Source organism: Chanodichthys erythropterus, chromosome 13 (genome assembly GCF_024489055.1).
Source record: "Chanodichthys erythropterus isolate Z2021 chromosome 13, ASM2448905v1, whole genome shotgun sequence".
NCBI lineage: Eukaryota > Metazoa > Chordata > Actinopteri > Cypriniformes > Xenocyprididae > Chanodichthys > Chanodichthys erythropterus.
In genome coordinates, this window is record NC_090233.1 from 47,307,851 (window position 1) to 47,441,682 (window position 133,832).

Below are 133,832 nucleotides of genomic sequence, written 5' to 3' on the forward strand. Positions count from 1 at the left end.
ACTATCGAGAACTCATAGCTGTTAACTCGTATGGATGACACTAAAAAGCTGCTTGTATATACTTATAACTGAAACATTAACAAATATATCACGTATTTGAAAAGAACGTAACTTTTATTATTAAACTTCTTCTAAACCATGTGTGTACATCAACATCAAATGCTACAGAAAATAATTTTAAATAGGAGAAACCGAGTGCTCCGCGCAGTTCACGACGGTGACGTTTATACAGTCAATGCATCACTCACCTGAGATACACAACACGTGGTACACATGCTGACAACGAGGAAAATCCTCCTTTAGACACACTAATCCAGTTCAAATGTTGTTGTTCGTGAGATACTAAATAACGCGACCGTGGTTAGTGTCTTCTGTGGTCTCGCGCACCCGCGATCTGTGCGAGCGCGCCGCTGCTCACAAAAGACTGTGACGTGTATGTGTGTGTGTGTGTGTGTGTGTGTAAACGAGGCAGCGAGCAGCAGAAAAAGAGCTGGACTGCGTGGGGAAGTCTGCGAGATGATGGCCTAGATAAAACCGAAGTCAAAGCCGTGTTGGGTTACATTGGTGCTTTGTTGTTTAATCTCGTTTAGTATTGATCTCGCATCCAAATCAAATAAAACCCTCACCGTATATCACTTCCGCTATCGTCATAGGTTTCGAATTTCCCTTGACCACAATGACAATGAAAAGCAGTTATTTAAATTCCTATTGTTGCCCGACCAGGCCAAGTCTTAACAGGGAACAGGAACAAGCTTAAACTATGTATGTGTTATTCTTATTTATATATTGTTGTTATATATTATGCCAAAAAATGTGGTTTTACTTGTTTTGTTTGCATGTTGTTTAGCGGTTGATGGGTGGGAGTTTTGTTTGGATTTGCTCATACAGTCGTTCTCCAGTTGGCTGGCAGTGACAGCAAAAGAATGACGCTCCTTCACTGTGTTTTTGTTAAGTATGCAAATATGCAACATCTGTTTTCAACAGTGTATTTGTTCTACCTGTATTTATGAAAAGTATTTATGTAATACTAATGGGTTTTAAATGGTTGTTGGTTAAATGCTGTCTGTACTTTTTAAACTTACAACATATCAAAACAAAGTGTTGATGAAGTGTAGCCAGTTCACTGAGAAACTGATCATCAGTCAGAGATGAGTTACAGACAGGGCTGACAAAACAGCACCTCCTTCAGGACTAATGCTGCAGTTTCAAAACAAATCAAACTGCCTCAAAAAAAAAAAAAAAAAAAAAAGGACAGACCAAGCGGTTAACTATTAAAGGGTTAGTTCACCCAAAAATGAAAATTCTGTCATTAATGACTCGTTCCATCATGTCGTTTCACACCCGTAAGACCTTCGTTCATCTTTGGAACACAAATTAAGATATTTTTGATGAAATGCGAGAGGTATATGACTTAACTGATTTAACTGACACTTTCAAGGTCCAGAAAGGTACTAAAGACATAGTCCATGTGACTGCAGTGGTTCAACCTTAATTTTATGAAGCGACAAGAATACTTTTTGTGTGCAAACCTCTCGGTTTTCATCAAAAACATCTTAATTTGTGTTCTGAAGATGAACAAAGATCTTACAGGTGTAGAATGACATGAGGGTGAGTATTAATAAATGACAATTTTCATTGTCACTGAAACTCTCAAGATCCAGAAAGGTACTGAAGACATATTTAAAACAGTTTATGTGAGTTCAGTTGTTCAATCTTAATATTATAACGCGATAAGAATAAATTTTGTGTGCCAAAAACCCCCCCAAATAACGACTTTTCAACAATATCTAGTGATGGGCGATTTCAAAACACTGCTTCATGAAGCTTCGAAGCTTTACGAATCTTTTGTTTCGAATCAGTGGTTTGGAGCACCAGTCACGTGATTTCAGTAAACGAGGCTTCATTAATGCGATCCGAACCACTGATTCGAGAAAAAAAAAGATTCGTAAAGCTTCAAAGCTTCATGATGCAGTGTTTTGAAATCGTCCATCACTAGATATTGTTGAATACAGTCATTATTTTGTTTTTTTGGCGCACAAAAAGTATTCTTGTCGCTTCATAATATTAAGGTTGAACCGCTGTAGTCACATGAACTGTTTTAAATACGTCTTTAGTAGCTTTCTGGATCTTGAGAGGTTCAGTGACATTGCTGGCAATGGAAACTTCACTGAGCCATCAGATTTCATCAAAAATATCTTAATTTGTGTTCTGAAGATGAACGAAGGTCTTATGGGTGTGGAACGACATGAGGGTGAGTAATTAATGACATTATTTTCATTTTTGGGTGAACTAACCCTTTAACAAGGACTTGAGAAAATTAACTTGAAATTAAATCCTTACAAGCATAACTTAATAAATTTTTTTATTATTTTAAATTATTACTTAAAATTATATATGCTTTTCTTATAAATGCTAAAAATCTTGGATGATTACTAAATATAATAGTGGCATAAGTGGGGGTGATGTGCATAACTAATTAAAACAGACCAGAGGCAAAACTACATTTTTCTATAATTTAATATTTATAGTACATAAAAAAAATAATTGAAAAACTGATTGACACATAAATACGATCATTCCGCAACTGTTTCCATTCATGCAGGACCACAGCAGCACCAGTGGAAGAAAACAGCATCCAAATCACTCAGAACACCAGTTTCTTTTTAAGGGTACCTAAGAAATAGAATAGGAATAAATTTGACTTTCGATTACAAACTTCATTACCATGCGTGACACCATTTTAATTAGACATTATCGTTATTCGTTATACATCGGTGTCATCTAAACAGAGCAACATTAATCTGGAAAATGTTAACATTACATCCAATAAATCATTGAAGAATGCAGTTTAGCAGCACTGGAATTGATTATTCTGAACAATTAGGCATTTCCCTTGGAACACTGTGTAATATAAACCACACTGATAGTTCCATTAAAGAAACAAACATGGTATCAGATTGATCAAGTGTTTGTGCATGTTTTTTCACCCTGTTCAATACTGTCACGTTTTCTCTTGATTCCAATCAACAGGTTTTCTTTCTCTTTCAGGGCTTCTGTTGAGGAGTTTGGTCTGGGAAGCTGAGGTCCTGGGGTTGGTCCTGGTCTATTACTGAAATACCTCATCTTCAAAGCCTGAAACAAGAGCATCCATTCATGCACTCTTTCTAATGTAGATTAGCTTTAAGCATTAAGATTCAGTTGATTAGCACCTGTGAAGCTGTAGTGCGTGTGCAGGGGTTAAAGGTGAATAACCCCTTCAGGAGCTCCAGAAGGTCATCACCAGCTGCGCTGAAGATGTGCTCCAGTGGCGTGCCAGGAAATAGTTTAAATGACACGTAGTCTGGGAGACTGGACATCCCCTAAAACAACAACCAGCACAAATTTCTGATTCCACCTCATAGACACAGATTTCTAAAAGCCTCAAGATTGGACATATGCAACACTATTGATGTGTCCTTTTAGAGTATATCATGTAAAGGCCCAGTCACACCAAGAACGATAATGATATATTTTAAACGACTTGTTCTAAATTTAAAATAACAGAAAAGTCCAAACCACAACTTTTCACCTGATTAATGAATTATAATAAATTTTGCTTTAAAGAGCTCAAGCATTTAAAGCAGCTGACAAAATAACTACAGAGTCAGACTTGTCACCCAAAGGTTGCAGGTTTCAGTCTCAGTACTGGCAGGAAATGTAGGTGGGGGAGTGAATGAACAGCGCTCTCTTCCACTCTCATTACCCACAACTGAGTTGCCCTTGAGCAAGCCACCTAATCACTCCTCGGGTGCCGCAGCAAAACTGGCTGCCCACTGCTCCGGATGTGTGTTCACGGTGTGTGTGTGTGTGTGTGTGTTCAATACTCACTGCTGTGTGTGCGCACTTGGATGGGTGAAATGCAGAACACAAATTCTGAGTATGGGACACTATACTTAGCCGCACGTCATGTCACTTTTTCACTTTATTTGTTATCGTTCTTTGTGTGAATGGGCTTTAATGCTGGTTTGCTTTATTGAAATAAAGCTGAAGTAAAAAAAACTTACTTGTAATTGAGAGGTTAATAGATAACTACAACTCACAGGCCATGTGTCCTCTGTTGGTGTTCCCAAAGCTTCAAATATCTTTGTCAGCTGGTCCAAGTCTGAATCTCCAGCTAAAAATGGCAGCTAAAAAACAAGAACAAAACATTCTTAAAGTCACCATGAAATCAAAATGGACAATTCTTGTTTTTATAAGGAATATTGTAGTATTATGAATTATTTATCCATGCACATCATTTATTTATTTTTTTCTTATGCCCCTGTAATGTCTTATCAAAATACTTCCACTTCCTCTTGCAGTAACATCTCTTCTCTGATGACGTGTTTACTGGTGCGAGGGTGGGACAATCTGTCACTCACATGAGATTACAGCAATAGCAAACCACGACAACCCAATTAATTCCCGTTTAAAATACGTTAAAGGGATAGTTCACCCAAAAATGAAAATTTGATGTTCATCTGCTTACCCCCAGTGCATCCAAGATGTAGGTGACTTTTTTTCTTCAGTCGAATGCAAATTATGATTTTTAACTCCAACCGCTGCCGTCTGTCAGTCAAATAATAGCAGTGATTGGGAACAACTATAACAGTAAATAAAACTTGCTTAGACAAATCAAAATTAAAACCTGCGGCTCGTGACGACACATTAATGTCCTAAGACACGAAACGATCGGTTTGTGCGAGAAACCGAAACATTATTTATATAATTTTTACCTCTAATACCCCACTATGTCCAACTTCGTTCAGCTTCCTGTTAGTGAGGTCAAAAAACGCGTTCTGAAGACGGAAGTGATGTCTCGCCCATATACTTCAATGAGCGCGAGACATCACTTCCGTTGTCAGAGCGCGATCAGACCTCACTAGCCGGAAGCTGAACGGAGTTGGACATAGTGGTGTATTAGAGGTAAAAAATTATATAAATACTGTTCGGTTTCTCGCACAAACCGATCGTTTCGTGTCTTAGGACATCAATGTGCCGTCACGAGCCGCAGGGTTTAATTTGGATTTGTCTATGCAAGTTTTCTCAACTCTTATTGTTCAAGTTCCCAATCACTGCTATTATTTGACTGACAGACGGCAGCGGTTGCAGTTAAAAATCATAATTTGCGTTCGACTGAAGAAAAATAGTCATCTACATCTTGGATGCCCTGGGGCTAAGCAGATAAACATCAAATTTTCATTTTTGGGTGAACTATCCCTTTAATGGTCTATGATTTCAAAAGGGCCAAATGGCTTTAGAAACACTGGGCAAAGACACTCACCCTGAGTAAAAGCTCAGCAAGAATGCAGCCAACTGCCCACATGTCCACACCCACGCCGTACATCCTGGCACCAAAGAGAAGCTCTGGGGCACGATACCATCTGAGAAATACCACACAACATGAAAAATCAAACAATAGCATAAAAAAGAAGATGCAAGTAATATGGTTAACATTAACACATCAGAATTAGCAGAGACTTCTATACACCTTGTAACAACTTGATGTGTATACACTCTGTTTGGGCTTCCAAATGCTTTGGCTAAGCCAAAATCAGCAAGCTTCAAGACTCCATTCTCATCCAGTAGCAAATTATTGGGTTTCAAATCCTAAAAAAAAGGAAAAAAATAATGATGATGATGATGACTGGTTTTATTCAGGAGGAATGCTCACCAAAGTATGGAAGCTTGTTTTCGCCACTGATTAAAAAGTAAAAAAGTAATTGCGACTTTTTATCTTACAATTCTGACTTTTTCTTCAGAATTGTGCGATATAAACCCACATCTGCAAGATTTAGTCTGTGTTGTGAAATATGAACTTGCAATTCTGAGAAAAAAAAAAATCAAAATTGCTAGTAATACACTCGCAACTGCTAGAAAATGTCAGAATTGTGAGCTGAATTTTTTCTCAGAACTGGACCTGCAATTGCGAGTTTATGAGAAAAATCAGAATTGCAAGATATAAATTCGCAATTGCGAGTTTAAAAAGAGAAAAAAAATTAAAAAGTCAGAATTGTAAGATGTAAACTTGCAACTGTGAGGAAAAAAAAAAGGCAGAACTGAAATAAAAAGTTGCAATAATTTATTTTATTTTATTTTATTCCATGGCAGAAACAAGTTTCCTTACCATTTATTGGTTCAAAAACAGTAATTTTGTGGATTATTAGAAATTTTCTTGCAATTTAGAATAACTGTTCTTATTATGTCTATTTTAAAATTTCTATTTTAAATGTAATTTATTCCTGTGATGTTAAAGCTGAATTTTCAGCATCATTACTCCAGTCTTCAATGTCACGTGATCCTTCAGAAATCATTCAAATATGCTGATTTGCTGCTCAAGAAACATGTATTATCATTATCAATGATATAAACAGTTGTGCTGCTTAATTTTGTGATGCTTTTTTTTTTCTTTCAGGATTATTTGATGAGTAAAATATTCAAAGTACAGCATTTATTTGAACATTTGCAACATTGTAAATGTTTACACTGTCACTTTTGATAAATTTATTACATCTTTGAAAATCTACACCTGGAAAAGTATTCATTTCTTTTTAAAATAAATCTTACTGACCCCAAACTTTTGAACTGAAGTGTACATAACTAAAAACACAAAGCGCCTCACCCTGTGCAGGATCCAATGATTGTGCATGTATTCCAGACCTTGTAATGTCATTAGAATGTATGCCTTTATATTGGCTGGCGTCAACACGAGACTGGTGTCCTTTATGATCACCTGAAACAGACCATAATACAGCAATGTACTTATATTTTTCATTGTAAGTGCACTGACCAAACAAATGATAGGGCTGATAAACATCATGCTTTTGTGACATTGACGTTTATTCTTAATGGTTTTGCTCTGTGATAGGTTTGTTGTTGAAGTTACTGAAATGAACAATAAATGTAGAAGTGCATTACTCTGCCGTCACCTCGAGATCTGTCTCCATGAAGTCAAAGACGAGACTGATATTGGATTTGTGTCCAAAAGCATCCAGGAGCTGAAAGCAAAAAGCATGTCAGTATTATATCATAAACAACAGCAGCACATCTCAAAGGTTTATATGCATATAGACATGACTTACACCAATAATGTTGGGATGACTGAGCTCTTGCAACAACTTAATCTCTCGAAGAGCTGTTCTGTTGATGCCTAGTTAACAGAGGAAAATATGTAAGACAAATTAAACCGGTGTAAAATATATATATATACATATATAATTAAAGATTAAGATCGAACTAAAGCGCACCATCTTTGGCCTCGGTTCTGTGTCCCACTTTTATCTGCAAACAAGAAAATCACCTTTTGACATGATGGTACTGAAGACTGATACAAACAAAATGATAACCCTTTATCTCATTTGTTAACATTAGTTAATAGCTATCATTATCCAACAATGAGCAGTATTTTATTAAAGCATCTTTGCTAGTCTTAGTAAAAATATAATTGTTCATTGTGTTCATGTTAGTTCACAGCACACTGACAAATGTTAAAAAATACCACTTCTGATTGTATTAATGTATTAGTAGATGTTACAAATAACTAATAAATGCTGTAGAAGAATTCTTTATTGTTAGTTCATGTTAACTAACGTGTAGTTAACGAATATTAACTCATGAAACCTTACTGTAAAGTGTTACCAACAAAATCTATAGCAAAATATTGGGTAGTTGAAGATGATGAAAAGTGATGGTTTTGCCGCAATAATGGGATTCATTATTGTGTTAACTCAAGTGTCTTACCTTTTTAATAGCAACAATTGTGTTTGTGGTTTTGTCTCTTGCCTTGTACACAGTTGCAAACTGCAAAATAATGGTACAACATTATCTATGGCCAGTACTACGCACTGAACAAAACTGAAGATTATGCACCTGCAAGAGCAGCTCAGAAATATCAAAGTTATGTCGTTTACCTGTCCTTCACCCAGAAAGTCAAGCTTTTCATAGCGCTTCGCTCTAGACTTTACATCTAACGCCATGCTATCAACTGTATAACTGTTCTTTGTAAAAGCACACTTCCTTCTGTATTAAAGAGCACTTTATACTTCCGGGTCAAATAAAAGTCCCACAAGTGGAAACGGAAACCTCAAATGTTGTCAAACAGCTTGGAGATGTATTAGCCATTGACATTATAATAAACATGTCTATGGTATTAGCCTATATTAAATTGCATGGAAATTTATGCTGCATTTTTTTATAAAACATTTGATAATTTACTTTTTTGAAACAACAAATAAATACTTTTTATATTGTGCACATTTTGTGAGTAATATTACAAAATATATCATAAACGGACAATGATTTAAAGTAGCTTTTTTAATTTAATTTATATACAGAAGTCTATTTTAAATAAAATAAGACAGGCAGTTTGCAGATTACTGAGGACCCCATCCCTCACTGATATAAAGAAAATAAATATAATAATAATAAATAATATCTATCTTTCTATATATTTAGGATCTATTTACATGACGAATTTTTCATAAGCAAATCCTTAATCATAAATTCATTTTTTTTTTTTTTTTTTTTTTTTTGCTTGACTTAATGAGTCATTTCATTTCAAATGGTTGCTTTCATCATTTAATCACAAATCGATGTTGCGTATAAAGGCATAGAAAATATATTCCTGCAGAGGGCGCTGTTGTCAATGCAAAAACACGATCACGCATCTCTTTTCCTTTATGCCTATTTACTAAAAACTAAATATTAACAGATTAATAGGCTATACAATTTAAAACATAATCTGACCTAAAACATGTCCCGTTATGTAAACTAAGGACATGTTCTTCCATTTTCGTAGATTTATTTAAGTGGTCTCTCTTCAGTAGTCTTTCAGTCCTTCTATCCAGTATTCTGTTTGTAATCTATTTTATTCAGATACAAACACAAAATCAACAGTCAGCAATAGGCACAACACATTTCGATTATAAATCACAGTGTGTTCAACCAGCAGTGACAGCATTATTATTCTTTTATTGACACAATCATTATGAATCTTCACACAAGAATTTTGATATATTGATCATGCTAGTGTGTTTGGGAAGAGAAGTTTAACACTGTCTGTAAAGTGTAATTATTACACAATTGTTCTTCTAAAAACATATTTCCCCCCTTAGATACCTTTTTGTTTGACTTGTTTACTGTACGCCTTCTATCTCCATCAGAAGTTTCCCATCTCAACAGGAAGTGGTTAGCACAAGCTCTGTTCTTATGAAGACGCCCACTTCCTTTGACTTTGATAAACACATTTGTGGTTTTGTGCACTAACCCCATCAGATAAATTTTCTTAACTGCTGCTAAACCCAATGTCCTCAAATTACAGAATGATTTCTGACTGGTTTATAATGAAATTATACCATCCAGTATAGTGAGGAAGCGAGTTTTCTGATTGGTGAGAATAAAATCGTAGTTAAATGATGTTGAACTAGTCATTAATTTGCTTGAGAGACATCAGAGACTTCTTTTGTATCAGCTGCATCAGACTGGCCTCATTTGAAATGAGTGATGCAGCACATTTGTTTTCTTTATGTGCTTTGAATTTAAAGCGCAATATCTGTAACAAAACAAAAAGGCACTGAAATCAAATGCATTTTTGCACACATTTATTTAAATGCACACACATTTATTGAAGGCAGCAATGAACAATCCAGATACTCAGAGGGTATATTGTCAACACAAGTTTCAGTCATCGTCTCCTCTGTGAAGCGTATGATTGCTCATTGCAAAACTTCTAGATTTAATGGTAAGAAACTACTATGATTTTGAGTAAGTGAGAGTCTGGAGAGCGAATCATCCTCAGTCTGAACAGTCATTCTGAAGAACAGGTGAGCAAGTTTAGATAATTGTGAAACCATTAAAAAGGATTTTAAAACATTTTGCCATGGGCTGATATTGACATCTGTAGTTATTTTTGCAGTCCAAATCTAGTTTGTGAAACCTTAAACCATACTTAACAAGTCTCTTCTGAAAATTAAATTATGTAAAAACAATAGCGCAACACTGTAAAAAAAAGATTTGTTGGTTTAACTTAAAAAAAGGTAAGTTGCCTTCAAATTTTGAGTGCATTGAAATGAAAAACATTGAGTTATTACAACGAAGGTGATTGGTTTAATCAACAGAAACTCAATATATTATGTTATCTGAACCACATTAATTATTTAAGTCAATTTGACAAAAGAAAAAATGTTGTGATAACAAATCATGAAAGTAATTTTTTAAAGTAAAGCTGTCCAAAACATGCTGAGAATGTCAAAACACATCTTAAAAAGGTTTAAAAATATACAATTCTCAAAAGCCAAAAATAAACTGGTAACTTGTTCACTGTCTTATAGAGTTTCAATCTTCAAAATATCTATTTATAATACAACACTTCAGCAGCAAAGCCACAATCCTGGACATGTTCTGCAACCAACAGCTGTTGCTTCTTGAGACACTATGCATGTAACACGTCTGCTCAAGTGCTGCGGAAGAACTTACAATAAAACCACATATTAGTGTGAGAAACAAACTGCATATGAAAGCCTCTCACCTACTGCTCTCTTCACAGATCTGAGGACTAACTTATCATACTTACAACATTTAGTGTAGACTGCTTACAGGCTGTGTATATTTATTAAAGGTGCCCTAGAATTGAAAATTGAATTTACCTCGGCATAGTTAAATAATTAGAGTTCAGTACATGGAAATTACATACAGTGAGTCTCAAACACCATTGTTTCCTTCTTCGTGTGTAAATTTGATTACCTCTGAAGAACAGGCAAATCTCAACATAACACCAACTGTTATTAATATGATCATTTATATGTACGCCCCCAACTTTTGCATATGCCAGCCCATGTTCAAGGCATTAGACAAGCCAGTATTAACGTCCTAATGTACTGTTAAATGTGGTTAAAGTCTTACTGTTTTCACGGAGATCAGAGCCATGTCATTAATTTCATTATTAAACTCTTGCAGTCTGTATAATTCATAAACACAACTTCATTCTTTATAAATCTCTCCAACAGTGTGTAATGTTAGCTTAGCACTATCAAACTCATTCAGAATCAAATGTAAACATCCAAATAAATACTATAGTCACATGATCTGATATGCTGCTTGACGAACACTTTGTAAAGATCCATTTTGAGGGTTATATTAGCTGTGTGAACTTTGTTTATGCAGTGTATTATAGAGTCGTGAGCTCGGGGGCGGGGAGTGCGGGCATTTAAAGGGGACAATTTTTCAATAAAAAATTGAATAATAAAAAATCTATGAGCTGAAACTTCACAGACACATTTTGAGCTCAAACTTCACAGACACGTTCAGGGGACACCTTAGACTTATATTACATCTTGTGAAAAAGGGTTCTAGGGCACCTTTAAATGATCCAGGCCTGAGACCAGCATATGGGTCACAATATAATTTCCATTATTCGTTGGGGGTTATGCACAATAAACTTCGGTCTCACTTTATGTTTAGTGGCCTTAACTATGTACTTACATTTAAATTAATAATTTGATACAATGCACTTGTTATGTACATACGTTTTACGTTATTTTAAAAACGCCTGCATGTAATTACATCTTTAATTAATTTCTGAAATTACATTTATTATTACACTGTTGACCCATCACTTACACCTTACCCCTACCCTTAAACCTGCCCATACCACCAAACCTGTCCCTAACCTTACCCATATCCCACCTCAAAAGCAGCAAAAGTGTTTTGCAATTCAATATGAACACAATAAGTACATTGTACTTATTTTTTGATGTAATTAGTTAAGGCCACTTAATATAAAGTGGGACCCAAACTTCTGTATTCTGTGTAGATATTAAAGGGCCAGTGTGTAGTATTTAGAAGAATCTATTGACAGAAATGCAATATAATATACATGTTTTCAGTGGTCTATAAAGACCTTACGTAATGAACCATTATGTTTTTATTACCTTAGAATGAGCCATTTCTATCTACACTGCGGGTTGCCTTACATAGAAGTTGCCATTATGTGGCGGCATGTTTCTACAGTAGCCCTAAATGGACAAACTGCTCTACAGAGTGCATGTTGTTACTGTTGTTATTCTTCTTCGTTGGTGTTTTTAGTGGCAGATTGCATTGTTACTTCGTTGAATACGCAAGAAGACCCATTAAAATTGAATAAAACATGAACAATAAAAATAACTTGAAATTACCTCAAAAAAGTCCATAGGTGGCGCCATCACTCCGTACTGCTGTTAAAGGGTTAGTCTAGTTCACCCAAACATGAATTACTTATGAATCCATTACTCACCCTGATGTCATTCCAAACCTGTGAGACTTTGGAACACAAATGAAGATCTTTTTGATGAAATGAAATGAAACATGCGAGCATCACAACGCATTCATGTTGTGTTGACACAAGAGCGGACGTTGCTACATTAATAGATTAATAGATAGATTAATATTTTGTAAATAAAGTGGTAAATTATGTTACAAAGCACCCGAGTCGCTTCATAAAATTGAGGTAAAAACCACTTTTTTAACCACTACTTTAATTATGTCTTTATACCTTTCCGGTGCTTGAAAGTGGTAGTTGCGTAGGCTGTCAATGGAAGGACAGAAAGTGCTCCGATTTCATCAAAATTATCTTAATTTGTGCTCAGAAGATAAACGAAAGTCTTACAGGTTTGGAATGACATGAAGGTGAGTAATTAATTAATGAAATAATTTTTTTTTGGGTAGACTAACCCTTTAACATTTTCTCCGACAAGCGGATGCAATGAGACCTGTTTTATTGTTTGTTCATGTGATGTTCGCCATAAAGCCTATTAAACAGAGTAGTCCATACACATCACACAAACCTCTAAACTCTTTACATGTGGTATCCATGGCAACTTTTACAAGGAAAATCATTGAACCGCTTTGAATAATCGGTGGTGTCATTGATTTTCAAGGTTGACCAATGAGAACTATTTACTAACACAGTCGAGACATTGATTGGCCGTCAAGGGAGCAGATGCTGACCTCTATATTGAAGAGGTCTCAGAGTGTCATTACATTCTCTCTCAATCAATACACAGCTCAGATATAAACACCCATCCTGTCTAAAGGCCAAAAGAGGTGAATAATGTGGGGGATGAGTGATGGCAGTTCACTACAAAATATGGTATTCTTCAAATCAAATATAGCCTTAGTATTTGCTACTGTTTACTTGAATATGTGAGTTGGCAAGCTGTGCTAATTGAAAGAATATTTCAGTCTGAGGGAGAAGAAATAAAATAAAAAGGTTGTATGTGAGCTGCTTAACCTAACAATTTGGATTGCATGATATATAATGAATTTGCTCATTGATTATATAGATGAACAATAGAATATATAGAATAACAGATTTAAAAGATGGATATTGAAAATCACTAAGCATTTGCTTAAATATAAAGAAAACAACAATGAAAATGTCAAGGACAAAAAAATGGGGGTTTATATAATAGTAGGTAAAGATATGAAATACTGCCTTAACAGTAAAATGTACTTAAGGCTTACTACCTTTATATAAATAAATAAAATATTTGACGGTACAAGCAAACAGATAAAATAGTTAATTCATTAATTAATAAACATTCTACACTACAAATAATAAATAGCTAAATAAATAAATACAAATAAATACTTTCCGTTACAGGCGAACAGATAAATAAAATAAATTAATAAATAAATATACATATTTTGAGCTACAAACAAACAGAAAAATTATCAATAATACATTTTAAAAAATTAATCATTAATTCATAAACGTTTTGCGCTACAAATAAAAACAAATAAATATTGTGTTACAGGCAAACAAACAAACAAACAAATAAATGTTTTATGGTACAAGCAAACAGATAAAAATATTCATTCAAACTGCAAAAAATAATTAATTAATAAACATTTTACAAATAATAAATAGCTAAATAAATAAATAAATAAATAAATAAATAGAATCAATATTTTGCGCTACAAGCAAACAGATAACTAAAATAAATGAGTAAATAAATATAAGTATTTTGCGCTCAAGCAAACAGAAAAATAAAATAAATGAGTAAATAAATATAAGTATTTTGCGCTCAAGCAAACAGAAAAATAAAATAAATGAGTAAATAAATATAAGTATTTTGCGCTCAAGCAAACAGAAAAATAAAATAAATGAGTAAATAAATATAAGTATTTTGCGCTCAAGCAAACAGAAAAATAAAATAAATGAGTAAATAAATATAAGTATTTTGCGCTCAAGCAAACAGAAAAATAAAATAAATGAGTAAATAAATATAAGTATTTTGCGCTCAAGCAAACAGAAAAATAAAATAAATGAGTAAATAAATATAAGTATTTTGCGCTACAAGCAAACAGATACATAAAATAAATGAGTAAATAAATATAAGTATTTTGCGCCACAAGCAAACAGATAAATAAAATAAATGAGTAAATAAATATAAGTATTTTGCGCTACAAGCAAACAGATAACTAAAATAAATGAGTAAATAAATATAAGTATTTTGCGCTACAAGCAAACAGAAAAAATAAAATAAACGAGTAAATAAATATAAGTATTTTGCGCTACAAGAAAACAGAAAAATAAAATAAATGAGTAAATAAATATAAACATTTTGAGCTACAAGCAAAGAGAAAAATAATCAAATCAATAAAAAAATAATTCGTAAACGTTTTGTGCTACAAATAAACAAATAATTAAAAACAAACACAAATATTGTGCAACAGACAAACAAACAAACATACTAAATAAATAAATAAACAAACGCTATGCGCTACAAGTAGAGGGCGCTGGAGAGCAATCAGCAGGGCAAGTCAGAGCATTTGCAGAGAGCAGAGCAGAGCAGAGCACACCGATCATTATCAAAAACTACTGCGGGAGTCTAACAAGAGTCACATCACACTCGCTGAACTCCGATCAAACACGTCCAGAAACAGGAACGCCAGAGTCTGCATATTCTTGGATATTTACCCTGCACGACCGCTCCGGTCCGGTGTGTCATCTAAAGCAGGACTTTGGATATTATTAAGGATCGTAAGAGCAGATTTGTTTTCTCCGCAGTGGGAAGGCTCGATCCACCCCTGAGTCTGATGATTTGAGAGGGAAGCAATGCAGCGCTGTGACTGTACACCACCATATTCCCGCTTCAATCCACATTTCATCTGAATCTGCAGACGCACTCCACTGATCGATCGCGCTCTTCATGTATGTTTTTCTTTTTTAAAAAAGAAATCTCACCCGAGATTGTGACTGACGCCATTTTAAAGCGATAAAAAGCCGTTTGCTTGAGTTTGAGGGATTGTAAAGTGCTTGTCATAATCTAGTGTATGGATTTACTCTTGTAGACTTCAGCAGCAGCAGCAGCAGCTTCAGAAATGGGTGAGTTTACCTCTTCGCTCCTTTAACCACATTTCATTTCAATTTTTAATTATAATGCCATTTATTTATGCTGCTGAGGAATTACAGCTGTAATTGAACTGAAATGAGTAAAACAAATGGGTTGTTTTGGATTAGCTGAAGCACTTAAAAACTGCAGAGCTCCATTTTAACCAGAAGGAAAAAAAGTGGACTATCGCCTGTCTGACTTTACATCATGACATAGCCTACTGTAGTATATTGGTTTAATTTGACCTCAGTAAGCAACATATCCATCAGTACTTATGGAAATCATTGATGAGTAACAGTTAGGCTACAGAAGGTGAATGTTTATTTAACTCACCATGAAGGACAGCAGCTTTTGCGACAGTCAGTGGGAGAATACCCTCTGCTGTATGATCTGATCTTTTATATATATATATATATATATATAGTGGTATATTTAAACGAAGACACATTATTCAGCGTAATTTACTGTAATTGTGGCCATGCATCAGTTTCCCGCTGCTAGAGAGTAGGCGTGTGTTTGCACTGTCAAGCGCATATAGTAATTTCCACTATAAGCCACAGTGTAGGCTTGCTTTCCATGTCACTTGTGTTCTTACTCATTGAAGACCGCATGTGTCACAAAACCTAGCGAGCTGCCTACCTAGGCAGCGTTTGTGGGCATTTGAACGTCCCGTGCTGCCCAAAAATGCTGTCAAGTAGGAGTCTCACTAGGTTTTGAGACACATCAGCGTTTTGTGTGTAAAGGGTAGCAATGATGAAACTGTTGACCTGAAGTGTTTGGTTTCCTATCTGATCTGACATGAGGTTGCGTTGTCAAATTAACCTTTGCTGACATTTACCAAGATCAGATATTATTCAGAACCAGAATTTAAAAGGGATTGCTGTACATATTAATGTTCTTCATACTTATCTGATCTTTGATTAGTATCATTGCCCTCATTTGAATGGCTGAAATCCTTGCCTAATTGCAGAAATGGGAGGAGCTATGACAAGGCCATGGTGTGGTTTTTCTCAGCATCTTTAACTTGAAACAGATTGTAGGGGAACTTAAAGTCACCATGAAATCGAAATGGACAATGGTGCTGCGCGATTTATCGCACGATACGAAAAATAACATTGGACTTAAACGCAATTAACGCTTAAACGCGATTCTTAAGGCTGATTTATACTTCCGCATAGTAGTGTTGTCAAAATTACCGACTTCGGTACCTATCGGTACTGAAATTTTAAAAACGTGACGCTTTGAGCGCTGTTGAGCGGATTCATAAGCATCTCTGATTGGCCATTGTGTTGACGCGCTCATCGGACATGCCTGTGATTGGCTACAATGATCAACGCGTGGGAGCATTTGAAAGCACACGGAAGTGTTTGAATTTGAAAGCGTTTTGAAAATGGGAGCGCGAGCGATTGAAAGCAGGCGTCTAACAGTGGACCGATCCGCGATAGACGCCTGCTTTCAAACGCTCCCGTGTGTATCTGTGTAAGCGCTTAGTGAAGAGATTAATTGATGACTTTTTACAGCGTTGATCATTGAAGCCTATCACAGACATACACGATGAGCCGTGAAAACAACGGCCAATCAGAGATGTTTACGAATCCAACAACAGCGCTCAAAGCGTCACGTTTTTAAAATTAGGTACCGAAGTCTGTACTTTTGACAACACTACCGCGTAGAGTGTACGCCGTAGCTACGGCGTAGGCTGTTTGTACCACGCATAGCTACGCCGTAGCCTGACGTGCACCTCTTCAAAAATGTTACAACGCGTCAGTTCTACGTGGACCACAAGCGCTGTGATTGGTCTGCTAAAACCCCTTCCACTGGTCAAAAAACTGGCGCGGAGCAATAAGAGAAAAGCGAGCGTTTTCAACTTCCATAGGAATGAAAAACGCTCTGTTTCAGGGGACACATGCAGTCAAACTGCAACGAAAGCCGTTACCTATTTGCCGCTTCTCTGCTGTTTCTATTTGTAAGCTTCTCTGACAACGTACATGATAGGGCTGGGCGATATATTGAATGCTTTTGTCACGCGCATTTCGTCAGTAAAGCCGGTTCCCTGATTACCGCTAAATCGCCATGACCTGCTTTCAAATGGAGCGGCATTTAATAGACAGAACCACATTGACAAGCCACGCAATATCACGTTCAATATCGATATGAATCGCCGTCGATATGAACGCGATATTGCGTGGCTTGTCAGTGAACTACGGCTCTGTCTATTAAATGCCGCTCCATTTGAAAGCAGGTGATGGCGATTTAGCGGTAATCAGGGAACCGGCTTTACTGACGAAATGCGCGTGACAAAAGCATTCGATATATTGCCCAGCCCTAGTACATGACAAGCTGCTTCTTCGGCTTTTGCCTTGATACTCAACATTACCGCAGACACTGCCTACTAGTGGTCTGCATGCACGCCGACACGGACAACGACACAGAGGTATAAATGAAAACGGACGCGGCGCAGAGGCTCCGGATTAGGTCCGATGCAGAAGTATAAATCAGCATTTAGTACGATTATGAAATTGCAAAGGCTGCGACTTTGTTTTTGTTTTGTTTTTTAATTTATGCGCAGCTTGTCAATGAAGTATGGCTCCAAATGCTAATCCATCTGAAAGCACTGCGAGTTTGAGTCACTTATAATGCACAAGCAACACGTGTCAAACGTCTTTCCAGACATGAGAAGCATTTATCAACATCTTGTCCAACAAAATGACAGTTGAGCATCCTTCTGTGAGATGATGTTACTTCTTGCACAGAATAAGGCATTTGCATGTTTATTAGTCATGTTTAATCAGTCAAAGCGTTTCAGTCTTCTGTTTATTCAGCAACAGCGATGTGATGCGTGTTATCTTCTTCTGCGACAAGGCATATTTGGAGTTTCTGTGCAAGAGCGCCCTCTGGCTTTCAGATGGAGAAGCATTTACTATTGATCACAGAGCCGTACAGCTCTGATAAGCTGCGCATAAAATAATCGCAGCCTTTGCCAAACCGCATGCGGTTTAATTGCGATAAATCATGCAGCCCAAATTGTTATTTTTATGGAATATTGCATTGTTTGTTATAAAGGATTTATCTGTGCACATCATTATAATTTTTTAAAATTCAAGTGCTCTTGTAATCTTTAATCAAAATAATTTCATCTTCTGTCAAAGTGACATTCTTTCTCTGACGACATGTGCACCGGCGTGTGAGCGGGACAATAATCAGTCACCTCCATAAACCTGTCACTCACATGAGATTGCAACAATTAGCATAAGACGAAGATCAAATCAATTCCCTCGTAATGGACAAATTCAAAACCCGGCACTATGTTTTATATTATTCGAACAGGGATTTCACTCTGATATATTTCACAATAAGGAAGAAAAGACAATTACATCTTCCATTTCATGTTGACTTCTAGGAGACCGATACCATTAGAGGATGCAAGGCAAATGATATGTTTTGAATATCACACCTTAAAGGAATAGTTCACCCTAAAATTAACATTGTCATTATTTACAAAAGAAGATATCTCAATGTTTTTTTTGTCAATACAATGAAAATCATTGATAAACTGCTTGCATTCTTAAAGGATTAGTTCACTTTAACATGAAAATTACCACAAGATTTTCTCACCCTCAAGCCATTCTAGGTGTACATGATTTTCTTTTTTTCACAATTGGAGTTATATAATAGATATTCTGACACATCTAAGCTTTATAATGGCAATGAACGGGACAGACGAGTATGAAACTGAAGAAAGTGCATCCATCCAAAGCAAAACGCACTCCACACTGCTCCGGGAGGGTAATAAAGTCCTTCTGAAGCGAACGGATGCATTTGTTTAAGAGACATATCCATATTTAACAAGTTATAAAGTAAAATATCTAGCTTCTGCCATGTAGCGTAAGCGTTTTGAACTGCGAGAGGCATTACACTTTCTTTGTTAGTTGAAGCTAGTTATTATACTCAATAACTTGTTAAATATGGAAAGTCTTCTTACACAAACGCAACGCTTTGCTTCAGAAAGACTTTATTAACCCCCCCCAAAGCTGTGTGGAATATGTTTGGCTTTGGATGGATGCACTTTCTTGAGCTTCAAACTTGTTGGTCCTGTTCACTGCCATTATAAAGCTTAGATGCGTCAAGATATTTATTAAAATAACTCTGATTGTGTTCATCTGAAGGAAGAAATTCATATAGACCTAGGTTGGCTTGAGGGTGAGTAAAGCTTGGGGGTAATTTTCATTTTAAAGTGAACTAATTCTTTAAAGATTTTCATTTTTTTTTCCACAGCAGAAAGTCAAACAGGTTTAGAAAAAGTGACAGAATTTTCATTTAATTTTTAATTGCATTCAGTATTTATGCTTGAATGGACAATTCCTTCTGAAGAGGAATATGAATGTAAGTCTGGCATTTAGCCTAATTCAAGGGCAATCGATGTTTTAGTTGCATTAGAGTTTGGTCAGAAGCACTGGTTAAACCTTTATCCTTGCTGAGGCCTTATGAAATGGTTGAATTGAGCTGAAGGTTTGTGGTCAGAAATAGAGGTTGTATAGAGTTGTGGACTTTTGGGACAATAAAAAAATCTTGATTTTAGTGGAGTAGCTCTGGCTATGAGTATATCACTGTATAGTTGTTTCAGAATGGAACAGAAACTGTTCCAAGACTTCATCGTTTCATAGAAAGCCAATGGAAAAACCCAGGTCAAATGAGGAGACAGATCACATTTATCAAAACACAAACACATCTACTTATGGAGCGCTTGCCTACAAAAAGATTCCAGAAAACCTATTGTATCCGTATACAGAGTATACGATTACACAAAAGAACCACAGTATTTGAGCAAAGGATAAATCCAAAGTGATGTTTATGTGTGTGAATGGAGCTCCCTCTGTTCCTGGCTATGGCTAGTTGCATTGGAGGACAGCCAAGTCCTGACAGGAGACAAAGGAAAGAGGGAGATATCCAAGGACATATCTCATTTTTGGCAGTCGTTCCAAACCAAATATCAGAACAAGAACACCTTTTGGCAGCGAGCTACAGGGGGAGGAGGGCCGTTTCATTTTTTATTTTTTTTACTACAGCCACTTTGTTTTCAGTGCGGTCGAAATTCCGATCTCTCCTCAGTTTAAAATTGACATTTTGGCAGAAATCCATTTGCTTTTGTCATCGTAGAAAACAAGACCAGGGCGGCTGGTTTTCTGCGAATTCAAGTGGGATTGGCCGCACATTTGGAAACTCTGCTGGAGAAGGTCTTTCAGTTACTTGGGATGGCCAGCACCAGGGATTGTGATGACAGAGAATTTGCCAGTATTATCAGCAGTTTAATTCAGAGTGCTAATCTGTCTGTTTTGATCTGTTGTAAATCCTTAAATTTGAAACAAACCTTATCTTTTACCTATGCATTGATGCCAGTTGTGATTTGAGCCACACTGAGGTAAACCCTCAATCTGCTGCTGCTAAAGGCTGGCCCACACTAAAAGATTTTTAAAATCTTATCAGATTTTCAAAATGTGAGAGAGACCACAAGCATGACAATAAAAAAAAATCATAGATTTTGTTCCTATAGTGTGTGGAGTGCCACGATGTGACCAATACAGCCCACCACACACTAACAGATTCCATTCACAAACAACCAGAGTCACACCTGTGAACACAGGAAATCTTGCAAAATACATTGTAGAAGACTGACAGGGAAGAGAAGAAATTGTTGAAGAAAGTTATTTTTGTTTTATTTTTGCGCACAAAAAATATAAAATGAAAATTATGTCATTAATGACTCACCCTCATGTCGTTCCACACCCATAAGACCTCCTTTCATCTTCGGAACACAGTTTAAGATATTTTAGATTTAGTTCGAGAGCTTTCTGTCCCTCCATTGAAAATGTATGTACGGTATACTGTCCAGAAAGGTAATAAAAACATCATCAAAGTAGTCCATGTGACATCAGTGGGTTAGTTTTTGAATCATCTAAAATAAATTTTGGTCCAAAAATAACAAAAATTACGACTTTATTCAGCATTGTATTCTCTTCCGGGTCTGTTGTATATCCGCTTTCACTCCACAGTGTCTTCTTCTTCTTCTTCTTCTTCTTTCCTGTTTTACGGCGGTTGGCATCCAGCTTATTGGTGCATTACCGCCCCCTTCTGCTCCGGATGAACAAAGGTGTGAGTAATTAATGACAGAAATTTCATTTTTGGTAATAGTGTTTAGACTGCTTTTCACAGAAAATTCACACACACAAAAAAAGGTTTGGATGAAGTTGTGTTATGTTTTCGTCTTCCGTCAGCTCCCTTTTGGATTGGGTATCTTTTCGTTCCAAGTGACCGTCTATAAAGTGTGTGTGCGCATTTGTCCTCGGGTTTCTCCCCACACAACAGGATTTCAAATCGTAAATATTCAGCATGGTGGATATTTATGATTTGAGATTGGTTCAGCCCCGACGTTCACCTGAGCAGATTTAGTCACTCTTGACTCTCATCACACCACAGGAAAATCTGATAAGATAATCTGTAGAACCATCAAGATAATTAGGACTTTACCTAGGATTGTTGGAAGGGGAGAATTGGGCCACAACAAGGCATAAAATCTGAATTTAACAGCAGCTCTCATCTGTTGAAAACACTGCAAACTAGCAGCAACCAATAGATGTAATTTTGTAAGCCAAAACCCAGAAATGAGTTAGCATTTTAGCACTTAGGTTCTATCGTCCTGAAGTCAATGGGTGTTTTGAATGTTTGTTTTTTTTTTGGGTTAAATGTCTGAAATAAGGTCTGTATTTAACACAAGATCAATATATTTTCACATTTAATACCCCCTTATAATTTTTTGAAAAAGGCAACTAGTGGCTAAATAAATGGGACAACAAAGGTTGTCAGGGACATTAAACACCATCACACTGAATAGGTCAACTCATCTACTCACTTAATCTGCTTTTACAGCCTGTATAATCACGCTCTTGCAAACTCTTATAACTCAAACTTTCAGGGGAAATATTTTAAAATCACACCAAAAGAGTTGTCGGAAACTTAATGGGGGTGATGTTGATGCTAATTTCTGGGTTAGAATATAAAGAACGCATCAGTGCAGCACTCTATAACGAATACCTCCAAATTGACCCTTTGCTAAGCCCCGCCCACCTTCATTACTGTTGACACTCAGGCAAGCCTCACACATTCCATAGGAATAAACAGGAGATTTCTTTGAACACAACAGTGTGATTTTCAGTAAAATATGCTCATGAAGTAATTGGATGTTATTCTTATGAGGGCTGGAATGAAGTGTGACATTGCTCAGGATTTTTATCTGCCATATGATATTCCACATGAATCAAGTGGTTTAATTTAAGTCTTCTGAATTGCTTTATATAAAGAACTTTTAATCAAGGTTTTTCTTTTTCAGTTCACATATAACCATTGTTAATGAACAGAAACGTATAAGATTTGATGCGCTCTATTTATGTGCGTTGATCAGTGTTTACATATAAATAAAAGCCTAAATGAAATCTGTTCATCAAATAAAGAGATTGTGTCTCTTCAAAATACATGGATTTAACTGCTTGGTTCATATGATATCGTGTTTCTTTTATGTCGTCTTTTATAAACGTTTTAATGTGTGGATCTTTTAGTTGTGTGGACTTTCAATGGAGGGATTGAAAGGATGAGAGGATATGACTTCATTTGTGTTTCAAAGATGAATGAAAGTCATTCAGATTTGGAACAACATGAGGGTGAATAAATTATGACAGAATTTTCAGTTTTGGGTGGAATTTAACTTTAAAACAAGTCTTGAGACATGTTGTGCTTCCTTGTTCTATAAATTGTTAAATTACTCAGTAAAAACCACACTGCAAATCAGAATTCAGGCAGACACTTCTCACAGTCACAATACACTGTATGACTGTGGGCTGCACGATATATTGTTTTAGAATCAATATCTCGATATGCGCAACTGTTTTCTGTGCGCACGCACAGAGCAGCACAGACAGCACACGCTAAATTGTGATCAAACTTTCCAGTGTTATGGACATTGCCATTTTTGATAATGACGCAGAATGCAGTTGTGACTTCCGCTGTTCGTTCATGCACAATTGCATTCAAGCAGGCACTTTAAACTGCTGAATGAATGAACAAAACATTTCAAAACTTAATCCTTGCTGTCAATCGCAAACAGTGAGACAGCAATGATCATGGACATTTGTAGGCATGTTATTTTTTTAATGCTCTAGTTATGAGTGAAAGAACTTTTGGACAAGGGTGTCAAACTCTGTTAGGGCTGCTGTCCTGCAAAGTTCAGCTCCAACCCTAATTAAACACACTTGAACTAATCAAGGTCTTCAGGATTCCTAAACGTTCAGGCAGGTGTTCAAGAAAGCAGCTGGTGGTCAGTCCAAAGCATGTGTCAAACTCCTCTCCTGGAGGACCACTGTCTTGCAGAGTGTAGCTCCAACCAGCTCCATAGGTGTTCTATGCTACTTTCAATCCATGGTGTTTATCTTTAAAAGGCATCTTTTGAATGAAAAAACAAGCAACTTAAGTAATGAAACAGACTCTACTGTATATCATGTTTATATACTAGCAATAAAAGTAACAGAATAGTGGGAATTTGCACAGAGCATGTTTGTGGTGAGAGTTTTTGCAATAGAGATGGTGTGACATTTGAAATCACACCTTCTTCTTTTTCTTTTTGGCCTTCCTTCCACACTGAGATTTTTCTCTGAGAAAATGTAGCTCTTTGATGATGCTCTCCTGAGTGAATAAATTTAAAAATGCATTTGCACCTTGTAGTGTGGACTGTGAAAATGGAGGGATTTTGAGAACGATGACATGTTAAGTCATGTGATGCATATTGTACCGATATATATATATCTGTTTATACTGGTATACTTGTACAATATTCATATTACATTCCTGCAAAGATGACAGAAAATGTACTCACAATTGGTGTCCTGGAGCAAAATACGAGGTCAATTGTGTTTTAGACCATACAATAAATAGCGATTTGAGTTTCACCTGAACCCATCAGTAAGTAGTGAGATATGTTGGTAATAAAATGATTGTGCAAGAAGAATAATGCAACAGATTGATTATGTCTGGTTTCTCGGTATCATTTCTGTGAGCTTTTAATACATTTTATGCTTGCACAGTGCATCTTCTGACATTTCAGTGTGGATGAGAAACTTTTAGAAAACATTTGATAACACTAGTGTGGACCGAGAGCATTTTTTAAATGAAAACTGCTTTTTCAAATGTGTAGATTAGTGTAGACGTAGCCAGAGAGAGTGGTTCATAACTGATTTGATGTATGAAATTGATTACTGCTTTTTTACCTCTGCAAGAACTCCATCGTTGCTCATTGGCTTGCTGGGTACGAGATGTTCAGAAAGTTGTAGGAGGAAAACATCAACCCAAAAGCATCACTAAGGATGGTGATGTGGCTATTAACCCTCTGGAGTCTGAGGCTGATTTGGGGCCTGGAGAACTTTTGACATGCCCTGACATTTGTGCTTTTTTCAGTTGTTCATAAACATATTAATGGAAAAAGTGTCATTACACTGTATTCAGCACAAACTAGGCTACAATAATATGTGAGGAACATGTATGTACATGTTTGTGTTTTTGAAGGAATAACATTTATGCGTGGTTGTTGAAAAAACAAAAAACTTAAGTCACTGAAATAAGGCCAAAAAAAGTATAATAAATCTGTGTTCATAAGACTTTAGGGTATTGGAGGTTGTAGACTAGAGTTTTTGCTTCAAAATTATGTAAAAATTATGCTGCCTACTCCTTCATATTTAACAATATATTGATTTAGTTTTTGTAAGACACTTTTTGCCAAGAAACACAGTATGCAAGGAGGCGTGAATCACCACTGAAAATGGGCCATTCTCACCTGAGAAGACAAAAGAATTGGATAGTAATGAGCTGAAATGACTTGCATATTAATGAGGCATTTCAGTCAGGTAGGCTGTGAAAAAAAACCTTCTGTGATGTCTCAAGCTCATTATGATATATGAAACATACAGAAAAATATTATTACAATATAAAGTAATGGTTTTATATTATACTTTAAAATATAATGTATTTCTGTGATGCAAAGAGTCTGAATATAGGCTTTTAGTTTAAAAGCATGCACATTTGGAGAAATATTGGATTCTCATATGCTTATGTCAATTTTCTATACAGAGGAGTTATTTTTATTTAATATTCACTGTCATTACTATGAGCGCTGGTGTTTTCAATTCATCCTTGAAGTCGGAGGGCGCTCTGTGCATTTTAGTCCACAAATTCATCTAAAAGAAGAAGAGGCTATTCCATGAATGGAGTTTCCAATACATACAGCAGCAGGAGGGCGCTAAAGAAACAAAAACTCATCTAAACTTCATCTGTAGAAGACAAGTAAACAGGAAGTAACTGCATGTCTTCTAGAGATCGCTAACCATGACTTTTACATCCAGATAAACACTTTTCAAGACAATAAATACACGATTGAGATAATAAATGCATGTATTGACTGAATTAGCGTCTGAAAAGCGCTGGCTCCGTGGGCGTGGCCGCATTAGCAGATAATGAGCTGAATCACGGACTTCTGACATGGCTCTCTTTTCAGACAGATTACATAAACAAAGAAGGTTTGTTTTCGATTTGACTTACATGATTTAAAACCTGACATCTTAACGTTTTTTTAGACATAAGTGTAATTTTTTTGTCATTAGTATTCACTAAGTTACAGTTCATTTTCTGAGAACTATCAGATTGGAGTTCGTTCAGAGGGAGAGGAGAAATCACGCATCATGTTAGTTTTCTTTATTTTACAAAAAGCACAAAATTCTGTTTTTACTCTGAGTGTACACAAATGAAAGAAGATATTCCACAGATTAAAATGGTGTATAACTCTTTATTGTATGTGCAACATTGACGGAGTATTTTGAGTCTCTTTCACACTGATAAGAAAAAAACCACGGTGGTATCGCCGGCGATACCGTCAGACCTCAGAGTGTTAACAATGATTTGGTCCACAGATAACAAAGTACTCTTGCTGCCAAAGAAGAACTTCCTGTTAAACATATACACAAGAGATGGGATCTGTAACTTTTTGTGGCTAACTGAACCCAAAGAACATCAATTCCAGCAAATATTAAATATTATATTATCTTTAAATAGTGCAACTGTCACCTCACCTCGCCCTTGATATCAGCAACTTATATACATACATACACACACACACATATACATACACAGAGAGAGTGACAGAGAAACATGTGAGTGCATGGGACATGTTAATTCATAAGTCTGCAAAAATCCAAAGAAAAATGTATTTAATGTAAAGAAAAACTGTTTGAACCACACCTTCCCACCAAGACAGAACATGATATAAGCTAAAATGTAAAACATGAATTATATTTGAACATAAGGATACATAAAAATAGTGAATGACAAACATCGACACTGCATGAATTCAAAATTCCAGCATGTATCATCAATGTGTCTATATCAGAAAGCTAAGCTGACCTTGCAGTCCATTTAGTTAATGACTCAACTGAATTTTAGTACATAAGACATCCTAATGAACCTGGTCTCAGAAATGTTTAAAATTTTAATCCAACCAGCATTTTTGAGCTATTAGAGTCGAATGCCTTACAAATTCATATATTATATTCATGTCATGTATATACCAATGGTTAGTTATTCTAAATCCACACTACTTTTCCCTCAGGTGGAAAAATGGAAGTTATTCAGTAACCAAATGCAAGGAAACAACAACTAGGGAGTAGGACTTGGCTAATCAAAATATCAAAAAACAAAACTACAACTTACCGTCAACTAATACCTTAATTTTAAACATCATAATTTTTAAATTATTAACTGTCTGCACCCAAAATGTAAAAAAAAAAAACACACACACAGTCAACATTAGTTTAATGACAGATTTTTGCTCCACATCCATGAAAGACTGCAATGTTGACGATTGAATGATTCCTGTCGCACAACTGCTCCACTGTGTGCTAAGAAGAGACTATCCTTGCGCTGTTCGATTATTTAGAATCTTCATAGTTGTCATTTAAATGTCCACGTATTTCAACATTGAAAGCAGCAGAACTACTTTGAAAAGCGGAGCAAGGTGTGGTGTGTAGTGATGGGAAATCTGATTATTTCCACAAATTGGTTCTTTCGGATAGCTTGCATTTCGCCCCTCATTCACGTCAACTGCCCGTTTCACGCAGACTAACCGAAGCGCTGCTTAGAATGAGTTGGCAAAAAACGGCTTCATAGAATAATATACTCCGAATTGTTGCCAACAGTATTTTTATGTGATAAAACAAAAATTTTCTTTAAAAAAAGTGAATGTTATGTTTATTCAGTTACACATAGGCGTAATTTGCGGGTGGGATGGGTGGGACATGTCCCTATCACTTTTTGAAAGGGTCGATATTGTCCCTACCACTTTTTGAAACATCTCGCGGCACGGATATCTAATACAAAAGAAACACCTTTAGTTGATTATCAATTTGTGTTAATAGTAGGCGATCTTGCGCTGGGATGTGTTGTTTTTGAAATCATGTTGAGTGCTCGTTGTCGCTGTTATCAGAGGCGCAACATTGTTCTCTTGGCTCTCGTGCACACTGCGGATTCACACGGACGAGCGCTTCAGTCTATCGCTGTTGCAGAGACTCTCTATTCGTTATGTTGAAATCACAAAACAAAATACACATAAATGTGTCCCTGCTCTTGATATTGAATCACTGATGAACATCTTTGGTTACAATAAGAAAAAAAAAATCATACATTGTTGGATTAGAACCCAGAACCTCTTGCACGCTAAATGAAAATACTGCCACTAGTCCATCAGGACAATCTATTGTTAAAAGCGGATCCACATATTAACTAATGTACATACTAACGACTAATGACATAATGTATTATAGCAGATGTAAGGAAGAAACTATCATATTAATTTTAATATCTTATTATTATTATTGAAATAATACAATACACCCCCCCCCCCCCCACACACACACACATACACATTCCTGTCCCACCCACTTTTTAAAAAAAAGTTATGCAACTGAAGTTACATGATTTTCATATTATTTTAGCATTGGGCAAGTGGGCATGCGTATTTACAGAATATTTCTCTAATGTTACAGAATGTTATGTAATGTAACTTAAAAAATGCAGGAAAAATCTGTACAATTAAATTTTGTTTTAAATTACAGATTTTTATTTTTATTTTATTTTTTACAGTGTTCTATGACCTCAGTAAATATGTAAAATGACAATAAGTTCTTTAAATTAAATTCACATTGTATATATTTTTTGGATAATTTCCATAAAATTTAATCTACAACTAAAATTCACAGATCCTCATAGACCTGGATTAGACAAGTGCAAACTGGTGGGAACGGTGAATAGCAGCAGTTGCTGATGTTGGATTGTTTAGTAGTGTGTTTAAGGCGGCGGCCAGTTGAGTCGTGGTTTGTCCACAGTCTGCTGCCAATAAAAACTGTGCTCTATGTACTTGCAACAAAGAGTGCAAGTAAACTGTATATTTTTAAGTACATTTATTAACAGCTTTTTGATTATACAAGGCAATTGTGATTTTATTTTGCAGGCCTACTTGTATTGGTTGTGTTGTCTTTTTGAAGTTATTGGATTGTAAAATCATTTAAGTCATGCTCCTCATGTCACTTTAGCACCTTGTCCCATTAGTGTTGTCTGTTGTGTCAGCTCAGCCATTCAAGAAACTAGATTTCCTTGAAATTAACATCATGGTCAGCCTCTCCTTTCACTGTGTGACTGTGTCTGGTCAAGGCGTTTGAAAAGAAAGCATGATTTTTAGACAGCAGACACATTTGGTTTAATTTTGTTTCAATCCTGGCAACCTCATGCTACCAGTGATTGTTTATTTGCGTCCCACCATTGATGTAGAATATACTTTGTGTAGCCGCCTGAAGCTACGGCACATGGAGTGTGTAATTCAGCCGTGTCATGACAGTTGATGTCTCCCTTGAACAAATATGGCCGGGATTGTGAAGTTTCCCTTCGTTTGTAGAACTGTGCCACTTCTGAGGGGTCTATTGATGTTAGCCAGAGAAGACGCCTTATTTGATTTAACACAAACGAAGATCAGCCTGTGAGGGAGAAGTACAGTCCGTTCAATATGGTGTGCTGCTGTGTGCATGGGTGTTCGCTCGTTCAAGCTGACAAAACACTAAAAATATGTCTTTTCAAAAAGAAAATTCCAGTTGATAGAAACTCCATTGAATAGACTGTACTTCTGTTCCTCACTGTGTTTCTTGGCAATAACAGTAAGGCTGGGATTGTATTATATCCAGTATTTACTAGGAGTCTAATGGTACACAAACATGATGGTTTGGTACGTACCTCTGTACACCAAGGGGGTGAAAACTAAAGATACATTTTTTTTTTATGAAACTCTGGTTTTATGAACAAATGTTTGAATATTATGCTGCGTTCACACTGAACGCGAATTGCACGTTAAATTCGCGTCAGACGCGTCTAGTTGGACGCTTGAACATTTTGGAGTCAGACACTCAGACGCGTGTCAGATTTGCTCTATTTGCGCCTCTAAACAAAGTGTGTTCAGATGCGAATTCGCGTCATGGGAGGGGCGTCTGCATGGCGGCCGGCTTTTGCTAGCTAGCAGGCGGGCTAGTATCAACGGCTAAAATCATGTAAAGCATTTTACAACTTACCAGATTGTCCGATTATCCTCTTCCAGGAAAGGTCCTTTTTATTCCTGTCTCGATAAAAATATGATGACGCATCATAGAGCTAAGGGTGGCCACACACGGCGACTATTAATTTGTCCTCCATCTTTGTTCTGGTCTCCACCGCTGATCAGCCATTTCTCGCGCTGTTCTTCACCTCTGCTGTTCAGCATTGCATTCGTCACATGCCGTGAGTGTATGTTTCCTCAACACAATAGCACAAAAGTGTTGTTTAATTTTCTCCACGATGCTGTCAGAGCTGGATTTTGACGAAGAACACATAGAAAATATGACTGTGACAATATTTAGTATGTAAGTAACAACATGCGCAGCACGCATGAGAGCGGTTTCTGCGCGGAATGCAGCAATGAGATTAACAATGTTCGCAATGCGGATCATAGATCATATACGGACTCGAGTAAGCGTTTTTCAAGTTTTGATCGACATATTGCAAATTGCGTTGTCTCAGTCTCCATCTAGTTTTGTGAAATTTAACCACACTTCAGAACGTTTAGCCATTGCCCTGCGTGTTGTTTAAACAAGTTGCAGGGGTGATGTCGCATGGTCTCTCATCTCTCTTTCTTTAACGTACCTCTCATACCCAGATGCGTTCTCAGGTACCGAAGTTTTGATTTATTTAATGGGAATCAGTACTCGGTAGTGCCAATGTAATTTGGTCGGTGCCCTTAAAAGTACAGAGTTCGGAAACCAACCCTATTAAATATACAAAATGTTCCTCTCTAGTAGGCATGTGACGGTATCAAATTTTCATGTTGCGATTAATTGATGAAGCTTTTATCACGGTATACGGTATTATCACGATATTAAAATAAGTTGCAAAACCATTTTTGTCATAGTTTAACAGGTTTAAGAACTCTTTTTGTAATAAAACAAAAACAACTCTTTTCAAACAGATTAAAATGCAAAAGAATTAGGCTATAAAGAACAACAGATAACACTTTACTCTATTTAATGCATTAACTAAGATTGAGCAATAGCTACATTTGTTACAGAAAGTGTTATTTTTTGTCAACGTTAGTTTAGAAATACAACTGATCATTGTTAGTTTTATCTCAGGTCCATTAAATAAGTTATTTTGATTTTAATAATGGTATTAAACAGTAACTAAGAAATTAACATTAATTAATAATAATTAATACTTTATAAGTATTTTTATTGTCAGTTTAGTGATAATGAATTAACATGTTAACTAATGAAGCTGTAAGTTTTCAAAGTTTTACTGAACAATAACAAATAATCAGAACATTTCTAATCATTAGGGCATGTTGTAGTCCAGATTAAAATATAAAAATGTTTAGGTTTGAAAATAAATATCCTTTTAAGTCTTTTTTAAGTATTCAGTATTTGTTGCTGTGATGAACAACACTGAGATTACAAAAAAATGAATGGCTGTTTGAAGCATTTTAAAAACTTCACTAGCGCAGTTACTTTGTTTGCACGGTTTCCGTGGTAACTGCTGCACATTGCTGTTCCATCAGCGCCCTCTGCTGTCAGAGAGTGAACGCGCACTTTCATTCAGCTCGTCTCCTTCACTGGTTCCGCCATGTGCCACATGCATGTTGGGATTGTTTAAATCTGAGCACGTGTCCTTTTGACGCAGAATATAGCGGTGTTGTGCATTTTATACGATTGATGGGTAAAGTATTCTTAATTGCCTTATAAAAAAATTAATAATTGGTAATAAATTATTATTTACGGTATTCTGAAGTGCCGACGATCGTGAATATTCATTATCGCGATTTATCGCATTACAGAATATCGGCACAAGTCTACTCTCTAGGGTTCGTTTCTGTAGTAAACTAACATGCTGTCAACACTAAATGCCTGAGGTAAATATAATGCTACGTGAGATATTCTCAAGCTGTTTTATTGATATCTTTCTGCAGTTGAAACATTGGTTGAGAGATTACATGATTGAGCATCTGTGTTTTTTCCTGTTGTGCGGTTAGCAAACAGAGTTGCATTACCATGCGCCCCCTTCTGGATTGGTGTGTAGATCGCCTGTGACTGACCGCCATATGACTGCACGCACCGAACCGTGACCTCTGTACCGTGATGGTTCGGGACGAATACATGTATTTACACCCCTAGTATTTACCATGTTTATTTTCAATCATTTTGCTTTGCATATAAAACTAAGCAACATTGTAAATAGTAATTCTCAAATATGAGATTATTCGACATTTTATTTTGACTTTTTTTCTCGACATTTAACTTGACATCAAGTTTTTTCTGAAAACACAATGACTTCATTCACTCATAATGAGTTTATTATGAACATTGTGTTATATTTCGAGTTTATCAAAAAACTGAGTTTAATCTTGCTTTATAATGACTTTAATCTCAAGATGGTTTTATTTTTTTATTATTGCTTGGCTCGAATCCTCTTCCATAGTCATTTTCTCCACAAGATCCAGTTATTATGACAATTTGATTAAAAATTACGATGTCAAAAAAGAAAAGACAGATATGTATGAAAGAATTGTTCATTATTCATCAGTATCTGTTCTTGCCTTGATTAGTAACCAAAACACAGTCCGTTTGAATCAGTGCCTTTGCAAACTGTTTATTTCAGTAAATAGATTCAAAACTCTGACAAATAATTTGGGTCATCACCCGGAAATGTTGTCAGAAGTCTCTACATGGCATGTTTTATATATTGAAATGTTTAAACGAAAAATATAGTTGATTATTTATTATAATCACACAGCCCAAATACTGACACCCCAATGAATAGAGTATAATAAGACACAAACTGAAGACCTCTTTAATGGTCACAAATGCTCCTTAGATATAACATAAGAATAAAGACGAAATGTCTGCAGAAAAAAGGGAATCGTAGAGAACAATTATTGTAAACAATTGAGAATCAAAGTATGTTTATTATTTCAAAGGAGTTTTAATTGTAACTGGATCCCTTTGGTATCTTATCAAAAAGATGATAATAAAGCTACTTAGAGTTTCCTCTGTGTTTGCCACCAGACCTCAACAAAGTGTGAGCACATGGTTGTTTGGCAAGGCTATTTGTGAGTCTACCTCAAGCCTGCTCTCTGTTCATGACCTTAAAAGGGACGGGGACAGAGAGGATTCCTCTCACCACAGCACACAGTCCTGACTCCAGACTACAGATTGTGTCAGTTCAAAAAGGTCTTTCGAGCACAGGCTTTAAAAGAAACCCAGAACATACTGTACATCTCACTTGTAAACAGTATAGTGTCATATTAAAATCAGGCATCAATAGTAAGGTCTTTTAGGAGTTCAGATTTTGCTTGCACTGTCAGCATCTTCACTGGCACATTTTTATTTTAAAACGTATGTTAAATAAAATGTATATTCAAAATAAAACTGGGCTAGTACATTTTATATATTTTATATGTATATTTTTATGTATTTTCTCATAATAATAATAATAATAATAATAATAATAATAAAAGTAATATAGGCCTATATAAATTATATATACAACTCCATCCTTGAAGGCTAGTTTAAATTGTTAAATTTGCAACAGAAATGTTCAATGCATCACACAAAACCAGTTTTTAAGTTATAAAAATGTATATAAGAATTAGTGACACCAGTGCACTGGCCTGACAGGGCAAGTGGCAGTTCTTTTTAACCACCCCTAGGTCAGCTGATCATCCTTTTTGTTAAGCCCTTATTACAGTTTATTTCTGTACTTTTCAGCCACTATTGAAACACATTTGATTGATTTATAATCATAACCCAGTTGAGCTGATTTTGTTGAGCTGAACTAGATGAATTCGTTCAGATAATTGCCCCCCGATGCTATGATCATCTTAATTGAGATGCATCAGAAAAGAGGGCAGATCAGTATGTAAAGCCCCTTGAGTATGAGCGTCTGAATATATCCCCCCCCCCTTTGAGTCTGCCACAGGCAGTGCTGCTGACACAGAACTGCTTTATGTGTTGTAGTTACCCACGGTCTGCCCGGGGCATATTTGTGATAATAATAAACCTGTTTATGAGCTGACTGTTTTCTTACACAATTAGTGTGCAGTTAGCGTGCCCACTCTACCAGACAGGGCTTTCTGTTACATAAACTGAGTGTTGGGGTTTAGCATTGTGTAATCGGTGTTATTTTTGTGAGTGTATGGACAGCCTGGATTATTGACTGGCTATGTGAACAGCCCTATTTTCATAATAAAATGGACAGATTTTGAAATCTGAGACTTTGTTTTATATAAAAAATAACAAAGTACAAAGCTTATTGCCATTTATTGGATGGAAAGATCCCTACAATGTTCTATTCATTCATCAACTGAAAACAGACTAGACTAATCGATTCTTGGGATTTAAGAATCGATATCGGTTCGTCAAAATGAGAATCGATTAAAATGGAGAAATCAATATTTTTTAAACCCAGCCCTACAGCCAACTTTTAAATTTTTTTCTATTTCATGTCAAACTAATATAACAATCAAGCTTGCTTATAGGCTTGTTATACTACTGGTTATGAGGGACAATACTTAAGACTTAGGGAGTGAATTCGAGAAATTAGCTCTGGATTGACAATTAGTGTCCACACAGCTGACATGTTTAACTGTTGTAGCTTATCCACGTTGTGTGCACGAAATAGACGCTGAACACAGTAAAAACTTGCCATTGGAGAAGAGCTAACTAAACATCTGTTTTGCCCACTGATTTCAGCCCTCCAAAACCATTTTGACCCGAAACTGAAAATAGCTGTTTCGGCTGAATTTTCAGTAGCCACATTTTCAGTGCATTTTTAATTGTGAGATATACAAATTGTAAGAAGTGAAGTTGCAATTATTTAAAAAATGAATTGTAAAATACTGTTTAAAGACATGGTTATTAGAAATAAATGAATAATTACAAGAAATAAAGTCACAATGATGCAAACTATTGGCAATTTTGAGATATACATTCAAATTTGTAAGAAAAAGTTGCAATTATGTGAAATGTAGCCGCAATTACAAGAAATAAAGTCCCAACTGTAAAATACTCAAGTCACAATTGTAAGGAATAGTCATAATTATGAGAAATAAAATTGCAATCATTTATTTATTTTTTTCGCTTTAAGGCGGAGAAAGGCTTCCATACTGAACCATGTTTGTACCGAGCAGTATTAAGCCCTTAAAGAGGAGTGACAACCGTTTTTAGCTGCAGTGTGTACGTGTTCATTGTGAATTTACGTCACAATTTTAGTTGGTTTGCCAAATAGCTAGAACACCCAAGATGCATCGGGACACTAGGTATAGACAAGTAGGATAAACAACTGGGTTTCACTGAGGATTTGTGAATGGCTGTGTTTGAGTCGGCATGGGCTGGAATGAGAAACATGCCATTTTGACTGTCATGATATGATGGATAGATAGAGCTGTTTAGTCTAGCGTGGACCAGGCTGTCTTGCGATAGCTGCCGTTATTTTCAGTAGCCTCTCATCTGTCACCTGTCTGGCAGTTGAAAGGGTAAATGACACTGAGCTCTGTCTGACAACAAGCCAAGAGCAGATGAGAGACTGAGCTCAATGCGCCGAACCCTCAGTCGATATACATCAATACTGACATCATGCGACTGACGCTTGGGGAATGGAGAGTTTGTGTTGATCTCTTCTCCAAAATAGAAACTGCTTATTTCAAGGATTAGTGTTAAATTTGCCACTGTCCACCATTCTGGCTGTTGTCAGCTTTGTTTTGCCATGCTTTACTGTGTGTGTCTCTGGAACTTGACATGAGTATGACATAACATCCCTATGTCATCAGTCTAAGCCAATCAGAGTGCGTTTTAGAATTATTTTTAGACCTAGTTGTTTAGTCAATGCATTGTGGTTTGGTTTGAAATAATTGATATGTTGAAAGCTGGTATCATGCTAAATTCATTCAATATCCAACTTGATGTGTGCTGCGGAGGTGTTACATTCAACCCTAATTGGACTTTTCCAGGTCTGTGGTCGCTCAGGTTGTGGTTTGTTTGATGTCTGGAAAGTGTTTATCACTGGGCCAGAGGCCTCATTTGTTGACTTTCACACCGTGACTAGGCTTACTCAACTGACCACTAAAGCAAATGAGCTGGTCAGCAATGTAATTATGGTGTCAGGGAGTTTGCCTGGAGCCAGCAGTTCAACTGTTTCAGTTTGAAGACTGTGTGCTTAAACCCTGATCCTGATTAATTGGTGGTTTAACAAAGATGCATTTGTCTTGTTCAGTAATTCACCTTGCCCACTTAAATAGGAATTACGGTACTGAGGAAGTATTTCATCACTACATATTGGCTCTGACATATTGAAATGTTAAAAAATTATATGTGAATTCTATTAATAAAACTAAATTATTTTCATGTAATGGCCAATAACTGATAAATGGATGATTTTAAAATGGTCCTACTATTAATACTATTTATTTACTATTACTATTTGTCTAAGGGTCAATGACATGACATGTGTCCATGAATTTTTTTGTGTCCATATTATTTAATTAAATTTAAAAGGGTTAAAATTTCAAAATAAATTAGCAAATTACTTGGTAACAAGTCTGTTTTAATTTATTTTGAGAGAATTGTTGGAGAATGATTGCAAAAATGTCTATGTGGTGTAACTAAAAACTTTGTACCAAATAGTTGATCTTGTTTAAAAAAGGTGAAATAAAAAAAAAAAAAAAAACACTTGACCATAGTTCAAAACAGTAGGTTAGTTTATATTACATCTTTAATCAGCATCATAATTGATAGGCATTATCATGGGCACCTATGTAAGCACATGGCCTTGGAGGGAATATTTTAAAAAGTTAATACTCGTGTCACATTGTCTTCTTGCACAATTTGGACAAAATGGCTTCTTGAAAGGTGGTTACACCACCTTGACACTTCAGAAATTTGATTTGACTCACATGATTCCCCAAATTAATTATAATATCTAGAACATTGGTGTTCCATTTACTTTTATTTTCTGAGAATTTCTTTATTGAGAATTTCACCTTTTTTAAACAGGATGAATTATTTGGTACAGTTTTTACAGTTACACCACATTGACGTTTTTGCAATCATCCCCCAAATATTCTCTCAAAATGAATTAAAATCAGACATTTTCGACTTTGTCCTCAAAAAAGAGAATATATACAAGTAATTTGCAAATGCAATTTGAAATTTTAACCCTTTTAAATTTAACTAAACCATATGAACACAAAAAATAGTGTCATTGACCCCTAAAAAAATGTAAAATAAAAATTGCAAATGTTAGTAAAAATGTTAGTAAAAACTTAAATTCAAATTTTCGCATCTCAGCATTATAATGTGCAGTATTAAAATTTGATGTGATTTACTACAGAGTAAGATTTTTTTTTTTTTTTTTTTTCTGAGTGAAATTGTGTTTTTCAAGATTAGCGGTAGATGATGGCAAAAGTAATCTAAATGTAAAAACATTATGCATCTCTGATTAAAAATAATCAAAAGGACTTTTGGTATTTAATACACATCTATGTTTACCTCACTGGACTTATGAGATTTGACCGGAGCTGGGCTACCCAACACTATGTAACAGAAATAGAAACCAAGTGCTAACAATACGACTTGTCACTTGTTGCGACATGTTAGAACAACAGAAACTCTCTGGTTAACCCTGAAGAAATTGGATTTAGCCAAGTTGCTTTATCTGCATGGTTAAGACACATGTAAGTGAGAATGTGATGTGTAAATGATTTGATACAGACCTTTTTTGCTTGTTCAATGAGATTTGGTATATCTGGACATATACGAATGTGTTTCTAGTTTAAATCAACTAATAATTTGCTCTTTTTGACTCCACTTTCAGTTTCACCTGGGAAAAACTCCACCTTAGCGAGATTTATAAGATTCCGGGAGCAGTAGAGCCAAAAGCCATCCCTCTCTGATTAAACTCAATCACCTGGACTGGTGCCCAACTGTCCTTTTGGGTCCCTGTTTCCTGATTCTTGGACCAAGCTTTGAGATTGTCAATGGAGCAAAGAGACCTTAATCGGACAGCCCGGCCCAAAGGAAATGAGGAGTTCTTCTCCACTGTTACCACCATCAACAGAGCAGACCTCAGTGAGGTGGGTCTCCTCGCCAGTCCGATGAAGAGCCTCCCTTTACCTGGAGAGCAACAGGACCATGAAGAGGACGAAGACCTCGGTCTGGGGAAGGACATGGATGTCACTTCCAATGCGGACAGTGAGAGGTGGGGGCAGGGAGATGGGCTGGAGGAGCAGGAATTCTCCATCAAGGAGGCCAGTTTCTCTGAAGGCAGCCTGAAGTTGAAGATCCAAACGACCAAGCGGGCCAAGAAGCCTCCTAAGAACCTGGAGAACTACATTTGTCCTCCTGAGATCCGCATCACCATCAAGCAGCCAGGAGAGCAGAAGACCGCCAAACATGCCAAGAGCGGCAAGGGAGGGAAGGAGGAAGATAAAGGCCCCCCCAGAAAAAGGGTAAGTGTCACCATCACTGTTTGGAAATGCTGTTGTTTTCTTGTGTCATGTGATTATTCTGTTGTGTTGATGTGATATGGTATTACAGCAATAGCCGGTATGGATCGTAGTCAGATTAGATGCAATATTGAGTTTGACTGCAGTGTATCCGAACCACGGTCAGCTGATAAAATATAGAAAATGTCTTTCCAGTAGAAGCCTGTTTATATTTTATGATGATGATTTAATATGTATACATTTGATTTAAACTCACAATTCTGAGAAAGAAAGTGTGAATTGCAAAATATAAACTCACAACTCTGACAAAGAATTATCGCAATACTTTTTCTCAGAATTGTGAGATAAAAAGCAGCAATTGCCTTTTTATTCCATGACGGAAATAGGCTTTCATTCTTTCCACACATTTCTGGTAGACAAAAACAAAACAAAAAAATAGATGCAACCAATGACAGTACGATATTTTGGACCTCATTCATGGAGCATTCGAAAAACTAAATTCTGTAAATCATTCGTTAGTTGAAATTCTTGTGTAAATTTGTAAATGTTTTGAATTACATATCCCTTTGTATGAATTTTTACTTCTGTTTCTATCTCTCCTATCCTTGTTTTTGTCAAATTAACTATGGCATCTGACTAAGGTTCTTAAGTTAGCTCCTATAAGAACTAACTACTTAGACATGTTTTTTTTTTTCTACATTTTATCATGCCAATTACAGCTTTCCAGCCCATATTCTCAATTTTGTGAACATTGCGTTTGACATGGCCTTTTTATTGAATAATCCACACAGTATTTGAAGTCTGTGCTCTTCTCTTTAAAAAAGAAAAATCACATTTGTGCTGGGCCTAGATGATACAATTGCATTTTCTGGGCTTTCAGCTTTTTGGCTGCTTGTCAAATGAAGTGTGTCCAGTGTGTGCCATAGAGTAACGTAACAGCTAGTCATTAACCTTTTGTGGCATTTAGACTGAGCAAGTTCATTGACTTACATGTAATCCAGATATCTTGAGTGTATCTTGACTGTTTTTGATTTGGGATAACAGAATGATATGAGTAGAACGATTTTTGGATATGGCTTCCATGGTAATTTCATGTTTTTTCGACATGCTTCATGGTACAGTAGTATATAGCTATTCTTTGAAGTCTCTTGGAGTACCATGTAAATACTAGGGATGTACTAAACTACTGTTTTCAAAATCAACTAGTTGTGACTTCCTAGGTCACAAGGAAGACCTTTATAATTAGGCTGGTTTTGAGTTCATCTGATTTTGATTAGGTGCATTTTATAGGTGTATACAGAAGATGGGTTAGTTCACCCCAAAATGATATGTTGCTCCAAACCCATAAGACTTTCATTCATCTTTGAGCCACAAATTAAAATATTTTAATGAAACCTGAGAGATTTCTGTCCCTCCATTGAAAGTTCATGACTGGAAGAATTTTCATTTTTGGATGATCTAACCATTTAATACAACAGCTTAAAGGGTTAGTTCACCCAAAAATGAAAATAATGTCATTTATTACTCACCCTCATGTCGTTCTACAACCCTAAGACCTTCGTTCATCTTCAGAACACAAATTAAGATATTTTTGATAAAATCCGATGGCTCAGTGAGGCCTCCACTACCAACAAGATAATTAACACTTTCAGATGCCCAGAAAACTACTAAAACATATTTAAAACAGTTCATGTGACAGTGGTTCAACCTTAATATTATAAAGCGATGAGAATACTTCGAAGCTTTACGAATCTTTTGTTTCGAATCAGTGGTTCAGATCACGTATTAAACTGCCAAAGTCAAATGAACTATTGAAATTTCAAAACAAATTTATGACGTAAAAAAGCCTCGTTTACTAAAATCACGTGACTTTGGCGCTCCGAACCACTGATTCGAAACAAAAAATTTGTAAAGCTTCGAAGCAGTGTTTTGAAATCTGTCATCTCTAGATATTGTTGAAAAGTCGTTATTTTGTTTTTTTGGTGCACAAAAAGTATTCTTGTCCTTTTATAACATTTAAGGTTGAACCACTGTAGTCACATGAACTGTTTTTAGTACCTTTCTGGGCATCTGAAAGTGTTAATTCTCTTGCTGGCAATAGAGGCATTGGATTTCATCAAAAATATCTTAAATTGTGTTCCCATGTCGTTTACGGGTGTAGAACGACATGAGGTGAGTAAATAAATTACATTATTTTCATTTTTCGTGAACTAACCCTTTAAAAACTCAACAATAACGGAGCGAGATGCTCTAAAAACAGCATTGCGTTGGTTCATATGTCTGTCTGTGGAGTATGACTGTAGCTGTAGTTTGTGAATTCAGAAAACAAAATATCTCAAAGCCAAAAATCACCTAAGGTAGGACAACTGACATATCCTTACTAAAGTCCATAGTACATGAAAATGGTAATAATTCAGTACCATGGTATTTATCAGCCATTTGATACCATCAGTGTATCATGATCCTGTTACAATCGGCTACTTTATTTGGAAGGAGAGCTAGAGAGGTTTCTGCCAAATTGTGTGAGTTCACGAAAATGTGAGACTCCAAAATGGCTCCTTTTTAGTAAACACTTACAGCTCAGCTTTTCAGCGTGCTCCATCAAGTTTTTAAAACAGATATGTCGCTTTTTCCCCGTCCTCGCAGAAGAATGAAGGATTGTGGGAGAGAATGGAAGGAGAGGCTGGTGATCCCACAGCCAGAGTCTGTAATTTGACCATAATTAGGGAGAAAAATCTGTGCTTACTGAATCAGAGAAGGAACTGCCAGCATCAGCATCTTTCAGCAAACGCACCGCAGGCTCAAATTGATCGCGTTTCGTGTGGAATCTCTGGCGTTGAGACGCACTCATATCTTTTAATCTTTACAGTAATCTCTCAGGGTATGAATTATTTGTACTGTAATGGAAGACCAGCTCCTGCTGTTTCGTGTGATGTGCATTTAAAAGCCCGTCCACGTCTGCCAAACGCATTTGACTTGATCCCAACAATTGATGGTTTGATTATTGGCCTTGAATTTTGTATGTGGCTGCATGTTATCTGATTTCCCTAGGGATTTCTCTTCGCCTAGAGAGGAAAGACATTGTTGCCACAAAGCCAAAGCCAAAGGGTCTCGAATTTCTCTTATTTTCGGGCTGGGAAACTTAGCCTTCGTCCACCCCACAGAGATGAAATTTTCTAAAGCGGCAGATACACACAGCGGAGAGGGTGATGGAGAAATCAATGGAAAACAGAGAAAGGCTCAAAGAGCAACAGGGAACTGAGGCGGGAAGCCTGGAGTGCAGCTGTCTCTTTCTGGCAATCTCCACATTGACCACAGACAGAGGGTCAAAAGGGGCAGAAGGAAGAACAGAAGAGGTGGCCTCACTCCACCGTCTAAAGTGTAGCTGTGTCTATAGAAAACCGCTCCAAAAAAGCAAAGAAAAGCAACCGCCCATCCCCCAAACACACACTACAGATGGAATCCCATTCACTTCGAGAAGGGACAGTGCCACAAACTCCTCATTTAGAGCCACCAAATCCCATTCTGTCCTTGCCGTTTGGAGCTTAGGCGTCAATCCCAGCACCTCTTCTCATCTCTCGGTTACAAGCAGCGTGGGGTCAGGGGTTAGTGCGTAATTGAAACCGGCACGGACTCACTGAGAATAGGGGCTTACATCAGCCCTCTCGGACCGCGACAGCTGCTCGCTGTGTCTTCCATTCGTAGCGACAACCTTTTTTCCCCCTGCTAATGTAATCAGAACGCCAGGGCAATGGCAGTTTAGACAAACCGGCACTCTGATGAATTAACTCGAGCTCCTCGCATGGATTAGACGTACTCTTCCACTCACTCCACTTGATGACCTGTTTTGCACTTAAAGTGTTGTCGTGGGCTGTGGTGCTGGAAAATTAGTTTAATGCAGCAGAATTTTCTGCACCCACACAATAGTGTGACCACACAGCCAGAAATAGATCTCAGCCTTCTCGCTGGCATTGTAAAAGCACAGAGTCTGGATGTGCAATTAGGCGGTCTGAATATGCAGAGGTCAGGACACGCTGTGTTTGGCGTCTCCATTAAGACTTAACCCATAGGTTTCGCAAATTGCATCTATTATTTTTTCCTTTTTAACAAACTCTGAAAAAACAAAACAAAAAAACATTCAGTTTGAATTCACATTTTGCTAAAATACACAATTTAAAAGGCCAGTACAAATGTTTCTGGATGATAATACTGAACGCCCACTTTTTTGTATTTTTGTATTTTTTTCTGTTCATTTCTCCACTGGGATTACAAAAAAGTCATCTATAAAGTGTTCTAAGCCATGAATGAATAATTATTAATGTGTAATGAAATGTAATTTGTACTATATAAATATATAGTAAAGTATAGTTTATATATAATAGTAATTGTTTATGATTGTAGGGAGACTGATTTGATTGCATAATTGGTTATGAATAAATGCTTTATGGGAGTGGCAAGTTTGGTGTGGTTCTCGTTTCTGTGGTAACAGTCAGTTCTCTGATTGGTGGATCCAAGGCGCTGCCCACTTTAGGATTGAAGATAATGTAGTTCTTCACAGGGAATTTGGCAGTTAGACAGAATATTTTAAAGATGAAGTTAAAATGGTACTGACCTTTTGGCTTCTACAGAAGCAAATATCATCTCCTGCTAACCTCAGAGCTCATGATAGGTCTGTCTTTAGCAGTTTATGCATTTTTATTTAAAAAGTCAGTTTCTTAATGGAGATTGTTACTTCTGGAACCCTAATAGTTGTTGCCTAAATACATTTTATATAGCATGCACATTCTATGCAAGATGTTAGGTTGTCCACTGAAGCACAGTTGACTTTAAGTCTATAATGTATTTGTATCCAGTATCACCCCTGTGGTTTAACACAGTGGTGAGTTCATTGTGATGACAAGCCCGATAGAAGGTGGATCAATGTGTGAGCGCGCACTCTCTGAGGGCCAGACGGCACCGATCTTTGCCCCATCACTGCTCCATGTTTGACGACAACACTTTGATTGTCAGCCATTTCCGCCGGAGCGGGCATGCTCATTGGTGCGTGTTCGTCAGGGGAGAGAGCGAGCGACTCGAGCCCTGACTTGACAAGGGGGCCGAGAGGATCGTTTTCCCTGTCAAGACGAACTTGCGGGGCCGAACACATGCAGCCACGCTTCCTTCGCGTCTTTACCTTGTATTGTCCCCCTGATTGTTCATATTTGGTTCACGTTTGCTCGCATCCATAATCAGGTTGAGGGATGACTTCCTCTCCAAGCAACGATAGTGGAGGGGATAAGAGGTTTAAAAACGGTGGATTGTGTAGCAGGGTAAATGCAGCTTTTGTGTAGTAATGATTGGGGAGTCTGGCAGGGAGCAGATGGGCTAGCTCTCTGTCTCATTGTGTCTGGCTCTTTCTTTTTTTCATTTTGGCTGAACTAATATGCCAGATGGTGGCAAAGAGGAAAGGCCAACAAGTGAGCTGGGGCATATGGGGAGCCTGGTTAAAATGGGACCCTACTGTGGCGGGGGATGGGCGGGAGACGTGTGATACAATAGCAGGTAATTAAGGGAAGGACTTGACTTCGCCACTAAGCCTTTGTGCGCGGCAAAATATTTTTCAGAGAACCTGCCGTCAGCATCAGACAACACTGCTGTACGTCAAATTATTCCACTGATTTCGCTCAATCAGCCGTGATTATTTTTTCAACGTTCACATCTGTGTTTGGGCCTTCATTAGGTGCTACAGTCTTGTGGATAATAGTCCATTTACATGGTCACAATATTCTCGTTAATTTTTTCAGGACGGCCCATTTGCTATATATATGCTACCGGTCAAAACTTTGGAAAAATTATGATTTTTTTTTTTTTTTTTAATAAAGTAGTCTTGTGTCCTTACCAAGGCTACATTTATTTGATCAAAATCCAGTAAAAACAGCTATATTTTGAAATATTATTACAATTTAAAAGAACTTTTTTCTATTTAAATAATTTTTAAAATGCAATTTATTCTTGTAATGGCAAAGCTGAATTTTTAGCAGCCATTACTCCAGTCTTCAGTTTTACATGATCCTTCAGAAATCATCCTAATAAGCTGATTTGGTGCTCAATTCTTAATAATTAAAGGATTAGTTCACTTTCAAATGAAAATTACCCCAAGCTTTACTCACCCTCAAGCATCCTAGGTGTATATGACTTTCTTCTTTCTGATGAACACAGTTGGAGATATTTTAATAAATCTCCTGAGGCATCCAAGTTTTATAATGGCAGTGAACAGGCGTCACGAGTATAAGTTGAAGAAAGTGCTTCATCCGGGCGGTTAGTAAATGCCCAAATACCCATTTTTTGTATAAAGTAAAATATCTAGCTTCTGCCAGACTGTCTTCTGTATTCAACGTACGAAGAAAGTGTAAAACTCTTGCAGTTCGAAAAGCTTACGCTACATCCTACACCTTCCCTATTCAACTTATGGAAAAAGTGTAACTGACGTGACGGCATTTTTACACTTTCTTCGTAACTTGAATAGGGAAGGCGGTGAGTAAAGCTTGGGGTAATTTTCATTTGAAAGTGAACAAACGTGATGACCAAATCACTTGAGCACCTAATCAGCATATTGGAAAGATTTCTAAAGGATCATGTGACACTGCAGACTGGAGTAATGATGCTGAAAATGGTTATTTTAAATAATTGTATTACTATTTCACAATATTGATGTTTTTACTGTATTTTTGCTCAAATAAATGCAGCCTTGTGTAAAATAAGAGACTTATTTATATAAAAAAAAAATCTTAATTATTCAAAACATTTGACCAGTGGTGTGTGTGTGTACGTTCCTTAATTGGTTTGTCTTTTGTGTGGACAATTATAATGTCTGGACGCACAGTAATAGATTTATCAGACTTAAAAGGTTAGCTTACCCCAAAATGAAATTTCTGTCATTAATTACTCTCCCTTATGTCGTTTCAAACCCGTGAGACCTTCTATCATCTTCAGAACACAAATTAAGATATTTTTGATGAAGTATGTTTTCCTTATGATGTTTTCCTCAATCTCTTACGCAGTTTAAGTTGAAGACACATTGCAGAGCTTTTGTGTTCTACGTCGGAACACCGGCTCAGTATTGACCGACGCTGTACACATGAGCAGCACAACGCATGCTTGTGATGCTGACGCAGGAGCCAGCCAATAATCATTTGGCGTTCGGACATAAACACGGAAGCCTGCACTGCATTCACTACGTCAACTGCATATGACACCAGTTCAAATTGTTAAATAAAGTCATTATTTTTGTTTTGCTTTTGCGCCCAAAAAGTATTCTCGTCACCTCATAACATTAAGGTTGAACCACTGCGGTCACGTGGACTATTTTAATAATGTCTTTACTACCTTTCTGGATTCAAAAATATCTTAATTGGTTTTCCGAAGATGAAAGAAGGTCTTGGGACAACATGAGGGTGAGTGCTTAATGACAGAAACATGAAAGCGCACTGAATAACGGGTAAGGACAGAATTTACTGTAGATTTCTATAAAGTTCTCATTGTAATGCCATGTTTACGGTAGATCTGTGCTTTATCTTAATCACATTATTAAGTGATTCCATAAATCGCATGTGCGTTTTCGAAGCCATGCGAATTATCCCATTGAACAAATATGACGAAAAATGCACTGCTGCATTATTATAACATCAGCAAAAGGTTTGCGAATGCAAACGTGAGCTTGACCGAAAGTGTAACTCTCGATTGTGCTTAAAAAAGTGTCAATATTTCAGCAATATTTTGATTCAATCTGCACTTTCTGATCAACCAAAATTTTATTTTACAGTAGGCTATGAAAATCACTGATGATTACTGCTAAATTAATTATGAATAGAATTGAAAGGATATTTTCAGCACAAGATACAAGCTTGGCGCTGCACAGCTTGCATTGAACTTTATTTTCATTGATCTTGTCAAAGTGAAACTAGACATCACTACGTGACTTCGAGGCCATTCTCTCTCTTCTCACGTCTTTTGACGCATGCTGTGGAAAGCTAAACAATCGGAGCTCAGGTTGCCGCCCAAAGTGCTACTATAACCAATCAGCAGAAAAAAGAAAAAATACATTTCGGTCATCATTTACATGATCGATCGTCGCTGTCACGGTCGAGTACTCGGTCGCTGTTGCACATCCCTATAACTAATCCTTTAAGGGTGTGTGTTAGGCCTATATCAAACTCTGGTTTAAACCCTCTGTTTGAGTTCCTCTCACACTGTTCAATATGTATCACTTCCAAAGTGTCCACACACACATGCACACAGGCTCATCACTCAGGGTTACAGCCCATCAACTCTGTTTCTGTGTACACAAGCTAGCGCTCGTCCACCCGCCAAAAGTCCAGCCTTCATTCCCAAATGCATAGCTCACCCAAGTGATCTACTGCCACGGACTGGTCCAACTGACATATGTATCATATTTTCTTTTGGCCTGTGTGTCTCAACCATAGTTGCCGGTGAAGTAGAGTCAACAGTAATCACATCAAAAGAAATATAGACTCACATAAACTGGCGTGTTGTTTGGTTTTCCTTGGTTTACTGCCAGCTTCACCTTTCAGTTACGTTCATCTATCTCACCATCGGCGTGAGCTGAATTCAGGTTTAAATCCATTTAAGTATCTGTGAGGTGTGATAAGGAAGCCCCTTTTAAGAATGTCCAAACCCTGGCCCTCCTGTTGGCTGCCGGTTTTTATGTACTAATGGCATTGGCCACTCTCTTATCTGCCTGTCACACAAGCCCTGCTCCAAAAGCTTCATTACCCAGCGCCCGTGGAGTCATCCTTTAATACGGGACTGTAATCATAAGGAGCCGGTCCAGTGTATTCACCGGAAAATTAATTCGGCATCTCTCGCTAAAGTCGATAGGTGACTCCCTCATCCTCTTGATGTGAGGTATTTATAACAAGCTGTTTGTCATTGTGGGAGTGTCGATGGTGACCGGGGAGGAAATTGTGGGCAGTTGAGTAGTCAAATAAAAATGACCTTTGTGTGTAGGAGACTGACAGAATAAGAAAAAAGTCCCTGAATGTGGTTTTGCTTCCTTTATTTAGTACCCTAGCTACTGTTGTTCATTTCAGTATGTGATTGTGAGTGGGATGCGGTTGTGTTGAGATGTTTATCATTTTGTAGATAAGAGGGATTTTTACTGGTACTTGCTGAAGCAAAATTACTAGCCTACTGCTATTGCAAGTACTTCTCAAAAACCATAATCCTAAGTATTAGGGCTGTCAGTTGATTAAAAATATAATTAAATGAATTATGTGATCTGTTGATTTATTAAATCTAATTAATCACAATTAATTGCATATTTCAAGAGCTGCTAAGAAAAGCCCTCTAATAAAAATAATTCAAAGACATTACTCAAGTCAAAATGTCATTGAACATAAGCTGGTTGCTGGCCTACAATTTACAGCAATCCATTTTGCAGTGGATTTTGTCTATATGTTTTCCACACAGAATGTATTCTTGCACTATTTTCCAGTATTTTTGTTGTTTTTTGTACATGCATGTAAGATGGACATTGGCCATTGCATCATGTTTTGCCATTCTCTTGGTGTCTTACACCTTGGACAATGCATATCTACAATGAAGTTTCTGTTCTGTGCGCTTCGTCCAGCTGTTGAATGCAAGAACTTGCAGAAATTGCAAAAATATGGTCTGTAGAGTGTATTACTTCGTTGGTACGAAAATTCCTTATTTTCACCCTGCATGAAGTGTTAATTTGTGTTAATTAACATTAATGTTTTTATTGCTTTACTTTTTCATAAAAGAAAAAAAACAATCTTATCAAATGAACATTAACAATCCTACAACATATTGTATGAAAACTTGGAAACATCAAAAAACAGTCTAACAGACGTATAGTAAAACGGACCAAAAAATCCTGTAGACTTACATTGAAGATGGGACTTCAGTCATATCTAGAGACCAGAATATCATAGAGACATCGGGCTGTTTTTAAGCTTCGATCTGCATAGTTTTTTTCTGTGTGTTCCACACTGTTGGTTCGTTTGGGCCAATTCAGCATGTTGAATCAGCAATCGGGTCATCGGTGAGAGAGAACTCTGATTGGCTGTTCGGTTTAGCGAATGAGTCGGTGCACGAGCATAAAAGCGAAAGTGATGAAATCGAGCAAAGAAGTTAAGATGGTACAGACTGAAGGCTGTTATAATTTAAGGCCATCTTACCTGAACATTCGAATGCACAAATATTAAGAAATTAAGAAAGTGATCAGCATGATTGATATTCAAAATGGTAAGCAAGCGCTGATTTGTTTACAGTTTGTATATATGCAGTCCTAGTTTCGGTTTCCCATTTTTAATGACGAAAATAGACTATTGATACCTGCTAATTTTAGGGGGCTTTCACACTGGGCTCATTTGCCGCAGTCCGAGCCCAGGCTCGATTGTTCCTGGTGCCCCCCGCAGCATTGGTCTGGTTTCACACTCAAATTGATTCCATCGAACCCTGGTGCGTTTGCGTTCATCTTACATCACAGACGTGCACGGCACACAACAGAAAACCGAAAGCGGGTCAATAAATAGTTTTTATTAAGTTGGTGCTATTATGTACAGCAGAGTAAACGACACCTGTGTTTACTGTATGTGCGCCACATATAGACGGTTTTCCGCTTTTTGCAAGCAGCCTATTTTGAGGAGACAGCCGATTGCCATTAATTTGCCGCTCTAATTGCACTTGCAAAGCACGAATACACTGCAGGCTCACTCCTACTCGAATCCAAGGTAAATCATCAACACTATCATGTGTTTTATTGAAGTAAATAATCGGCGAAAACACATGTGCAGGTTACTTTACTTCCTGAACAAGTGTGCACCCGAGTCTGTGTTGCTTTCATATTCATGCAAACCGCGGCACAGTTTGAGTGCAACCGAACTCAGTCCACGGCTTTCACATTAGTGATTTTTCATGCGAACCGTGCCCCGTTTCATACTAAACTGGCAGTGTGAAAGCCCCCTTAGACATACCGCTTTTCCACCAAGGCAGTTTGAGTGCTGGTTCAGGGCCAGAGCCTAGTTTCAAATCAGTTCTTTGTATTTCAACACCTAAAGTACCAGCTCCGAACCAGGAAAAGTGCTGGTGTAGAAGTAAGAACCACTTGCGTCAGGGGCTGGGGGAGGGGTTACCGTGACCAACAGGAAACTTGTGACCACCATTTTTGAAATAGCAGCTAATCAAGCTAATAGCAGCTCGATTGTAATCTCTGTCTATATACAAATTACGGCGAGCCGTGTTTGGATACCGATGTAGGTTTGCAAAGCCATGAGCATCAATAGTAGAGTTTACGTTTATAGAGCTTACAACTCCTTGTGCTTTTGGATCGTTCTCGCAGTGCTTTGATGTCATGCGCCGATCGCTCTGCAAGAAGCTGATGCCTCTCGAACAAGCTTTGTGTGTTTGTGTTTGGCGCTGCCACGCTAGCTTTGCTGTGAAATATGAGACATATAAAGGCTCATCAGTTGAACCAACTCCGAACAGGCACTAGCACTAGCTCTGAACTAGCACCTGGTTTGTGCTGGTGGAAAAGGGGTAACAGATATTTACCGATACGCAGGCGCAGAATGCACGTGCTAGTTGACAGTCAACTTTAGTCCTTCTGGTGTGTTCAAGTGCAACTTTTTGGCCCGAGACACAGCCATTAAGAGGCGACATGACAGTCAGCTTTCGTCGACACAAGATTTTTGACTTTAGAGGTCAAATATTTTTACTTGGATCTGTAAGCAACCACCCACTCTGCAACCATGTAAGCAACCACCCACCCTAGCAACCATTCAGAACACCATAACATTATGCCAGCAAATTTTCACAAAGATTTTTTTAAGATCTAGTTTTAACTACAGCTCTATTCATATTTTAAGAGAAATTACCCAGTCATTTGATAACAAATTCTTTGATGCGAGTTAAGGATGTGGTCACAATAACCTGTTGTTCAGTGAATTTTTGTGGGCAAAATCCAGTCATTTCCACATGATCTTCTTGTTCAGGAATTCTATGTGAAGGCCAAAGAATTCCACACACAAATTTTGCATCAGTTTCAGTTGGTTATGCGAACTCGCCATGTTGCCCAACAGAAAGCTGCTTGACTTCTGTCTGAGTTGTGCTTTATACATCGCTACACTATTGACAGTAAACAGTTGACCCTTTATCATGACATTTTGCTGAAATTTTGCATGTGACACTGCCTTTAGTATATTCATTATGCTAGGTTTATGACTTCTCACTGTGGTGGTTTGATCCCAGGTGAAACTATGTGAGATTACACTTCTTACCAGCTGCTTGCTAGTGGTCCCTGTCTTTGTTTTTTGGGCCACTGGTGTGGAAGGGCTGTTTTTTTTCTTCGGAGAGGTGTGGGGGTTGGGTTTGGGCTGAGTCTATATGATTTACTGCAGCTGAAAGACCAGCTGCCCCTCTGTGTCTGTTCAAGCTAACCCTCCTCCTCCTCCTCCTCAGCCAGCTCAGGCACTCTGCCATTGCATGTGTTCATCCCAGACCCGAGGGCAGTGGACATCCCTACTGGTCCCCAATAAAGCTATCAGCATCAGGACTGCTGCTCAGACAAATGACATTCATGTATTAGGAGTGCAGTTTTGGTAATGAAATCTGTGTCTTTAACAAGACATAAATTTAGATTTGAGTAGATAGCACTATTTTAACCTGGGGTGAACTGTTGGGTCGGTAGGCCACTCTGGGGGATGGGTTGAGTGTGTGTGTGTGAGGGGGAGAGAAAAAGACCAATTTCAGCCTGGTGCAAATGATTTGACAGCATGAATCAGCCAGCAGCCTTGTACGGAAATGAAATTAGGGGCCCATTTAGTGAACTAAGCTACACCAATTTGGAAAAGCACCAAGCTGAACTTTTACTTGACCAATATATTTCATCTAAATTCTACATCTACAAAAGTCTGAATAGACTTGATTCCACTTGAGGCACAAAGAGATTGTGTTGCGTAATTGAATCGAATTGCAAGTTTATTAATCGAAGATGAGTCAGACAGCTGCCTTCTAATGATCAGTATCCTTAGAAACGCTTTGAACAATTCAGAACGTCGACGGAGAAAGGCATATAGATCATTATAACATCGTAATATGCATCATACACCCGCCATATTGCTAAATCTTTTCATATCAACAGAAAAACATACCGGGATAACCTTCTTTTGAGACTTCCTTGCACAGTCAATTAATGATATGCTAAAGCCCGCCGCACGTTGATGTGATTGGTTACAAGGTAGATTGTGACGTCAGAAACGCCAGCGATTTCAAACCACGGGTTTGAGACTGTCTTTGGTTTACTGTGAACAACATTAAAAACTAGATTAAAAAGTTTGAAGACAAACTTTAAGTTGACTTGAAAAAGCCTAGCTAGAAAGTTTGAAGTAGTTTTAAAAGTTTAAAATTTGAAAGTTTTCAGTTTGAAAGTTTTAGTTTAGTAGTTTTGATGATAGATAGATAGATTGATTGATAGATTGATAGATTGATAGATTGATTGATTGATTTTAAATGTAAATGGATAACGATGGGCTATGTAACATCATTTAAAGTCCCCCTGTGGTGAAAATCTAGTTAAGTTGGCTTGAAAAAGCCAACTTACTGTTATGCTATTTTCTTCAGAGACTGACATTTCCAACTCTATTTCCTCCTACTAGAGCTTTAACTCTACATACTGCAAACTCAGGTCAGACCTTCAGACTGTTCTGACTTAGTGTGCTATATCTTTTTTAACTGATCCGACTTACGGTTTTCCTATAGATAGATAGATAGATAGAGTCTCAAGGCTAGGGTACTCAAGGTGGTTGCTAGGGTGTTGCTATATGGTTGCTAGGGTACACAGGGTCGTTGCTATGCTTTCCTGTAGCTCAGTGGTTAGAGCATGGCACTAGCAATGCCATGGTCATGGGTTCGATCCAAGGGATTGCACATACTCAAATACAAAAAAATGTATAGTTTAATGCAATGTAAGTCGCTAAAAGCGTCTGCCAAATGCATAAATGTAAAATGTGGCTTTATCAAGCCAACTTAACTAGATTTTCACCACAGGGGGACTTTAAATGATGTTACATAGCCCATCGTTATCCATTTACATTTAAAATAAAAACAATTTGCGTTTTCATATTTATCAGTGATTTCTGGTGTTAGGCTATTTTGATTAGCTTGAACAAGATACAGCTTTGAATCTGGTATTACAAATGACTTTCCAAACACCTGGTAGGAGAATGGCCTTTTAATTGACACATCTAAACTGAGAATAATTGCATCAAGTGTACACCGTAATGTTGACGCACATCGTTCTGATGTAAACATCTCTGCAAAGCATCTTAATCTCTGCAAGCACTGTGATTTAACATCCATTTGGGAATGCGATGTGTGTTAGGTTAGGTTATTTACATTCACATTCGCATGATTTCCAACAATTATGTGCACAGAAGTTTATAGCATTACTTCAAATAAATGATTTACATCTAAGGGGTTCAGCTGATAAAAGTTTGGGAACCCCTGATGTAAGTAGTCGAATGCTTTAGAAATACTGAAACCCTTTGCAGTCATTCTAGTAAAGCTGTGTTGACTCTGACAGACAGACACGGGTCAGGGTTTAGACAACTGGAATCTCCCCCCTGGTGAGACCTTTACATTTTGGTTGGTGGTTTCTATAAACAGACTGTTGCCAGCCACATCTAATCCACGAATATTTCTGTTACGAGCACTATGCCTCGCGTACATACAAAGAATATCATTTACCCATGTCTGTATGTGGTACTCTGTTTCAAGGCATCCCATGGCATGCTCACAATCCCTCTGTTGTGTGTATGCCAGTGCTGTGGGTGGACGGTACAGTATACATATGTTCTCCTTAAAACGTAAACAAACGTCACCTTACACTGCAGTATCATCCATATGCTCAATTTTTATGTTAGTTGGTAATGTGGTTATTTAGGTTGCTTCATTCTGAAAGCTTTAAATTCTTTATGCTAAATGCAACTTACCAACATGGACAGGTTGTGTGTCATGAATGCCCTTGAAAATTAATTATTTATTAACAAAACTATGTGATGTAAAAGAAAATAAGACCTAGACTACCTTAAATATGGGTTAGCTTGTATTGAGGATAAACATGGTTTGTGCTGACCATGATGGTTTGTGTATTGAATTTGTCGCTGAGAGCATGAACCCATCAACATTTATTTTGTGCTATAATTTTGATACTGTGTTAAATCACCACTTGATTGCAAATGTAAAATTTGTGTCCTGAAGCAAAACCAGTTGAGGACCATTGATGTTGATCATTTAGAACTACAATCACACCCTGTGTCATTTGTACATTTGTACAAGTCTTTTAAATTAGGTGATTTTTTTTTTTTTTTTGGCCTCTAGATTTGATTGCAAATTGAAGTCTGTTTATCCTGATTGGAGAGGAGATAGACAGCGTCTCTGAGCTCTACTATGCATGTCAGCAGTTTACCTTAAATGAATGTTTTAGGATAAGCAGGTCTGTAGTTTGTTAGTTAATTGATTTGCATAATTTGCAACTGATTGGAGGCGACTAAGGTCAAAGTTTCTTGCTTAATGGTAGAGTTGGACTGTGATTTCAGTTGGATTTCCCATTGCTGTTTTCCAGTGGCCACAAATACATACAGTGGCATGAAAAAGTATGTGAACCCCTTGCAGAATCTGTGAAAATGAGAATTATTTTAATCAAATAAGAGGGATAATAAAAAATGCATGTTATTTTTTGTTTAGTACTGTCCTGAGTAAGATATTTTACATAAAAGATGTTTGCATTTAGTTCACAAGACAAAACAATAGCTGGATTTATTAAAATAACCCCATTCATAAGTATGTGAACCATTGATTCTCAATACTGTGTGTGGTTACCTGATGATCCACAACTGTTTTTGTTTTTTGTTTTTTTTTTGATGGTTGTTCATGAGTCTCTTGTTTGTCCTGAGCAGTTAAACTGAGCTCTGTTATTCAGAAAATTCCTCCAGCTCCTGCAGATTCATCAGTTTTCAAGCTTTTTTGCATATTTTAACCCTTTCCAGCAGTGGCTGTATGATTTTGAGATTCATCTTTTCACACTGAGGACAATTGAGGGACTCAAACACAACTATTAAAAAAGGTTCAAACATTCACTGATGCTCCAGAAGGAAACACAATGCATTAAGAGCCGAGGGGTGAAAACTTTTAAATTCAAATATCAAAGTAAATTGTACTTAATTTTTCTCCCGGGAAACATGCAAGTATCTTCTGTTGGTTCCGAAGGGCAGTACTAAATGAAAAACAATGATATTTAAACAAAATAAGAAAAATTGTGACATCTTCATCCTGTTCAAAAGTTTTCACCCCCCGACTCTTGATGCATTGTGTTTCCTTCTGGAGCATCAGTGAATGTTTGAACCTTTTTTAATAGTTGAGTTTGAGTCCCTCAGTTGTCCTCTGTATGAAAACACAGATCTCAAAATCCTACAGTCACTGCTGGAAAGGGTTCAAATATACAAAAATGCTTGAAAACTGAAGAATCTGCAGGAGCTGGAGGATTTTTCTGAAGAACAGAGCTCAGTTTAACTGCTCAGGACAAACAAGAGACTCATGAACAACCATCACAAAACATAAGAACAGTCGTGGATCATCAGGTAACCACACACAGGTGACATATAACTATCAAACTTCACCAACATATTTAAAAAATAAAGGTTCCAAAAGGGGGTTTGAAATCATAGATGCCAACAAAGAACCATTATAAGGTTTCAAAAAATTTTGAATATGCAGAAGTATAAATGGGATTTGAGAGCTAAAGACATGTTCCTAACACAAAGCTATCTTCAGACCATTCAAATCATATGGATGCTTTTTAGTACTTTATTTTTCTTTTTGGAGATTGACATGCTACGTTCATTCTATGGAAAAAAAGAGCAGTGTCAATTTTTTTCCTTTTGTGTTCCACAGAAGTAGTCAAATGAGTTTGGAAAAGCATTTTTGAAGAATTTTCATGTTTGACCAAACATTCCTTCCTTTTAAAGGAATAAAAAAATGAAGTGAAGAACATCAAAGTGCTCGCACTGTTATATCCTGTACTGAACTATTCCTTTAGTCATTTACTAATAGAGCATGAGGGTTAAAAGTAGCCTACTCTAGATCAGCAATGTTTATTATCACTGCTCCGTGGAACAAAAAACCCTGTTTAGCCGCAGTTTCCGTTAATATTGCCCAGATGTCAAATTACAGTTTTGGGACCAGATAAATGCCCAAGGAATGTGGGAGGGCACAGGGTTACGGACTGTAATGTTATTGGTGTTTTCAGGAGGAGTGGATTTATTTTACACGGATCGCCACTTTTCACGCTGTCTCAATGGGGATTGTGTTCAGTAGGTGAGGCAACAGTGGATATGGCCTCCAGGTTTTATATTAACAAATGAAACTAGCTGTATATCCTGTTGTATAAAGGGAAATTTACTCGCAGTCCCACCAATCAAATCCCTCCTAAAAGAGCTGTGGCGTGCACATGCGATTGTGATTCTAGACTATACAAAGATCCACACTGACCATATTGCCTGTTTATGTGGCGATTACTACTATTAGTAGTATGAGTACACCCTCCCTGCCCCTGAGTTTAAACCAGTGATAGAAAAGCACTGTGTAAAAGGGCACTCCATCCTCCTAAAGCCACCACACTTGAGTGCTCTGTGCACACTTTTGTGTTACTTGAGACTTAAGTCCCCCTTCATTGATCCTGATCCCGTCTTGAACCCTGTAATCTCCTGATGTCAGCCAGCTTATAAGGCTTCCCACATTGGACTTTGCTCTGAGGGAACTTTGCCTGAGTTTGTTATGAAGTAGCCCATTATCCCATATCAGCCCATTGGGGTCTCAAAATAACAGGAAGTGACCCACACCACCTGGATGAGAAAACTTTAGCAGTTCAACCAGACTTGAACATCCTCTGCATTAAGGGGCATCCAGACTGACAACAGGAGGTCCCCAAGTCACTTTTCTTTGCTAGTTGTAGTTTCAACTTGGCTTCTATGTAAAGACGCATATCAAAAGTATGGTACTTCTGTACATTTAAGTCACTTTAAATGTTTATAGTTTGATACTAGTTTTCCTACAGTATCAATAGTACTGGCCATACTGACTGATTTTTATTATTATTATTATTATTTTTTTACACAAAACAGACGGCTGCTTTCAAAAACTCTCAGTTGAACCTGTATGTTGTTAACACGGTTAGAAATCTCTTAAGTGGATGTTAACAGATGTGACAGAAATAGATCTGTGCATTAGACCTGCTGCTGTCAGTTTTATTGTTGATATTAATCATACATCAATTTCAGTTTTGGCTGGACTACTTTAGTAGTTTCAGTAAGCTCTTTACAATCAAACATGAACACGAAGTTTGACCCAAAATCTTGAATTTGAACATTTTGTTTTTTAACAACATGTTTTTAATTCACTGTTGTTGTTGTTGTTTTTTTCTTCTATTATTGCTTTTATTTTTTAAATGTTTGTTCTTAATTTTATGACTGTGTAATTGAATCTTGAAAATCGTTTTACTTGGAAAAAAAAAATTACATATTTAAATGTTTTTTCCTGTAAAAAAAATTCTTAATGCCTTAAAACCCCGCAGGCACATTGTAGGGCCCTATAATTTCCGCGATCACGGAATCCATCATAAAAACGGAATTTACTATATAACGCGGAATGTCACGGAATTTGTCAAATTTTTGATGAATGAATTAAAAGCAGGTCAGTACACGTAAATTAAATCGCGATATAGACTAGTGTCTGTGAATATTAAACTGCAAAAAGACTATTTAAACATGAATCCTGCATGCCTGTGTGTCTCTGAAATGAATGATGCGGAAGCGCAGTTTCATTTACCTCACACCGCCTCACATACACTTGCGCGGGGGCGCACGCACGCTGAAGCACATGCAACGCTCGCTGTGTTTTCGTTCTCTGTCGCCTCACTATATGAATGCACAAATTCATCTCCAGAGCTGCTCTGAAAGTCACTTCATCAGCATTTAACCGCTTTGTTTGAGAAAACTACTGTCATAAACACAGACAAACTCAAAGCTCTAGGCAAACCGTCAAAATAAAAGTTCGATTTAACTTGACAGAAACATATTACTGTTGTACAGTAGAATTTAGATAAATTAATTTAATAATAAATTATTAAAATATATTCTTAACAATTATCTCAGTGTTTCTTCCTTGTTTTAATTTTAACAATAAAGCTCTGTTGTGCAGCACATTGTTTGACAAATTTTAATTTTCATGATTTAAAAGATAAATTAAATGGGACTGTCATATTGAGAATTGTGATATTTGACTGGTATTGGAGCTGAAATGACTACTAATTGATATTGTGAAATCAGCTGCACTGTCCAAGTGTATTAGGTGGCATATCACATGACTTCACTCCCATTACTATGTGCCTCCTTGAATGCTGCTCATGTGTTGCTCAACGTTATTTTACCACCACTGCTCTCTGTTGCTCATGTCACCTTAAATCGTTCTCTCTCGCTGAAAATGAATGACTTACTTTATGGTGTTGGCTGTGACACATACTGTGTGGATACAGATGTCTAGAGTGTCCCCTGGTGTTTGGAGGGTCCTTTAAACTCAATGCAGTGGGTTTGTTTGCTCATCTTCGCACTGCATCAGTTCTCTGTGAGTGGCATGGACTGACCTCATAGCTCAGCACACCGGTTTCTCAAGATAGATCTGAAAAACAAAACCGTGTCAGTATTCTGGGGCGTCTCATGAATGTGACCCTCAGTGCGCTAATAGCTGACTGTCCTGCCAGTGCAGCAGTAATCATTCCCAGGAAGCTTTTGTGTAAGCTTCAGTGTTAGTATAAAACCCATGTGCAGGTTTATTTTTTTTTTTATATTACACTTACATTTACATTCTTTCATATGGCCCTAGCCAAGCATGTGCTTTTCAAATAAGGTTTTGTCGTTACTCATGCCATGCTCCATAGTTGCATGAACTTCGTATTTATTACATGTACTTATGTAGCTGCTTTGTTTGCAAAACAAACCAAATGACACAAATGACACCATATTTTATGACATTATGAACCATTACTGCCCTGAAGAAATGAGCGAATGTGATTTGCAGAAGAGCGTGTGTGGGTGTCTCTTCAGTGTAACAGCGGTTTGTTAATTGGGTCCCCTGTAAGAAGTTGAGGCCTGTGTGCTGTGAAAGTGTGTTTCCTGCCTGTGCTGATGCCTGCAGGGCAGCTGCCTTTGGTAACCACAGGTTCTCCTGTGAGAGCCTTTGATTTGGTCAATAAAGTGAGCCTGGTGATTTCAGAGAGCCTCTTGTGTGTATGTTGGTTAGGATTATGAAGGTTTGGGAAACCTCATGTCGGCTGAGCAAGAATGTAGCAGTTAACTGTCTATGCTCTTTTTGTTCTGTTTGTTTGTACTTAATTAAACAATGCTAATGTTAACTTGCTACACAAGAAACAAAGATTATACTTTACATGGCTGCTCAATCTAACGTTAACTTAGATAAATGTGTAGTGTTGTCACGATACCAAAATTTTGACTTCGATACGATACCCAACTTCAGTATCACGATACCGATACTTAAACGATACTATGGCAAAAACCTAAAACAGTAGGAAAAGTAAATAAATAACATATGACAGAACTTCTTTCTTCACCAGTGTGCAACTGATACTTCTGGATTTGAGCTTCATTGCCATGAAGTTACACAGTTAGATTTAATATAATTTTTAAAGTTTATTATTTTCATGCTCAAGAAAATTGCAAATTATGTGCTATTATGCTTTTTTCCTGTTTTTTGTTTTGTTTTGTTTTGTTTTTTAATACATGTAAGCAGGGCTTGACATTAACTTTTTTCACTGTGGCTAATGGTTTTCAAAGTAACTAGCCACTCAACATTTTCACTGGCCACAATTTTGATGTTGGTAAATTACATTTTATATGATATCATTTATATGATTATATTAAATTTCTTTGAGTCATTTGACTTGATTTAGAAGATTTAAAACCCTTTCAAACTTTTAAATGCAGACTGACCACCCAAATCAAGATTACATTGTATATCAGCTGGTATGTACAGGTGGGAAAGAGGTGGACAATATGAGAATGGGCTAATATGAGAACAAGTTATTTGTGTTAGGCTGTATAAAAGAACAAAGAAGCAAATTACAAAAACAACAGTAAATTAAAAATAATATTTTTTTCAGATACACTAGGTTTATTTAACATATAGCCTATATTTATTTAACATCTTTTGTTGTTTGATTAACATTAATGACAGAACGTAGGCCTATTTAATTGGGCTGCTGAATGCATGGACATAACTGACAAATATCCAGTTATTACCCACCTGTTTACGTCCACTTAAGCCATAACCGACTGTATTCACGCGAGATACTCCACACGATGGACATTTAGACATCTGTGTGCACGTGTATTTGACTATTCAGGCGCGAGGAGAACTGATCGCGCGCGCGACAGAGAGAGAGCACACGCGAGAGAGCGCTTCTGATGTGAGTCATTCAGCGCAATTCCGCCTATCCCTCCTTCACTAACTGCACGTAAATAACGAATTGTGTGATTGGAATTAGAGCTATAATGTAATTAGAGCAATGTTATTAAAGCATTAATTGGTTTAATATAACTGTATATTCCCTTCACATATTTGTTTTTTTTTTTCAATTAATTTTATTTTAGCAACCAGATATCACTTATTAGACTCAATAATACACCTCTTTGCGGATGTCTGCTTGCATGAGTAATATAAATAACACTTATTTAATTTTTGAGAGCATAAACATAATGCTGGTATCACATTCACTAACCTGTCGCTCTTTAAATTCTTTGTACAAATCGGGATGTTTGTCGGCAAGATGCTTTTGACTCCCTTCGCTTGCGTTATTTTGTAACATCTTTTGCAGACGGGCTTCGTGGTGTCCGTGGGCTTGCCCTGACTGTCGGCAATGTAAGCAAAATAATGCCATATTTTGCTTTGTGCATCTGCTTTCTCAACAATTTGTGGACGGTCTACAAGAGCACCTGTATCCATATCTCTCGTTTGTCACCATAAAAGCCGTTGCGCAGTTGAGAGGAATAAACGCACTCAATGTGCCTTAGAAGCAGCGCGCTGCACGCACACTGCCTCCTGCTGTCGCACTTTAGGAAATACAGCTGGTACTCAAAGTACCGGTACTAATAAAATGAAGAACCGTACCGTTTCTAAAAGCAGGGTATCGCGATACCTTTCTAGTACCGGTATATCGTGCAACACTAGTGTGCCGTTATTAGGGGAGTGTTTGTGCGGAGTGTGGACGCTAAAGAATAGCGCACTTTACTGCAAGACATGGAGGCGCCGGCGTGATCACTGCGTTTTTTTTTTCTGATAACGGAGGAAACAACTTAATACATCATTTGAAACTACTTTTATTTGTGTAAACTCACAATAACAAGAAAACGTTGTGCCTTTGTAAAATAAGGAAAACACACATGGTGTGCTTTCTGTTGTCTCGGTCTCCCTAAACTGGAGTGCGTCACAAAAACGACCTGAAACTAAGCATATAGGAAACTTTTATGTTTATAGAAAGCTTGAAATGTCTACTTTTAAACGAACTAATTCAAGTCCAAAAGAAATACTCTCTTCGTATGTATGTAAGGTGCATTTCTCTCTATATGCCCGTTCAATATACTGCGTAGATGGTGAGTCAGAACTGTCAACTTCATCTTGAGCAGCTGATACTGACTCAGAAAACACTAGTTTATTAATAAATAATTAAAATGTCTCCTTGCTATTTTTTTCCCAATGCATTCATAATCATTACTTTTGCCTGTCCTTTTCGGCAAGCTTTATGCATGCGCTTGATAGGCTGTATTATGCCTGTATATATTAAACGCTCATTATGGTTTAGTATTCTCCACAGTATATATTTTGTATGTGGTAAGTAATTCAATTAATATAATTAATATAAATGCAAGATTAGTCGACTAATGGCTTAAATGAACAACTAATAATAGTCGACAAGACTAGAAAAATCTTCAGTATATTCATTTGTGTTTCAAAAATGAACGAAAGTCTTATGGGATTGTAATGACAGGAGGGTGAGTAAACGATTTAATGAGTCAATTTTATAGGGAGAACTTTCCATTCAATTCTGCATGGTCAGTGATCAGGTTTTATGTTGTCCTGCTTTTGGCAATCTGAAAGTTTTTCAGTCATGCTAGCATGTGATTATCAGGCTCATTAAATGGTGTTTTGTTAATTGTTTCAATTAGAACTGACCAAAATAAATACTGTAAAGCGTTGTCACATCTTTCTTTGGGAGTTAGTTTTCACCTGGGAACCCAAAACTGCATTGAGGTACGGTTGGAAATATACTGAATAAATGAGTGATATTGGGTCTTGGCAAGTGGACAGTATAGCCACGGGGGCCATGTGGCATATTGACTTTCATTAGATCTCACTCGACGTGCAATTGAGTTTGTCAGTGAAATGCGATCAGACCCATCAGCTGTCTGCTGGAGATGTTCCCTGTCCCTGCCACTGACATGTTAGCGGACCCAGATACCTTTTCACAAAGCAACTCTTCATTTCGCTTCCTCTCTTACCCTCTCCCAGCTTGACAGACCCTTGAAATTTAGTAATTAATTGTGCCAGACAGGGTCATCTGAGGCTAGGATATGTGGATGATCTACATTTTATTACCTGCATGAAAATGCACTGTAATTGTACTATGGTATTTACATGGTCAGAAATTGCAGAAATTTGCTATAATGTGGTTATTTACATGGTACTACTTATACCATAATAATAATAATATAATAATAAAAAATATTATTATTATTATTATGTTTCTGGACTGTATTATAATTCTGTGCAATATTATAGAAAATGAACTTGATTATTTCTTGAAAATCAATTAAATTTTTGGTTGTACATTTTTGGATTTTGGATTCAGTCTTCACTACAAATGCACCGATGATGATAATTCTGGACCAAAAGCGCAAATTCTGAATGCACATGGCCAAAAACCGGAACCGAAAATGACTTTTTTTAAATAATTATTAATTTCTTATTTTAAATTAGTTTTTTGTATAATTGTATTAATATAAGACTTTAATTTAAATTCAATAATTTTATTGAATCTTAATTAAAAAAAAAATACAAGCCAATAAAATAACCACAATTTTATTTGAAGTAAAATGCCAAAATTGTACAGAAAATATGCTAAAATAATATTAAATATCAATATATGTTATTCTTCATTCAGTACTATGCAACAGAATCAGATTTAACCGATTTATTTTTTTGACCAATTATCAAAATAATGTATACCCCTACAAAGCTACTATTATGAGAGCATGTGAACTGAGTGTTGCTTGGAGTGGATCAGTGAATGAGAGGGTAGCGTCAATTCACCAGCGTTGCCCAGCACGGCTATACCACACCATGTTACAGTACAGTATAGGGCTATAGAGTGCCCCAGGGATGACGCGTTTTTGTAGGCCAACCCGGAAGTTAGCGGTGCACGGGTTCTCTCGACTGAAAGCCTATTAATTTTTCCCATAGACTTTTGGAAAATCGCAGAAAATAAGCTCTGTGTTTAACAAAGGGTTATGACACTTACACGTTTTTTCTATCAAGATAATCTTTACAAGTTAACACAACATTTATAGATTTTGAAGCCTAAATAAAGTCGTCAGATATAAAAAGCTAACAGTAGGCTATAAACGGACTACAGCACACCATGGTCGCGGATCAACGTCATCACCACCAAGCGTCCTCAAACTTTATTTAGAAAACAACTCTATTTAAAAACATGCTCGCTGATTATGATCTGCGCTGTGTATGAATACTTATCCACTCTTTCATGAGAAATGCGGTCCAAATGTCCTGTTTGTCATGATGATGTCTAAAGTCCCCGCCAAAGGAAGTAGTCCCTTTTAGCAATTTGTTAGCAACCACTGATTTTAAGACACAGTAAAAGTTTAAAAAAAATCACAAGTGGGTTATAACTGGTGTGTGTTATGTCATAGATCAAAACGTGAAAGTATTTAGAGGCTTTGTTAACCACAGACCTTATTTCAGGCGATTTAGCAAAAACCCATTAAAAAAACCCATAGACTTTACGGCGTTGGAACCGGAGTCCTAAAATGCTAACTCGCTTCCGGGTTTTGCCTACAAAAACGCGTCATCCCTGGGGCACTCTATTGCAAACAGAAACAAGTCTACTACAGAGATATTTAATGTCGGCACCTTATTTGAGCAGACTTTGCTTTTCCGGTGTGTAGTGCTGTCAAAAGTACTGACCGCGATACCAAGTCGGTACTGAAATTTTATGGATTAATAACGGATTAGTAAACACCTCTGATTGGCCTTTGTGCTCAACAGATATGTCTGTGATTGGCTACAATGAGCATGGCAGCTTTTGAAAGCACCCGGAAGTGTTTAAATTTGAAAGCGGGACCATTTGAAAGCTTTCAAATGCTCACGCTCCAGCTTTCAAAACACTTTTTTTTTTTTTAATCCGTGTAAGCGCTCGGTGAAGAGCGTCAGTGATGTCTATTTACAACATGTTTTTGAAGCATTGACCATTGTAGACAATCACAGACATATCTGATGAGCATGTGAACACAATTGCCAATCAGAGGTGTCTATGAATCCGCTCAACAGTGCTCAAAGCGTCACATTTTTAAAATTTCATTATCGACTTGGTGAGCATGAACAATAAATAAGTGGAGCATTCGCTCAGTCCATGAGCAACTGTGTGGAGCGCACATATGGAGTGGAACATTGAGCAGAGAAAACTGGGTTCTGGTACAGACTTACCTGCTCAGCCAGATGCTTCGAAGTTGTGCATCTCTGGAAACAGTGACGTTCACAAAGTTGCAAAAAAAAAATTCTGCGTGAGAGTGAAACCCGAGCACTGAACACTGAGGAGTGGGGCGGTATATATTTTTTCTCTTTAGGCCAAAAACCGAAAGTGCCATTTTCGAATGATAATTTTCGGCAGCCAAAATTTCAGTGCCTAGTCCCTAGTCTTCACTATTTTTCACATCTTGGTTTACACATGGAAGAGGACATTGTTGTCTGTTGCCCCGTTCTACTGTAGTGTATTTAAGATTGTATAAAACAATTAAAAACAGTTGATCTATTTAGTAATGTGTTGTGGGACCTGTTCCATTTTGACAAAACGTGCCTTGTGCTAATGCTCAAAGTAATGTGTCTGATCCAACACGGCCCGAATAGTCTTTAATCTTTCAGCCAACCCACTTACTAGTTGAATAAGAGAATATATACTTTTGCACAGCCTTAAGTGTTATTGACATGCTGTGCCCTCGGTGCAAAATCAACTGTTTTTTTTTTACTTATCAAATATATATATATAATGTACAGTGACAGCAATATGCCACCAAACATGAGACATTTTGAACTGGCCTACAAAAGCAGCCTCTGTCTCCCAGATGGTGTCCCTTCCTTTGGTCAGGGGGAAAATGAATACTCTCATTGAAGTACTTAATATGCAGGATTTGTCCTCAAAGATGAACAATTACTGTGGAGGCCTGAGAAGGGCCAAAAGCATGGTGGACAAATGAAGAGAATGGTGTTTGTGTTGGGTATTTTGTTAGGGTGACACCAGGAGTGACCCTTCAGAGTATTCAGTGTCAGTCTAATTGTGAAGATAAAACAGGGAGAGCAAACCAATGCAGTGGCCCTCTCAAACAGCCCAGAGCCATGAAAGAGCCTCTTTATTCCACAGGCCGCGCTCCGCTCATGAGAAACTACAGCCATGCCTGTGAACCTGGACTCACGGCGATCAAAGTATCTCATGCTGATGAGTCTCGATGTGGTTTCCAAATCAAATCATGTCGTTTAACATGCCCATGGACTTATGACCAGTGTGAAGTGTGAAGATTATATTATCCCAGTGGATGGTAATGTTTGACCACACACACCGTGGGAGTTGTGGGCGAGCTGTTAACCGTAGCTTTTCACCAGGAATGGTTTGGGTGTCCTTGCAAATCCTCCAGTCTCTTGTGGGATTAGGGACACTAAACCCCTTTCCCCCCTCTCCTCTTTTCGCAGGGCTGTGTCTCACTCTCTGTGGAATGCTACTTTACCGTGACCTTTCACCCACACGCTCAATGCTTTGGGGTGGTGGGGGAGGCATGTATGTGGGTGCATACTGGGAAGAAGGTGGTTCGTAATGGATGTGTGTTCAGGTGAATGTACAGTAAACTGATGGCATGTTCTGCTGATCTTTTGAGGATGTGGGAAGGGAATGGATGTCACCATAGTAACTGAAATTTTGGTGTCTGGTGCATGCTAAAAATTTGTCATCTTCTGCAAAGTAACACAATTTAATATTGTAGGACACTGTTAATTCCAGAATTCGAATTGTTACTTTAAAATGTAAAGTGTATTAGTTTAAATTTGATAGGGTTTTAACTAGTATGCTGCTTCTATTTTAAATAATTGAGTTCACACATTTCTAGGTTGAAAAGAGGATAGAGGTATTTGCAACATTCCTTTCTCGGATCCAAGTGACAGCAAACAAGTGAAGATCCTGCTCATTAAACAAATGTTTAGCCTAAAATAGTCTCAGCCTCAGACGGCACACCCACAGGCTTGTTGCATACAAAACTGGCAAGAGTTTGTTAAAAGTGCCAGTTCCTATCTGATTGGCTGGCGTTGCACACAACTTCCGGGTTTTTTTAATCAGTTAGCCTGGGAACGAAGTTGTTTAAACTAACCAAAATACCAGGATGATATTATGAGCGCTACTAAGGAAGAACTAATCTCTGGAAGTGTGGAGTTTGCCAGGTTAGTGGCATCAAATCTTTGAAAGATATTCTTTTTGAGTTTTGTTTCATGCACTTATTAGCAAGTAATTGAGATGTCCTTGAGCATTTGTGTGTGTTATATTTTTGGAATAATTGGTACTTTTTATGAAATTCTAATTAAAGGAGTAATCCACTGCTGGCAAGATTGGTTTTATACTGCATGGACAAGCAAGTTTTATTTAAAGGTGCCCTAGAACTTTTTTTTAAAAGATGTAATATAAGTCTAAGGTGTCCCCTGAATGTGTCTGAAGTTTCAGCTCAAAATACCCCATAGATTTTTTTTAATTCATTTTTTTAACTGCCTATTTTGGGGCATAATTAGAAATGAGCTGATTCAGGGTGTGTGGCCCTTAAAATCTGGTGCTCCACGCCCACGGAGCTCACGCTTAAACAACATAAAAGTTCAAACAGCTAATATAACCCACAAAATGGATCTTTACAAAGTGTTCGTCATGCATGCGGCATGCATGCATCGGATTATGTGAGCATTGTATTTATTTGGATGTTTACATATGATTCTGAATGAGTTTGAGGCTGTGCTCTGTGGCTAACGGCTAATGCTACACTGTTGGAGAGATTTATAAAGAATGAAGTTGTGTTTATGAATTATACAGACTGCAAGTGTTTAAAAATGAGAATAGCGATGGCTCTTGTCTCCGTGAATACAGTAAGAAACCACATTTAACAGTACATTAGCAACATGCTAACGAAACATTTAGAAAGACAATTTACAAATATCACAAAAAATATCATGTTATCATGGATCATGTCAGTTATTATTGCTCCATCTGCCATTTTTTGCTATTGTCCTTGCTTGCTTACCTAGTCTGATGATTCAGCTCTGCACAGATCCAGACGTTCTGCCCTTGTGTAATGCCTTTCATAATGTTGGGAACATGGGCTGGCATATGCAAATATTGGGGGCGTACACCCCGACTGTTACGTAACAGTCGGTGTTATGTTGAGATTCGCCTGTTCTTCGGAGGTCTTTTAAACAAATTTTATATAAGAAGGAGGAAACAATGGAGTTTGAGACTCACTGTATGTCATTTCCATGTACTGAACTCTTGTTATTCAACTATGCCAAGGTAAATTCAATTTTTGAATCTAGGGCACCTTTAAAGGTGCAAAAATTCTGAAAACTGAGCAACATGACTAGAGAAAGCAGAGGAAAAACAGCTGTGGCATTCCTTTTTTTACCTAAAACTTAAAAATGAAAACACTCATAATTCAGTTTTGATTTTTGGTGCTGCCCCTCTGTTGATTTAATTGTCCCTGGGTGGGAGCACAAAAATACCGAAGTTCGATTTGTAGTTTTAACAAAAAGAGCTGTCAAGTCTGCTGGATAGCGCAAAATGAAATTTTTCTATCATCTGGCAGACTTTAGCTGACAAATAAATGGAAATATTTGGGTACAGGTAACACATGGTTAATTTACATATACTACTTATGTTGTAACGACAAAGCTGGTTCAAAATAGGCAAAATTACCCTTTAAAGTCTACACCTATTTCCGCTATATTTTTTTTTCTGTATTTTCTGTACAGCTAGTTGTGGACTACTCTCAGTCTCAGACGTCACAATTAACGAAATTTGGCAACTAAAAAGTCATTTGGCTTCTAAATATTTCATTTTAGGAGTCAATGTCTCCTCAGTCATTTTTTTTATTTTTTGTTCTAGAGCTCTAAAAGTGGATCAGACTTTATGCTGTTCAGTCAAATGTTCAGCCATGTGAGGATAAAATGCATTATCTTGTCAAGTCTAGTGTATTGTCATCGGTCATTACTGCTTTTTCAAGGTTATTTCCTCTATCTGTCAGCTAACATTCATTCATTCTTTGGAAACATGATTATGAAATGTGATGAGCAGTTGGCCTGTGGGTCATCATTTGAAGGCACTTAAACTATGACTGTGCAGCTTTAGCATCGATCTGCTCTTACATTAATGCACTTTTGAGAAGTTGAGGTCATTGATTTTATCACTATGTGATACTTTTCCTTCAGATCATTGTTACCTGCATAGATGTATTTTGTGGAGGCAGATTTAAGCTCCGATTTGCTTAGCAGTTTCTCATCTTGTCCTGTATTCCAATGCACAGGTGCTTTTTTGGTTTTCTTTTTTGGGGTTAGATCGATATCGAGTGGAAAAACAGCTGCCTGGGAGCCAAGTGCTCACTGTCACAAAGCATCCATTGTTCAGTAACTTCAGGATTGAAACTAAGCAATCCTTTTTATTGGTTTAAGCTATTGTGCCCCAGTTTTGTCCATTCTTCCTGTTTGGGCTGAAGGAGTACTGCCAGTTTTTTTTTTTTTTTTTTTTTTTTTTTTTTAATACTATTTTGAAAGCATTGCTCTTAGGAATGTGTCTATCTGGATCTATCATAGATGACCAATTAAATGTGTCACCGAGTGAAGGCTTGGAAAGTAATGTATTGGAAATCCAATGCTATCCTTGTCAAGCTTTGCTGTTTGAGTAGTTCTAAATTAAGACCAGTTGGATTCACCTATTTTCTGTCTTGCCAAAATGACTAGTCATTCTGTCTTTATCAATGTTACATGCCAAGGAGCAGTGGTGGATTGCATAAACATTTATAGGACATTTTGTTTCTAGAACAGGTGTAGAACATTTAATCAATCTAAGTAGAAGACATTTTATCTCATAAAGCAAGACTGTTTATGAGAACATGGGGTCTTGCAAGTGTAATAATTTTGCAGCACTTGAATACAGTCCAAAAATTCAGGGGGAAAAAATGATTCAGACTATGTTAAAACATTGGAACGAAAGTAACTATCTACCTGCTATGTGATCAGATGCAACCCTTTAGAAAACGAGTCTAGAAATGGATTTCTTCAGACTAGATTCTGTAAACTACCATTTTTGATTGAAAAGAATCTCCGAACCTTCAGAAACTGATGTTCTTATTATTCTCTCACTAGAGTAGAGTGATCCCACAGGGGCAGTACATGAAAAAAAGATGGTGGCTTTAAATTGCTCCCTATGATACTTCTGCAATCACGTTGTGTTAATTACACAGTGCTTGGCTTGTGGTGAAGAACACATTCCATCAAGTCTGTGCGTTTGTTTTTTTTCACCCTGACATTTTGGTGCCTGAAGCACTTCCACAAACTGAAATAACCCAGAATCTCACAGACCTCGGATCATTTCCTTTTCTTAAAATGGCTGCCTGGCCCTTTCACGTTCTGCCTGTGGGGCTTTGTGGGTTTTGGTTAAATGACTTTCAAGAAATGTATATCCTTCAGTGCTTGTTTGTGTGAAACTTGTTAAATTAACCTCCGTTCTTCATATTTGAAGCAATTCAATTGCATTTCAGGGTATTTTTTTATCATATAATTCCTTGATCCGTATGATTAATGTTCCCTTCCGAATCAATTGTTTTGTAGGTATCACGGCAGTGTATATATTTTTTTTTATATTTATATGCATGTATGAATATAACAGTGCACTGAATGGTTTTTGTTAACATTATTAGCTTGTTTGAGCTCAAGGCACAGATTCCACTATTAACACAAGCCAACATCTTATTTTTCTACAAAAATCATTGATTTTATTGGGCTCATTTGTCTGTCATGGTCTTGGCAGTGATGACTTGTCTCAGAACATCTGCTTGAGTCATTTAAATGCAAAACCATTGAAGACCCAGGTGAAATGAGCCAGCAGCGGCCGAACGTATTATTACCCGCATTATTGCTAGAAAATTGAGGTAATTTCACACACAAAAGAAATGTAACGTTTCATTATATGCATTTCTTCCACCAATCATGTGGGTGTTTTCGAAAGGGGTTTGATGTGTAGTGCAAATGTGTCTTGTTCCATGAAGTGTTTGTATTTTAGGCAGCTATTTTATGGCTCACATGTTGTGCATACTGACAGACGACCAACCAGTTTCACTGCAGTTCTGCCTTTCTTGAAATATTTAGAGATGTTTGTGCTTGAGGAGCAACTGAATTTGTCAAGATGAGCTTCAAAATAAGCTTATCACACAGCTCAAGTTCTGAGCCGTGTAATGTCTTACTCTTGTTCCCAGCACTTGAATGAGAGCGCGCCACTCGAGAGGTCATGAATGGGGAGGCTGTGAATGTGTGGAGGGAACAGACTTTCAGGCTTACTGGCCTGCTATTGGCCCACCACTGTCCAGCCTGTGACACACATCAGGCCAGACGCACCTTGAAACGCCGTGGCCCACGGGCCCGCTAAATGGAGCTCTTTATTCTCGCAGTGGCAGGGGGGTATTTTTGTCTATGCGGTATCAGGGTCCGAGTTTCTTATCCCCCCCTGCTTTTGTCATCTCTCCCGAGGCTGCACTTACCAACACCACCCCCCATCCTTAAGTGCCGCTCGTTGGGAAGCGAACACAAAGGGGTGTTAGTATTCATTTTGTTTGTTTGCTCTGGACCTGTCAGCCTGTCACACAAAGCAGGCCAGATCAGAGAGGGCTGCTCCGCTCTCAATGGAACCCGAGGGGGTCCGCTGAGGAGAATGGGAGGGGGACATCTCTTCCCCAGCGTTGTTCCCACAGGGTAGGGTGGTCCTCTGCAGAAAAGGGGGGGGGTTAGCGGAGGGGGTATGAGGGCAGGGCAGGGGTTTACTGGGGCAGAAAGGAGGGTGTAGGGTTGTTTGAAAAAACCAAGGGAGCCATGTGAGGATCATATCAATCACTCGCCGTTTTTTGGAGGGAATAGTTATGAAAGAAAAGGGGAGTTTGGGGGGCTTCGTCTCCCTGTTCCTGTCGCTGATCTGTCCTTTCTCCTTAGTATATCTCCTTCTCCTCTCTCCCTCTCTCTGCCTCTTTGTGCCGAGGCCTTTCTGGACATCTGCCCAGACCTATACACAGGAAAAAATGAAACACTCAAGCCACCAGGCGTTTTGCCAAATAAAGGGCTGCAAAGAACTAGTCTCTCTCTGTGTGTGTGTGTGTGTGTGTGTGTGTGTGTGTGTGTGTGTGTGTGTGTGTGTGTGTGTGTGTGTGTGTGTGTGTGTGTGTGTGTGTGTGTGTGTGTGTGTGTGTGTGTGTGTGTGTGTGTGTGTGTGTGTGTGTGTGTGACAGTGTGTGTGTGTGTGTGACAGTGTGTGTTTGTGCATGGATGAGTGTGCGAGAGAGAGAGAGGCAAGAGATGTCAAGGGTGCTTTTATTCTCTAGAGTTGGTAGTTTATTATTATTTTTTGGAGGCATCTTGTTCTTTAGTGGAGCTTAGTCTGCTCAGTTTCTAAAATCACAAATGTCAGACGTAAATGCGACTTGTATAATGTTCTTTTATAAACGTTGTATTCATAGTTTTCATGTGACTTCACATCCTTATACAGGGCTCAATACTAAGTTTTTTTTTTTTTTTTTTTTTCTTCCAAAATTTTACTTGCCCTGCAACAATTTTCACTGGCCCCACCACTGAAAAAAGTAATAAATATATTAAATAAAATAGGCCTAGTTATTGTTTTTGACCCATGTAACCTTAATAAATAAGATTGACACCAAAACTACTTTCCTACCTCAAATAAATTTAAAATATTGTTAAAGACATGTAAATAGTCAGTAATAAAATACAAACAAATAATCAAAGTACAGGCAATAGCACAAATAAAAACAATTAAAAAAACATACAAATTAAATAAACAGTGCTTTTCAGGTTTTTCTGGTAGGTCTAATAGTAGTTTTCAGGTATAAAAATGTAATAAAGTTATCAAATGTAAAATAACTGCATAGTCTTCAATGTATGAATTAAAAATAGATTGATCCTTATTGAAGTTACAAAAGTTATTCAGTTAAGAGCAGTGAGTGATTTTTTTTTTCTTTGTCCTTTGTTGTTTGATTAACATTGAAAACAGACGGCAGCAGATTTATCAGGCTGCTGTCACTTTAAGACCAAATGCAAGGAGCCATTACACTGATACTGTTACACATGAATTTTTTTTTTTTTTTTCAACTGTTTACTTTCACTTAAGACATAACCAACTATGTGTAATAGGATACTCACCAAGACAGGCATTTTGACATCATTTTGTGTGAATTCGCCTGTTCAAGCACAAGATGACTCAATCACTCTCTGTTCAGAACTCAAATCAGCATTCTCGAGCTGTCTGAGACACGGCTTTCTGGTCACACTTTAGGGATGTATGCGCATACAAGCATGCAAATACCAAATTGAGTTCTCTTTCTCATCTTCTTGCACTTGAATATTTCAATTGGCAAGGCTTAAAAACATGTGCAAATGTAGGGCTGTGACGGTGGCAAATTTTTACTACCGCGGTGGTAAATCACCAACAACCGCCGGTGTTGCGGTGGTGGGGTCAAAAGGGGTGTGTGTGTGTGTGTGTGTGTGTGTGTGTGTGTATATTAGGGTTGTCACGATACCATAAAAATGTCTTACGATACTATACCAGCTGAAGTATCATGATACCAAGTAGTATTGCGATACCATGCAGTCTACAAAATGAACCAAACTTTCACAAAAACATGAAAACAGACCAGATTTTTCTCTGAATATTTCATTAATGAGAATGAATAACAGGCTTTTATTACCAATCAAATGAATCATTGTAAACAAAATTCATCTTAGTACTGCACAGAAGCTGTATGAACTGACATTACGATGTAGCATTTATGCATTTACACTTCAATACAATTGCATAAATAATGTTATGATATTAATGTTTCAAATCTAAAAATCTGAATATAGAAATAAAAATTTTGGCGGAAAAAAATGATAGAATAGACCTACTTTTAGATGGTAAAAAATGATAGAATAGGCATACTTTTAGATGGGAGACTAAAGTCGCCAGTAGGTGGCAGCAAGTGTTAATGATTAAGTCAATGAATCATTCAACCGATTCGTTCAAAACGGCTTATTCATTCAGGAATGAAGCAAGTGACTGTCTTAATGAATGGATTACTGAGTCAGTGACTGTCAGTGATTTGTTCAAAAACAGATTCATTTAGAAACGAAACAAAAACAGCGCTCTTGCTCGTGTCACGAACTATCAGGAGCATTTTTGCCAGCCTATCTTAAAATATCTAACCCTGACTGGAGAGCAGTATGTATATTAAAACATATAATACATTTATAATTATAAAATCACGATTGATATGATTGATAAGAATCGAGTGCAAACCCGCTATAGCTTATTGATGAATGGAATTGCATTTGTCTGAATCGTGTTCGCAAAGATGTTTCTAGAAACAAGCTATTTAATCTTTTCCAGAAGTGGCCAAATGAGCAACGGAAAAACTGTGAGAATTCATTCTTATATAAAGATTTTATGATGTTAATTGAGTGAATTTCAGACCCTTTCTCCAGATAAAATGCACTGTGAACAACAACGTGCAAGCGCAACTTTATCTCATTGCAAAATTAACTGAAGCATCAGGAAACAATAAGGTGCTAATTCTACAGAGCATTTACTACACAGGGCACAGCAGACAGTCAACGGCAGTCTCTTGTAATGTTTTTGCAGACACACGTTCAATTGAAGTGTACCTGCCACACATACAACATTCCTTACAGTACTGACGATACTACCGTTTAAAAAATACAATGGTATCGCCAGTATTTTGAAGCTTTAGTATCGCGATACTACCGTAGTACCGGTACACCGTGCAACCCTAGTGTATATATATATATATATATATATATATATATATATATATATATATATAAAAAAAATCAGAGGTTGTGTTAGACTTGCGTTTCACCGTCATTTTGATGGACAGGATTGTAAAAAAATCCATCATAATCAATAATTACCCGTAATTTGAATTTATATATTTTGGTAAGTCATTTAATAGCTTCTGATTTCGACAACATTTTCATTTTTATTCATGAACTTACAGGATAAGCAAATAGGCATAGGCTATGCATTTATTTATGCTATGAAAAGAAAGTTGATCAAATACTGCGTCACTTTTCAGTTATCTTGAACACTTGTCACGGATTGTGAGTGACTGCGAACACCATTTCCTCTTTACTACGGTACAGATCGAAATAAACATGAATGAAAATGAAAAAAATATGTTGAAAGATGTAAGTTAGCTTACCGAAATCTGTATCACATCAGTCATCAGTGTTCATCAAACAATTTCACTTAACAATATACCTCAGAAAAGCCATTCGTTGACCATAAACTTATAGTCATTAAGAAAAATAACAAAACTTAATCATGCAAGTAAACATAAGTAACTTTATTATTATAAAATTGACTTAAACTAGGGTGCTCGTCTGTTTTCATTTTATTCTGGAGACTGAACTCGCGCTCTGCTGCCACCCTGGAGCGCGATCACCACCTACGGACAGGGGTGGGAATTACAGTTACAAGCTACATAATCTGTCAAAATGACGGACGGGCTGCAGATTTTTTCCGTCACTACTAAAAAAAAATTCATCAATGACGGAAAAATTTCGGTTAACGCGACTTCTTATATATATTTTATACATATATATAAAATGTCACACTACCGCTGGTGACACTCCACGACCGCGGTGGCATCTTCACCACCGCGGTAGTGCGGTTGTCATGCCTACCGTCACAGCCCTATCCAAATGATAAACTTTCATGACGATGCAGCAATGGCCCGATCGGCCAAGTGTTGTTCATGCTGGCCCCGGGTCATAGGGCAGTCCCTATCGTCAAGCACTTTTATAGGAACTCCGACATGGAGGGCAAAACAAGGCTTCCTCCGCTGCCCATCAGTTATTTTTACTAGTTTTGTACTAATGTACTAAGATTGTGATGTTAAATGATCATACTCATTAAGTACCTTATGCATACTATATATAGTCTAGCAGCTGAGTTCAGAATATGAACACAGCGTGCTAAATTAAACATTAAGCATTTTCCCATAGAAAACCATTCCAAAGAAAATGCTTAATGTGGTTTAATGCATTAAAACAGTGATATCGGAGGACCAAATTCATTATAAACCTTATTAATAAAACATACTATGTACACGTAAGCACATTAACCCAGAATATGAATGCATCGTGCAAAAATTTCATGTTATGCATTTCCCATAAAGAAAACTCCTAATTGGCATTTGGTGCATTGCGGTCATATTCTGGACTCATCTTCTCGCCAGTATATAGTATGCATCATCAATAAGGTACTGAATTTTATCTTTTAATCACTGCCTTAATATAGTGATAGAGCCCAGAACCTGCCGTTTTTCCACATATGTGTTTTTCTTCTTCTGAGAGATGATCTAAATATTTGTGGCTTGAAACACATAGAAACTGGACAGGCCTGTGCTGTGGTTCTATAGATGTTTTGCCCTCCAGGTCTTTGCATCAGGCATGTGACTGAAAACTATGAATTGGTGAAGACATTGCATCACTGCAAACTACTGTTAGATGCATCGGTTGCCATAGAAATGGTCAGTGTCCTGAGATGTGCTTATGGGAATGCAAATGCCCATTGGCTTTACCAACTTGAAATGTACACTTTTTTATTTTTTATTTTGAGGATGGGTTGAGATGGGTTTTGCATGTCCATTGTCCAAAATAGCTGTCTTGCGGCATTGCAAATATTGCCACTGAGTGAACTGACTTTGCTTGAAAGGGTTTTCACAACATATCATTACCATATCAGTTATCAACTGATATTAGAGGGTTTTTTTCTTTTCTTTTCATTTATTGGTATCTGTCCATATCTGACATTTGATTGTGCTGCCCATTTTTTACATTTAGATTACATTTGCAATCGTCATCATCAATACTAAAAATTCCACTATTAAATGTAATTTTAAGTGAATCTCAAAATGAATATCCATTTTCATGTACATTTATAATTTTGAAATTCACTTCTAGCATTTAAAAGGAATGATTTAATTTGTAGTTTTACTTTTCGTGTATTTAGCTAAAATATTATACAATTTTAATATTAACCATATCATGAAAATTGGCTCATCAGTATTATATAGAAAGTAAATCTACGCATCCCGATTATTGGTAGATGCCTCCTGATGTTGTAATACATTTGGCACAATTCAATATATAGCAATGCTTATCATGTATAATGATATGCACGCATGAACAGAAACATATTGATTTAAAAAAATCTAAAGTACTGATGCAATATTGTGAGAATAAGATAATAGTAAAGTCATAGAATTTTTCTTTCATTTTTTTTTTCTACATGACTTTCTGCATGGCTAAAGTTGATTTACTATCTGTCTCACTAATGGTGTTTAGTCTGGCTATATCTGATCAGGCAGGTGAGCCAAGGTCATCCATTTATATACTAATCAAGAGCCTTTCACCTACCCAGATTAAAAGCTAACTCCAACCAGCAGAAAACATTTAGCTCAAATTAGCTTAAAACAGCCACTTACAGTAAACTTACAATTCATTGTAGATAATGGAAGTGAGCGAGGTATGGTTTTCATCAGGCCTTTGCCCCTCAGTCTCCCCCCAGACCTCTACCGCCGCACCACTCTCTCATTCCTGTGGTGCATTCCACAAACACTAGAAATGCCAAATGGAGGAATACTTCATCTGGATAAGGGGATTTAGTGAAGTGATCTATTGTAAACAGTCTGAGACAGATTGATTTTCTGAAAGCACTAGGTGACGACATAATGACCCCTGGCAATATGCCACAAAATGTGTCAACTACAAGATGCTGAAATACATCAAAATGTAAGGTCACAGTGCAGTTACTACAGCTTATACTTTGGTTTAGGTTTTCAAAACCCTTCACCTTAAGTATTAAACTTCAGAGCATAATTCGTCTTGCACTGTTTGTGCTCAGATCATGTGGTTGGTTTAGATGTGTGCTTTTTCAAAAGATTAGGACCAGTAAGATTTTTATTATTATTAAAAGATAAAATAAAATAAAATACTTTTTTCAAAAGTGACAAAAATTCTGTTCTTTTAATCAAAAAATCATCAGTTTTCACAAAAATATTAAGCAGCACAACAGTTTTAAACATTGATAGGAAACGTTTCTTGAGATCAGCATATGTGTATGCTTTCTGAAGGATCATGTGACAGAGTAATGTATAAAGACTTGTATATCAGCTTTGATTTTAAAATATATTAAAATAGAATTTAAAATTGTAATTATTTTTCACAATATTACTTATTTTTGATCAAATAAATGCAGCATTTGGTGATCATAAGAGACGTCTTTCATAAAAATGACAAAATCTTCCCGATCCCAAACTTTTGAATGGTAGTGTACTTTTGTAAGTCATAATGTTATTTTCACTTATCAGACAATAAAACAGGTAAAAGTCTCATACAATATCAGCAATGCTAACAACCACTCAGTACCACTTAGCAACACCCTAGCTGTAACGTTTAGTTTGCATTTCCTTGTTGTCCTGGGTTTAGAGCCAGTTTGTTTCCATAGTTACTGATTATGTTGTTCACCTGTGTCTCGTTGAGTTCCTCATTAATCTGTGTATTTAGTGCCCTTGGTTTGCTCAGTTCATTGTCCTATATTGTCTTGCCCATGTGTACATTGATTTTTGCCTTTTGTGGATTACTGTCTTTGTTTTTGTTTGTAATTAAAGTCTTTCCACTGCAAGATCTCCTCGTCTTTGCCTCGTCTGCATCATGACACTAGCATCATAATAGTGTTTTATACAGACAAGCACCACTCACAATTCTACTGAAAAGGTCAAAATCTTTGCAGATTTGCAGTAAATGCATCATGCTGATGTAAGTCTAAAAAGTTAGAATACTTATATTTATATTATATAAGTTAACGGTTTATATATACAAACCTTTGAGCGTTAAAGCTTACGTGAAATTAATTTGCCTTAGTATTGTGAAGCATATTTCTTTAACTTTAGCAGTAAACAAACATCATTTACGCCACATATGGAGGTTAGTCATAAACCCTGAAGAGTCGAGTTGCAGACTGAACGCAGCTGTGGAAAGACATTAGTCACGGAGCGGTATGATTCCTGCTAATGACCCCTGCTGACTGTTCTCATCAGTGCAGGTGGAGGATACTTCATTTTACTGACGTCCTGCTCGCCATGTTGCCTCATTTTTTTTAAAGAAGGGACTAAAAAACCTTTCTCTCTGTAAATATTTTGATTTCAATTAGCAGTTACTTTATAGCATTCATGCAGGACTAGTGACGTCTTGCAGGTGATTGAAGTTCTGGTTGCTCTATTGCTCGACATCTTCCGAGCTGGTGCTCTCCGCTACTTAATAAATCCATTGGTAAAAGTCTGTTTATTGTGAGTCTATTTGTCATTGTGACTCTGCTCCTCTCCACACAATGGCCATAAACCAGAAAAGCAGCACTCAATGGATTTCTTATTATCACTTGAGCTGCTGTTCATAGTGGATTGGCTTCGAAAGCAACCATTAAACGACACAGATGTTTCCCGAATCTGAGCTTCTTCAGTTGTTGGCGTCTGGCACATGGCAGGATGGCATCAGAATGCTGCTACGTCCTATTATCCTCTATTCAGCCTCTGAACTGCCACAAATGTTTCATTATCCATTCACGTATTCATGCAGCATCTCTGCTACAAACTGGGCGCTCTATTTAGTTTGTGCCAGATGCATTGTTAAAGCCACGGCTTAACGTATCTGTTGACGTTTTATAATGGGCCTTAGAATAAGCCCATCTTTTCCTGTCATTCTTCGTCTGCGAAGAGCCATCATCCAGATTGGTCTTCTTTGAAGATAGAGGAACTTGCTCATATTGTGACGAGTAAAAAAAATACCAGTCGTTGATATCGTGGCAACCGATAGACACGCTCGGTGAGGAAGGTGGTCGGGACTCGGGATACTTTCTTTTATCATCTCTCCGACGATGCTGGCAGTTTTATCTCTTATATGTTAGCGGCAAATTGAGCGCTCCGCCGTTGCTGCCTACGGTCTGTTAATCAGTCAGGGCGGATGAGTTCAGAGGGCCTGGTGGGACTGCTCATAATTAATTATTCCCCACACCAACAAACACACAGCGTGACTGGAACTTTAAAGCCAATTGCCATGATTACGGAGGCTAATAGTATTAAAAGCCAAATTAAGAGATGAGTGAGTACAGCAGTGTAGCCAATGAGAGAGAAGGGCTCGTTTGTGTTTGACCCTCTCCTCCAATCAATCTAATTCATCATTAAAAGCAGTCGACTGAGAGAGTGCGAAATTGAAATGGCTGCTAATTGTTTATTTTGTCAAATAGCTCATTTTCATGCTAATTCTGATGTATTAGCAAAGAGTGATGGTGGTGTAAACCAAAAGTTAAACGTAAACCATTCCCTAACGAGACATTCGTTGAGTGTCGCAATCTAAATTAAGGAAAGTAGATCAGCTGTAGATCCTTATGTTTTTTAAATATTATGTACAGTGAAATGTCTGTATTATAGATTTGACAGTATCTTATCTATACCGTATGACCCTGAAGTCAACATGAAATCACAATTGACACTAATTATTTTCTTAACTAATGTTCCTGGTCTTTTTGTGAATGATTCATGAAAAATGTTTATCTTCGTAAGTATTTTGAAATTATATATATACACATATCAAAAAAAAAAAATTCTCTTGACATCACAGATAGGCTACGTCCACACGAAGCCGGAGCTTACCCTAAACCGATCTTTTTTTTTTTCCTCATCTCAAAAAAATATGTGCGTCCATACGAAACCACTTAAACGACTCAAAATTATGTAGTATACATGCCAGACCATTATGTGGAGCTGTAATTTAGCCACAGAGATGCACATAAACCTTGCGCGCTGTATACAGACTATAGTAAAGCTTAGAAATAATGCTTTATTTTGGCTCAGTAGCTTCTGCAGCACGAACAAATGCATCTAGAGTCTGCTATTGTTGTTGTTGTTGCTGTTTTGTGCTGTTAGCGGTGTCTGACTAGGGTCGACACGTGGGGAGATGACATCATCGTTTCAGAAAATATACGGATAGGCTGTCCACATGAAAATGCAAAGACGGCGTTTTCAGATTTATCCACAGCGAAAACGCTGGATCCGTGTGGACGAAATGCCTATCCGATACAAAATTTGTGCATATTCACAAAAACGCGTCTCCGTGTGGACGGGGCCATAGTGTGGTCGACTGGTTAATGCCAATAGCCAAATAGCTGATTAGCCATTGTTTTACCAAACTCCTAAGCACTAAAATTTGCATGTTACTTGTATATCTTTAACATATTCGAGCCTAAGAAACAGCAAATTATACTTCACTTGGCAGCATTATGTGCCCATATGGAGACAATGAGTGGAAAAAAACACTAAAATAATAAAGGCTGCATTATGTCAAAATGATTTTTGATCTGTTGATATATCATGAGACTTAACTAAAATTGCTATTACAATTAAAGCTTTTATGAAGCACTTAAAACGCTCTTGATAACATAATTAAAGCTTTTAAATTTTTGACAAGCATGTGCTTTAGTCAAATACATGACATAATTTCAAAACCTAGGATCATCAGATGTTTCCATGCAGCATTTACTCTATATTAGACTTTTCTACTTTGCAATCCACTGTGTCAAACTAGTGGACATTTTGACTGTCTGAGGATGGATTTAAAGATGCTTCAAGTCCTGTAACTAGAGCTAGATTTTCCAGATCAGGTGATTGACACTCTATCCAGGTGTGTGTTGTCCTCAACCAGGTGTCACATTACCCATGGCCACCATGGCATGAGGGCTGTCTAACAGGTCAGCGCTGGCTTTCACTAACAAATTCAGAAAGTGTTACTGAGACTGTTACAAAGGCTGTAATTTGACCAATTAGCCCTGTGGCTAGCCCACTGCCATTTGATTAGAAAACAAAGCTGACCTGCTGTCATGTTAATCGAACTATAAAAGCTTTTGGGATTGCAGGGATGATGCGAATAAAAGAAATGACCCCTCACAATATTGCATTTGTGCTGTGCTGGTTGCAATTTGTGTAGCAGCTCTGCTTCTACAAGCTGTTTGAGTGTTATTGCATCGTTTGTCAAAGTTTGGATGTGTCTGAACTTCCAGAGTCACGCCAAGCTGTGTTGATCCAGCATCAGACTCGTGGACTGCTCATCTGTCAGTCTGAAAGGCAAACAGTGAGCTCTTGCACCAGGACAGGCAGGATTTAGTGGAGGGTAGAGCAAGTTTGGCCGGGTATCAGTCGGGCAAAGTTGCATGTTTGGCTCGCTGCATTTCTGTCTATTTTCGGTGGCTCTGACTCACAGTATCCCATGGTTACCAAACACATAAGAGGCCAATGAGGTTTTGGCTGGCCAATTACCATGGCGGTGATGGAGGGGGGGAAAAATGAAGAGAACAACAAGAGCAAGCAAGAAATGGAATGGGGGAAAAGGGGGTATTGAGGGCTCCATGAGGATGCCAAACCTTGCTTATTATTATGCAAGGGACTCTGTAATCTCGGCTGCCTTCTCCCTGTCTGTTTATCTGGTCTGAGACTGACTCGTCTCCTGCAGTTCTGGGCTTTGAGTGCAATGGTGTCCGCCAGGATTTGGTGCCTACTGCGCCAGACTGCCCAGTGGCCCTGCCAGAACTGCTGCTCTGTTTACAACAGATAGGAAGTGCTCATTAGAGGGCTCATAAGTCATTTATGACTGCAGAGATTTTTATTATCTGGTGAGGGACTCGCTGTCAACACATTGACACAATATGCTGTGGTGTATTTACACTGAGCAATGGCATATTTGTAACATACGACTGCTGAACAGTCTTCAGTTACATTATTTTCTTTTTCTGATTTTAAATTACTTGAATTGTATGGGAATTGTAAGGGAACTTGTTTACGTGTCATATTCATGCCCGATTACAAACTGGAAGTTGTCTTATTCTGGTGAAAGAAATGGAATATGACTGGCAAACGATAAAGATGGATATTGAGTTTCCCAGTGAGTTTGTAGAATAGCTTTGACATCCTCAATGGCAAGGTTACGCCATATCCCTCAGATATGTTTGGGGGGGTGGGTTTGAATATAATGCCATTTAGGCAAATTAAAGGGCGGCCAGGAGACTTGGCATTCAACAGCGGAGACTGTATCCTGTGGGCCGGGGGAGACCGCAAATTCCTCAAAGGATTACAGGATTAGAAATCTGAAAGGTGATGCAGTTTCTCACAGATGGGGGAAATAAAAAGGACAAGGCTGGCAGAGGAGTGATCCCTCATTAATGTCTGCTTCCCTTTAATTAAAAACTACTGATTGAATGATATTGGAGAGGATTAGGCTGAGGGATGACTCCTGAAACACACGCACACATGCGAGTCTTCCCAAAGCATGCTGGGATATTTTAGGTGAGGGCTGTGCACGGCAGATAAAAGTCTTGCCTGCCTGGGCTCTTTCAGGAGCTGGTTAGGAGTTAAGTGATGCATTACTCTTGGCTGATTAGAGGAGGAACAAAGAGCTCTTCCAAATAGTGTGAGAGGTTGGCAGGTCACCATTATAATGTTTGCCAGTGGACTCCATAATTGTCTGTGGTCATTTAACCTGTCAAAGGCAGCTCCTGTGGTTCTCAAATTGGCTTTTAAGGAAATAAATTTAAAAGACAACCAAACTGCAGTTCACCTTCCACCAGATAGATCTTTACTTTAAAGGTTTGGGTTTTACTTTTGGTCATTTTTTGGAACAACTATTCATAAAACTGTGGTGAATGAGAAAATGAGGGGGTAAAGAGAGAGAAACTGGACTGGGAAATGGTACAAGCCAATGGTTTCAGCTCCCATCACCAGGCTCAATGGATTGGCACTAACTAACCTGGAGTAGTACATCAGGACACCATAAAAACTGCTTAGAAAATAACCCACAAAAGGGACAAAGATTTTACATCAAGTAAGAGATGCAGTTGTGAGCTTTTATAATGTGCTTTTTCATTGTGGTTTCTTCATTGTTCAGCTCAGTTCAGCTCACTTTCACTGTTGTTTAAAGACAGGCCTTTCATCACTCCAGAATGTCATCTTTCAAGGGCACTTACTTAAACTCTTCTAAATTTGTATTTCCTTGCATTTCTTTGGTTTATGTCAGAAATTCTTTAATTTGCTGTGCTGTGACCCAAACAAACCAGACTCCAGGAGACTAAATTATCTTCTACTGATGTAATCAGATATGTCAGTGCCAAAGTAACATAGCTTATTCCTACCACTTTCTTTAAAGCTCTTTAAGCTTTAAAAATTTAAAGACTCTTTGCACAATGATTCTCAGTTGATCTGTTTTCTTCTTCTGTTTTATGTAATAGCATAAACAGGGACAATTTGTATTTTCTAAAGGTACATTTTGCATTTTTTCTCTTTCCTGTTGTGAGCCTGTTGAAAACACTGGGACCCCAGATGTAAACTAATCTGAAACCGCAGCATAGACTGTCTTAGCCTCAGCTGCAGAGCTCTGAAATGGAAGTTGACCTGCTGAAAAACAAAACTGTGGTTAAACTTCATTACCGCCTGTAGCTGTTGGCTTTGAAAACAGGATGGCTTTACAGAACATATCCTAGTATCAAGTGCTGATCTTGCAATACGTTATTTCTAACAGACCAAACCACAAGTCTCAAAGGCTTGCACAATGGTGCACAGTATTATATGCTTTCAGTAGGTGTGGCCCACAAGCTGAGAACTTGGCAGCAAAACAGTAGTTGTTATCAGTAACAACATGTAGGTTCCTAGTTAGTTTTCCTATATATGTATATATGCGGTGTGAATGTTTCTCTGTCAATCTACCTAAGATAATGAAGAGCATTTGTAGGGTAAATATAGTACTTAAATATTTAAATGTCTTAATATTATCTAGACATAACGTTGTTCTATTTTCTAAATTCTTCCTTTTGTTTTTCATTTTCAGACCTATGAGAGGCCTTATAAACTTGTGAATAAAACTGACGTGATGATGGAGAGCACAAAACCAAAGCATGAGTCTAAAAGCAACGACATTCACCACCTTGACTGGACAAAGCCGTTGGACACTGTTGGAGATGTAGTGTTTCAAGAGCAACACAGGACTGAACCAGAATCAAAAAGAGAATCAGCATGCACCAACAAGAACCCAGAACCCAACACATCATTTTCGAAAACGCAAGTTAAAAAGGTCACAGACGGTTCGTCTGGAGGTCTCTTTGCATCTGCCGTGTCTTCCCCAAGCACTGACACACTAGCATCATCTCCTGTTGATACAGTAATGAGTCCCCCAGCTGACTCAAGTCTCTTCTCTTTTAGCAAAGACAGAGGCTTGCAGGAAGTCACTGAGCAAGTGTTTGGGAACATCAAACGTAAATATGGAAGGAAAGATGCAATGAAGGCCCCAACCGCGCAAAATTTAGGCCTTCACTGGGCCAAAAAGATGGAAAGAGATACTGAACACCAAGATAGTACTAAGGAAAGACAACCTTACAAAACTGATAAGAGTGAATTTGAGACAGAGGAGCCTGAAAAGTCAAGCAGTAGGACAGATAATGAGAGTAAGACAACATCAAGCTGTGGCACCCATCACACAGATGAATCTATAAGTAAAAAGCGAAGAAATAGAAAAGTAGTTGAAGATAACTTATCTGATTCACAAACCACACAGCAAGCTGAGAAGACTGATAAAACAGACCAAGGGTGCACAAAACCTAAAATGACAAAGAAAATAGATTTCATTGCACCAAAACAATTTGGTGTGAATTTACGAGAGAGTGAGGAAGACAGTGCTGGGACAATGACTGATGATGTTGAGATGTTTCAGAATAGACAGAGGAAAACAGCTGGGAGACCAAGATCAATGATTGATGCCGACAAGCAAACAGAGGGTAGACTATCAAAGGTCAAGGACAGGTGGTCTTATTTAAAGTCCCAGAACTCCTCTCCTCATAAAGACGTGAATCAGTCTCTGTCCATTGAAGAGCCACCTTCTGCTTTCCCTATTACCCCATCCAGCCCACTGTACACAAACACAAATAGTTTGACAGTTATTACTCCAGTGAAAAAGAAACGTGGACGGCCCAAAAAACAGCCGTTACTTACTGTGGAGACAATTCACGAAGGAACCGCAACAAGCCCAGTTAGCCCTATTACCCAAGATTCATCCAGCACTTCAAAAAGAAGGAAGAAGCATAGTATGTCAAAATTAGTGCAGTTGGCCTTCAACAAATCCCCCCCTGCACAGCAGTTAAAACTAAAGAAATCAGGTCAAGAAGGTGTCCTTAAAAAGAGGGCAACTAAGAAAATGAAACTGGTCAAGATGCAGAGCATTTTGAATGAACTTTTGTCCACTTCTAATCCTGGCAATCTTGCATTGAAGTCCAATGTTCCGGTTTCAAATGCCATGACAACCATGGCATCGACAATCGAGGCCCGTTTTGGCAAGCAAATCAATGTCAGCAAGCGTGGGACTATTTACATAGGCAAAAAACGGGGAAGGAAGCCCAGAATTGATCTTCAAGCCCAGCAAAATGAGCACAAAGCCAGTGATAAGCACTCGTTGCCTATTTCAAGTCCCTTCGAGAACCCTCTAGTGCCTTCTAATACACCATCCACAACCGGAATGCCTTCTCCCAGGGTCATGCAGTCCCTCTCTTCTCACTCTGCAGCAGGTGGGACAGCTCACCCTGCCACCACAGATACCAGCCAGCATGACCTGAAGACCATGCCAAATCTACAGCCTATCAGTGCATTGCCCACAAAAACGCATAAGGGCTTGCTCAGTAGTAACTGGAAGCTGTCTCCCCCAAGACTAATGGCTAACTCACCATCCCACCTGTCCGAAGTGGCTTCCATCAAAGAAGTCACCCTGTCTCCAGTTAGCGAGTCCCACAGTGAAGAGACAATCCCAAGTGATAGTGGAATTGGCACCGACAACAACAGCACATCTGACCAGACTGAGAAAGGCCCAGCATCCCGTCGGAGATACTCGTTTGATCTTTGCAGTTTTGATGGCACAGAGGCAGCTGTTATAGAGGCAAAGAGCAAAGCAGCGAGAGGGCACTACCAGAAGCGTGTCACTGCGGTCACTGTGGAAAATTTCTTCGCTCAAGAGAGCCTAAAGAAGCAGAAGCATCGGAGGAAACGCAAGGCCCTTCAGAGCCAGGATGACCTGCAGTTTATGGCTGACCTCGAGGAGCTGGTTAGCAAATTCCAGGTCTTCCGAATCTCTCATCGCAGCTACAAGTTCTACCATGAGAATTCCTATCCCAGCATCTTCCGTCTCAACTTTGACCACTATTATCCTATGCCATACTATCCCTATGACCCTGTGCACTATCTTCGCAGGAGCTCTGATAAGTCAAAGAGGAGGCGTGGTCGGCCAGCCAAGTCAAATGAGCCAATATCAAAGATGCCTTTTATTCAAGGGTTTGGCTGTCCAGTGCCTGGTGGCAATTACTATGCACCCTACGCGATGCCTTACACATCCATGCCTCTTGCCACAAGTATGATAAACATGGGCTATTATGGTCAGTACCCTTCTCCCTTGTACTTATCTCATGCACTTGGACCTTCACCCTCTCCTCTCATGAGGCCACCAGTCCCTCCACCAAAGTTCCACCCTGGTGCGTCCTCCAGTCTCACTGCTCCTAGCAGACATCGAGCGAAGAATATGCCACATGAGATGCCTTCATCTAGAATGAGCGACTCCCATCTCCCTTCGAGCAGCTGTTTGGGAAGTGTCTGTCTCCACAAACGCAAACACAAGCACAAGTACAAACATAAAGAGGATCAGTACATCCCACAGAGGGAGGACCTCGGCGGGCTCTTCAGTGGAACCCAAAGTCCTGCCTTTCTCAGCCTCTTAAATGAGAGACTGGAGAAGAACACTCTGTCCAAACTGAAGGACAAGCAAAGAGGCAAGCAAAGCACAGATGCTTCGCCAAAAGCTTCCAGGAACTACTTTGAAGTAGACACGCTCTCATCATTATCCTTATCTGACTCTCAGCATTGTAAACGCACTCGAGGAGAGACAATGAACAACTTCCTTAACATCTGCACTAGACAACCACACGAGCGCCTGCGAGCCAGCCAGGACCAGGTGCTGGACTCCTTTAAGGGGCAGCACTTAGGGGATGATGATTCTAGCATTCACATCAGGAAGCATAGCTTGGAGGACTTTGCAGCATACAGAGAAGGAAGCATGGTGTCTTTCCAAGGAGGTAGAGAAGAGAGAGCAGAGCAGATGTTTCAGTCCAACACAGTTGTAGCAGGTAAAAATATATCTGTCTCTATGAAATGCATTCAGACAAATGAAAGATCCTTAAAAGATATTGATTCACTTATTTTTTGTTATAAATGAACATTATTTTGATTTACCAAGCAGTGATTAGTTTGATACAACTGAAATCATGTTCTGCTATTAAGTGCAAAATCTAGAGGAACAAATGTGCTTTTTGAACACTTTGTATTCTGTTCTTAGTACATCTGGCAAGCAAAGTGTAATGCATGGATGGAGACAACTATAATTCACAAATTTCTCTTTCCTCCCTTTTCGCCCCTGCCTGCCAATGGTTTTTTCTTAGAGATATATTATTCACACGTTTTGATTTATATTCTACAGACATGCAATAAAAAACCTTGCCTCTTGTTAAAAGAGCTGGAGAGAAGCCAGAGGTTTAATGAATCCAGTCTACTCCACTGAAGGGGAATTGCAAGCCCAAGGCACAGTTAGATTACATTTTCACTCCCCTAGGGGAACTATGAGGATGACTCACGTTCTGCCTGCTACCACCCACCTCCATGAATTAACTCGATGCTTCAAAGAGCTAGTTTGTTATACTTAAACAGAGAAATATGACATACATCCCACCTAAGTGTACATCTGTGTTGATTTCAAAGCACAGATTTAGATAAGCATGTTTTGACAGAATTGCTTTTTTATGGCAGTCGCATTTTTTTGCCAGTGGCTTTATGGCTATCATGCAATAAATTGCAGCAAATTGAGGCTTTTATATGCTCAAATTTGCATTTAAGGTCATATCTCATTTACGATTAATTAGTTTTATTGGCTAGGAATCATGGCATGACGACAGCACCTTTTTTATAATAAGGCTATTAATCATTGTGATGGGAGTGTCTAGTTTGGAGCATGTTTTCCATATTTTAAACCTAAAAGCTGTCTGTCTTTCTGTCTGTCTATCAATCTATCCATCTATCCATCCTTCCATCCATCTTAATTAAAACATTTAATTGTGTGGGGACTCTCATAGGTACATTCCACAAAGAATAAGGTGATATAAAAGAAAAAGGCTAAATAAATGTATCCATTAGAAATGTCACCCTTTGACAGGTTCTTGAATGTAATTGATCATACATCAGTCAGCACATTTGGTATGGATTGAAATTCTGATGGAGCTCTCAATGTACAGATCTTTCAGCTCTCTAAACCCTCTTTAATGTAAAACTTAATGCCACTCATTTGCTAGCACAGGAATTACACAAAGGATTTCCCTTTGATCGTACTGGTATAGCGTTTCATCTTTTTTTACACTGCAAGCAAGAAAACCTATTAAGACCATTGCTTAATGCCAGTGCATGAGTTTTCAAGCAGGTCTGCACCTACATTTGCTTAACAAGGATTTTGTGTATTAAATGAGTAGCTTGCCTCGACAATCAACTAGAGAATTTGCAGGGGCAAAAATGTGATCTTACACAACTGTATTTTTTATTTTTTTTAAATCGTTTACCTTTGAACTGTGGAATTCGGTTGCCATGGCAACAGGAAGTAGGCCTCCACTACCGTGTAGAGCAGAGCTGTGGGGACAGCGGCGAGGCAAGTCCATAAATTGCTGCCTCTAATGAAAACATTGTGCACAGGATGCAGGTAGAGATTTCAGGGAATAAATGAGTTGTGACACTCCCTTTGAAAATGAATGTCTCTGTCCAATGATTTGTTGGCACTTGGGAAGACTCTGCAAGTTTCCCAGTGATAAACTGAGGCCAGAGAAGGAAGGGCTCATGTTTAGTCAGGCACACATTTTACTTTATTGAAACCAAATGGGCTGAAGGAGCCCATGCACAGCTGGTTAGTGACCCATGCGCATTTTTTTTTTTTTTTTTTCTTTTCTTTTCGGTTTTGTTTTGTTCTAACTCGCATCCAAAATAGCCCTGGTGATTGTTTTGAAAGTGTGGTTGCTATTTGTTTTAACATTGCATTTTAATGCTATAATGAGAGATTCGAATATGGATTAAGGATTAAGGAGGAGTCTATCCTGTTTTCGGGTTTGCACAGGTGCACTCTTAAAAGAGTCTTTAGAGAAATGCATAGGCATAGAGCGCAGACATCTTCCACAATTACAGCTCTTGTTTGTTTTCATGGAAACCTACCAGATGGAGTGGCAATCAACAAGAAAAGAGAAAAAGAGACCTCTCCAGAGATATGAAAAGAGTGCAGGAGAGATCTTAGATGTGGAACACACATTTTAGGCAGCTTTAGGCTGTCTGAACTCATTTCAAACAAGGCTGCCAGAAACCCAGCATTTCCTCTGGTCTGGGCTTCCTTCCAAAGCTCCAACGTGAAGTGTAGAGGCAGAAAATTAATCACAAATGTATCCGAGGCCTCATAGTTTATTACTCACATTTACAGACGCATCTATTCATTGTGAATGTGAACACTGACTATATTCACTGATTGACTGATAAGTGGGAGGTTCCTGATGTTTCTTTATTATGTGCACGGATGCAGTTATCCACATGTCAAGTGTTAAGTGAGCTGTTGCTTCAGAGTCCTCTCCTCTCATGGGGCATTTTTCACGTGTTTGCTTATTAACGCTTCGGTCTGTTAGACTGACAGCTGATAATGATAAACTGCATGACTCAACAAGCTTGGCTGTATCAATTGCTATCAGATCTGTATATACAGGAATATTTATACACAAGCTAATACAAATTAGAGTGTTGACACATTGGATTGTCACATCATTAAGCACAGAAGAAAGTTTATCTCTCTCAGTCTGGCTGCATATGTCATGACTCACTCAGGGGTCTTGAGTTTACTTTAGAAATATTGCTGCTTTAGCTAGTGAGATGATCTGCAATTCAATTATATTATAACAAATGACTGGCCAATTGTTTACCAGACTGGCCTAGCACATTTTTCACAATCAGTGTCTCATAGCTAGGGGTGGGAACCGTAAAGAATTGAATGATTCCAGTTCCTTAATAGTTCCATTATTGAATCTTTTTGTACTTTTAGGGACTAAATATTTAGATAAATATCATTTCAATATTAACTATTTTAAAGCCCCCCCTGGAGTCAATAATTGTATGCCTTAAAACTAATTTTTGATCACCAAAATGACATATTTAAAAAAAAAAATCCTTTGGGAAAAAAATTATCTTGCCTTAAAATAGCCTGAATGTACCTCTACACCCTTACTTCATTTAGTATACATGGATACATGAATATGCAAATTAGTTCCACCTCCACTCACTCACGTCAACTAAGGTAAACGCTATCGCTCTTTATGTCGGACACATAACGGTAATAAATATGATTAGCCTTTTGCTTTACTATGTTATCAAACAGCTAATAATGTGTTGCTAATGTAACACAAACCATGTTCCTGTTCGCCATCTCAGAGTCAGACCGCTACCTTATCCTTAGTAATGCTTTGAACAACTTAGAACGTCAGTGGAGAAAGACAGTTCATCACAACATCGTAATATTCATCATATACACAATTCACCCGCTATATTGCTAAATGTACACGACCTTTTAATATTAGCAGAAAAATATACCGAGATAACCTGGTTTCTCTTGAGACTCCCCGGCTTCAGAGCGGTCATAGTAAATGATATGCTAATGCCTGCCCACATGTTGACGGGATTGGCTACAAGGTAGTTTGTGACGCAAGAAACACCAGCGATTGCAAACCACGTTTTTGAGACTGTCTTTGGTTCACTGCAGTTTTAAACATAAAATACTCAGCAATGGTGTTGACTTATGAATTTGCACATGTTTTGTCTTGAAGCATATTAAAAACACCACATAAATATATATAAACAACATTAAAAACTTGACTTTCACCACATGGGGTCTTTAAAACAGGTTGTGCAAAAGGATTTTCAATTACCTTATTTTTATTTTTTATTTTTTAAAAGACAGGTGGTGTAAATGCAAATAATTGGCCTTAACTATATATTAAATAAAATACACAAAAAATGTGGTAGTATATTATTATTACTAATAATAATGGCAAAACAATGTGTATCTTCAACTATACACATTGTCAAATGAAAAACCAATTGGTACTACTCTAATAAAAATCATGCAAGTGTTTGATTCACTAAAAAGTCATTGATTAGAGTCATTTGTTTTGTTGTCAAACTGGTTGTGCTTTATATTATGTGTAGTTGATTCAGTAGCAGCGTTTCAGTAGCAGAGTAAGTAGTGCAGGAAACCTTTCGGTTACATATGTAACCCTCGTTCCCTGAAGGAGGGAACAGAGACGTACTGTACGTTGCTGAGCGCGAGCCACCTGCTCGTCTCCTCTGGGTGCGCTGCTCGGTCATAGTATTTTTAGTACTCATTCCAAAAGCGAGAACAGTTAACAAACATCATTCAATTCTGATTCATTTGTCATTCTGATTCAATTCTGATATTTTTGGAACTGTTGCTTGTCATTTTCATTGATTTGGTTTGTTTTTTGTCCTATCATCTCCAGACCACAGTTCCTACAAGAGGAGGTACAAGGGCAAAGAAGTGGAGGAGATCCAGTGCGACATGCGAAAAATGTGTGCCTTCTCCAAGATCCTCACCACCAAGAAAAACCTGGATCACGTCAACAAGATTCTAAAAGTCAAGAGACTTCAAAGGCAGGCCAAGACAGGGAATAACATGGTGAAGAGACGTCGAGGGAGGCCAAGGAAGCAGCCGCTTTCTCTCGAGGAGGGATTGCTGGGTCAGATGCCAGTTCTTGAAAAGTGTGTGGACCTTCCTGGGAAGAGAAACCTTCACACCGGTCTGGTGCCTGCTCCTCTTGAGTTCTCCAATCACGACTCCATCACAGACGCCATCGAGTCAGTGGTACACATGGCCAGATCCCAAACCAACCCGCAATCCATGCAGGGAGGCAAGCACTGGCACAAAGTTCAACCGGAGTTCCAAATGGAGCGTCCAAACCGCAGAGGAAGAGGGAACAGGAGAGAAGAAGCTACTCTCACCTCTCATTAGCGAGGTCATGACAGTGCACTGTGAGTTAGCCTTGTGCTTGGGTCTTTGTATCGTTTCTTCGGTTTGTTTTGATCTGAATTCTGCTGATACATTTTAATGGGCATTCGCTGAGAATTTGGATCATGGTTGTGGTCTAAAAAGCTCCGCTTTCAGATTGTACAATTCTATCACATACTTTCTTATTGGTCTCAAGGAGACAAACTGAACTTCTAATCTCCCAAAGCCCATAACCATGAGGATGTTGAAACTATGGCTTTAGCCATAACCTACCAGCACATGTAAATGAACTTAAATGACAGTACTGTGCACTTTTTCCTTTCTTGTTTTTTGTTTTCGCTCAAGCACAAAGCACAGATCTTCTGGCAGAGGTTGATTTCACCGCTAACACATGCTTACATACGCTTGCCTGCGCTCAGGTGTGTTTCAGGCATGAAGTAATGGCAATACTTTTGGATGAAACCGTTTTCAGTGATGTTTTGATGGCTGTCATTTCACTGTACATAGCAACATATTCTACTAACATTTCAAATTTCAAAAGTATTTTAGATCTACCTATACTGTCAGCATATCAAATCAAAAACCATATAAAGTTTGAAATGTTTTTGTTCCATTTTTAACCAAATAGAAGTAGAAAGCTTGTTCAAATGGAGAAACATATTTAGTCGTGTATTCTTAACGAAGTGGAATCACTGCAGATCGAAGGCTTGTTGACGACACAGGACATCAAAACACATCCCAGTAGTTCACAACAGGCTTGATGAAAAATGCTACGGTTGCATTTAAAACCAACAGAGCACTTATTTCTTTTCTTTCTTTTTTGTTGAACAAGTTTGAGTGGGCTGAAGTTTTACACAGTGTCGGTGTTGGTTTTTCGCTTTAGATAATTGTGAGCATCTGGGTGATATTTTCATGATCTGACTGGAAAACAAGTTCTTATTTGAATGGCCTTCTCCAGAGACTCTTTGAGAATGTTCCTGCTCTTGTTAACGAAACAATCGTATGTCTTATATACCTGTCAGTATTAGATATCCACATGACCAAATTTTCAGTGTAGTTGTGCATCATAGCATAGATCGGTTTCAGTTTAGCTGCTTGTGTGTATTACTCTGAATGGTGTGGTGGTGTGCTTATTTTTCGATTAGTCCGTCGTTCGAATTGGAAAAATACACTGAAGGCTATTTAGGTGATCGTCTTGAACATAGGACGTCACAAATTAATCAAATATATGTCCTACGCTGTTTTAGAAACAAGTTACACTGATATAAGCGACATTTGGAATCGGAATAGATTTGAATGTGGTCCTAATTTGAATAGCTTTCCATTTGTTAATGATTTCTTAGTTTTTCCATATATGTGCCTTATGTTTGTCTATAAATCCATGACGTTCAGGTACTGGGAACAATTAATGGCAAGATATTGGTCTAGAATGTACACAATAGAGTTTGCTGCCCTGGTTGTAATGTGTTCATCATTTCGATACATTTTCACAAGTCTTGCTACAGTATAATAGGCTTCATTCTGACTACATACATACGTTTCTATACAAATATACAGTTCAGTGACCAGGCAGCACATTTAATACACATAAAGACACTCAAAATATCTCTATAACCAAACCCACGCAGGGTTTTTGAAATGAATACACGCTTATTTACTATGCATCAGGTTATTGCTGTGAATCCACTGACACATAAGCTTTCTGTTAAATGAAGTGGTCTTACTGAAATTTGAAATCTGAACCGTTCAAATGAAAAGTGCTAAAACTGACTATCATTTCTTTTGCAATTCTAGACATTGTCTGGAGGAGGAAAATCAGCCTCTAAGCAGTGCAGCCTTAATCAAGTATTCAATTCAACAAATTGTCCCCTGTAAATAGTCTACCATCTGTAGGTTGCTGTATAGCTGCGTGAATCATGCCTAAGAATCATGTCAATATGTTGCACTCACAGTTGTCCAAAGCAGGACACATGTAGTGGCTTAACATGCCATGCGGTGTTATGAACCATTCTGTCCTCGTGATAACTTGCAGTGCATTAAAGCTCAAAGAAATAATATATGCCGGCAGCTATTTGCCTCAGCCAGTTGTACTGGACCTTTTGTAGGATGTGTCCATTTGCGCTGGTTCTGCTAAACACCTGCAAACATTGCCAAAAATGTTGACCTTTTATTAGTGCTTTAAGCACCGAAAGCTATGTTTTAAAACAAAAATGTACACCGTAGCAGTTTTCTGAAACATTATAGATGATTATAATAGGTTAATCAAAAGTGGCTTTGGTAACAAGGCCTGGCAGCTCAAATATGCTCGGCTTTGGTTTTAAAATGCCAGATATATTTTCTCCACCAGCTGATAATTGGTGCCTTGTGAAGTTAAGTGTATTTTTTTATGTTCCTGCTCCTAAACGTCAATAGCGACTTTGTGTCGAGTAAATGTTTCCGAGGTCACCGAGAGAATGTCATCCACTCAAATGTAGTATTGTATTTTAGTTTGTATTGCTATTAATGAAGTTATAATACAAGTGAATTGTTAATCGAAAGTAATATTCCTAACGAGGACACAACAGAAGCTCTTATCGCTCTCTAAATTTGAATTCATACATATGGTGTTATGACCATTTTGACCATTTGATTTCTGTACCTGCATGCTCTGTTTCATTGTATGCATAGAAATTTTGAAGAAGTCAAGAATTTCGATTTGAATAAGATCTTATACATTGTTTTTGTTTTGTTTGTTTTTTTGTAATGGATTTTAAATTCATAAAGCATTTTGTACATTGTATGGATATTAAAAACAGCAAATAATGAACGTATATAGAAAAGAATAAATACTGATATACACAAACATATGCATTGTACATAGAATGTATGTATACACATTCATGTTTTGTGTAACTGTGTATACAGACATGTTTATAAATACAAGTACTAGCGTGTATATATGTACATACATATAAGCTTGCATGTGTTTGGTCATGTTTGCCGTTCATGATCTTGTAGTTTTATTTTTTTATTTCTTCTTTTTCTTACTGTAAAGCTCATTTTGTGCAGCCATCTCCGGTGAACAGTATTGAGCACTTAAAATACAGTTGATCTTGTTCATGTCATTCATTGTGCAAAAAAAATAAATAAATGAATTTATCGAGAGCTCACTTCTGTTTCTTTGCTTCTGTTTCTTTTTTCTTTTTCTTTTTAAGTTGATCTTCTACCCATACCGAGCAAACAGTTTATATTTATTTAGGAATATTTTACACCTTGAAACAGAATGTACACTACCATAAAAGGTTCAAAATCATTCAAAAGTTTGGTTCATAACATTTCTTTTTTTTTTAAGAAATAATTTTATTCAACAAGGATGCAATAAATTGATCAAAAGTGACAATAAAGACTTTTACATTGTTACAAAAAAATATGTATATTTCAAACAAATGCTGTTCTTTTTAATTTTCTATCAAAGAATACAGAAAAAAAAATCAGTTTCCACAAAAAATATTAATCTGCCAACTGTTTTCAACTGATAAGAAATGTTTGAGCAGCAATCAGCATATTAGAATGATTTCTGAAGGATCATGTGACACTGAAGACTAAAAGACTGCTAAAAATTCAGTTTTACCATCACAGAAATAAATTACATTTCAAAATGTTATTTATGTGTTTCACAGTTTTCCTTTTTGTTTGTTTGTTTTTATTTATTTTTTGATAATTACATTTTTATTGGATTTCCTTATACATAACATAGCATACCAAAGACAAACAGAAGTTAACACAACAGGCACAATAAAAGGATAATGCACAACAAGATGAGTTCATTGGGAAGGCGATACAAACATGGCTCTATACAGTGCTCAGCGTAAATAAGTACACCCCCTTTGAAAAGTAACATTTTAAACAATATCTCAATGAACAAAAAAAATGTCCAAAATGTTGACATAACTAAGTTTTATATAACATCTGTTTAACTTATAACATGAAAGTTAGGTTAATAATATAACTTGGAGACAAAATTTTCAGTTTTACTCAAATTAGGGTGATGCAAAAATGAGTACACCCCACTGAAAGTCTCTGGAGCAAAGCTAAATTTTAGGCTACAAATGTTTAATTTAACAAGAATTCATCCACATGTGAGTTTAGTTATTCATAATGCTGCGTTCACACCGAACGCGTCTGGGGCGTCAAATTCGCGCCAGACGCGTCTAGTTGGACGCTTGAACATTTTGAAGTCAGACGCTTCAGACGCGCGTAAAATTCGCTCAATTCGCGCGTATAAACAAAGTGTGTTCAGACGCGAATTCGCGTCATGGGAGGGGCTTTCATCTCTTTCTGCACAGATCCTCTGAATAAACACATAATCTCGTCAGTTGGAAACCTGTAGCGGCAATTTAACTCGGTTATGCCGGCCGACTTTTGCTAGCTAGAAGGTGGGCTAGTATCAACGGCTAAAATCATGCAAAAAGTTTTACAACTAACCAGATTGTCCGATTTCTTCGCTTATTCTCTTCCAGGCAAGGTCCTTTTTATTCCTGTCTCGATAAAAATATAATGACACATCACAGAACTCAGGGTGGCTAACGTTACACACAGCGACATCTTTGTTCTGGTCTCCGGCATCACTGATCACATCATAAACACGTTACTACCAAAGCAGAGTCCCTGATTGGTTAACGCGCCGCGAATTTACGCCAAAGTTCAGATTTTTCAACTCGGGCGTTTGGGCGTCAGACGCTCAATTCGCGCGTCAGCCGCGTGAACGCTCAATTCGCGCCGCGCCATTCGCGCGTCAACGGCCGATTCGCGCCGCGCTAGACGCTTGATTCGCGCCGCAGGACCTCTAGACGCGCGTTTGCATTGACTTAACATGTAAGTCAGACGCCCCAGACGCGTTCGGTGTGAACGCAGCATTACACAGCTGTCCAGCAGACAGTTGACCATAAAAGGGTGTTAAAACCCCATTTCATGCTGTCAGCAATGGCACCACATGGAAGAGAAATATCACAAGGCCTGAGAAAGAAAATAATTTCTTTACACCAGAAAGGTGAAGGCTACAAGAAGATCAGCAAAGCTTTACTTATCAGTCAGAACACTGTAGCAAAAGTGGTACAAAAAATTAAAAAAGATCTCACAGAGACTTTCAGGCCATCCACAGAAGTTAACACTTCAACAGGAGTGTCTTCTGATGAGAAGGGTTGAAGAAAATCGGCATGCAAGTTCACTGCAGTTATCTAAAGAAGTAGAAAGCCAAACTGGGGTGACTATTTCCTGTGATAATATGTCGTACACTGCAGAGGAATGGCATGCATGGGTGCCGTCCACGAAAGAAGCCTCTCCTAAAGCCCAGGCACAAAAAAGTCCACCTAGAGTTTGCCAGGGCCCATGCTGGCAAAGATGAAGACTACTGGGACTCTATACTCTGGAGTGATGAGACCAAGATAAATGTTTTTGGAACTGATGGCTTCAAAACTGTATGGCGTCGCAAAGGTGAGGAATACAACGAAAAATACATGGTGCCTACAGTGAAACATGGTGGTGGCAGTGTCCTTATGAGTGAGGCTGCATGAGTGCTGTTGGTGTCGGGAGCTGCATTTCATTGATGGCATCATGAATTCACAGATGTACTGCTCTATACTGAAGGAGAAGATGCTACCATCACTCCGTGATCCTAAACACACATCTAAGGCCACTGTTGGATTTCTGAAGAAGAACTCCAAGATTTCTCCATGATTCAGTGGCCAAGTATGTCTCCTGATCTGAACCCAATCTAACACCTTTTGGGAATTCTGAAGAGACAAGTTGAGCATCACTCTCCATCCAGCATCCAGTCTCTAAAAGAGGTCATTCTTGAAAAATGGAAAAAGGTAGATGTTGCAAAATGTCACCAACTTGTTCATTCTATGCCTAGACTTGGTGTTGTCATTAAAAATCATGGAGGCCATACAAAGTACTAGATGTAGTAGTTTTTGTTGTGGGGTGTACTCATTTTTGCATCACCCTAATTTGAGTAAAACTGAAAATTTTGTTTTCCAAGTTATATTATTAACCTTTCAAGTTAAACAGATATTATATAAAACTTAGTCTTGTCAACATTTGTCTTTGTGTTCATTGAGATATTGTTTAAAATGTTACTTTACAAAGGGGGTGTACTCATTTACGCTGAGCACCGTACATGAAGTCTTTCGAACATTTTTCTTATGAAATACTCAGTCATTGATTCAAACCACATTCTAATTGTAGGAGATTAGATTCAAAGTATCCGTCATGCTGCTGAGACTTACAGTAACCTACAGTAACAAGGAAGTCATTGTTATTAATCTGAATAATCTTTTGTTTACTATAAAGACACACGCCCTTCCAGCATTTCTTATTCTTATCTTTAAATGTGTATATATATATATATATATATATATATATATATATATATATATATATATATATATATATATATATATATATATATATATATATATATTTAATAAGGTGCTTATATATATATATATATATATATATATATATATGTATATGTGTGTGTGTTTGTTGCTCCCTACAAAAACAGCTTGTTCCTATTGGTGGAGGTTCTGCTCTGGATTAGGTGGCAGCTTTTAGCTCTTCGTCTCCATACATGGCCAAAGCTTGGATCATTTTAAGCATGAATGTAAAATAAAGCTCAGATGTTTCGCAAGATGAATGTACTCGTCTTCTCCTTATTTTCTAGTGATCCTTTGCGATCGCAACACTCGTCTTGCACTGCTTTATGATGCGCCACACATTACGTAATCACGTTGCAAAGTCATGTGTGAGTACCGATCCAGTGTCTACAAAGCGAACATGCAAAGATTAAATAAATGGCCTTTACAACAAAAAAAAGTAAAACAATGATATCGGATGATTTTGAAGTTGTAGGAGAAAATTAGATTAAGTTTTTCGCCCTACCGCAGTACTTCCGCCTACGTCCTTTTAACGTAATGCATGGCGCATCCCCGAGCAGTGCAAGACGAGCATTTGTGGTTAAAAAGTATATATCGTTTCACTAGATAAGACCCTTATTCCTTGTCTGGGATCAGTGCTTTGAAGCTGCACTGAAACTGCAATTTGGACCTTCAACCCAGTGGACCCCAGTGAAGTCCACTATATGGAGAAAAATCCTGGAATTTTCTTTTCGACTGAAGAAAGAAAGACATGAACATCTTGGATGACATGGGGGTGAGTAAATTATCAGGACATTTTAATTCTGAAGTGAACTAATCCTTTAAGCGCAGCGTGAAAAGCCCTCAAGTATTTAGAATGACCCAGGATGAACTATTTCAAGTGTGAAAAAAACATCTAAATGACCCCAAACTTTTGAACTGTAATTCAACTGCATTGATTTCTAAATGTTTGGTTTGTTTGTTTGTTCACTCCACAGATCCTAGTTTTCCTCAATGTTTGTGCTTTTACTTTTAAAATCTATCAAAGCTGTCATCTCTACCTGTAATTGGTGTCAGTGTGCAGTTTAGGAGAGGGAATCCCCGCTCATCAAGCTCTACACCTCATACAGTCCTTCTCACTGCATTATTACAACTCTGCATAGTAGAGATAAACGGATTGGCCCAAATCCCAGCCGTTGGTTGGTGAAGGCAAAGTGAAAAGCATCTAACCATAGGCCTGTGCCTCTGTAAAAATTCCTGTTGCCATGGCAGCTGGGTGAACTGCCCAAATATTCCAGTGCTCCACTTGGCTTGAATAAAATGTCTCAAGTCAGGCTGGTGAATGCGCACGTCTGCAACGCCGCAACATTTCGTCAATATTATGCGTAGTGCGGAAATTTTGAGACTGTCATTTCTGTTGAAAAGTCATAATTGTGCTTTGAAATAGAAAACAGATGACAGGGGTCTAGCTATTAGAGGTAATGGGGTGCAGATGATAACGAGGGTTGTTTGTGTGAATCATGTTGGCGTGACTCATCTGTGGCACTATGCTATGCGTCGCTCACAGCGTAGCCATGTTACCCCTAATTATGTGAGTTAGGGCTTGACATACCTATAAAAAGAGAAAATAAACAAGCCAATGTCATCTGCCTTCCCCTCACTGTACTTTGCTGGATCTGTTTGCTGTCCACATTTTGACATTGACATGCTGCAAAATGTCAGCTAGCCTAAAATGTATGCTATTGGGAACCATCTCTGTTTATCTAGATACAACTTTGGGATTTGTTCCGACTGATCTTTTTGCATAACAACACATAGCAAGAAATTTTGAAAATAATTTAATCCCATATTGGAAAAATAAATATTTGTGCATGTATTTTCGCAAAAAATATTACTATTAGATCTTAATATATGTTCTATAAATTTGCATTTCCTCATATATATAATATATATATATATATATATAAAATTTTATTATATTGGAGATACATATATATATATATTACATTTTGCATTTACTTGAAATGTATTTTAAGTTTGAAAATGTATTTTGAAGTGCCTCTTGAAGAGTTTTGTAATATTATAATATTTTGGCATTTCAAGGTTTAAACAAAATTTCAATTTGCAAAATATATTTCCTTAAGATGTGCTGTTTACAACATGTATAGCATATATTTGAAACATATTTCTTTCTTTTTTTTAGTATGAAATAAACAGTATGAGTCAGGAAATATCTGTAAATAATGGAGTAATTAAAGTAAATTGTATTCAAACTCCCTCTTAGCTGTGGATGATCAAAGACTGATTTACTGTTAAAATAATTGTTTGTGACCCATAGCCGCTAGTTTGAAATGCTTGCATTTTAGATTTGAGAGTTTGGACAGAAACGGTCTTCCTGCATTCACATATTGCATCAAACCGGTTGAAAATCCCTGAAGAGAGAAGAAATATTCTATAGCAAATCACTTCCTCTCCATCTGCCTGTAATTACCTCAGCTTGAATGTAGCCACCCCTCCCTCTTGACTCCCTCCCATCTACTATTATTCCTCAAAGCACCACTTACTATTTGGGTTACGCTTCACAATGTGCATATATGTCGCAGGACGCAAAGGATGCTATTCTTTATGATTGGCAACTGGCAGGGTAGCAGCTGCAGTTGCTACGGTGACAGCCTGACTTGCAGCAATTTGGATAGCGAATGAAGCTGTTAGTGTTTTGAGGACTACGTGATGAGGGTTTTAAAACACACTCGCTCCAGAACCCGTCAGCAGCCCCCTCACTTAGGATTTTTGATTTACATGCCAGAGCAAAGTCAGAATATGATACTGTCTCTCTATCACCTGCATGGGAAATCTTGATTTATAGGAATGAATGCTTAAAATATCAATAAAGACTGTTTCATACCACAAGAAGAAATCAAAATGTGCATGTTCATGAAAGACAAGGTGTGTCTAACAGTGTAAAGCTTGTTGATTATCAGACTGATTATCACAATTAGACGAAAAACATAGTTTTATAAGGCCTGCCAAGCATTAATATTTTATACTTCAATCTAATATATTTTTTTAATAAAAATAATTTAATAATAATAAAAAACTGACCAACAGAATTTAATGTTATTCCTATAGTTTGGTAACTGTGTATTATTAGTAGTCTATATTAGAATTTTCAATATGTTTATTAATAACACAAAAAATAAAATATTAGTATATAGTAATAATATACCATTTGACACATTAAATAATTTATTATTAGGGGTTGAGGTTTCTTTTTTTTATTTGTTTGTTTGCTTCATCCCTTATTGTTTTCCTTATGCAATTTTTAAAGGAATATCCTGGGTTCAATACAAGTAAATGACAAAATTTTTGGTACCCCCAACTCATAATTTGCTTTCTTTAATAATAATAATAATAATAATAATAAGAAGAAGAAGAAGAAGAAGAAGAAGAAGAAGAAGAAGAAGAAGAAGAAGAAGAAGAAGAAGAAGAAGAAGAAGAAGAAGAAGAAGAAGAAGAAGAAGAATACAATTAAAGGAACACTCACTTTTTTTGAAAATAGGCTCATTTTCCAGCTCCCCTAGAGTTAAACAATTGAGTTTTACCGTTTTCGAATCCATTCAGCCGATCTCCGGTTCTGGCGGTACCACTTTTAGCATATCTTAGCATAGTTCATTGAATCTGATTAGACCGTTAGCATCGCGCTTAAAAATGACCAAAGAGTTTTGATATTTTTCCTATTTAAAACTTGACTCTTCTGTAGTTAAATCGTGAACTAAGACCGACGGAAAATAAAAAGTTGTGATTTTCTAGGCTGATATGGCTAGGAACTATACTCTCTTTCTGGCGTAATAATAAAGGAACTTTGCTGCCGTATCATGGTTGCAGCAGTGCAATGATATTACGCAGCGCCCGTGAGCCCCTGCTTGCACAGGGAACGTGCCTTGGAACCATGGAGACGTTTGTGAGAGACGCTGTGTAATATCATTGCGCCTGCTGCAGCCATGATACGGCAGCAAAGTTCCTTGATTATTACGCCTGAATGAGAGTATAGTTCCTAGCCATATCAGCCTAGAAAATCGCAACTTTTTATTTTCTGTCGGTCTTAGCTCATGATTTAACTACAGAAGAGTCAAGTTTTAAATAGGAAAAATATCAAAACTCTTTGGTCATTTTTAAGCGCGATGCTAACGGTCTAATCAGATTCAATGAACTATGCTAAGCTATGCTAAAAGTGGTACTGCCAGAACCAGAGATCGGCTGAATGGATTCGAAAACGGTAAAACTCAACTGTTTAACTCTAGGGGAGCTGGAAAATGAACCTATTTTCAAAAAAAGTGGAGTGTTCCTTTAAGGTGAATGGGGCCAGTATACACTCTAAAAACAACCCAGCGATTGGGTTGTTTTAACCCAACTGTTGGGTTAAATGTTTGCCCAACCTGCTGGGTAGTTTTATTTAACCCAACTATTGTTTGAAAATGACTATATGGCTGACTTAAAATGAATCTAAAATGAAATTAAAATGTTCATTTATTAAACATATTAATAAATGTTAATTTTCAAGATATTTTGGGTTCATTTTAAGTAAGCAATACTGTAATTTTTAAGCAATAGTTGAGTTAAGTAAAACTACCCAGCAGGTTGGACAAACATTTAACCCAACTGCTGGGTTAAAACAACCCAATCGCTGGGTTTGTCCATTTTCAACCCAACTTGAGTTGTTTTTAACCCAGCATTTTTAGAGTGTATATTTATTATCTTAATAATCAGTATATCTTTTAATATTATTATTTAAAAATATTTTGAGTGCACTACATGTATAACTGAATATTTTTAAAAATAATTTGTAAAAAAAAACATTTGTTACAAGTGTTCTGCTCTGGCCCCTGATGGAAAACTTAAGTGGCCCCAAGGTGATACAAGTTATAAATATAAAAATTTCAAATATTTTTTCAAATATTCCTCCTTCAAATTTGCAAAACTGTTCAGAAATCTCTCATCCCTTTTGCACTCTGCTTATGTAATGAACCATCAATCATACTTTCGTTTTTTTCCTTGTGCTATTTTTCCTGCAAGACATAGTGACTTGAACTTAGTGATTTACTTTCTTGTAACTTTTTTCCCCCTTGTTTCTCCAAGTCTTTGATTGCTCTTCCTGAGAGCTACTTACAGGAAAACTCTCCCAGCAGAGCACTCAGGTTACAGTTTAGTAAAAAGGCGCTTTTATTCGCAGTAATTAGTGAGGCTAACTCAAGGCTTGGAGCAAGCACGCAAGTCTCCTTCTCCGGCTCTCTCTTTCCAAACATGCAGAGAAGATCTGAAAGGTTAGGTCCTCAGATGCTGAGGTGAGACATTTTTCCTACGGCACAGCTCTTAAAACATCATAACTACACTGTTATGATAGTGTCGCATGTCTGTTTTGTTTTGGAAATACTTCACTCTCCCAGCTTTTCATACATTTGCATGGGACTATGCAGTGGCCACTCAATATGATGTCACATATCAAATGACAATAACAATGTGTAAGTATACAGGATTCAAGCACTAAAGATGTGGGATCGATGATGCTTGGAAGAAGTGATGCCACTGCAGAGCTGGTGAGAGTTCACTAGCACTGAGCAAGGCACTTAACACCCGATTGCTAGAGGCAAACTGACCCATAGTCGCTCTGGAGAATTAATTGAATCTGAAACGGTGGATGACTGTGACATTATGTAATGCCACTGAAGACAGAAATGGAAGAAGGTAATATGTTACTGTTTATGTTGCTTAGGTTCCATCACAGTGATGAGTGTTGATTTTATTTTATTCTCTTCACTTCAGCGCAGTGTGTTCTTCTTCTCTTTATTGTTTTGGATTCAAGAGCTCTTTGAGCCAATACATTATATAACCCTCTAGTGTTTTTTTTTCTTCCATGTACGTTTTTTTTTACTTGGTACCAAAAGCACTACTAAAGGAATATCCCATGATCATTACAAGTTAAGCTCAATAAACAGAATTTGTGGAATAATTTTGTAATATTACCACAAAAATGTCATTTGACTTTTCCAGTTTTATTTAAGAAAAAGAAAAATATGGGTTATAGTGAGGAACTTGTAGGCCAATATGGAAACAAACTGTAACTCGACGCTTCAATTATAGCCACAAATAATATACACGTTAACATTATTTGGTAACACTTTATTTCGATAGTCCACTTAGACTTTCTACTAAGTAATTTTGCAACTACATGTCAATGACCACGACCAGTCATTAGTACACTATCTGCTTAATATCTGCATACACTTTATTTTGTTGGTCCCCCAACAGACATTCTACTGACTATAAGTAACTTTGAAAAATGTCAACTTTCTTCTAACCCTTAACCCTAAACCTAACCTAACAGTCTACTAGTCATACTCTAGTAAAAGTTAAAGAATTAGTTCACTTTATAATGAAAATTTCCCCAAGCTTTACTCACCTTCAAATCAGGTGTATATGACTTTCTTCTTTCTGATGAACACAATCGGAGTTATATTAATAAATATCCAAGCTTTATAATGGCAGTGAACGGGACCAAGGAGTATGAAGCTGAATAAAGTGAGTCCATCCATTATAAAACGACTCCAGGGGGTTAATAAAGGCCTTCTGAAGCGAAGCGATGCGTTTGTGTAAGAAAAATACCCATTTTAACAAGTTATAAAGTAAAATATCTAGCTTCCACCAGACCACCTTCCGTATTCAACTTACGAAAAAAGCGTAACTGACCACTTGTAATTTGAATATGGAAGGCATATAGTAAGTGTTTTGAACTGCGAGAGGCGTTACACTTTCTTCGTAAGTTGAATACGGAAGGCAGACTGGCCTGATTAAAGCTTGCAACGTTATCTCACGACCAATTCATACGTATTTTACGAGGTGGCTAATTTGTATGAATTTATACTCATATAAATTTGTATGATTTGTCTAAAACTCAGTGATGGGTAGGTTTAGGGGCGGGGTTTGGGGTAGGTCGCTCGTATGAATTCATACGAATTCGTCAACTCATAAAATACGTATGATTTAGCAAAAAATGTATGAATTCGTACAAATTAGTCACCTTGTAAAATACGTACAAATTGCCGTGAGATCGGGTTGAAAGCTTGGGGTAATTTTCATTTTAAAGTGAACTAATCCTTTAACTGACATGTAGTTGCAAAGTTATTTCTTAGAATGTCTAAATTGGATTATCGAGTACTCCATGATTTTAATGAAAAAAAATCCTTATCAACCTTTGATGTGTACAGTTCTATCTAATTTTATAACTTGTTTTTTTAATACACCAAAAATTGTCCGCATTCACCTTGGTTTTTGCATATTGTTTTATAAAGTAATGCTTGGCATGAAAGTGCATAAGGAAAATAATGACTGAAACAAATAAAAACTGTAACCTGAAACCCTAAAGATCCTAAACTTGACACATTAATGAAAAGAGTCTTCTGTCTACCCGTCAGATTTTTTTTTTTTTTTTTTCCGTGCCCAAACTGTTCCTGACTATTCACAGCTGGTTTCATTTTCCCACTCCTTGAGAAACTGCACTCCTGTGCCCCAGCAATAGCACATTATTGTAAACATATAATTTCATAGTGAAAGCAGCTCAGGTTGTTGGCTTTTTGCCGCCATTTCATTTAGAGTAAAACTGGGGATGTTGCCAACATCTGGTCTGTGTCAATGTTAAGGGTTTTCAACCATTTGCCCCTCAAACTGCCAGTGTGAGGATACAACGCAGGTTTTTGTGATTAATCAGAGGTACAGCATTAATCGTCAAGTCCCCATGTTCAGTGCAAAGTAACATAGGCCAGATTAGAAGGTATACTGTAAGTGTTTATTAATTTCAGGTTTACATGTTACAGTGAGCCAAATGACTACATGAAATATGACAAAATATAACACATCTGGTTAGTCTTTATGCCTTGTGCCATTTTATTTGGCATTAATGTTCAAATTTAATAAAGCTACTTTTGTTAAATTTTCGGAATGTGAAGCAATTATTTTTATGTAATGCACTGCATAATCATTGTTGTTTAAAGGGATAGTTTACCCCAAAATTTAAATTCTGTCATCATTTTCTCACCCTCAAGTCGTTCCAAACCTAACACAAAAGAAGATGTTTGGACAGGTAGCCATTGACTTCCATAGTAGGAAAAAATATACTATGGAAGTCAATGGCTACCATCAACTGTCTGGTTACCAACATTCTTCAAAATATATTCTTTTGTGTTTAGCAGAAGAAAGAAACTTCTAATCAGGTTTAGAACCTGAGGGCGAGTAAATGATGACAGAATTTTAATTTTTGGGTGAACTATCCCTTTATATGGACATTTCCCCCCAAAAAAATCAAAAGTCGAAATTGAAATCTTTTACTCACCCTAAACTCTAAAAAATATAATGTTGTGTTCTTCACAAAGAAATGTTTTCAAAGACCTGAGGATGATTAAATGATACATTTTTATTTTTTGTGTACTATTTAACCAAGTGAAACATGTTCCTGTATCAACATATTTGTTGATCTTGGATCAACATTTCGATCAACCAATCAGATTTGAAGGACAGGTTTACATTTTAGATCAAGTTTAAGCTTACAACCATGGGGTTAGGTGCTTCTACATCAGTGTTATTCACCTATCATTTTCCTGTGATTTTAAGGGTAACTTACTGTATGGATAGGGGTATAGGGATATGGATAGGATTCAATTTTCGGGCAAGAATGTTGTTCCAGGATCAACAAAATATGTTAAACCAGGAACGCATCTAACACTGCAAAATCAGGAAAATCTGTTTGGTTACTGACATTCTTCCAAATATCTTCCTTTGTGTTCAAGAGAACAAAGAAATGCATGCAGGTTTGGAACTACTTGAGGGTGAGTAAATGATGACAGAATTTTCATTTTTGGGTGAACTATCCCTTTAAATCTGCCCGTTGCCATGTACAGTACTCTGTACAACTGTCAAGCCTTGTTGTTGTCTTTTGTATAATAGTTGTTGAAAAGAGAATTTTTGGCATTGTGACCGTTGGGAAATCTTAAACAAATAGTCACTTTAGTGACTTTGACAAGCAAACAGCAGATGTGTTTTTAGAGGCGTCATGCTAGATGCTTTTTAGAAACCATAAGAGAGAACATCCGTATGTGTTTTTTCCTAAACAACTTCAAATATGGACTAATAGTCAAAATATATGACATTAAAAATATTTGAATATAGCGTCTAGAGAAGATCTACTGTTCATTTCAGCGTTTACTTATATAAATGCCTGATTGCATGTTGAATGTCATATATTGTTAAATGTGATATATTTGTAAAAGAACAACCAGTAATATATATTTGCATATAAGCATTTCTGTAGCTTAAACAGTAGTAGAGCATGATGCCATAGCAATGCAAAGGTCACGTGTTCTCCAACTCCAAAGGAATTGATAAAATGCAATGTAAGTTGCCGTGCCAAATTCATGAGTGTAAAATAAAATGTAATTTACTGAAGGAGTAAAACAAATTTTTAGTGCTGTTCTAAAATGGGGAAGCAGTTGGATGGAAAAATGTTATTTGATATAGGTGTTGTTCTGGCCAGCACTATCAGCTCTTGTCTGAGCATCTCACCTGAGCTTTATAGCTGCAAAATAAATAGAAAATATTGCAATCACTATGTCATTTTTTCCCCACAAGATGGCAAAGTATGTTATTATTATTATTGTAAACCTTGCTGTGTGAGTTATGGCACAGAACATTCACTCCCTTTGGAGAATTCACTGGCTGTGTTCCATGGCAGCTGGAAGCCATCACAAACTCCAATTACTGTCTGTCTGTGTCAACATCTGGAAACCACTTCTGCTCCTTTGGCTGTCTGCATAGTGTGAGTAAGGTAGTTGGCCATATATAGCCAACCTATTGTATATGGAATGTGGGGACAGTGCTGTAGACAGGAGAGAGTAGATGTCGCTCCACTCGCGCTTGACATTGACTAATGACTTGACAGATCCTTCGATGATAGTATGAAGGACCATAACATGAATTACAAGGATTTGTGAACTGTCACCTGTGGTTTATGTAGTCTTCAGGACTTGACCCGAAAGAACTTCAGTCTCACTTTTAGGTATTTCCTTTCTCTAAATCTAGATGATTTAGCTTCCACCGTGGACTTTTGATAAAGGCGTTTTATAGTTCAGGAATCACTTTACATGAATCTTACGTTTTTACAAGGACAATTCGACCAGGTTCTTTTATAATAAAACAAAATGAGAACATCATGCTCCATCAGAATTTCTCCCTCAGGTCTGTTCCATTTTTATCTTCCCGTGAGTTCATACTCACCTGCACTGCACCGGTTGTGTTTTGTGTTCGTGACTTATTCCTTCAAGAAACTACTGTATCAAGATGGAAGTGTTGCCACTTGTAATTTCAGTGCGATGGCAGAAATTTGCCCATGCAAATAAAGCCAGTCAGGATTATTCATTCTCTGGTAGGCCTACTGGCAGCTCAAATACTACTTTTGGGCAATACGTAATTGTTTAGGCAGGTGGTCTGACTGTCTGCGAAGTAACGCGCTGGCACTCACACTAGAGGAATTCACATTTTGATTTGCAGCTCCATTTTGCAGACATGACAAAAAAGCTGCAGAATTTATAACCTCATTTCCTACTCAAAAATAATTACTGGTTATTTTAAGACAGTTGGCAAAATTTGCTTTAGTATTATAGACTATATTACTAGGAAGAAGCGCATGTTTTCCTCATTTCATGATACGTAAATTGCCTGTTAGAAATTAGGCAGAGCAGTTTACCCCACATGTGTTTTCAATTCAGTTAACTGTGATGGTTTTGAGCACACAAAAAAAGTCTGGATTTGGGCATTTTCTTCAATTAATTGATTTTCAGCAGACATGAGAAAGATTTGATTGGTTGAAGTCCAGTGCACGATAGTGCATGAAGTTAATTATGTATTAACCACAGTCTCACATTGTTTGCATAATTGTTTGGACAATATTGCATTTGCTGTTAAAGCTGGACTTCCATATGGAAATCTCATCACGTTGCCTGCCAAACTCTTTCTTAAAAAATGAAAACTTGCATTCCTGTTATTGAGTGTCATGATGTATCAAGTTCAATTGACTTGGATTAAAATAATACACAGATGGGGAAATAAATGGTCTTATAGTGCTGTTCTCCTGAGGTATCACTGGTCTGGGACTTCAGGTCAGTTCATATTTAACTCACTGAATAGATAGTTGTAATCAGGACAATCTGTTTTAATAATCTTTGGTTTAAATTTAAGAAATGCATTAACCATCAGTGAAGAAACCTTAAGCGAAGCGCAATCTTTCTAAATATCCTTCCACACAGTGTGGTAGTAAAATTGGTGTTTGTTTTTCTTATGTGTTCTTTAGATAACACAACATATTATGACAGCATTAAAAGTGGAACTCTTCTGCCCTCTGGAGTTCAATGGGTGCATTGATCATCATCTGTCCTACCTGGAGGTGGAGCTGTGCATCTTGTTTTAAATGAACGCAACCTTACCATTAATTCAACCAAATATTTGGCACTGAAAACTGGGAAAACCTAGTCAGTCTACAGTCTACTTTTTAAATAGGATACTGGCAATCCTCATTCCCACAGGTACAAGAATCAACAGTAATTGCAGTGGAGTTTTATTACAGTTATGATTCATCCCAGAAAGAAAGAACATTGCCAAGGGCACTTGAGGATCTCTCATTATGTGAGTAATTTGTTTGTGGCCATTTATTTTAATACCATTACCACTGTTCACTCTTAATAACAGGGAACATAGAGGATAAAAACAGAATATATATATATATATATATATATATATATATATATATATATATATATATATATATATATATATATATATATATATATACAGGTGCTGGTCATATAATTAGAATATCATGAAAAAGTTCATTTTTTATTGTAAATTATTTTTAAAAATGAAACTTTCATTTATTCTTGATTCCCTACATGTAAAGTAAAACATTTCAAACGTTTTTTTTTTTTTTTTAATTTGATGATTAGAGCGCACAGCTCATGAAAGTCCAAAATCCAGTATCTCAAAATATTAGAATATTTCCTAAGATCAATCAAAAAATGGATTTTCAAAACCGAAAAGTTCAAGTTCTTTAAAGTATGTTCATTTGTACACTCAATACTTGGTCGGCAGCACATATTACAGCAAATGACTTGCTCCTAGCACAAATTACAGCATCAGTGAAGTGTGGCATGGAAGTGATCAGCCTGTGGCACTGCTGAGGCACTATTGAGCCTTTAGATCATCTGTATATTGTTGGATCAACTGTTTCTCATCTTTCTCTTGAAAATAGCCCATAGATTCAGTGGTCAGGCATGTTGGCTGGCCAATAAAGCACAGTATTATCATGGTCAGCAAACCACTTGGAAGTGGTTTTTGCACTGTGGGCAGGTGCTAAAGTCCTGCTGAAAAAGGGAATCAGCATCTCCATAAAGCTTGTCAGCAGATGGAAGCATAAAGTGCTCCAAAATCTCCTGGAAGATGGCTGCATTGACTTTGCACTTGATAAAACACAATGGACCAACACCAGCAGACGTCACGGCCCCCCAAATCATTACTGACTTCAGAAACTTCACACTAGACTTCAAGCAGCTTGGATTCTGTGCCTCTCCAGTCTTCCTTCACACTCTGGGACCATGATTTCAACATGAAAGGCAAAATTTACTTTTATCTGAAAAGAGGACTTCCGACCACTGTTCACTGTCCAGTTTTTTTCTCCTTAGCCCAGGTAAGATGCTTCTGACGTTGTTTCTGTTTCAGAAGTGGCTTGGTAGTCCTTTTCCTGAAGATGTCTGAGTGTGGTGACTCTTGATGCGCTGACTCCGGCTTCATTTGACTCATTGTGAAGCTCTCCCAAGTGTCTGAATCGGCTTTACTTGACATTATTCTCAAGCTTGTGGTCATCCCTGTTGCTTGTGCACCTTTGCCTACCCAATTTCTTCCTTATAGTCAACTTTGCATTTAATATGCTTTGATACATCACTCTGTAAACAGCCACCCCATTCAGTAATGACCATCTGTGACTTAGTCTCTTTGTGGAGGGTGTCAATGATTGTCTCCTGGACCATTTCCAAGTCAGCAGTCTTCCCCATTAGTGTGGTTTCAAAGAACAAGAGATACCCAGAATTTATACTGTAGGGATGGTCATTTAATGAAGCTCAAATGTAAATATTCTAATATTTTGAGATACTGGATTTTTGACTTTAATTAGCTGTACGCTCTGATCAACAAATTAAAAAAAAAAAAAAAAAAAAAAAACATACAAGATTCCCTACTTTACATGTAGGGAATCTAGTATAAATGAAAGTTTAATTTTTTTAAATAATTTACAATAAAAAAAAAAAAAAATTCATGATATTCTAATTATATGACCAGCACCTGTATATATATTCTGGGCCTGTTTTCAACAGGTAAATGGGCATCCTCTTCTATTCTCTGTTCTTTTTTTGTGCTCTGATGAGTGTTTTTTTTTTTTCCAGCCACAACATTAAAAACTAATATCATGGCCACATTGTGTTGCCAAAACAGCTGTGTTGTGCTGAGGCATGGAGGCACTGAACGTGACCTGTGGTATCTGCCACAAAGACATTAGCAGCAGATCCTTTAAAGGGTTAGTTCACCCAAAAAATAAAATGAAAATTCTGTCATTAATTACTCACCCTCATGTCGTTCCAAACTTTCGTTCATCTTCGGAAGACAAATTAAGATATTTTTGATGAAATCCGAGAGTTTTTTTTTATCCCCCATATATCCAGAAAGGGGAAGACATTGTTGAAATAGTCGACGTGACTACAGTGGTTCAACATTAATTTTATGAAGTGACGAGAATGTTTTTTGTGCGCAAAAATAACTTTATTCAACAATATCTTCTCTTCTGTGTCATTCTCCTATCATGTCAATCTGATTCATTATTGCCTGTCTGCCCGGCTCCTGCGTCAGCATCACGCGCATGCGTCGTGCTGCTCACATGAAAAGCATCGGCCAATGACTGAGTCGGCGTTCTGACGCAGAACCGGGAAGTGCTGCAATGTAAACAGCACAATGACATTATTACACATAACCTAGTTTATGGACATCTATGGTTTGATTTCTTTGCATATGTGGATTGCATGGGTTATTACCAAAATTTCATGCCAATAGTACCTTTACAAATATATTTACTGAGAAAATTGGTGATGTGTTTTGCAATCGAATTAATTTGTTTTGTAATTAAAATGTTAATTTTGTAATAAAAATGTGTGCTAGTGTGTGTAGTTTATATGTTGTGTTTCATCTAAGGTTGTAGGTCTATGATAATACATAAATAAGGTCTTTTATAATACATTATATTACTCTAATTGATAGGCGTAGGGCATCACTTCGGACAAGATAAGAGCAAGGGCATGAGTGAAGTACAGCCTTATACTGATTGGTACTGCACTATGTTTTATACATGTCTTATTATTATGAGAAATGGTGGACATTCATATTTAAATTTGCATTATTTTCCTATGTTTTTACATCATGAAAATATAAAAAGCTTTAGTTGTATGTACAGTAGGCCATATATGACATATATTGAAAATACATCAATATTATGCAATTTGTATATGTGTTTTTTGCAGCATATATGTCCCTTAAATATTCTGTTGGGATATAAGAATCACAGATGTTTTTAACAAAACCTTTTCCATAGAACATATTCTGTGTGATTGGACCAGAAGGGCCAGCCTTCACTCCCCATGTGCATCAGTGACCCTGACTCCGGCTCACCTGCTGTCCTTCTTTGCACCACTTTTGGTAGGTACTAACCACTTCATACTGGGAACTCCCCACAAGACTTGCTGTTTTGGAGATGCTGTGACCGAGTCATCTAGCCATCACTATTTTGGGGACCACGGACCACGGATCTTCAAAGAACCAACTCACAACAACTCACCATTCACCTCTAAATGGAACAGTATACTCAAATGATGTTCCTTTGCACTAATGGCTATAACTATTCAGCATCTAAATGAAGAGGGAAATCTACTTCAACAAAAGATCCAAGAAAATGAACAACTTCTTGAAAATATAGCCACAAATGATGCAACTGTGCTTAAACAAATGGAAAGTATTGACATCAGAATTACAGAGTATGAGAAAGAAATTAAAGAACTCAAGAAAAAGAAGTTCTCAAGAGATGAAAAGGATTACCAGACTGGATACGTGTACCCATGGTCAAAAAAGGCCACCACTACCAATTTTAGACCAAGATCCACACCTCATTCCAATCCTTCTACTAACAACCAAGGGGAACATAAATCCAAATTTCAAAGAAAAAGACTTTTATCTAAACCAAACATACAAAAGAACAAAGACAACAGCTCTCCTTTTTTTTGGATTTGAATCCGTTCCACCGCAAGACCATCTTGGAATGCTGCAATTAACAAACTTCAAAAATCGAAAAACTTTAAGAAAAAACGGACACGCAGAGGGAAAAGAAGGAGACCTACCCTGTCATCCATGAACCAGATTACAACATCACCCAAGAGGTCACCTGTTATCAACCTAAGTAAAACTGAATTGACATCTGCCCAAGTATCTAGCCCAGATTTTATATTAACTTAAAAATATAACTACAATATACTTAAAATATTTAAGTTTGGTTGCTTTACTTATAAAATATGAGTATATTCTACTAATTTGTGGGTGTATTTGAATGTGTTAATAAATGTAAGTTAAATGCACTTAAATTATGAAGTTTTTCTCCTGGCCACGCCTCCTAAACACTGGTTTGTGGCAGGTAATGATGCCATTTTGTCCTGGTGTGTGTGAATTCAAGGAGCTTTTGATGAACAGTTGGAACATTTTTTTTTTCTGTTCTACAGACATTTTTTCCAAACATTTACCTTTTTATACTGTAGTTTTTCACCAAATGAGAAACTCTCAATTTTTAAGTTACCATCATTGAGATCAGGGTTTGTTTTAGTTGACCTCTTGACCCTTGACTTTTTAATATTAAATTTTGTTTGGGCAGTTTTAACTGCATTAAAACTAACCAGACAAGTGAAGTTATAAGATGATCCTGTGGTGTTGATTATGTTTTCACATAATCATTATTTGATCTGAATCACTGAACTCATTTAGAGCTCAATCTCTGATAAGCAACATATTCTGATAAACAGATCAACTCTAAACATTAGAAAACAAGCTACTAAAAAGTCACAGAAAAACAGCAAAACTTAAATAGTGAGAATAAAGAAAATTACTAAAACAATTCAGCTCATAATTTATTCATGCAGCAATGCATGATGGGAGGCATGGATGCATTTTGATTGGTGGCAAGTTAACTTGCTTAGTACATTGAACTTAAATATACTATGTATAATAACTACAAAGTAATTAATATTACAAAACATTTTAAGTTAAATGAACTCAAATTATTAAGTTAACATTACTTAAAAATGTTAAGGCAACGAGTTACCTCGGTTTTTTTAAGTAGATTCTACTTATCCGGGTTTACAGTACTGGAATTAGGTTTATCATACATTCCCAGCCCATCTGTTAGTACATTTGAACTTTATTTGGACTTAGAATGTTTTTTTTCTTTTTTATGAATTCCGACCATACTTCTGATTGTACTTTTAAGAGTTCCTTTCACATTAAGAGTACTTTTATTCCTCCTAAGAATAGAAACCATACTATTGAAACATATTGTAAACAATATAAAGCTCTTTCTGAACTTGAGAATAATACATCTCTAGTTATAAAACCTGCTGACAAGGGTGGGGCCATTGTAATAATGGATAAAATGGATTATAAATCTGAAGTTCATAGACAACTAAATAATAATTTAAGTTTTTACAAGAAATACTGTTCCATCATTAATGAATAACTACACAGGGACAAATGAGGAACACAATATTAACACTCTAGTAAATACTATTAATGAACAACAAACTATGATTAACAAATGAGTAAGTAATAGTGCTTATAGTTGAATGTGGCAGTTCACTATTAGATAATCAATAACTACAATTTTTTTCATGCCTCCCAGAGGACTACTAAGAACTACTATACAGGTTCATAATTAACATAATGCATAATGTACTGTATAATTAATTCTAAATTAAAGATCATGGTAACCCACTAGTACTGGCTGACTCAAGTATTCCTTCAGAAGGAATTACTAATTATAGTATTAGCATTAGTATTAGTATTCTAATGACTGAAATCATTGTAAGCTTTTGATGTTTTAGTTTTTGAGTGTTACTACATTCTTCAGAAGGAACTATTAATTACTTGGATCAGTATTCTAAAGTGATGACTGAAGTCAATGCTAAGCTTTTGATGTTTTTGTAAGGTTTTGGATAGTAATTCCTTCAATGGATTTTGTAACATTTGAGTCATTATAGTAGGTTACCATGATCTTCACTTTAGAATACTGATCCAAATAATTAGTGATTCCTTCTGAAGTATGTAGTAACACTCAAAACCTCAAAAGCTTACAATGATTTCAGTCATTACTATGGAGTTATCATGCTTTAGAATACTGATCCAAAATTCCTTCTGAACGATTTGGTAATACTTGGGTCATTACTAGTGGGTTACTACAATCTTTACTTTAGAATTAATCATGCATCATTCATGTTAATTACGAACCTTAGTATTTCTTAGTAGTCCTCTTGGAGGTATGAAAAAAATAGTAGTTTTTGATTAGCTAATAGTGAACTACCACATTTGACTATAAGCACTATTACTTACTAATTTGTTAATCACAGTTTCTTGTTAGCTAATAGTTGTTACTAGTTGAACAGCATTACAAAGCGTTATCATAATAGGAGTTTGACCCACTAGATTCTCATCTGACATCATGGAAAAAATAGAAAGTTGCATCACATGCTGGCTAATATTTGTTGCGCTAACTAACAGATTGATCTGTGACAAGGCTGCTGAAAGGAAATCAGGTAGATCCCTTTTTGTTGTGTTTACTATTACTGATTTGTCACATATTGTGTTTCATGCAGTGACTAGTTTGGTTGTTTAGCTAGATGTGTCTGCTTCAACTTTGACATTTGCTTACAAGCTTATACAATTCGGAAATTCCTTGTCCTGTTTTTCAGTGAGATTTCAAGAACGTTCTGAATGCATGTAAAAAAAAAAAAAAAAAAAAAGGGAAATGAATCTATCATTTGCAGTATAAATAGACCAGACTTTTACAATATAATATAATCACATTTAACCTGTGCTAAAATGTTTTATAGGATATATGATGTATGAAAAAGAAGAAGAAGAAGAAGAAGAAAAAAACCTCTTGCTTGTTGACCAATGCTTTGAAGATAACTGTTTAAAATCTAGTTGAATGGCAAATAATATGAGAGAATTGCTAGTAGGAAAGAAGATGTTTGTCATGAGAAAATTAAGCTATTTTAGCTATCTCTAATTTTAAGTAATAGCTGTGATTGATATTAAAGCTTTCAGGCCATTTCAAGAAGATTGTCTAATGTTTAACTTAATGTTTTAACATTCCACAGATGAGTATCAGAGAATATTCACCTGCCATCTATTGATCCAAAGAGCCAAGTATTAAAGGTAGGCAATTTCATAGAGGCTAGCAATTGCAAGCTAGCTTAGAAAGCATAACATTCAGAGCGTTCTCCAAAGCCACACTTCCTCCAAAACAAATGAATGCTGTAACAGTCACTTAGAGCATTTACGTAATTTGAGGTTGAATGACAACTGTGCGTGTGTATAAATGGTGTGTCAGTAAGAGATGTGAAAGGTGAGCAGGAGAAGAGAAAACCGCTCTACCGACTTTTGTACTGTCCTTTGCGTTTCATTGCACACAGCCTGCAGAGTCTGTAAATAATCATGAGAGATGACATTAAATTACCTCGTCTCAAAGCACATAACATTACAATAATAATCAATGTAAACAGCATACTTGTACCACCTGACTGCTGAAGATTCATTTTGGCATTGATAAGTATTGCCATAAAAATGCATGTCTGAGGACATGAACAGCTCCAAGTACGAACATCACAGGTTGCTTTCTTGTAATTACTCTAATTACGACATGGCGTAACGCAGCATAAGCTCGTTGTTTTGGATCAGGAGGAATTGTAAAAGCTGTTTATTTGTGGCACTCGGTGACTGTCTGTCTACAAGTCTACAAAAGCCTTACGGAATGTGCTGATCATTGCATTAGGACCGAATACAATAATTTGATGAACTTTTTTTTTGGTCCTGAGACTTACACAGAAGATATATGTACATTTTATATTTAGACAACTTCTATTATTAATTGCTATCAGGATGTGAAGGGAGTTTCAACCAAAAAGTGTTTGCCTACCCTACCTTTAAGCGATTACAGTTATTTTAAATCGTAAATATATTTTACAATTTTACTGTTTTTACTGTATTTTTAATCAGATATATGCAGCCTTGGTGAGAATTAGGGACTTCTTTCAAAAAATAAAAGATAAAAATCCTTACCAACCCCAAATTTTGAATGGTAGTGTACCTCAACATGACGAGAGATGGTCTGCAGGTCTCCTGTTTGACACAGTTATGTCTCACAAATGCACTTGAACAGCCAGAGAACAGAACAGCAGTGGCCTGAACAACAGGTGCTTTTGTTGTGTTTTTTTCTACTCAGCTGATTAACAAGCTGCAACTCTACTAAAGTATGAGTTAATCCATATTCATTCTATGTGATCTGCTAATTAAATACTGAGACAAATGTTTGTTTGTTTTAGTTCAGTAACTGCATAAGAAAAGTATCAACAATTTATATCGATCAATGCTTTTTTCATAAGCCATAAAGTGTTAATTTTATAGATTTTAGCAGCTAATCAGACTCAGAGTGAAAAAGCTAAATTCGGTGACATTGCTGAAGTAGTGATCCGTGCTTAAGTAACCTGCTCAAGGACTGCAGAGAGAATGCATAAGGAATGAGAGAAAGCTTTATCACTTCATCAGCGCTGCATGAATAGAGGTGGAGCAACACATGCAGCACTATAAAAGCATCAGAGCGGTGGCTTTGTGGACCTCTATGCTTCTATAACTGGTCACATATATGCCTGGAACACAACTAACTAAGGTAGATCTCTCTCTCTCTTTCTTTGAATCTTAGTATCAGTAAATTTCTGTCTAATTTAGTATGTTGTAATGAATAATGAAATGATAAATACATAAATAATATTTAATTCTTTATTTGAAGGCTGGCCCACATTTCTGCAGAACTTTCACTTCACAGTATTCCAGTGCTCAAAACACAAAGGTGAGATGTTTCCTGTTTTTGTCTTTTGTAAAGGAAAATCCGGTCATGCTTAAGCCTGAAAGTAAACAAACCCCAGCAAAGAATATAACTCATAAAATCCTGTTTTTCATCAGCATCATTATTATACCAATGAAATCTGTGAATATTTGCAGGAGTTACAACCACTCATGGCAAATCCAGTCCATGAAACTACAGAGCAGAAGAAACAGCAGCCACAGGGACCCGAGAAGCCAAATTCACATCAGAAGTTTAAAGCAAAGATCACCCAATGGCTCTCTTACATTACTGGAGACATGGCTGTGTTCGGTGAATGGATGAAAGGTACAAAAGTAAGCTAGTTTAGATCTCAATAAGGAGCCAAATTTAGAAAGAAGAAAAAAACAAGAGCATTTAATTCTGCAAGTGAACAGTTAGGAGATTGTTTGCACACAAGTAATTTAGAAAATGATCAATGAGTTAATCATAATCAACCAGGGAAAAGCCTTGCTCTAAGCCAACTAACTATTTCGGTTTCTTTCACCACAAAGATGAATGTACAACTGTCATATTGGAACACTTTGTGTAGTTACAAAACAGTTCTGGTACTTGTAAACCTGTGGGAATCTGTTTAATGTGCTCATCTAATTAATGTACTAACCACTTTTTTTAGTCTGCATACGGACAATTTGCCTTTAGGAAGTTGGATAATGAGCGATCCACACCCAACTGAAAACCAATGCAAACAGAGGCAAACAAACAACATGCGTGTTTCCATTATTTTTTAATGACCTTTAATACTTAACCACACACACACACACAAAAAAAATAAAGTCATTATTTTAATACATTATGAAAATGTAAGGATTAGGACAATGCAAGGATTACTTAAGGATAATGTAAATACAGTTTTGTACTCAAACTTCTATGGTGATTTTCTGTATACCCACTTTTACTCTCACATGTTTACACTGTGCAGGGCAATTTATTTTGCTCCAGATTTTGGACTGGGTGCTGCGTGGAGCAGCTCAGGTGATGTTTGTGAACAACCCTCTCAGTGGACTGATCATCTTTGCTGGACTGATCCTTCAGAACAGATGGTGGGCAATCAATGGTTTTGTTGGCACTTTGTTTGCTACGATTTCTGCACTCATCCTCTGTCAGAACAGGTATTTAAGTGATGACTTATAGACTTGTAGACTTTGAGTGTGGTTTTTAGTATAATAATCAATATTTTATATTTCCCTCAGAGGAGCTATCGCAGCCGGCCTGTATGGATATAACGGCATCTTGGTTGGCCTTCTAATGGCGGTTTTCTCAAATGCAGGAGATTGGTACTGGTGGCTGCTTCTTCCCAACATCTTCATGTCAATGGCATGGTGAGTTCATGTCTTGGTTCTTCAGATCATTTACGGCTAATTTGGGCTTGTATCAAAAAAGGAAATAACTAAAGGCTGGAAAACACTATTGCACAGTTTCCCTTGCAGTCTGAATGAGTTAATGTTAGTTGCCGAAAGTCAGATCAAGTCTGCAGAAATTTGGTCGGAGGAGTTGGTCGATTTGATAGAAAATCATGTATGATGGCTACAGATTTTTTAGCTTCTGACTAAGAATCCATCCAGTTGATGGATATCAAGCATGTTTGATATTTTGAGGTGATTTTAGAACACACTTTGTTTTTATTTGTAATGTATCACCTAGCAACACTGCTGTGTTCGGAACGACTTGAAATTGTGGTAGTTTGTGATCCTTAGTCGTTTAGTGTATGATGCCCAGTTTTTCTCTGTAACCATATTACAAATCGGCAAGTGTAGGATGCCTAGTATTTTAACCCTTAAATGCATGACTGTTTCACCGATCATTCTTACATATTCGGGTCTTTATCGCCCCGGATCAATATCTAACATTGAAGGATTCTACTTGTCACGATAATATAAAAAATATGATATAAGAATAACTATTACAGAAGAATAAAATAAATCATATTATGTTACCTTTTGGAGCTTGAAAGGGCTCGGTTTGGGCAGATATTTTATGCCATCATCACTGTCCTCGTCAGAGCTCATTTTCCAGTAAATTCAGCAAATAATAGGCTATTTTTATGTTTGAGGTCACAAATATGAGCACATTCGCGATCTCAAACATATTCTCAAAACTATATAATTTTCAGCATCTTCAAAATCAATATTTCGATCGCTAACATCTTCACCGGATCCATCCAGTGACAGTTAAAGCCATATTTGATTGCGTTCAGTACTTGCTCTGCAGTAAATCGCTGAGCCATTTCATGTTTTTCTTATTATTTCATTTTCTGTCTGAATGAGTCGTCACTTCAGCATTGTGTATCAGACAATAAAGATGAATTGCACTTATTCCGTCATCTAAGATTCAATTATTGTTGTGCAGAAAAAAAATACGTACACTCATACACACCTCGGGTCGTTAGCGACCCTATACAATTTTTACCAAAAATGAATACAAAAACAGGCATTCTTTTATAATTTTATGATTTTTTTCTTGTTATATTCTTTATAATAAATTGATTGAGGAACACCAAGAAGGTTGACGTCTAACTTTAAAAAATGAATGAGGAGGAGGGTAGGGAATGACGTCCCGGGTCACTTAAGACCCGAGGTATGCATTTAAAGGTTAAAATTTGTTCGGATTTTAAAAGTCATGTATTCTAGGAGACATTCCAGGAAGGACAAAAATGCAAGAAATTTAGCTTCTTCAAGGGCAGATAACTGTGACATACTCAAATGGAATGTTCCATCAGTCAAAGACTGTCATATGATTGATGTACTGAAGTTGTGTCACATGGTAACAGAATGTTCAAAAAGATTTTTTTTCTGCATAGGGTTATGTAAGGACAAAAGGACTTATCTGATTGTATTTGCATACATTTTAGTTATTCATGCTGGCATTTTTTTACTCTGCATAGTTTTCTTCATTTTTGAGGGCATGTCATGAGACACATGAATCTGATTGGACACATACACTTACACACCTCCAAGACACTGGAAGCATTTTCCTCCCTAAAAAGTGTATTGATTTTACAGACTATACACAATGCCTTTTATTATTTGAATTTAGCAGCTTTTGTTTTAGAAATTGTTTTTTTTTTTTTTTTACCCAGTGACTGATATTTGGGTCACAACCAAAAAGTTGAAAACCAGCAGTTTAGACTCTGAGCTGAATTCTAGAATCCTAGCTGTGTTGTTTTCTCCAGTCCCATAGTGTCCAGTGCCTTGGCTTCCATCAACAGTCGGTGGGACCTGCCAGTTTTCACCCTGCCTTTTAACATACTAGTGTGCCTTCATATGGTGGCTACAGGCCACTACAATCATCACTTCCCGCAGATTCTCATCCAGCCATACACATCCTTGCATAACATGACATGGTCCGAGCTGGATTATGCTAAGGTAAGAGCTATCAAGTGAAAATGAGGCCAAAATCAAAGAAGTGAAAGCTGTCCCAAAGTTGCATCTTGATAAAGAGCCACTTCCCCAGAATGAGAAAGGGTGATTATGCAACAGTGTATTGTGAACAGTTGAACAGGTGATTATGTATCAGGTCTGCTTTAGGAATCTTCTAGATGTTACATGACACTGAAGAGAGCAGGTTTATCACGTGAAACTGTAACTGACATTATGGAATTCAATCTAGCAGGAAATTCCAGATTTTTTGCTCAAATTTAATTAACCTATTTAAAGTCCTATGGCAGGGTAATCTCCTAAAAGGCTAATCTTACCAAATACATAGTTTGGAATAATTAAGAATTTTGAAAGAAGTCTTTTATGCTTACAAAGGCTACATTAATTTAATGAAAAATACAATAAATATTTTCAGTTTGAAATTAGCTGTTTTCTATTTTAATATATTTTAAAATGTAATTTATTTCTGTGATTGAAAAGCTGAGTTTTCAGTAATTATTCTAATATGCACATTTGGTGCTCATTTATTATTGGTGCTTAATTATTGGTTCTTATTATTAATGTTGAAAATAATTGTTTCTGCCGTAAAATATTATAATATATTAAATATAATCTTTTTTTTTTTTTTTACAGCTTTTCCGCTCAATTCCTGTGGGTATTGGACAGGTGTATGGATGTGACAATGCTTGGACAGGAGGGATATTTATGATTGCCTTGTTCATCTCCTCACCCATAACATTTGCACATGCAACTATTGGATCAGCAGTTGGTATGGTGTCAGGTAAGAGATGTATTAGAATATTTAGTAATACATATCATCAGCATTAAACAAATTTTAAGATTGACAATTAAGGTAATGTAACTTTCAGGTCTTGCTCTTGCTGCACCATTCCAGAACATCTACTTTGGCCTGTGGGGTTATAACTGTGTTTTGGCCTGCATTGCCATTGGTGGGATGTTCTACGCTCTCACATGGCAGACACATCTTCTGGCTGTGGTCTGTGGTAGGTTCCTATCAGGCATTTCCTTTCCTTCTTGATTATGTAAAAACAATTTCCTATAGTTATGGGCAAATCACTGAAATTACAATCTTGTTTTCCTGTAGCATTCTTCTGTGCATATCTCGGCTCGGCAATTGCGAATGTGATGTCTACCGTACGTATTATACACCCAAAACATAAAATTTATACACAAATTTCTGTGATTTTAAATGGTTTTACATGGTATTTCAACAGTTTGGACTCCCAGCATGCACCTGGCCCTTCTGTCTTTCTGCCCTTACTTTCCTTTTGATCACTACGGAGACAAAAAACATTCATAAACTGCCTCTTGCTAAAGTCAATTACCCTGAGAAAAACCTGATATACTTCTGGAAGATGAAGAAAGAGGAGAGAATCGACAAACAAAGGGAAAATCAAGAGAAGATGCAAGTGAAAGATGTAGAATCACAGCTGAAAAAAGAAGAAATAATAGTTGCAATGGAAAAGAAAGATCAAGAGCATCTGAATGTTTTCACCGTGGAAGTTCAGCAAGAGGAAACCACAGAGAGTAGAAAAAATAAGAATTCAGAGGCAACTGAACTTCATTTAACTCAATTATAAATTTCCCTTAAATGGTTCACATGATGTTTATTTGCAGAAAGAAAATGCCACACAGAAATAACTAAGGGACACTTCTATTTTTAAACATCACACTCAATACTTTTTTTACTTTTTTTTTTTTACTTTTAAACACCCTTTTCCTTTTTTAAAAACATTTGTCTGTTTAAAAAAAAGACAAATACATTTCCCTCAGCAGAAGCATCTATTATTAATTATATATATATATATATATATATATATATATATATATATATATATATATATATATATATATATATATATAAAAACAAGACATTATCTAGTTTGTAGAAATGTCATTTTGAAATGTCAGTTATTTTTCTTTTGGTGTGCTAGTCACGTTTTAGCTTCCAGGCAGGGAGGCAGATATACAAGTATGAACATGTGAATGATGAACAGATGAATGAGAACGTATTATGAGATAGCCTGCACTATTTCAGTATTTTCATAATCTTTAAAACAGCTTTGTGCCTTATTTTTAAAATGACTTTTATAAATTTCAATAAAAATATATTTTTTACATGAAAGTTCTCAGTCTGTCTTGTTTGGAGAATAAGCGTTTACCCATCTTTATTATAGATTTATTTAAATAAAAATGTTGGAACTCTTCATAATAACTTTAATAAAATATTATTACATCTTGTTTAACAGATATTTAGGTCATGTATATTCAATGTCAGGAAACAGATTCATATATTTTCATTCATACTTGAAATGTACAGTATATGAATAAGTGACCTGTTAAACTTTGGAAAATAATAAAATTCTAAACCTGTCAGTGTTAACAAATTGGTTTATTATGCAGTTATGTGTATATAAAATACAATAGAAATGAAATGTTTTAATTAAAAATAGGGGCAGGATTCACAATCATTTTCAAATAATTTTATACTGATCATCATAATTTCTGATGTACTTAATGTTCCCCTAACAAGCATGTCCGACTGTGTTGTAAGTAGATCTTTAGTGTAATGTTATAGTATCTTTACACAGAAAAAGCGGTACAGAAACCAACTCTGAAGCGGCATAATACCACAAAAATGTGCATTTACACAGAACGTTTAATGCTGTTCTGAAGCGGCTTACACAGGAATTAAAATCGCGGGAAACAATGCTTTGAACATAAGTATTTCAAAACTAATTTAATTTAAAAGTAATTAAATAATAAACAATGAAATATAACTCGAAATAAAATAAAAAAACGAACATTTAAAGTAACAAGTTAGTAAACTGCGTGCTAGGCCTATATCTCACGCTTTGATGTTTGTCATAATAAAAATTGAACGATGCAACAAAAAAATTATTCATTATTACACCGGGTAGTTCACAACAGGATTAAAAGAGGTCGAACTTTTTTTTTTTTTTTCAAAGAGACAGAAATAACAAATGATGCTAGCATTTGCGTGTATCAGGCAGCAGCAGATCACCAGACCGTCGTGTGTACGTGGGAGAAATATCGTCCTCAAGGAGATGATTTTTGGAATATAATATAACAGTACACAATCAAAGTGACGCCGATTGTGTTAAGCATTTAACGTTACCTTATCTGAGAGAAATGTAGCAGCGCATTGATCTGACAGTCTCTTCATGGGAAGATTACAAACGGCGAAAGCCAATTAATGACACACGACGATTCTCTGCTGTTATTTTGGTGGTTTGCTTCACGATGTGAGTGCAGGACTCTTTTACTTCAATGCCCCTTGTTGGAAGACATTATTTTTATTATTTGCCCTAAGTTATATGTTTCGTCTCCTGCTTCTTGAATCTCGCGCCGCCTGAGCTGACTGGAATGCTTTTGGTTGTCATGACAATGACGTAGTTTAGAGCGGCTATATTTCGCGTTCATTTACACTGAACCAGAACAGTATCAGACTCGCCTTTGATACTAGGGGCTGAGGTGGGTCAGACCCGGCGTATTTTAGGTCTTCTTTAACACGGCATTGCGTCTTTACACTGAATTCTGAGCAGGTACAGACCCGCTTCAGAACAGCCATAAATCGGCTGTGTAAAGATGCCTTTAGAGAAGCTGATTGCATTACTGCAGAAGATAAAAAGGGCATACTGTATATTCAATTCAAGTAGCCTTTCTAGTGTTTTTTTTTTCTTTTTAGTCTTTTATTATAGTGTCCTTCAAATTCTCAATCACAATCACTGTATCACATAGCTCATGCCCTGATACTGACCTCCCAGCCTGCAGACAGCACTAACAATCTATCATATGATGTTGTGACGCCAACAGCAGCAGAATCACCATTCCAGAATACCAGTACCCGTCTGAAGATTAAAATCTCCAGCATGAGGTACCAAAGATCTCAGATATGAAGCTCTTATACAACATACACTTATTTGACCCTACATAAATAAGGCATTGCATGGAACAGTGTTCTAAAACCTCTCTTTTGCATGATAACAAAAATAAAATGGCAGTGTATATTATATTGTGTATTAGTGTAGGCAATTAGTATTTCTATATGTAATGATAACCTACTTTTTAAAAGCACAGTACCTTTACTTGAGGAAATGTGGCTGTTCTTGACATTATCTCTTATGCTTGACTTGAAAGTTCTCACTTTTGATGAGATAATGGCCAATGAAACAATATGTTCTGCATTCCATCAGATTAAGATACAACCTAGAAATTTCTGTGATCACGTTTGCTTTTTCATAAACAGTAATGATAACGATATAAATATGGTTTGTCATTGTAAATTTTGTAAACCATGCCATTTCTGCAAAATTTTTCAGTTGTTCCTTTTTACACAAATTATGATTACAGAGGCAGATTACAGATTAATACATTAGGTGCTTCCCGCAGAATAATACAAGATTCATAGAAAACTGGAAAAGTTTGGGGCAGACCTGACTTGCTAAAAAGATATGGTCTCAATCCCTCCTGGGACAGACTGGCTAAACCAACTATCAGCAAGCCGTCGCAGAATAAATCCCAACACATAGAGGCTCTTTCACCTAGATATCATCATATAGAGACTGTGTCTGTTCCCTGAACTAGTAAATACAAAAAACTCCCAAACCCATTTAAGGGTAAAAATTTAATTGATGTTCAACAAATAAAAAACAGATATAATACAGGTGAACAAATGAGCTTGGTTTGCTGAATATTTGATCCTTTTCTACAAAAGCGCTTACTGTAAATATGATCACAGATCAGGTTCCTGCTTCAAATTTTTTATTTTGTTACATTTTTTTCTGTTGAAAGACCAACATAAATAGTGATGAAAGCCAAGATATTAAAATTTCACAGATGCATATTTACTGAGTAATCTACTATTTGGTAGAGGGGGGTCAAAATGACTATTTTCACCTGAGATTTGAAGCCGATTTACAGGGGTGTAAAAATTACTTTAGAAAGATGACAGAATCATTTTATTTTTACACAGAGATTGGTAGGTGTATTAGTAATATCTGTTGACTTTTATCAATCTTTGTTTCATTATATGCCAACAACAACAGTTCAAAAATGAAAAAAAAAAAAAAAAAAAACCTTTTGGCCTCATGTTTGCATGCCTGTAACTCAAGAAGTATTAAAGATATCTTAATATCCTTTTAGATTCTGGTTCTTAACAAACTTTTCTTTTGGTATCTTCATTTTAAATGCCCTCGATGGTTCATCCCCAGAGATATGAAGATCTCAATGCAGCTCCATGAGTAAATTGGTAAATTGTACACATTTTCAGTGTTCAAAAATCAAATGTGGGTCACTTTGCATTCAGCTGATACTTTTCTGTTTTAAAGAGGAATATCTGAAATCTGAAGAACAAATAATGTTGAAACTAGAAATGTATCTTGTGTTTTTCTGTCATCTCAGTACTGTACCTGAGTGCCATAAATATTCCTTTTCTAAAGCTATCATGCCTGTTACTCTAAAAGTATTCAAAATATCTTAATATTCTTCTAGATTCTCATTCTTAATAAACTTTCCTTTTGATATCTTCATTTTCAAGGCCCTATATATTTCAGTCTGTTTAAAATGTTACCTACATTTGGTTTATAACCATTGAAAATGGGTAAAATTCAACAATTTGAAGATGGAGTCACATTGGGGTCCCAATATCTATGGGGCCTTAAAAATAAAGATTCCAAAAGAAAAGTTTATGAATGAGAATCTAGAAGGATATTAAGATATCTTGAATACTTTTAGAGTAACAGGCATGACAACTTTAGAAAAGGAATATTTATGGCACTCAGGTATGTTCTATGCATTTCAGGTGATAGAAAAAAATATGATACATTTCTAGTTTAGTTATTACTAGGAATTTGTTCTTCAGATATTCCTCTTTAAAAGAGAAAAGTATCAGCTGTATGCAAAGTGACCCACGTTTGGTTTTTGACTACTGAAAATGTGTACAATTTACTCATGGAGCCGCATTAAGATCTTCATATCTCTGGGATTGAACCATTGAGGGCCTTTAAAATGAAGACACCAAAAGGAAAGTTTGCCAGAATCTAAAAGAAAATTAAGATATCTTTCACATTTCTCGAGTTACAGGCATGCAAACTTGAGGCAAAAAAGTGTTTATTTTTTTTATTTTTTTTTACCATATTTGAACTGTCACCATTGGCATATAACAAAACAAAGATGGTTAAGGTCAACAGATTTTACTAATAGACCTACCGATCTATATGTAAAATTAAAATAATGATGCTGCCATCCAAATCTCAGGTGAAAATTTTAATTTTGACCCCCCTCCACAAAATAGTGGATTACTCAGTAAATATACAGTGGTGTGAAAAAGTGCTTGCCCCCTTCCTGATTTTTAAATTTTTTTTGCATTTTTGTCACACTTTAATGTTTCAGATCATCAAACAAATTTAAATATGAATCTAAGATAACACAAGTAAACACACCATGCAGTTTTTAAATGAAGGTTTTTATTATGAAGGGAAAACAAAACCTGAGTTCAGTTTCTCTAGCCGATTACTGCCACACCTGTTCGCAATCAACAAATAACTTAGGACCTGCCTGACAAAGGCAAGGCAAGGCAATTTTATTTGTATAGCACATTTCATACACAATGGTAATTCAAAGTGCTTTACATAAAAAAGAATAATAAAAATAGAACATAAGGAATAGAAATAACAGTAAAAACAGAGAATTTTGCTATCTGGATGGAAGAGCTAGGAAGTCTCAGGGAGTTTGTTTTAACTTTAGACACATCCAATTTTTAATTTCATCAATGCACTGGCACAGGGAGTCAATGGGGCTGTAGTCGTTAGGTGATAGGGCTAGGTAATCTGGGTGTCATCTGCATAGCTGTGATATGCAATTTGTTTCTTTCTCATTATTTGGCTCAGTGGCAGCATATATAGGTTGAACAGGAGGGGTGCAAGTATTGAACCTTGAGGGACTCCGCATATCATGGATGTCCACTCAGTCACCGATACTCACATAATAACCTCTCCCTTCTAAGTATGACCTGAACCATTTTAGGACCATCCCAGAAAGCCCAACCCAGTTTTCCAGCCTGTCAAGAAGAATGTTGTGATCGACAGTGTCAAACGCAGCACTGAGGTCGAGTAGAACCAGCACTGATAATTTACCTGAATCTGTGTTAAGGCGAATATCATTTATTATCTTTATGAGTGCTGTCTCTGTGCTGTGATGCGGTTGGAAACCAGATTGAAAGTTGTCAAAGTATCCATTCAAGCTTAAGAACTTGTTTAGCTGATTGAAAACAACTTTTTCAATGATCTTGCCTATGAAAGGAAGATTTGAAATTGGCCTGTATTTGCTTAATATGGTGTTATCCAGATTGCTCTTTTTCAGGAGGGGCTTGACAACTGCAGTTTTCAGGGATTTTGGAAAAGTCCCAGAGAGAAGTGAGGCATTTACCACTTCTAGGAGATCGGCTTCTAAACAGTTAAACACACTTTTGAAAAAAGTGGGAAGTGTGTCAAGGGCGCAGGTTGATGTTTTAAGGTGCTGTACTGTTTCTTCCAAAATTTTACCATCAATTGCTTCGAAAACAGACATAATAGCTGCTTTCTGATGTTGTGATCTGCTCTGTTTTACCCCAGTGCAGCTCAAGGATGTGCTAATCGCCTTTCTGATATTATTAATTTTCTCAGAGAAGAAGGAAACAAACTCACAGCATTTGCTGTCTGAGAGCATTTCACTGGGAATCTGACTTGGGGGGTTTGTTAGTCTCTCTACTGTAGCAAAAAGAGTGCGGGTGTTGTTTAAGTTTTTGTTTATAATATTTGAGAAGAAGGTCTGTCTAGCTTTGCCTAATTCCACATTGAAAGCATGAAGAATATCTTAGATGTTATAGATGTTATAATGGATTTCAAGTTTTGTCTTTCGCCACATGCGCTCAGCTTTTCTGCATTGTCTTTTCATATTTTGCACTGCTGTTGAGTCCATGGTGATTTTTGTTTGCCACTTTTCTTCCTGACTTTCACAGGAGCAATGTTATCAATAACATTCTGTACTTTTGAGTTAAAAGAATCAAGGAGAAAATCAACAGAGTCTGCAGATATGCTTGGTGTTAAAGATATAGCCTTCATGAACAGTGCACTATTATTCTCTTTTAAGCATCGCTTTTTGACCGAGACAGATCTAGCTTCAACAGTTGGAGAGATCAATAAATCAAAGAAAATACAGAAATGATCAGATAGCGCTAAATCCTTAATGATAATGGATGAAATGTTTAGACCCTTACTAATAATTAAATCTAGAGTGTGTCCACGATTGTGTGTAGGCCCATGTACATGTTGAGACAAAGTGAAATAGACCAAAAGATCCTCAAAAGCTACACATCATGTTGAGATCCAAAGAAATTCAGGCACAAATGAGAAAGAAAGTAACTGAGATCTATCAGTCTGGAAAAGGTTATAAAGCCATTTCTAAAGCTTTGGGACTCCAGCGAACCACAGTGAGAGCCATTATCCACAAATGGCGAAAACATGGAACAGTGGTGAACCTTCCCAGGAGTGGCCGTCTGACCAAAATGACCCCAAAGGCGCAGCAACGACTCATCCAAGAGGTCACAAAAGACCCCACAACATCATCGAAAGAACTGCAGGCCTCACTTGCCTCAGTTAGGGTCAGTGTTCATGACTCCACCATAAGAAAAAAGCTGGGCCAAGATGAAAACCGCTGCTGAGCAAAAAGAACATAAAGGCTCGTCTCAGTTTTGCCAGAAAACATCTTGATGATCCCCAAGACTTTTGGAAAAATACTCTGTGGACTGACGAGACAAAGTTGAACTTTTTGGAAGGTGAGTGTCCCATTACGTCTAGCGTAAAAGTAACACAATATTTCAGAAAAAGAACATCATCCCAACAGTAAAATATGGTGGTGGTAGGATGTGATGGTCTGGGGCTGTTTTGCTGCTTCAGGAACTGGAAGACTTGCTGTGATAAATGGAACCATGAATTCTGCTGTCTACCAAAAAATCCTGAAGGACAATGTCCGGCCATCGTTTGTGACCTCAAGCTGAAGTGAACTTGGGTTCTACAGCAGGACAATGATCCAAGTCCACCTCTGAATGGCTGAAGAAAAACAAAATGAAGACTTTGGAGTGGCCTAGTCAAAGTCCTGACCTCAATCCTATTGAGATGCTGTGGCATGACCTTAAAAAGGCGGTTCACGCTCAAAGCCTCCAATGTGGCTGAATTGCAACAATTCTGCAAAGATGAGTGGGGCAAAATTCCTCCACAGCGCTGTAACAGACTCATTGCAAGTTATCGCAAACGCTTGATTGCAGTTGTTGCTGCTAAGGGTGCTCCAACCAGTTATTAGGTTTAGGGGGCAAGCACTTTTTCAAACAGGGCCATGTGGGCTTTGGATTTTGTTTTCCCTTCATAATAAAAACCTTCATTTAAAAACTGCATGTTGTGTTTACTTGTGTTATCTTTGATTCATATTTAAATTTGTTTGATGATCTAAAACATTAAAGTGTGAAACACATGGAAAATCAGGAAAGGGGGCAAGCACTTTTCACACCATTGTACATCTGACATTTAATATTTTGGCTTTCATCACTATTTATGTTTGTCTTTCAACAGAAAAAATATTAACAAAATAAAAAAATTGAGCCGAGGACCTCTGGTTGATTTGTCACAGAATGACCCAGATGTGCTGTGTTTGTTGTGGCAAATTCAATGTCCCTTCATTTCTGGTCTCAAAGAAAACAATTAACACTACCCAGAGGCAAGAAGCCTCCAAGTGACATTTATTTCACACATCTTAATAATGGTCTTATTCAGTTCACAGCCACCTGTTGTCTACTAGAAAAATCCCAGACTGAGCAAAATATGCTTAGTGGCCAAGCTAACTACTCAGATACATTTGACCCTTGTAATCACAATCACGTAGGCCATGAGGCCTTAAAACACTTCTGGCTTTTATAGTACGCAAACTAATTCTACAATTGTTTTCTATAGGATAAATAAAATAATCCATCATGTTTGACAGAAACCTGGCTAAAACAAGATGATTACATTACATTAAATGAGTCTACCCCCAAGATTAGTCTACTGTTATGAACATGAGCATCATCTGAAAGGCAAAAGGGGAGGTGTTGCTGTAATTTATAGTAATATTTTCAGTATTAATCAGAGGTCTAGTTGTATAATTCTTTTGCGATTTTAATATCCATGTAGATAATAAAGACGATGCATTGGAATTGCCATTCATAGACATTCTAAACTCTACTGGAGTTAGACAACACGTGTCTGGACCCACTTATTGTCTTAACTATACTTTAGATGTAATATTGTCATATAGAATCTACAACCCGAATTCCGGAAATGTTGGGACATTTGTTAAATTTGAATAAAATGAAAACAAAGACTTTCAAATCACATGAGACAATATTTTATTCACAGTAGAACATAGATAACAAATGTTTAAACTGAGAAATTTTACAATTTTTTGGACAAAATGAGCTCATTTCAAATTTGATGCCTGTTACAGGTCTCAAAATAGTTGGGACGGGGGCATGTTTACCATAGTGTGGCATCTCCTGTTCTTTTCAAAACAGTTTGAAGACATCTGGGCATCAATGTTATGAGTTTCTGGAGTTTTAAATTTGGTCCCATTCTTGCCTGATATAGGTTTCCAGCAGCTGAAGAGTTTGTGGTGGTCTTTGATGTATTTTTCTCTACAGGTAAAAGATCTGTACTCCAGGCAGGCCAATTCAGCTCCTGGACTCTTCTACGACAAAGCCATGCTGTTGTAATAGCTGCAGTATGTGGTTTTGCATTGTCCTGCTGAAATACACAAGGCCTTCTCTGAAATAGACATCATCCGGAGGGGAGCATATGTTGCTCTAAAACCTTTATATACCTTTCAGCATTCATAGTGCCTTCCAAAACATGCAAGCTGCCCACACTGTATGCACTTATGCACCCCCATAGCATCAGAGATGCTGGCTTTTGAACTGAACACTGATAACACGCTGGAAGGCCTCCCTCCTCTTTAGCCCGGAGGACACGGTGTCCGTGATTTCCAACAAGAATGTCAAATTTGGACTCATCTGACCATAAAACACTTTTCCACTTTGAAACAGTCCATTTAAAATGAGTCTTGGCCCACAGGACACAACGGCGCTTCTGGGCCATGTTCACATATGGCTTCCTTTTTGCATGATAGAGCTTTAGTTGG

The 133,832-nt window shown here is 37.1% G+C and overlaps 4 protein-coding genes across 7 annotated transcripts in view; 2 read left to right on the plus strand and 2 right to left on the minus strand.

Annotated features, from left to right (window-relative positions):
• serinc5 (serine incorporator 5) overlaps positions 1-681 on the minus strand; it is a 29,495-nt gene extending 28,814 nt beyond the window's left edge. Inside the window, exon 1 of one of the 2 annotated variants that reach the window (XM_067408140.1) lies at positions 249-681. In XM_067408140.1, the coding sequence (XP_067264241.1) occupies positions 249-275 (27 nt within the window). In that variant the 5' untranslated portion in view covers positions 276-681. The remainder of the gene's footprint in view (positions 1-248) is intronic. The other variant, XM_067408139.1, reaches the window with a different exon arrangement.
• A 1,801-nt stretch (positions 682-2,482) lies between these two features.
• cdk7 (cyclin-dependent kinase 7) lies at positions 2,483-9,157 on the minus strand. 2 transcript variants are annotated; one of them, XM_067406674.1, is made up of 12 exons: positions 7,929-8,060; positions 7,759-7,818; positions 7,266-7,299; positions 7,101-7,168; positions 6,948-7,016; positions 6,641-6,751; positions 5,510-5,628; positions 5,303-5,402; positions 4,080-4,166; positions 3,210-3,359; positions 2,988-3,132; positions 2,483-2,673 (listed from the first exon to the last, which is right to left on the minus strand). In XM_067406674.1, the coding sequence occupies exons 1-12, from the start codon at positions 7,992-7,994 to the stop codon at positions 2,645-2,647; spliced, it is 1,038 nt and encodes a 345-aa protein (XP_067262775.1). In that variant the 5' UTR covers positions 7,995-8,060; the 3' UTR covers positions 2,483-2,644. The 2 variants fall into 2 exon arrangements, with proteins under 2 accessions (XP_067262775.1, XP_067262776.1); XM_067406675.1 differs by lacking the exon at positions 7,929-8,060 and adding an exon at positions 9,136-9,157 and having other exon boundaries at positions 2,487-2,673.
• Positions 9,158-14,872: 5,715 nt separating this feature from the next.
• Positions 14,873-95,627, plus strand: setbp1 (SET binding protein 1). Of its 2 annotated transcripts, XM_067405791.1 has the most exons (4): positions 14,873-15,382; positions 37,911-38,544; positions 84,196-87,523; positions 91,979-95,627. In XM_067405791.1, exons 2-4 carry the CDS (start codon positions 38,074-38,076, stop codon positions 92,485-92,487), a joined length of 4,308 nt encoding a protein of 1,435 aa, XP_067261892.1. In that variant the 5' UTR covers positions 14,873-15,382; positions 37,911-38,073; the 3' UTR covers positions 92,488-95,627. The 2 variants fall into 2 exon arrangements, with proteins under 2 accessions (XP_067261892.1, XP_067261893.1); XM_067405792.1 differs by lacking the exons at positions 14,873-15,382; positions 37,911-38,544 and adding an exon at positions 83,992-84,100.
• A 23,343-nt stretch (positions 95,628-118,970) lies between these two features.
• On the plus strand, positions 118,971-124,248 carry slc14a2 (solute carrier family 14 member 2). The gene is made up of 10 exons (XM_067407811.1): positions 118,971-118,995; positions 119,116-119,175; positions 119,328-119,496; positions 120,131-120,320; positions 120,402-120,530; positions 122,381-122,573; positions 123,219-123,366; positions 123,455-123,589; positions 123,691-123,740; positions 123,821-124,248. The coding sequence occupies exons 1-10, from the start codon at positions 118,972-118,974 to the stop codon at positions 124,184-124,186; spliced, it is 1,464 nt and encodes a 487-aa protein (XP_067263912.1). The 5' UTR covers position 118,971; the 3' UTR covers positions 124,187-124,248.
• The last annotated feature ends 9,584 nt before the right edge of the window (positions 124,249-133,832 follow it).

Excerpts from the sequence above, each read along its gene's own strand:
- cdk7 (XM_067406674.1), bottom strand. The coding sequence starts at position 7,994 with ATGGCGTTAGATGTAAAGTCTAGAGCGAAGCGCTATGAAAAGCTTGAC. Across the intron at positions 7,819-7,928 it reads ACTTTCTGGGTGAAGGACAG|TTTGCAACTGTGTACAAGGC; the intron begins GTAAACGACATA and ends ATTATTTTGCAG. Across the intron at positions 4,167-5,302 it reads TTGCTGAGCTTTTACTCAGG|CTGCCATTTTTAGCTGGAGA; the intron begins GTGAGTGTCTTT and ends CTTGTTTTTTAG.
- setbp1 (XM_067405791.1), top strand. The coding sequence starts at position 38,074 with ATGGAGCAAAGAGACCTTAATCGGACAGCCCGGCCCAAAGGAAATGAG. Across the intron at positions 38,545-84,195 it reads AAGGCCCCCCCAGAAAAAGG|ACCTATGAGAGGCCTTATAA; the intron begins GTAAGTGTCACC and ends TTTCATTTTCAG. Across the intron at positions 87,524-91,978 it reads GTCCAACACAGTTGTAGCAG|ACCACAGTTCCTACAAGAGG; the intron begins GTAAAAATATAT and ends TATCATCTCCAG.
- slc14a2 (XM_067407811.1), top strand. The coding sequence starts at position 118,972 with ATGCCTGGAACACAACTAACTAAG. Across the intron at positions 119,497-120,130 it reads GTTCGGTGAATGGATGAAAG|GGCAATTTATTTTGCTCCAG; the intron begins GTACAAAAGTAA and ends TACACTGTGCAG. Across the intron at positions 120,531-122,380 it reads ATCTTCATGTCAATGGCATG|TCCCATAGTGTCCAGTGCCT; the intron begins GTGAGTTCATGT and ends TGTTTTCTCCAG.